Below are 144,179 nucleotides of genomic sequence, written 5' to 3'. Positions count from 1 at the left end.
GCCTTTGGAGCACCAGTGGCGCTGCCGCACAGCGGCCGCCATATAAGGGGATGTGGGAGGGAGGGGCAGCTGGGAGGTGGGAGCGGGGTGGCGAATGGGAGCGCGGGGGGCGGGGCCACCGGGGGGCAGCGTGGGAAGAGCGGGACGGAGAGAAGCTGAAGGCTAAAGGGGGCGGGCGGGGCAGGGGCGCTATACAGCGACGCAGGGCAACAGGAGCAGTGAGAAATAAAATAAAATACAAATGGTACAGTTACAGAAAGTAAAATAAAACGAAAGACACAGTACAAACTGGAGCGCAGAACGGGAGTAGCAAGCAAAGAGCAGTGATACCAGCGGAGGGGGGGGGGAGCGGCGAACTCCCGAGGCGGCAGCAGCTGGCTAGGAGGCAGGAGCACACAGGCGGAGCTGTGCGGTGTGGGGGGCGGCCTAACCTGCAATCAGGGTCAAGGGTTGCTCCCTCTACCGCGCAGCGGCCACCATATTAGGGAATGTGGGAGGAAGAGGCAGCTGAGAGGTGGGAGCGGGGCGGCCGGGGGAGAGCGGCGGGAAGAGCGGAACGGAGAGAAGCCGAAGGCTAAAGGGGGCGGGGCAGGGGCACTATGCAGCAACGCAGGGCAACAGGAGCAGTGAGAAATAAAATAAAATAAAAATACAAATGGGTGTGTTCTTAATGATAGCTGCCGCAGGAGTGCCCCTTCTGTCAAGCTACCACTGCCCTGTTACTGCTTCCAGGCTGCCAGGTTGGGCGGATTTGGGCCCAAGGGCAATTTAGACTGTGTCGGTGGCCTCAGTTGTTTACTGCTTTCGGCCTTTTCTGTTTTGAAATACTTCGCTTTCTCCTTCCTCCGTTTTCCGTACTTTGACGACCTGCAGTTCAGTACTTGCTCACAGCCTCACTACCACCGCACGCAGATCTAACAGGCTGGTGGTGGAAGGAGGGAAGGAAATGATGGGATGACAAGCGTTGACCGGGTTGGGGCCGTAGGCTTCTCCTGATCCTATTCAGGCTGCCTCTGCAGTCACTTCGCGGCCATCAAATACCGGTGGCCACACTCGTTACTAAGCCGCCCCTGCTCACAAACAACCGTTAATGCCAATTGGTGCTGTTTCGGGCTGTTTTATACCTTTTGATGAGTTTTGATACCTTCTGGTGCCTTTGTAACTGGGCGATGATGGCGTTAAAACCCTTTTTTAGCTAGCACAGCACTAATCCACCCAGGTGAGTGCACTCACTAACGGCCGTTAATGCCATTTGGTGCTGTTTTATAACTCTTGATGACTTTTGGTGCCTTTATAACTGGCGTTGATGGCAGAGAAACCCTTTGCTAGCACGGCGCTAATTCACCCTGGTGAGTGCAAGGCAGAAGGGAGGGGCGGGGGGAGCAGGAGCGTCTCGCTGTTTCTAAACTCCCTTTACCCGCTCAACCCCGTCAACCCGGCACCGTCTCTGGCTCCTCTCACGGATCCACACCTTCAACTGGTAAAGATGATGTTTGCCTCGGCTGTAGTGCAAAAATAAGAGGAAGCGAGCAGGGGAGTGACCTGCCGCACCAGCCCGCTTTACTCCCTTTGTTCGCTCAACTCGGCTCCCACTTCGGTCACAACTTCACGCTGGCGCCACTCCGCTCGAACTGCGGACCGAGGGCTGCAAGCAGACTCTTCCTCCTCCTCTTGTTAAAGATTGCAGGAATCTGTTAGCATGAACTGCAAACCATTTTGTACTTGGCAGCCATCTTAGTTTGCCATGTGCTTGCCATGTGCTTTCTCCCTCTTCCAGAGCCTTGCACATGCTCTGAAAGGCCTAGCTGATAGAATGCACCTGCTCCTAGTATAGAACTGTCAGGCTATTGTTACTGATGTGGTAAGTTTAGTGTCTCCTCCCACTTTGTTGAGAAAGCAAATTTTGTATAGCCATATTAGTCAGTTTGCATGCTGGTATGTACCAGGACCTCCCCTTGATTCTATGCTGACTAATGTAACCTATGCATACATAAGGCCCCTGTTCTCTGTAATCCTTAGACTGCCTCATACAGTGGCCTGAGGGTACTGTGTGACGCAGTCTCCCTCATGTGAGGTCATTAAATATGTTTTCTTTATATTACAGCTTCTGTGCCAATCTCTTCTTTGCTGGTTAAAAGAACAAGGTGCATCAGTGAACCCCTAAAGGAGGTTTATATTTCTTCACTCTCAGGTGAATGCATGTTTTCCACTCGTACGCCGGGCGTTTGAATATGTCCGTGTAGGCTGGGACAGGATGTTGCAAGTTGTTTTTTTCTTCAAAGGAGTCTATATGTATATCTATATATGTAAATGGTTATGTCTATATATACATCTTTGGTGCCATTGAAGAATGTTTCAAATTATCCACACTATAGTGATCATGACAAGAGAGTGTTGTTCATATTTCGTTCTGGAAATGGGTTCTGAAGGTCTTATTAGGTTTCCGGTAGGACATCTCTTTTTATTTTTCTTATTGGCAGAAACAGCAGAGATTATGTGTCTTCTATCATGCATTTGACACTCTTGGTCATCATGGCTGCTTTCCCCTTTTAGGTAAAGGTGTCATGTCTATCTTCTGTCCGAAGACTCTTAAAGCATTTTAACTCTTTCCCTTCAAGGACCGATTTTCTTGGGTCTGTACCTTTGCTTTTATTTATATGCTCCATGACATAAGTCATAGGCTGTATTAAGAGCCAAGCTCTTGTTTTACTATTCCCACATGCTCTTGGTCAGTCTTTTGTTGACTGCCTAGTTCTCCTTTAGAACATTTGTGAGATTAGTTTGCAGTCCCTCCTCCAGTGGGTTTTAGCTATGGTACGTAATTCAAAGTTAAGGAATCTGTGGCTAGATGTCTCTATCAGATGTAAAAGTTACTTACCTTCGGTAAAGCTATTTCTGATGGATACATCTGCCTGTGGATTCCTCACCTTTTGAATTACCCCTGCGCCAGCATGCCACGGAAATTCTTAGCTCTCCCACATCAACGAGGACGTCACAATAGCACGGCTCAGCTCGCGACTCCGTATGACGTCACCGTACCCATAAGAAGACCTCATCAGCGGGCTGACATCAGTTCCCTTTTTGCCGCCCCATCGACGCGTAACAGTTTTATCTGTGACTCTCCATTTTACATGTGATTACATTGTTTTTATCTTCTACTTCATGTTGAGAATGGCTACTTTGAAGAAATCGGGTTTCAAGCCCTGCAGGGAGTGTGGGGCCATATGTCCATCACTGACCCCCAAAATGACTGTCTCCGGTGTCTTTCTTTGAACCACGACATTGAAGGATGTTCCTGCTGTCAGAAGATGAACCCAAAGGAACTTGAGGCAAAACTCTTCATGGCGCGGGCGAAAAAAAGAGAAGAGGGGTCGCGAGAGATCGAATTTGTTGACCTGGCATACGTCTAGGTTGAAGAAGCATAAGAAGAAGAGAAGGCATGGATCTAGAAGTCAATCATCGAAGGGTAGGGCTTCGAGGTCCGCTTCCTCCATACAGCGGCGTCGTGACAAGGATACCATCTCACTGTCGCTTTCTCCGCAGGCGACTCCAGCCCACTCTCCGGCACCAAGAGATTCGCTGGTACCCAGGGAATCTCCGATACCCAGGGAGTCTTCTTCACCTCCTCCTGCGACTTCCACTGTACTGGCTCCGGTACCAAAGCCTCAGCCCCCTGTAAGGCCTCAGATAGATCCAGACCAGGGGACTTCGAATCCTTATCTTCCTTTTCCAGAACCAGGAGCGGATCCGTCGCATTTCCTAAATGCGATGTTTGCCATGGCATCCTACCCTACCGGTGCGCCGTCTGACCTCATGGGTCCGCTTGCCTTTCATCTGAACATCCCCCAGAAGTATGCCCAGGCACCTTTAGTGCCTTTCATGCCGACGGCTCCATCATGGCAGTTACCGGCGCAGAGGTTTTCAACTCCAATAGCTCAATCTCCTGCGCCGTCTGGTGTTGGACTGACTTTTTCCCGGATTTGAGCAGCGCCATTGCACGCTTCGGAAGGGCCTCCGTCGACGGCGTCACAGTCTCCAATCCCGAAGCAGCATTTTTAGGAGGGAAGCGCAAAGACTGCTGGAGGAAGAGAAGTACCAGCAAGAACATGAGGATGGGGTGATCCTCAACTCCGTGGACGACTTTGAGGGCCTACAGGAGGCCAGGGGGCCTGGATACTTCCCCGGAGAGGGAGCTTTCTTCTCGGAAGACCTTGCCTTCACAGGATGTTGCCCTTTATTACTGAGTTATCAGGAAAACCGCTATACTGTTGGACCTTCAGTTGCCCTCAGCTGAGGTGAGGTCAAATATCTTGACTGAAGTGTTGCATTTTCCTTCTGTTGAGCCTCTGCTCCCTTTCAACAGGGCATTGGCGGAGTCGATTATGGAGGTGTGGCAGACGCCCTTGACTGCCTCTGCAGTTTCTAGGTCAGTAGCAAGATGGTATAAGCCTGCTCCTGGTGATCCAGCTTTTCTGTCTGCCCATCCTTTCTCAGAGAGCTTGGTGGTCCAGGCTTCTTGTTCCAAGCCGTCAACTGGTTCCTTCCCCACTACCCAGCGGAACAGCGACTCAAAAAAACTGGAACAGTCTGCCAAAAAAGTGTTCCCCTCAGCAAGTATGGCTCTGAAGTCGACCAATGCCACGTGTTTGCTAGGACGGTACATTCATGCAGTAATGGACTCTGTCAACCAAGTAGCTCCTACGTTGCCTGAAGATGTCCATGTTCATTTTTTGGAAGCGCTATCAGACACACAAGCGGCAACCCATCAGGTCATTCAGTCGGGTCTGGACATGGCGGACTCGGTTGCCAGAGTGATGGGCTCCTCGGTGGCTACCAGGAGGCATGCTAGCTTAGGTCTTCAGCATTCTCTCCAGATGTACAGGCTACTTTGCTCGATCTACCCTTCAATGGATCTAGATTGCTTGGAACAAAGGCGGATTCTGCTCTGCAGCGTTTCAAGGACAGTAGGGCTACTGCAAGATCCTTGGGCCTGCAGGCCCAGCCGAGGTGCTAAGGATACAAAAGGTATTGAGGCTTTGGGAAGGTGGATTCCTTTGGGGCCCGCCAACAGCAGCAGCAAAACCCTCTGTTCAGGTCATACAGAGGAAAAGGTAGAGGCTGACTGTGAGGGGCCTCTAGACAAAGGTCTTGCTCCTCCTCCTCCTCCTCTCCTGTCTCCTCCACTAGTCCCATGGGAAAGCAGCTCTAGATCCCCATCTTGGAGCATGCTGGTCCTGTATGGTGCCGGGTGTTCGATTTTCTACAAGATTGGAAAACGGGTACTTCAGTCTGTTAGGTTTTGAATCTTGTGGGAAATTGGTACGTCCCACCTTTTCAAGTGTTTCCACCATCTTACCCTCCTTGCCAGGGCTCGTGTTCAGAGAACCATTTGCTGCTTTTGCAGCAGGAGGTTCTTTCCTTGTTGCAAAAAGGTGCGACAGAGGTGGTTCCAGAGCAGGAAAGGGGTCAGGGGTGCTACTCCAGTTATTTCCTGATCCCCAAGAAGGACAGCCGGTTGAGACTGATCCTGGACCTCAGGGTTTTTAATTTTTACCTCAAGCAGGAAAAGTTCAAGATGTCGACCCTAGCTCAGGTTCTTTTGCCGCTACAGTAGGAAGACTGGATGCGTATTTCCACATCCCTATTCTGAAGTCGCATCGGTTTACGGTAGGGTCTCAACACTACCAGTTTGCGGGACTTCCGTTCGGTCTCACTTCCGCACCAAGTCTTCACAAAGGTGACAGCGATGGTGGCAGCAAATCTCAGAAGGTCAGGGATTCCGGTTTTCCCCTATCTGGACGACTGACTGCTCAAAGCAAAGTTGCCAGAGATTATGTGCCTCACTTGCAAGTAGCAACGCAACTGTTGTTCAACTTGGGTTTCTCGATAAATGTACCCAAATCTCACCTGGTGCACTCTCAGCGCAGCCTGTTCATAGGAGCAGTACTGAACAAGACTATGTGTCGAGCATTCCCGCCGCCACAGAGGATTCTAAACATTCAGGAGAGGATTCCTTTGTTTTACAATTCAGCAGTTGTTCCAGTCCTGAAGGTCCTATGCCTGCTTGATCTGTTCGCTTCCTGCATACTGTTGGTCAACCATGCACACTGGCACATGAGGGCACTCCGGTGGTGCCTCTGGAGGCAGTGGTATCCGCACAATGGAGATCTTGGGGAGAAGGTCAGAATCAGCAGAGCTGTCTTGGTGGAGTGTGCCGGGCAATCTGTCTCAAAGAATGCCTTTTCGCGTCCTCCACCGGTGGCCACAGTAATCACAGATGCCTCCACTCTAGAGTAGGGTAGTCATCTGGGGGATCTGAAGATCAAGTGTCTTTGGTCTCCGGAGGACAGATTGCTTCACATCAACCTTCTGGAATTGCGGGCGATACGTTTGGCTCTCAGGGCCCTCTTTCCCTCCTTCGCGGTGAGTCGATTCAACTCCTGACGGACAACACTACTGCGGTATGGTACATAAACAAACTTGGAGGGGTAGGGTTGTATTGTCTTTGCAGAGAAGCTCTATGACTCTGGTCCTGGGCTCAGGGCCATCAGATTTGTGTGTTTGCAAATCATCTGGCAGGGGTGCTAAATATGCGTGCGGACAGTCTCAGTCGGCAATACTCGGCCGATCACAAGTGGCGGCTTCATCTGAAGGCGGTCCATCACATCTTTCGGATGTGAAGGTTTCATGGGGATGATCTTTTTTCACTCAGCAGAACGCACACTGCCCGTTGTTCTGCTGTCTTCAGTATCCAATGCAGGGAGCGTTGGGGGACAAATTTAAATTGGATTGGAGCTTGCATCTCCTTTACGCGTTTCCTACCGTACCCTTGATTCCTCGTGTTCTGAGGAAGATTCGCCAAAACCGGGTCCAAGTCATATTGATTGCTCTGGATTGACCAAGAAGGGTGTGGAACACAGATCTTCTTCACCTCCCTTCGTACCCTACGCTCTGTCTCCCACTCAGGGCAGACCTCCTCTCGCAGTTGTGGGGGCAAGTTATACACCCTTACTTCCAGAGGTTGCACCATCATGCCTGGAGATTGAATGGGGCAACCTGAGTTCTTTCTCTCTCCCACCGGATGTGGTGGATGTTATTTTATCATCCAGCAGACACTCCACCAAATCTATTTATTCCTCTAGGTGGTCCAAGTTTGTGAAATGGTGTGGAGAGAGGTCCATTGATCCTTTGAAGGCTCATTTATCTGATGTACTTGTCTTTTCTCTTTCCTTGGCTCAGCAAGGACGTGCTGTTGTTGTACATAAAACAGCGATAATGTTAAGCATTCGCTGAAGACATGCTATTGTGTCTTCAGTGTAGTTTTCCCGCTCATACTTGCGTATATGGCCGGACTCCATTTTGTTTTCTAGTGCCCATTTTGTACGCCATACTCTGCCATGTGCTCGCCACGAGGCAAGTCCTACCTCGCTGATTGTCACCCCTGGAGTTTGCCCAGCAACAGGCTATAAATAGTTACAGCTTGTTTAGCGCATGCTCAGTACGTGTAACATCTGTTTCTGCTTAGAGGGGATTGGAATGTGCATTCGAGGGGTTCCATGAACCATTAACTCCACCCATGTATCGATCATGTTTGAGAAATGTCCATATATGGCTGTAAATCATGCTTTCTGAGTTGTAACCGCCCACTTATGAGCCCCTTCTTTGTGTATAAAAGGGGACCGCATGTCAGAGTTCTTTGTGCTACCTTGTACAACACTGTAGAGTGTTGTGTGGGCTGTAGTACCACCTTTAAATGTTTATTAAACTATGTTTTGTATTTCCAGTTTCCGTGCCAATTTCTTATGTAGTCTGAGGACTTTGCGTACAGAAGGGCGAACCCTTTTCGCATTCGCAGGCCTTGCTGAGGCCTGTATTCATCAATTGGCGCCCGTCACGTGGGGCTCATTGGTGACTCGAATGTCTCGAAGGACTGGTTGTGACAAAGGATTGGAACCTTGCCGGGGACGGGATCACCAGCGGCGCCTTTAGTCCTGGCATCCCGAGGTATTCTTCCTTCCCTTCCGATCTGAACATCTGGGTGGTGCCGGTCATCGACTGAGACCTCTTCTGTCGGTTTGCCGCATAGTGGCCGTTTGGGCGGATTCGGAACTTGGCAGTTGGAATCTGGACGCTCTCGATTGGTAAGAATCGTTGTACGATGCTTGCTCCAAGCCTTTGATAGTCTTGTTTGGCAAGGCAGTTTTATACGCTTGCCCTGACTAATTTGATTGATTGTTTGGTAGTAACTAGTCATATTATTGAGTCTGTGGATGTATATATGAGTTGCAACCCCTTATAGGCAGGCAATGTGGGGATATTTCTCCTGATCTGTGAATTTGGGCGGCGCATTTCATTATAATATTGCATATTCTGCATTATTTTTAGACATGCCTGTTTTTAGCGCACTCCGTAAGTGGTGCTGCTGTTTTGGAAATTACTGGTTGGTACTTGAAGAATCACAACCGGCTCCCCCAGAGGGGACGCCGAATAGAGATATGTATGTCAAATTTGGTCTTTCCCCCATAATGTACAGCACGTTGTGGCGGAAATACACAAAGAAGGATCCTGAGTTGCAATGGCCTATGTATGGATCGTTTGATTTGAGGAAAATTGAGTATGTGGAGCAATGTATGTGTAAGCGGCGAGTGAGGCAAAATATGTTTGAATGTATACGAATGTGGGTGAAAGAGGTGCGAGAGCGGGAGAAGCATGAGCAAGCGCTGATTGAGAAAGAGCAACGAAAGAGTGAGCGTGAGAAGGCGCATGAGGCGAAAAAACACGAAGCGAAAGAATTAGAAGAGAAGCAGGAGAAAGAACGTCGGTTGCAAATATCTGGCCAGTACCCTGTTCGTCAGCCTCTTTATCCTGTCCTTAATAAATCGGATGATGATTTTTCGTTATTAGATCGCTCACCGCCCCCGTACGCTGGTCCGTCTGCCCCGAGTGGAGGAGATCAAGATTCTAGACCGCCCGGACAGAAAGTGGATACGCGGTCTATGTTATCGCTCGACCGTATGACCGAGCTTCGTAAGATTGCTCATCGGGTTAATAAGGATTCTATTACTCTCGCTGATTTGTTGACAGAGCTAGAGTCATGGGAAGATAGGGAGAAATTATACTTTACTGATTATTTTTCTAATGAAATAGTGTCAGACCTTCAGAAATATTCCGATGTTCTAGAACCAGCGGATGTGATAGCTGATGCAAAGAATCTGCGTAAAGGCCTTTTTCTTTCTCCCCAGGTACCCGATGCAATCCGACGGCTATTTGCGTTACGGGATGAAATGTTTCGGCTATGGGACGAAGCACGGAAACGGAAAGCCGGCAAGGAACAATTGAATCCGACTGGCGGCGGGAAGCAGTCATCCGTCTTTTATTCAGATAAGATCGATGCAGTGCATGCTAAACCAATGCGGGAGGCGGCGCCTTTGTATGTTCCTTCTAAAGGAGCGGGTACTAGTTCGGATAGAGGGTCTCCTGATGCTTAAGGGTATTTTATCTATAACTGGGTTTATACTCCTTGGAATAGGGCAGATGTTATGGCATTGAAGGTAGCATTACCTGATCCTTGAAAGAATCCCGCAGCCTTTTACGAGGAAGTTGAGGAGGCTTTGAATTCTTGTACCATGACTCTGGCCGTAATTGACTTATTCTTTGGGCTTATATTACCCCCAGATATGTGGAGGTCAAGACGAAAGGTTGATGACCTTCAGGCATTTAAAGCTCGATGGGCGGATCTTGAGGATGAGGACAGGGAGAGGAAACCAGCACAGAAGCAGCCCCAGGCCATTTTAGATCTTCCCGCTGCTATTTTAGCTAAATTAAAAACGCGTATTCCCCCTAAAAAGATTGATTGGACTATGTTAGCGTCATGTAAACAGAAAGTTGATGAATCAGTTTCAGATTTCTTCACACGATTTGAAGAAACATTTAATGATTTTAGTGGTCAGTCGCTCACGGACGACATGGGCCGACACCTTTTTGTTGATAAATATGTTTCAAATTTATTGCCAAGTATAGCAGGTCGATTAAAAGCGAGTGAAAGTTCTTGGACGACTTCGACACCAGCATCCCTCCTGACGATGGCTCAGTATTACGAGCGTCAGGAATTAGAAGCAAAGGGTAGTGAGGAAAAGAAATCTAAAGATCTGAAAACGAAGGTTATGTTAGCGCAAGTATATGGGCCGTCTCGTAGAGGTAATGATCGGGGCGTCAGGAATTTTCCTAACTCTCCTTCGGGCCGTACTGATTTGGCCCGGGATCAATGTGCGTATTGTAGACAGAGAGGCCATTGGGAGAATGAGTGTCCGTTGTTGCGTGCTCAGCGACAGGAGTGTGGGCAAGGGTCTATGAGGGGTAGAGGAAACTTTTCAGGCCCTAGAAACAACACGAATGACCGAGCTAGATTTGATTCTAATGTACCACCCCGAGATGGGTTCAATGTTTTTGATCGACGGAATCAGTATCAAATGTCTGACTATGCACCTCCCGAGCAGGATGATTCGCAGTATGCATAGGATTGCGTAGGATGGGGTTCGAGAAGCACTCCCTGATCGGTCCACAGGAGAAGGTCACAATCTCCGGCCTGGTGATTTCGTCTTGGTAAAGTCCTTTGAGAGGTCGAGTAGTCTGGAGCCGAGATGGTGTGGCCCTGAACAGGTCCTCCTAGCCACAAGAACAGCAGTACGAGTGAGAAATCGCAGGAACTGGATACATTCCATCCACTGCCGGAAAGTGCAACCTGATTTGGTGGAACCCGCTGTGCTGACTGATCATCGAGATATCCTAACTACGGAGAGAGGCCGTGCTGTGGTACCTGACGATTCTGAGGAGTTCTTCCCGGACCAAACAACGCCTGCATCGAAAAGATACAATCTGCGTCCAAGGAAAGAATCTGCAATTGTATGAGAAGTTGTCAGAACGGTCCCTAGGTTTGTGAAACGGAGAGCCAATGAGGCAAGGGGGGGGGGGGGAATCAGCCATGCATTAGAGTAGTGACACCCGTCTTGGCCCGATGGTGAGGAAAACAATGGCTACCTACGGGGTAAGAGTTCTGACAACACTTTAGTTTCAGGAAGATACTGTGTACATTTTGCTCGAGATGGATAAAAGAAAGATTTTTGGTTCTGTAGGGTTCATTTTAATTATAGCAGTCATTGCTACAGTCATGTGGTTTGTTGAGGAGAAAGCTCCTGCCCGTGAACTGTATGTTGCTTCTACTCCAGTCCCTGATGAGCACTTTTTCTATACTCTCCCATATCAAGAGTTGAAACATCGACAGTCATATTTGAATAACACCTTCATTCAGATGTTGCATCTTACCCACGTTGCTACAAATGCCACAGACTGTTGGATATGTGGGATGATGCCAGCTCATCAAAAGAAAGGGGGAACACCGTTCATACCACTTCCCTTTTCTCACAATGGCTTTTGTAGAGCGTGGTACACTTTGCTTTTTGCTACAAGGAAGCCTACCGTAGGACGACTGATTTTCAAATTGAACAAGGAATGTCATCAAGATAAAGACGGCTATCCACAAGCCAACGGAACTATATGGGAGTGGGAAGAATATCGACCGGACAATGAATCGACCCCTTATGTCTTCACGAACACTAGAGACACTGCCGGACGAGAAGTTCGTGATTTAAGTGGCCCAAGCACAAGCTGATTTATGTGTACAGAGTGTAGGCCACATTCCTGTAGGTGTTAGCGATTGTATTGTTGTATTGAACATTGATGGCCTGAATAACAGTACTTTCCTTGCTTCACATAACACCTATTTTGTATGTGGGAATAAGGGCTATTACCGATTACCAGCCGGTTGGTCTGGAGTATGTTATGTATCGTTTCTATTGCCACCTGTATTTTTGGCGCCTGACTCATATCATAAAGACTTGAAATTATTGAATAATGTAACTGTGAACAGATTCAAACGGACTTTATCCATAGACGATGTTGATCAGACGGACACTAGTCTGCAACAATACATAGATTTCAATTTAGGACTGTTTTTCTTTGTGGGAGCTGCTCTGAATAGCAGAAAGATACGGCGATTGACAAGAGTAGTAAAAGCTGTTACTAATCAAACTGCTGCAGCTCTTGGGAACCTTACTGAAGAGCTACAAATTACTAGGATTGTTGCGTTGCAGAACCGGATGGTTCTTGATGTGATGTTAGCAGATAGAGGTGGAGCTTGTAGAATTATTGGAAGCAGCTGCTGTGTTTTCATACCTGATCATACTCCTTCTGTGTATAAAGCCATTAACAAATTACACAAAATTTCAGCTGATATACATCAAGAAAATGGATCTTGGACTTTCTCTGGGTGGTTCTGACCTTGATTTCTACGTCCTCACTGGACTCCGTATAATTGTTGCCATATTATTCACCTGCTGTGTATGCATTCAATGTAGCCCTATGATATGCTCGTTGTGTGTTTCACTTTGTGTGCCTGATAAACAAGCTGTTGCGGATGCTGCCCATAAGAAAACTATAACTAGAGAGATAGCGGATATGATGAGCATCGATATAAACGATGAGTATTTAGATTATCCAAGAAAACCGAATGTCTTCAGCAAATGCTGAAAGGGTCGTCTGTTGTAAATAAAACAGCGATAATGTTAAGCATTCGCTGAAGACATGCTATTGTATCTTCAGTGTAGTTTTCCTGCTCATACTTGCGTATATGGCCGAACTCCATTTTGTTTTCTAGTGTCCATTTTGTACGCCATACTCTGCCATGTGCTCGCCACGAGGCAAGTCCTACCTCGCTGATTGCCACCCCTGGAGTTTGCCCAGCAACAGGCTATAAATAGTTACAGCTTGTTTAGCGCATGCTCAGTACGTGTAACATCTGTTTCTGCTTAGAGGGGATTGGAATGTGCATTCGAGGGGTTCCATGAACCGTTAACTCCACCCATGTATCGCTCATGTTTGAGAAATGTCCATATATGGCTGTAAATCATGCTTTCTGAGTTGTAACCGCCCACTTATGAGCCCCTTCTTTGTGTATAAAAGGGGACCGCATGTCAGAGTTCTTTGTGCTACCTTGTACAATACTGTAGAGTGTTGTGTGGGCTGTAGTACCACCTTTAAAGGTTTATTAAACTATGTTTTTGTATTTCCAGTTTCCGTGCCAATTTCTTATGTAGTCTGAGGACTTTGCGTACAGAAGGGCGAACCCTTTTCGCATTCGCAGGCCTTGCTGAGGCCTGTATTCATCACTGTGGCTACGGTAAAGGGTTGTTTGTCAGCTTTATCGGCTTTCCTGTGTTTGTCAGACCAGCTGTCTTTGTTTAAGCCTCCCATTGTTATGAGGTTCATCAAGGGCCTCAACAATAGGTTTCCTCCCACTCCCTTCATTATGCCTCAGTGGAATTTGAATGTAGTACTTACTTTCCTGATGGGTTCTCCTTTTGAGCTTCTTCATAGTTGCCAGTTGAGTCATCTTACTTTTAAGACATTATTTCTGATCTGTATTACCTCTGCCAGGCGGGTAAGTGAGCTTCAGGCGCTTAGTTCTAGACTTCAGTTTTTAACCATTCATGCAGAAAAGATGGTTCTCAGAACCTGGGCTGCTTTCCTGCCTAAGGTGGTCACTCCTTTTCATCTAGGGAAGTCTATTACCTACCTTCTATCCTCCCTTCCAAGGAGGAGGAGAGACGTCACCATCTGGACCCTAGGAGGGCTGTCAGCTTCTACCTGGACAGGACCAGGGACCTAAGTTTGGATAACTAGCTGTTTGTGGGCTGTATTGGAAGGATCAAGGGCACAGCTGTCCACAAGCGAACACTTTCTAGATGGATCATCTTGTGCGCCAATATCTGTTACTCCTTGGCTAAGAAGAAGCCACCTCAAGGTATTCAAGCTCATTCCACCAGAGCGAAGTCTTCTTCTGCTTTGGCTAGAGGTGTTCCTGTTGTAGAAATCTGTGAGGCGGCAACTTGGGTCTCCCTCCACACCTTTGCAAAGCATTACTGCTTGGATTAGGAGAGATGGCCATTTTGCATGCTCTGTGCTGCAAGATTTTCTGGTATAGGCAGTTGGACACCCTCCTCTGGGAGCAGAACAGCTTGGGGATTCAATTCAAAATGTGAGGAATCCACAGGCAGATGTATCGATCAGAAAAACAAGTTACTTACCTTTGGTAATGCTTTTTATGATAAATACAATATCCTGTGGATTCCTCAGTGACCCTCCCTCCTCCCTGTCACTTGCTTATACCAAAAATCGTCTGTCTGTCTGTCATTGTTTTTTTTCTTTTTTATTAGCATTTTAAATATTATATACAGTCAAACATTTTCTGTTACAGGCAGCACCAAAGTTTGGTCCTGAACGCTAGTGCAATGCTCTAGCCGTGCTTACCCATTTTGGTGGTGTGGTTAGAACAAAAAAGAGATTAAAGGCAGAAAAGGACAGCAAAGTAGGAATAAATAGTACAGAGGGATAGGATAGCCCCAATAGGGAGGTATACGATCTAGGCACAATCCTTAGCGAGGTCAACTTGCATATCAATTGTCCACATTTCGAGGTTCTTGAGGTCTATTCCGAGGCTCCAATAGAGCCAGAAGCTTAGGTTCACTCAATCATAGGAGCTTGTATGGGTTGAGTGACCGGTCCAGGGCTTCCAATAGTCCCCTGGAAGACACCTTCCATGGGGAGTACTGCATCGCCAAACTGTCCGCTCCTCTGAGGTATGTAATCCAGTTTAACCATTGTTGGAAGTAAGTTTTGCTAGTGTCTTTCTGGTTGTTTAGAACCAGTTTTACAGCAGCAGTCAGTAGTAAGTCCATTAGCTCCTCCTCCTCCTCCTTCTCCTTCCCAGATGCGAGATCAGACCTCATAAAAGCTGTGGCAAGGGAGGCGAAGTCCCTTGTTGTTTTACGTTTAAACGCATTGTCAATAAAGTCAAACACCCTTTCCCAGAAAACCTTGAGTCTTGGGCAGTGGTAGATGAGGTGTGCCAGGTCCCCCTTCTGTGTGTTCAAGTTCCAGCATAGGGAGTCCTCTCTGAGGCCTAGTGTATGTAGTCGGTCTGGGGTCCAATAGGTTTTGTGGAGTAACCAGAATTTTGTTTGTGCAAGGACTGGGGTGATCTTGTTTTGTGTGGCCGAGGATCACAGCTTTTCCCACTCCTGGTCGCTTAGATGGGGGTGAAGCTGTTTGTCCCAGTATTCAATTGCTTTTGCATTGAGTTTGGTGTTTTTTGGGCATAAAAGCTTATACATATGTGAGACTTGGTGTCCTAGTTTGTTGATGTTAGCCACAAAGCAGAAGGTTGGGTGCTGATTAGCTTGGTCTTCGATAGGGCTGCTCTTATCTTTAGAAATCTGTAAAAGTCTAGTTCTTCTAGTTGGTAGCTTGTTTTCAGGTCAGCGAAAGTAATGGGGGCTGTCCCCTTCTCTAGTTGGTGTGGAAAGCATATACCCTTCTCAATCCATGTCTCAAAGTTAAGACTCTTCCCCTTATATTTGATTCTGCTGTTTGACCGTAGAGACTCTGACTTGGTTCCCCTGGGGCTGACTTCCATTCTCCTGTCTATCTTTTGGAGTGCTAATTTTGTATTTTTAAATATCAGCTTAGATGTATGTGTTTGTCATAAGTAGGGCAAGGGGTTGCAGCTGGTTTAGAATGGCCTTTTTTACCTGTAGCCACGCTGGCGTGTAGTCTGGCGACTGGGTCACCCATTGTGTTCCCTGTTTTGCTAGGAAGGCTAGTTGGTAGACTTTGAAATCCGCCATGTTCAAACCCCCTTGTGGTTTACCCAGTCTCAGTTTCTTAATACTGATCCTTGCTTTTTTGTCTCGCCAGAGGAATTGGATGAGCATGTTGTTGATTTTCCTATGGAAATCGCCAGTGTGAAACAGAGGGACCATGCTTGACAGGTAGTTTATCATCGGTGTGATCATCGTTTTTATTGTTTCGGGATCAGGCCTCTAGCAGGTTCTTAACCTTTTCTAGAAGGGACTTTTCATTGTGGCGCAGGGTGCTGTACAGGTCTGTACCGAAGTGTATGCCTAGGTATTTGAAGTGTTCCGCATGCCAGGTCAGGCCCCAATCCCCCAGCGAGTCTTTTGTGCAGTAGATGGTTAGCCGTTTGCAGTCTGATTTTTTGTTGTTTAACTTATAACCTGATAGTTTGGAGAGCTATTGTGGTCATCAGGGCCTTAATGGAGGACTTTGGTTGTTATGTTATTATCAGGATATCATCCGGGTATGCTGCTAATTTTATGATGGTGTCCTTGATTCCGACTCCATTAATACTCTCGTTTAATTTTATGTCTTGGATGAGGGGTTCCTGGGCCAGCAGGAAGAGTGTCGGCGAGAGTGGGCATCTCTATCTGGTTCCCTGTTTCAGTTTGAACGGGTCCGAGAGTGAGCCATTAATTGTGATGCGGGCTGAGTAGGGATTGGTAGAGGGCCATGGCCATACTTATGTATGCCTCACCCAGTTTATAGGACCGCATACAGTTCTCTAGGAAGGCCCCCGAGACCTTATCAAAGGCTTTCTCTGCGTCTAATGCAATTGCCAATGCCAGCTTCGCTTTCCTGGAGGTTTGTTCAAGAATGTGGCAGAATAAGCGCGTGTTGTCGCAAGACACACGGTTGCACATAAAGCCAACTTGGGTGTTGCTGATTAGTTTGGGCAGGACTGTGTTTAGTCTGACCGCCAGGATTTTGGCGTAGACTTTGCAGTCCATATTGATGATGGATATGGGTCTGTAGTTTTTTGGTAGTGCGTGATCCTTGTCCTCTTTAGGGATGACTATAATGTTCTAATGTTCGCCTCTGTCATGGAGTGGGGAACTAACCCTGTCTTTGCGGTCTGATTGAAAACTCTTTTCGTGGTAGGTGTTGTTAGAAAGGTCTTCTAGAAATCAGCTGAGTATACGTCTGGTTCGGGGGCCTTATTTTTTTTAAGAGATTTAATTTCCCTTTCAATTTCCACATCATTGATTTCCTGACCTAGCATTACTGTCTTTGCCGGGTCTAGCTTGGGGAGACAATCTGTCTAGGTAACTGGTACATTCCTCTAGGTTAAGCGTCTGCTGAGTTATAAAGTTCTGCTTAGAAATCTTTTAATGTGTTGAGGATATCTTTGTGTCTCGTGTGTGTTATGTTGTTGCGTCTGTTATTGTCGAGATCGCTACCTGATTGCGTTTGTGCTTAAGATACGATGCCAGTAGCTTTTCTGCTCTGTTGACTTCTCAAAGGCTGCGTGCTTTGCACTTGTTGAACCACAGCCCTGCCCTTTCGCTCAGAATGTTATTGTACTCGTACTTATTCTGTGTTAGTGTGGTTAGTAGAGCAACGTTCTTAGGATCCTTAGAGTGACCTAGTTCTAGCTTTTTTATCTCCTCTTCTAGTTGGTTTATTCTCAAGTTCGTCCTTTTTTTTATCCTTGGCTTGAGCCGGGAGTGTAGACGCCATCCTTTGCGCTCTACTTTTGTTTTTAGTTTATCGTGGGATTAAAAAATAGCTGCTTCACTCTTTTAATTGCTTACCTGCAACTGTGGGAATTGCAGGGACCGCAGGAGGCACTTTGGTGTCACGGGTGGCGGGGTAGGCATCTATGGCAGCTCTCCCAGGTTGGCTGTGAGTTCTGCCATCTTGGGGGGAGTTCGGAGGTTAGCGGGGTAGTTGTTCTGGCCCGAGACTACTAATGCAGGCACAGCTGCGCTTGTGAGGTAACCAGACTCCTGAGGCTTGAGCCGGGAGTGTAGATGCCGTCCTTTGCGCTCTACTTTTGATTTTAGTTTATCGTGGTTTTAAAAAGTTGCTGCTTCACTCTTTTAATTGCTTACCTGCAACTGTGGGAATTGCAGGGACCGCAGGAGGCACTTTGGTGTCACAGGTGGAGGGGTAGGCATCTCTGGCAGCTCTCCAGGGTTGGCTGTGAGTTCCGCCATCTTGGGGGTAGTTCGGAGGTTAGCGGGGTAGTTGTTCTGGACCCGAGACTACTAATGTAGGCACAGCAGTGCACGCGCAGCAAAGGCAAGCCCATCTGCGCCGGGCCGCCGCCAGCCCCCCTGCATCTGTTCCCTTAAAATTCATCAGGTATCCACGGGAAGAGCTTGTCTCTTTTAGATTTAACTGTCCCTCTCCACCTTGGGATTTCAACGCGCCCTCCTTCCATTGTCAACTCTGCTCATTTAAGCTGTCCTCTTCGGAGAGGGCCCCCCGTCCAGCCGGCCACTCTGCATACAGGTTCCTGAGCTTGAATTGTCGTTCGCTGACAAAACACCATGCTGAGGTGTTCGATCTTTTGCTCGACGTGTCCCCTGACGCCCTTTTTCTCACCGAGACCTGGCTTACACAAGACTCGGTGGCAGAGTCTTGGTTCGCGCTACCGCAGGGGTATTTGCTAGCGGCAATCAATAGAGAGGGGGGTAGGGGTAGAGGGAGAGGCATTGCAGTGATCGCCAAGAAAGCCTATTCTCTCAGCTTATGCAAGGAAATCATTGCTGGCTGTGAAAGTGCCGTATTTAAAATCCAGCTTAATCACAATTCCACTTTATCCGGCATGTTAATCTATAGGCCCCGAGGACCGTCCAGCTTGTTCACGGACAACTTACTAATCGTGGTTGGGCCATTGGCGAGCAAATCTGTGATTTTCATCATCCTGGGGGACTTTAACCTCCACTTAGAGAACGGGGGAAATCTGAGATTGCCTGCTTTCTGGCTGATTTAGAGGCCTCCCAGCTAATGCAGCACGTTGTTGGGGGCACTCATGTGGCAGGCCACCTGTTGGACCCTATCTTCTCCAACTTAAGTTCTCTAACTGTCCACTCACCGGTTCCGCAGGTATGGACCGACCACTTCCTGGTCCCATTTGCACTGCAACTGCAGGGCAAAACGGAAGAGCCCCGTTTAGTTCGAGAGCCTAAACGTCCATGGCACAAATTGAACCTGGACCTGTTTTCAAGTTGGCTTACTGAGCATTGGACTCAGCTTCCATGCGATGTGGAGGCAGCTAATCTGTGCTTTCAGGAATGGCTGACAGCTGGTTTGGACAGTTGTATTTCAGCTAAACGTGGGGGCAATGTACGAGGGCCCTCTAACCCTTGGTTCTCTGAGTCACTCACGCTGGCTAAAAAGGGCTGTAAGCAGCTAGAGCGAGATGGCGTCCCTCATATCAGACATCTGCAAAGATAGAGTATCGTGCAGCTATCAAACACTATCACAAGTGCATTCACAGAGCACGCGCTGACTACGTGGCCAATAAAATCTTAGCCAGCTCCAACCCGGCGAAGACCATTTTCTCTCTGCTTAATGACATGAAGAGCGCGGGATCCAAGAGAGCGTCTTCCATCAGCCCCAACCTTCAATGTGATGAGCTTGCGGAGCACTTTCTGAATAAAGTGAACTGGATCTACCAACGTTGACTACTCTGCCAGAAGGCGGGGTGCCTGACAGGATAGATAACTCGGGGGCAGTTTGCCTTTCCTCCTTCCCTCCTTTGACCCTCCCGGGATATGAGGCTTTGTGCTCTAAAATAAGATCCGGTTCCCCGGCGGACCCTATGCCACCCGCCCTTTTCCGCCAGCTACATTCTTTAATTTCTCTAGTAAGTCTTGATCTGGCCAATCTGTCCTTGAGCTCAGCTTCTGTTTCTCGGGCTTCGAAGCATGATAACGTGGTTCATTTACTAAAAAAGCCCTCATTGGACCCGGGTGATCCAGGGAATTATCGACCTATCTCTCAGCTCCCCTTCCTGGCCAACTTGGTGGAATCCCATGTGAATTTCACTTTGGCTAAGTTCCTTGAACAGAACGCTATTCTTGCTACAACTCCGCACGGTTTTCGGCCTCGGCACAGCACCGAGTCTGCTCTACTGGCTGTGCTAGAAACCATCTGGGGCAGTCTGGATGTTGGGGACTCGGCGGCACTGGTCCTTTTGGACCTAAGTGCCGCTTTCGGTACTGTCTCCAATGAAATTCTCCTGAAACGCCTCAAGGAAGTGGGGGTGAGAGATGTGGCATTGGCTTGGTTTTGGTCTTTCCTGGAGGACAGGTCCTTTCCGGGCCTCTGTTCCTCCATACCATTCTCGGGAGGCTGCTCTGGAGCGGAAAGTCCCACAGGGCTCTGTGTTGAGCCCTCTTTTGTTTAACCTACATGTTAGACCCATGGCGGAGGTGGCTAAGAGCAGGGGGTTGTCCTTGGTCTCTTACGTCGACGACACCCAACTGGTGTTCGCTTTCTCTAAGAAGTGTAATACCATTTGGGTACGTTCAAGGACGACCTCCTGGCTAGCTGTCTACAGTTGAACGCCAGCAAATCCGAGATTCTCCTCTTTGGCAAGGACCATGATCTTTGGTCTGAGCAGTGCTGGCCGGACTGCCTCAAGCTCACCCCCGTCCTAAAGGGGAGGTGAAAAATCTGGGCGTGTGGTTCGACTGCGACTTGGCGTTTGACAAACAGACGAAAGCTGTCGCTGGGACCTGTTTCGGGCTATTGCAAGGCCTCAGACCACTGCTCGGTTTCTCTCTCCCCCCCCCCCCCCCCCCCCACCCCCAAGGTACGTCAGACTATTATCCAGGCGTCCATCTTGTCCAGATTGGATAACTGTCTCTACTTGGGCGCCAACAAGGAGAGTATCAAATGCCTTCAGAGGGTCCAGAATGGGGCGGCTTGGCTTTTGGTTGCATTGCCTAGATCTCACTCGGTTGCACATGTGCTGCCAAGGCTCCATTGGCTGCCAGTGGCCCGGCGTATTGAGTTTAAGGCACTCTGCTATTCACATAAGATCTTGACACTACAGGCCCCACCAGGGTTACCCCAGTTGTTGAAATACTATGTGCCGGGGCGTGTGCTTCGATCTGCCGACCTTGCCCTGGCCCGTGTTCCACCCGTTTGGAGAGAGAGGGCGGGTGGCCATTCCTTCGGCTATATGGCCGCGAAACTCTGGAATACACTCCCTCTCATCATGAGAGCATTGCCGAATCATTTGGCATTTCGAAAAGCCTTAAAGACCTGGCTGTTTCCCTCGCAGATAGTCTAACGGTTGCTGTCTCACCCTGTTTTCTCGGTTTCATGGGGTTCTGGTTGCGCTGGGACGCCTCGTTGCTGAGGCAGCTACGCGCATTATAAATCCTAAATAAATGCATAAATAAATTCCTTAATTTACCTCCGATTGTTGCCACCTCTATTTCTTTTTTGTTTTCTGGTTCTGAGATGATTTCCTTATTGAAACACTATCTTCTAGGGACCTCTTCGTTGTGGCACCCACTTAGTTTTAGGCTGACTGCTGAGTGGTCTTGGTGCTATGTCTGATTGGTCTATCAGGTGTGCGTGTGTGTCCCTGATATTAAAATGTAATCTATGCTTGTGTATGAGTTTTGTGGGTTGGAGTAGAAGGTGCAGTCCCTTGTGTCCGGGTGTTGCAGCCTCCATGCGTCTTTGAGGTTGAATTTAGTGCAAATGTTCTGTAGTGCTGTGTGTGACTTCGTAGGGTGGTAGGGGCATGAGGATTGTCTGTCTAGTGTACGGTCAAGTGGGATGTTGAGGTCCCCTGCCACGATCGGGAGTTCGTCCTGGGGAAGTTTATCTAGTGCTTCTACCACTTCCTCCCAGAAAGTAGGGTCGTCAGTGTTGGTGCCATATATGTTCGCCACGTGGAATCTTTTTTCCCCTCTTGACAGGTTTGTTATTAGTAGTCTACTCTCCTTATCCCAGGAGTGGGAGTCTATCGAAATCTTTGATCTCTTGGTGGGGGGAAAAAAATAACTAATACTACAGAAAGCCTATATAGCTATAAATTGAGTCTTGCAAAGATGAATGGATATGCTATAAAGTGGAATAAAGTAGAGCCCACGGCCTTTTTAGAAACCATTATCAAAAACAAACATAAGGAATTTGAAACGTGTTTAACCATGACTGGTGAATGAATATGCCCCAGTTACTGAGGCTTTCCTCAGAATCTCTGATGAAATACGCAAACTCCTCACAGGGACCCAAAACAAGGTAAAACCAAGTCGCAGGGATGGTTTGATAGGGACTGTACTCACTTACTGATGGTGCTAAAAAGTGAGCCAAGAAGTGTGGTTGAAGTAATGACTCGCCAGAACTGCCCATCAACGAGCAGTTAAAAACAGTAAGAACCAGCTGAAACAGGAAGCCTGGTAGGCGCTACATCAAGCCTGCCTAACTAAGGATAACACTGTTTTTTGGAAGGCTGTAAACACCCCTTTTTTTGCAGACAGGGTAACTAACACAATAGAAGTGGCAATCACAGAAGATAGATGGGTCAATTATTTTAAAGATCTCTATCAGGCAGATGACCCAATTGAAAGTATGAGATTGGATGTAATTGGAGGAGATGAGACTGTATCTCAGGCATCTTTTCCAATGAACATCGAATTCTCACTGGCAGAAGTCCTAGATGATAGTGCTGCAGGGAAAGCCCCAGGTCCTGATAGGGTGCCTGTGGATATATACAAATTTAACACCGAATTATGGGCTCCACTTTTGACAAATGTCCTGAAGAGCTGCAACAAATATAGGTTTTTCCCACCTGGCAAGAGGCCATTGTGATCCCCATTTTTAAAAAAGGTGACCGTAATGAACCAAAATATTACCGTCCAATATCTTTATTGGACTCACTCATGAAAGTTGACGGGAGGGTCATATTAAACAAATTACAGCTTTGGGTGGAAGAAAAGGGAATACTCTCACAGTTCCAATATGGCTTCAGGGCAGGACTTGGTACAACAGAACAAGGCTTGAACTTAGCGCTGATTATAGCCAAGTACATTGCAGCTAAAAAGGAAAAATTATTTTTAACACTTGTCGATCTAAGTCCGGCCTTTGACTGTTTAAACCACGACAAACTCTGGACCATACTGCTGCAAATGGGTGTGGAACCTAATCTGCTGACATTCATCAAGGAGTTATATCGGGGGGCTGGGGTGAGAGTACGGTTTGGGAATTAGGGCGAGTGTAAATCCAAGTTTGGCATAAACAAAGGAGTCAGAAAAGGATCCATACTCGCACAATTCCTGTTTAACTTATATATAAACAGTGTAGCATCCCATCTTACTCAGGACAAGCAGGACTACCCTCAAATCTTGAATACCCCAGTCCCGATTCTATTATATGCAGATGATGCAGTAATTATGGCACAGACCCAAGTCGGCCTTCAAAGATCGCTTAATAATTTTTCTAAGTATAAAACGTTCACAATGTGCTGTACTACTAACAAAACTTCTACCTGTAAAATCTTTCTCTCAAATACAAAAATAGACACAACTGATACATTTTCGTATTTGGGAATTAACTTTGACAAAAGAGGCACCTGGTCTTCAGCGGCTCAGGCGAGAAAACTGGATTTCTCGTGAGCAATAGGAGCTGTATGAAATTTTGCTAATAAGTTGGGTGGAAGACCTGTGCCAGTGCTTGTGGACATATATAAATCTAAATGTGTTTCCACAGGTATATACGGGGCAGGGATTTGGGGAATAGCAGAAACGCATAATATTCAACTTTGCGAGAATGCATTTCTCCGTTATCTACTAGCCGCCCCCGGGCCCACTTCTACTTATGTATGCCATAAGGAACTGGGTCTGCATTATATATTGGATCTTATCAAAAGTTAACCCCCTTCTTCTATGGCATAAGGTATGGTCTACAGAGGAGACAGGACTAAATAGAGATATAATTAAGCCAGGGATCTGGAATTACTATAGCCCGACGCCCAGGACATATTGTTTGGGGTCAAGGGCAACAAGTTTTAATGTGTATTTTGTCCTTGGGACAAGTAGGTCCACCCCCCTGCAGCACAAACCCCTTGGCTGCCAGTTTGCAGTAGCACATTAAGGGCCAGGGAAGGGAACTGCCTGAAGTTAAGTTATTATTTGTATGCCTGTATTAATGCTGTTCAAACTTGTATTGATGGTTCATAAATTGAAAGCCTTTATTATTAGGGTGAGCGCTCTAAGTAAATGTAAGTTCTGATTGCACTACTGACAGTGGTTACAGTATAAAAATGTGTACTCACGGTTTCAAAGTTTAGCTATATGAGGCTATGCATAATGCTCCCAGAATGCTCTCTGATTAGATGCAAATATTTACAGAAGCTTGAGAGCAAGATTAATAACTCTTTGCTTTCAATATAAAATGTTACTAAAAAAGGAAAAAAAAACATTTTGCTAAACTATTGTGAAATTTCAGGTACCATTTCTTTGCAGCATCATTTAGTAAAATGTGTTGATGCATGCTAGTATTTCGCAAAAATATTCATATTGGAAAATCTGTGTAACCAGTTTAAATAAGATTATGAGAAACATAAAAATAAACAAGCATTGGCAAAGCCAGTAGGTCTGAAATTAGTGATCAGCTTTTTAGTTTTGCCAATACGTGACTTGTTTTGGCATGGTTTTTGTAAAGCCTTCTTGATGTGAGAGCTGCTGGGCCCTCTCCATTATAACAAACATTGGCAAAAAGAAGAAAAAAAAAATCGGTCTAAAAAAAAGCACACCCTGCCACATTAGTTACTGCCACTGAACAAAACTACTTTGTGTGCCAATATACTCCTTGTGAAAGAGCTTAATGGCGTCACTCACAGTGAAGCCACCCGATACAGAGAGAGGGAGAGAGAATTTTAACAAACACAAAAGGTTGTGGTTAATGTCAGACCAAATTAGGGGCTCTATTTTTAAAGAAAGTCTCAAAAGTGCACCCTTGGTATATGTCCTTGCATTAAGTGCAGCTGTATGGCTTTTGTGAATTTACAAGAATGTATAGAAGTAGGGCAAGAAATGACTTGAGGAAGTAGGGATAACAGGCCGGGCCTTGGAATGGCTTAGCTCATTCCTGACCAACTGATCATTCAGAGTCTCATTACCCCCTTACACATCCCAGACCCATGCCATCGGTCAAGGGGTCCCCCAGGGCTCAGCCTTAAGTCCACTTCTTTTCAATATATACGTCCAGCCTCTAGCTGCGGTCGCCAAGGAATTGGACCTCACGATCGTCTCTTACGCTGACGATACGCAGCTAGTGGTTACCTTGGCGGACGGTGACTCACCCTAGGCCTCCAAATTTAAAGACGGCATGACAGCAGTGGCCAGTTGGATGGCAGCCAATTGTCTACAGCTGAATGCCGGAAAAACTGAGGTTCTGTTGGTGGGTAAGCACATCAATCTTTGGAATGATCAGTGGTGGCCGGCAACCCTGGGATCAATTCCCACCCCAAAAAGTGAAGTCAAGAGCTTGGGGGTCATGATGGACTCTTCACTTTCCTTCCAGGTACATACCAAGCAGTTAGCTGCATCGTGTTTTGGTATCTTGCGAAGCCTAAGACCCATTCTAAAATACTTTGCCCCCTCGGTCCGCCAACTCATCGTGCAAGCTACCATCATTTCACGTTTGGACTACTCAAACTCTCTTTTTCTGGGGGCAAACAAAGCAGAGATAACAAGACTGCAACGCATTAAAAATGCGGCAGCCAGAGCCTTGGTGGGTTTGCCACGTTTCTGCTCAGTTTCTAGTACCATCCGTAAATTGCATTGGCTCCCTATTGACAGACGCATTCACTATAAAACGCTTTGTATTTCCTTTAAGATTCTGAAAAGTGCTAGCCCAGCCTTGCTGAGCAACTTGATTTCACACTATGTTCCTTTGCGCTCCCTTCGCTCAGCAGAACTACACTTAGCTACGGTGCCCAGAATTAGGCTTTCCAGGACAGGAGGTCGGGCTTTTCGATATCTTGCGCCCAAGCTTTGGAATTCTCTTCCGGTTCACATCCGCGCCATGAACTGTTTGACATCCTTCAGAAAGGCTATCAAGACCTTTCTGTTTCCATCACCTTAGTCTCTTCTGGTAATTTCCTGGCTGGCCCAAATTGTTATTGTCTCCTCATGTGATAGCGCCGGGACACCACTTAGCTGGGGCAGCTGCGCGCTCAATAAAACGGATAACATAACAAATGTATTCCTGGAAAATATTTGTGAACTGCAGTTTATCATGAGCAAATATGCATGTGTAGATTTGCTCATGCGAAAATCTGAGTGTTTGCAAGGTCATTTTCCCATCAACCACTTTTTTCCCAACTCTGGAAGAAAGTTTATGCCTGCCATTGTCAGGAGTAAATTTCCAACATTTCTCAGTATGGGAAAATATTAGAGAAGAGTTGTTGAAAACCCTTAAAACATGCAAGTTAGTAGATTTGCACAGACTTAAATATCATTCCAACCCTGGAACTATTGCTTACCACTACCTTCAGTCCCAGTATGTAGATCTGCAGAAACGTGGCAACATAAAGGGATTGCTAGTATTCAAAAACTACTATGGTATGAGCCCCGGCATAATCAGAGAGGCTATATAAGAGCTCTTATATAATGAGATTGCTGCCATCATTTGTTACCGAACCACATGGCACCAAAGGGACAAGTGGATTTTGTTACAGGACAAGTAGATTTATGAAGCAACTTGCCCCAAGAACAAGTAGATTTTTTAATTAATTCCACACCCCTGATTAAGGACTGTCTTAATCTCCAGTGAGTGTCAAGAATCTCCTGGATTATGTATGTAAAGAAATTATTCTAGGACATTGGATACCCAGATTATTTTGACTCCCTAAGTTGCTTAGAGACTGTTTCAAGGAAGAAGCTGAAAGAAATTGGTCTACTTTTCTTAGAAAATAAACTGTGATTGACAGAGAAATGTAGGACCTCAGTCATGGAGAATCATTTGATGCTCCAAGGCCAGGGGATTCAGCCATACTTGATTCAGACGCAAAGTTGTTATTCTCGCATGCTACTTACACGCTTTCGAGGGGGGACCTTTTTTAGACTGGTTACATTCCCTGAAGTAAACTCCTGGTCTAAAAATTTGATATAATGTCCATGTGATGATATTTCTGTTCAGTCAACGTTACATTGCATACTTTTTTGTAAATTTTATACCCTGCCGAGGAGAAGATTTTTAATTCCCATGTTGAAAAATTGGGGATTGATACAATGTAGAACAGCACTGTTGAGATTACAAATGCTGGAGGATGAACTGACCCTGTTCCTTTTGTCGTCGTTATTAAAAATTTTAATCAGATACAGGATCACAATGAACTGATTTATAACAATCCTCCAAGTCACTGTAAATTCTTTTAATGTATTTTATTCTATTGTACTTATATGAATTAAGACAATGTTTTTATGGAAAATAATCTTTTTATAATATGATCTGTTTTTTATTGTGCTTTTATGGTTTTTAAAATCAAAATCGATTAAAGCAGTTTTTTTTTACTTTTTTTTTACTATTAGTAGTGGGAGTCTATCGAAATCTTTGATCTCTTGGATATCAGGGTCAGCACACAGCGTTTTTTTTGTCTGCTGGTGAGCAGGCCGTATACGCTATCCAGTTTGCTCTGACTAGTTTTAGGTCTTCCTCGTCTAGTTTTGTCTTCTGTAGTAGGATTATATCGCCTTTAGTCTTTTCTAGGTAGCTTACTATCTTCCTGCGCTTAATGGGGTGGTTTAGGCCTTTGACATTTAGGGAAACTATATTAAGGTCTGTGGCCAGGGTGAGTGTTTTGTTACTCACCATCTGGTGTTGTGTGCTGTGGTGGTTCCGTGGGCCTAGCACTCTGGTCCCTGCAGGGTCGTTTGTGTTCTGGAGTCTCGGTGTGTCTCTACAGTGTAATGTGGAGATTTGTAGGCGCTGTACTTCGTTGTGTGCAGAATTGTAAGAAGTGTGGAAAGAAGAAAAGATTGGAAAATAGACAGAACGTTAAACAGAAATACATTTGGAGAGGTTCCCCCCATTGTCTCCCTCCGCCCATGCCACCCCCCTTTCACTTGCTTGTAGGAGGTGCGACAGCAGATCACCATTCCACCTCCCGGAGATGTGTTGTTTTGTTCAAGCTTGTAAACTCCATAGTCGGTTTTGTGGAAGGTCTGTCACAAGAGAACTTGTGTCTTTGTGCCAGGGCACCTGGTCGTAAGGGTACGTTGTTTTCCTGAGTCTTCCTTTTGGCTGCCCGAGTGTTGTCTTGCTCCGCCCGTCGGCATGAGGTAGGTATTGTTTCTTAGGTTGGTCTAGTCTTGAGGTAGCTTGTGGCATCCGTAAAGTAGATACTTTATTGAGGTAGCTTTGTTGCAGCAGGAGTGTTCTACATTGGTTGGTTCCGGAGAGGGGCCCCTCTTAGCTGAGGCTTGTTGTGAGGTGTCCAATGTTCTGGGACGCTGGTCCGTTCAGGTAGCGGGTCAGATCTTTAGGGTTTGTAAATAAGTGTTTTTTCCCCCTGTCTGTTATCTTTAATTTTGCTGGGCCTACAAAAGAGAATTGGATGTTGTTGCTTTAAGTCTTTGGCGTATGGCTAGGAAGCCTTTCCTGGTGTCGACTGTGGGTTTGGAATAGTCCTGTGTGAGGACAATCTTGTGCCCCTTCCAGTTGATCTGGTGATTTATGAGTGCATAGTTAAAAATGTCCTCTGTATGATGCGATCTTAGGGGTTTGCATATGATAGGACGAGCGTAGTTAGTCGCTGATGTTTTGAAGGCTGGGACCCTGAAGGATTTGTCTACCTTGAATTGGTGGGGGAATTTTATGTTGGTGATATTGGGGATCAGGCCTTCGAGGAATGCTGCGCACGACTCTGCCGCGTCCACTGCTCCCTCTGGGATCCCCATAATGCGGATGTTCCTTCTGCGGCTCCTGTCTTCCATCTCCGCTGTCTGTCTTAGTAGCACCCCTGTTGCTTCCTTTATTATTGTCACTTCTCTTCTCGCGTTGTTGGTATAGTCTTCCACGTCGCTGATCCTTTGCTCCGCCGTTGTCAGCCTGATGTTTACAGAGTTTAGGTCGGCTCTGACTGCAGCAATTTCTAGTTGGATTGTGTCTGTAGTGAGTTTTGTAGATTTTGCCAAGTCATGAACTTCCGCTAATTTCTTTAGGATCATTTCCGAGGTACTATTTATGTCCTGTTTTTGCTTGATCGGTGAGTCCGCTGGTCCGGGTTTGTTTTTGCTCTTCTTCATTTGCTGCTGCCGCAGCCTAATTTCTCTGTCTGTCATGTTGTATTGCTGGGGTGACTGCGTTTGGCTGTTTTGGCTTCGCTGGGCTCTTGTTTGGGCGTCTTCTGTCCCTGACCGCTTTGTGTCTCCTCTTTCTTTGTGCGAGTACTTTCCCCTCTTTTAGTTTGAGGGATGTACGGTATCTTCTGTTGTTTGCGTGTAGTCCCTCCCCATGGCTATGCCTGGCTGCTGCAGAAAGATCGTCTTTGCGTTTGTTGGCATGCTTAGATGAGCTGTTATTGTGAGGGTTCCTATTTTTCCCCCCGTTTTGTAGTGGCTCCGCTTTCTGGCACGGACGTTTTCACAGAAGAAACCGCCGGAGGGGACATATATGGCTCCGCTGATGTCATATTCAGAGACGACGTCACCGTGGAGCCATACAACGCCGTCCCCCGGTGCACAGAGGTACTGCTAAAAAATGTCCCGACCCAGACTGGTGCCTGGAGAGAATTCAAAGTTAAGGAATCTGCGGCTAGACTGTGTCTCTACCAGATATAGCGTTACTGAAGGTAAGTAACTTTTACAGCAGGACCCCAATCTCTGTGCTTCTTCCTTAAATTGGACATGGTGAGTACGTTGGAACCCCCCAGATTGGCTACTGATGTAACCTTGTAGGTCCGTTGTATATGGTACCAAGGTACCCATGGCATAGGTACACAAGGGATCCCCATGAGCTGAAACATCTATTATGTCAACCATGATAGACTACCATTGCAGCCTGTGTAAGCTGATTCTAGCCCCACTTACGACAGATAGAACTTTCCTTATATCTGAGGTCACTACAATTAAAACCTATCAGTCATCCCTAAGGCATGCCTTTCAATCCTGAAGGCAGGGTGCTTGGTGCTGCATGAGCAGGACACCCCTACAACCCACAGAGTCCATTCTCCCGGGTTGTAAGTGCATCAGCCATTACTATACGTAGAGGGGCCTTGCGTCATTATGCAATGGCTATCTCTAAACTGACTGTAACGAAGACTGTCGTATCAAACATGTTAGAATCATATTTCCAGCACCGTAAACGGTGTTGGAGGTATGATTCCACGCACTGTAAAGCTCCTCCTGGAGGCCCTCAGTGCTTTTAGTACCAGTCTTCTAGACCCGGACTGCAAACTATTGCTGCTGCCAACCAGAGACACGATTCTGCCCTCCTACTGCTGAACCAAGCTCGAGCAGTAGAAGGCAGGACAATAGATTTCCTGTCACAGGGAGGTGTGACCACCTCCCAGAAAGGACTTAGGGTATTGGGCCAAGGTGGGGGCGCTTGCCAGCACCAGCAGACTGCTTTGAAGGGCACATTTTGTACCCTCCTTTCATACTCCAGTTGAAACCAGTTCAGGGAGCCAGTAGTTCCTGCTCGGTCATGAAACTGGACAAATGATACGCGAGTACCTTCCCCACTGTCCAGCCGCTCTGATTGGGACCTCTGAATCGTCCCAACCCTTTTGTTAGGATTCTTAAGGTTTTACCTGTAGTGGGTGCCTAAATTCATCGTGGGACAAGATTCAGATCGGAAGACACTTCACCTTCAACCGTTTGGGCACTTTAAACTTCACTTTGGGAGTGGAGACTGCAACTGGGTAGGCTCCTGCTGCTCCTGGTCCCGTCAACCTACCAGTCTTCTGCAATGTCTGTGCCTGTGCTCCATACAGGTTCTTCACAAGGCCTTTGAACATCCAAGACACCCGAAGGAATCTCCCTTGGAGTGAAAGAGTCAATCCCCTGCATCTGCAGACACCACAACAAAGCTGACCGGTCTTCTGTTCCTGAGCTCTTAAGGACTCCGAAAAATTCAGCAACACAGGTGGTGGTTCTGCAACTCCCTCGAGGCCTACACTGTCTGTATAGCAATGTTGAAGCCAGCATCCCTCGTCAGAACCACTGGAGCAGTTCTGCTGTGAACCGCGTCAACTTGCTGTTGCCAAGGCTTGTTGACTCATCACTAGAGATCTTTGGGCTACAAGAAGCTCTATCCTCAACGATCGCCTGCAGGCAAGATCTTCACCTGAACCGCATCCTTTGCAGAGCTGCTCTGAACCCCAGGGCAGACAAACTCATCCGTTGATGCCTAGCAGATTACGAGTCACGTCTCCAGTCGGAGGTGGCACAAGGCCTCTTTCAGCAGTGGGGAGTACCTTTGTTAGATTTGTTCACCTCCGAAGAGAACGCACAGTGTCAGCAGTACTGCGCGCTGGAGTTTCCAAGACGGCTTTCGCTCGGCGATGCCTTTCGTCACGAGTGGCGTTTAGTCCTGTGGTACGCCTTTCGGCCCATACGACTCCTACCCAGGGTTCTGAAGAAGATCAATAGCGACCGGGCCCAAGTCATTCTTGTGGCTCTGGAATGGGCAAGGAGAGTCTGGTATTCAGAGCTTCTGAGACTGAGTGTTGATCCTCAGATCAGGCTGCCCCTTCGGGAGGATCTTCTGTCACAGCAGAAGGGGAGGGCTCTTCACTTGAACATGTCAACTCTACGCCTCCATGCGTGGAGATTGAGCGGCAACAGTTGATAGCCTTTGATCTTCCTCCCGAAGTCTGTAACATGATTTTGGCGGGCAGGCGGTCCTCCACTAAGACGGCATATGCCTGCCATTGGCAGAAATTTGTATTATACTGTGCAGAACGGTCCATTGCCCGTCTTTCTGCTTCTCTTTCTACTGTCCTTTTATTTGTTTTAACCCTTGTCCAGCAGGGCTCTGCCTTAGGATCACTCAAGGGTTACCTTTCTGCTCGGTCTGCTTTTTTGCGGCTGCCAGATCAGCCCTCTCTCTTCAAGTCTTCTACTGTAAATAGATTTCCAAAAGGGCTAGCTCACTTTTTTCTACCCACGCCCTTTGTTCTGCCACAGTGCAACCTTAATTTGGTCCTCACTTACATGATGTGTGCTCACTTTGTGCCTTTGCACAATTGTCCCCTCCAGCTGTTGACCATCAAACAGCCTTCTTAGAGGCGATTATGTCGGCCCGGAGGGTGAGTGAGTTGGAGGCGTTATCCAGGTCCACTCCTTAACTTATGTCCTTTCTGAAGAAGGTGGTCCTTCGCACCAGGGCATCCTTTTTGCCAAAGGTTGTAACCCCATTCCATCTGGGTCGGTCCATCAGTTTGCCCACCTTCTTTGCTCCTTCACATCTCTCTAAAGAAAAGGAGCGTCTCCAACGACAAGACCCAAAAAGAGCATTTTCATTCTACCTTGACTGCACAAAAGAGATCCGGTGGATGACCAGCTCTTTGTAAGATACTTTGAAGCAAAGAAGGAATGGGCAGTGCAGATAAGGACCATCTCTCGCTGTGTCGTTCTCTGCCTCACGATTTGTTATGCCTTGGCACAGAATCAGCTCCCTGAGGAATTAAGATCCCATTCAACCATGGGAAAGGCTGTGACTACAGCGTTGGCTCAGGGTCTCCCAGTCCAAGACATCTGTCAGGCAGCAACATGGGCATCTTTGGACCGCTCTCAGGATAGTAGAGCCATGGAATACTCACTGGGCCAGTTGATCCCTGCCAAACAGTTCATGCATCAGTTCAGAAAATGTAGAGATGTTCAGGTAATGACAGTCTCCCCAAGCTTTGAGGCTCAGGAGTTCGTTGGGACATATGGGTCTTTCCTGATCACAAACCACCTGATGGGATTAAATAAAAAATATGGGCAGTAGCGTTCTCCCGAGAAACGTCAGCACCTTTGTTAACCCAGTAAATCCTCTGTAAACAGTACAGGTGGATATACCTAGTAGTTTAGCAAAAATTATATAAAGATGGGTACTCCAATAGCCCTTGTTACACCTACTACCCAAAAGTGTCACAGAAAAGCACACCAAAAGTGTGCTCTAACTTAATGAACAATGAAATAATGGCTCGACAAGCACTCCCGTGTTATAGCTTCAAAATACGTTTAAGGTATATATGTAGACATATGGGTTTCTTAATAGCACCCTTCAACACAAAAGAACAATTGTCCATAGATGCTGCATCATAGCATGACAAAAGAATCCAAGAGATTATGAAGTCTTCGATATCTTTCTTGATTTCTTAAAAAGATTTTCCAGCACAACTTGCCACTTGTCGACACGTGTTTCGTCTCAAACGAGACTTCCTCAAGGCAGATCTATTCTTGAAATGTTCTGATATAGTCAAGCTGCTAGATAGTAATCCATAGAAATCCAGGTGATTGAGGTAATTGAAATTTTTATGGTCCAGTATGTCCCCTAACGTGTACCCCAACGTCTCCATGTACGTGCTTAAAGTACATGTAATTTCCCTCCATGACCGAATATTAAGACGCAAATACATTTGCGACCAACGTTAACATGTCCTCTTCCAGATCCACCATGAATGGATCGATAGTTCAGTTCCTAACCATACCATGCCAACGTCTTTACATGGTACACTTTTACGTTTTTCCTGGCTCTGCCGAGCTAGGCCCTGATTTTTGTCTCCGAGCCCTTCTGCTTTCTGCCTCCTGCCTCTGAAAGCTGCAGCATGGACATGTATCCCTGACCTCTGCCTTACTTCCTGCCCAGCGAAGCGGTGCCTGGCTCAACCTGGCCTGCCTGCCAAGACCGTGTTTTGCCTTCAAGTTATCTGTTCAGCCTCCTCGAAAATACATTCCTGTCTAGTGATTTAGGTAAACATCTCCCCGGCTGCAGATCAAAGAGCAAGCTTTCCTGTTTCCATGCAAGTAATTTGCAGTTCCCGTTGCCATAGTAGGCCCATGGCCCTGCACGTAGACACGTAGACACATATGCACGCACTAGCATTCAGTATAGAATAGCCTCTGCCCGAGAGACCTCTTACTCCAGATAATACATCCTCCAAACATAAGATACCAGATATGTTATAGGTCCAGGTCGTTCTGACATCCCAGACTTCTGTCTCCTCTACTAGTGTTAAAGTTCTCCCCAGTTACACATCTATGTCACGTAATGCTAGCTGCGCGCGCATCCGCACTTTCTGCTGATCCTGCAACTTTCTCTATGCACCCACCCACATGTGACGATTCTTGTGACGTTTCTCTGACATGTACAGTGCACGCCTCCGTGTACGCCTATTACACGCCTTCTTTCACGCCTCTTCTTACGCACATGTGTTCTTATCTCGCTCTTTTCCACCTGTTACGCCTACTGTATTGGATTCAATTATGTTACTTTACTATATATAATGTGTAATGTTAATAAAACGTTGACTGTCCCTTCCTGAACCCTAGTGGTGACGGAACATGATTTCCAACCTCGAGGTTTTTCATTAAAACCCGTATGACTCAGATACCACGGACTCTGCCTCTCATTTGAATGAGCTGTCTTGTTATGATAATTATACGGTAAAAACGACTAGGTAAATTTATTTACCACATAATTTGGCGCCCGAATAGGAACCCCTCCCCCACCCCACGCTCCGGCGATGCGTCGCAGGCCTTGCCCCCTGCCACAGCCGTGACGGACACCTATGCGCATCTGCAGGTTTTCCTGTATCTCCCTCAGGCCTACGGAGGTGACGGAGACTGCGGTCGACATCCAGACGAGGCGGTGAGGAGTGCGGAGGATCCCGACCAGAGCCCAGCCGAGAGTAGCAGTGTCCGAGGTAACCAGAGGCCCACCTGTTCCGATGTGTCGAGGCGCAAGCGTAGTAGCAGTACCAGTAGAAGTCCAGTCCAGTCCGAGGCCTTCAAGTTCAAGTATTGCTCCCGGTGAGTACCGTTGCTAGGGACGCATCTAGACGGGTGCATTAGTTTGTGTCCGGTCAAGACAGGTCTGGGTACACAGTCCTGGTCCGTACGTGTTCACTTAGGTGAGCGCGGTATGACGTGTCTCTTTATGGGACCGGTCTGTACTGTTTAGCAGTGCATCTAGTAATTCAGTGATTCAGTGATTCAGTATTCAAGTCTTCTAGCATTATTCTCACATGATTCTAAGTATTGTGTTTTATGTACTAGACAGTATCTATTCGAAATGTTTTAATGTGTTTCATGTCGTGGTATGAATGACTGTTTGCTTTTCATTGCCGTGTTTATTGTGTTTGAGTCAAAGTAAAAATGCCGTTATTTTCAAAGTTACGTCAGATAGGAACTAGGAAAGGGATACTCGAAGAAGCAGTGCCTGTCCCGCCTAGGGACACTCCAGGATATTTTATGTACCACAAGCACGGCTTAGACGCTGTGTTGTATTTAGATCTGTGGGTGGACTACACCAAGCACTTAGAAGAGAAGTTTAGATGGCCTGTCTCAGGGACATGGGATGCCGAGTGCATCATGAGAGTAGAAGAAGCATTATGGAAAAAGAAAGCCAGACAATCTCAGAAAGATGCCATAGAATTGTGGCGTAAAGAATCGCATAGAAGAACAGAAAAAGATTTCAGAAAAGCAGAAAGAAGTAGAGAAGAATCCGAAAAAGCCAAAGAAAAAGAGTTACTAGAAGAAGGAGAACAGGTCAGATCAGAACAATTAGACCGTCAAAGAAATACACTCATTACAGGCATGTATCCAGTTCTTGCCGAGGGCCTGCCTAAGGCCAACCCGGAAGTATCCAGTAACTTGCCACCACCATTGGTTCCGACTAAAGTACGTCACCATAAGACCGAAGCAGATATTTTCCTTTCTTCCTATTTAGATGATATAGCTCCCGCATATACCAATGTACCCGTACAACCTGCTAATAATAATCTGCCACAGCATATTCCTGCTGATCAAGCCCAAGCCACGACCCCTCCACGTCAGCATATTCCCGCACCTGTTGTCACTTCCCCTACTGGTCCCCCTACTATTGGTCCGCTTAACCCTTTTGGTACAAATGCGACTCAGAGTCAGTCGTCCCCGATAAATGTACCTTTCCCGCACTCAATGACGTCAGGTTTTGCTCATGCTTCCGCCTCAGGAGGTGCTACAGGAGGTCTCTATCACACCCGCCACAATTACATCGAGTGACAATGAGAGAATTAGCAATGCAACGTACACCTAAAGCAAGCCCAGCCGAAAAGCTTAAACAGTTACTTACGGATTGTAGATATGATCCAGTACCTGGCAAGACAGGACCCATGATGTTAGCCTCATTACGTCTACGCCGTGTTACAGATTATCTGATGTTATTACCAGACATGCCAGAACATCTAGACAACATATATCATTTTATTAGAACAGGAGAGAGGCCAGGTTGTGTTCGTGAAGCCATGGCACATCACAAAGTTGAGACACAAGCTTTAATATTGCGATTTTTGATTAATTGTTTGATAAGGGAACAAGACCAGCCAGGCTTTTCGCAAGAAGAGATGGAGGGATTGTCAAAATGGAGTCAGAATATTGCAGATTGTAAACATGATAAACAGAACTGTATGGATGCCATGTCAAGAAAGATCCGTAAAGAAATAGTAGCAGTACATGCCCGACGGGAGGCTGATAGGCCTCTCGAGTCAGACGATAAAGATACCTCAGAGGAGGAGGAAGAACCAGAGAATGCTACAGAAACTCAAGATCTGGTAGCGTATGTAGGTAGAGCGAAACCTCCTAAACAGTATCCCTTAAATAATCCTTTTGACAGACCCATTCGTCTTGAAAGCAAGAAACGATACCTTTCCCCGATACCAGAGCAATGTTCTCTTGAACATATATTCCAAGTTACTGATAAAATCCTGAAAGAGAGAGTAGGTTATCATGAACTCACTACCTTACGTGATCAGGAACTAGCCCGGTCAGCAGTCCAATGGGCCGGGGATGACAGTATATATAACGATGATCTAGTAGTGCAAACGTTTTTAAGTCTTACTCCAGAAGAACAGCGACTAGCTGGTATATACATGACCCAACATCTCATTACTCAGTATGAAAACCATCAGTGTGATCCAGGTCCGCTGTATAATCTATTGCAAGACTTACTCCTGAGAAGATGGAGAGGCCTAGGTACCGATTTGATTGATATCATTTTAGAACAACGTCACAAATATAGTACGTTCCTGACTCCACGTCTTGTTTCAGTTCCACCCCCAGTGAGACAGCCATATCACCTAGACAGACAGAATCCTTTACGAGAAGTACATCCAATCCGGAAGCCAGATGATACGCTTGAACGTGTATTTGTATACACTCCTTTGACTAAAATGGAATTATTGGAAATGAAGAAAATTGTACCTTGTCACGATAAAGACCCTGCAGGGTTCCACCGTGAATTGAAAGATATGTTACTTATGGGCGATTACACATATTCAGACATTCTTAAAATGTTAAAAGTATTATTGCCAGCAGGGATTTACGAAAAACTGAAAGAGAAGGATTGGGAGGTGGGAGATAAAAAGAGAAATTGGACCGAATTAGAAGATGAAGAAAAAGGACGTACCCCAGGTTTGGGTCTTGGGGACAAAACTAAAGCATTACCAGGATTGTTAGTACAGGTTTTGCCTAGATTATTGACAGTTAAAAAGGAAGATTGGGATGCAATCTCAGCCTGCAAACAGAAACCAGATGAAGACACTAGTGATTTTTATTCTAGATTCGAGAAATGTTTTATTATTAATAGTGGTCTGAAAACAAGTAGCGAGTCATTCCCACATCTTTTCGTAACCAAATTAGTTGAGAATTCCTTACCCCAGGTTAAGAACAGAGTATTGAAAGTCGAAAGTACATGGCAAGCAAATACGCCTTCCCAAATGTTACAAATGTTACAGTACCACCAGAATAGAATCAGAGAGGAACACGATCATGAACAGAGACGCATGAAAGACACTAAAATGAAAGTATTCGTTGCCCAGTCTGTTCCAGCAGATGGTCAGAGGAGGGGTAACACGCAGAACACACAGACTAGTCGTCCTACAGGTCCTGTTAAAGGAAATTGCAATTATTGTAAACAGCCAGGTCATTTTATTAGTGATTGTGCCGTTCTGAAACATAATATTGCTACAGGCAAAACGAAAGAAAGACCACGTCAACCTAGGCCAGAATATGTTCAACAGAATCCGCAAACTGCTCCACAAAATGTTCAGCAACAGACCGTAGCGGTACCTCAGCAACAGACCGTAGCGGTACCACAGCCCCAGCCCATTGCCGCAACACAACACGTTACTCAACAGATGTACCAGTATGCACAGTCAGAGTATCCAGATTACCAACAGTATTCATGAAACAGCCTAGAGAGGGAAGTGGGTTTGCCTCTCATCGAGATTCCTGTAGATCAAGACGGTCCTTATGTACATAGTCAAGTATTAGGGAAAGACAGAAAATTTTTGATTGACACAGGGGCAAGCAGAACCACCATTAGTCATGACGAGGTTCCAGGGGCACCCCTCTCAGGCTCACAGAATGTTTCCCTTGGATTTTCAGGAAAGCCTATTGTTAATGAGGTATCGAAACCAGTTCCCCTTGCAGTTGGTCCTTTGTCCCGTACTACAGATTTATTGCTTACAAAGTCATGTCCAGAAAACCTGCTAGGTATTAAAACACTGAAAGCTCTAGGAGCTGTAATATGTTGTTCTCCAGAAGGAGTGAGATTGTTTTTACGTGACTTCAAGGGTCACTATGTGTTGAGAGATTTTGATCCCCGATTACAGAATGTACCACAGCATTTATGGGCACAAGGTCCGACTGATGTAGGTTGTATGCATATCACACCATATCGTGTTACACTCAAGCAAGGTGTTGTTCTGCCCAGAATCCGACAATACAAATTGCCACCTGAGGCTGTAGCAGCCTTTTTGAAAATCATTGACGAGCTCATTGCTCAAGGAGTAGTTGTAGAAACTGACTCCAATATTTGTAATTCTCCAATCATTCCCATTCTCAAACGTACTGATCCAAATGCGCCTCCTGTATATCGTCTAGTGATTGACCTTAGAGAGCTTAACAAATATATCATACCTCAGTTTCCAGTGGTCCCAGATATTTCACCCCTATTGACTGCTATTGATTCCGAAGCGGCGTTCTTTACTGTAATCGATCTTAAGAATGCCTTCTTTAGTGTTCCCATTGATCCAGAAAGCCAGTACCTTTTCGGATTCAGTTTAAATGGCCGAAGCTTTAAATTTGCACGTGCACCTCAAGGGTTCACGGAAAGTCCGAGTATCTATAGCCAAGCATTGAAAAGACAACTTGACAGTATCCACATGCCTGCTAACACTGCCCTACTTCAGTATGTCGATGATCTATTGATCACCGCTCGAAGTGAACAAGAATGTGAACAAGCATCTCTGACAGTCCTATATTTTCTGGCCGACAAGGGACACAAAGTGTCTCCTTCGAAGCTGCAATTCTGTGTTCAGCAAGTTGTGTACCTTGGTCACTTGCTGTCCAAGAGGGGGAGACAGCTTACACCTGACCGCATTCAGTTAATTGTACATATGCCACAACCCAAGACACAAAAAGAAGTACGGGCCTTTATAGGCCTCACCTCTTACTGTAGACAATGGATCCCTCAGTACGCATATCTAGCCAAGCCCCTTATACAGTTGACAACCCAGGAGGCAGCGACATCGACTGTCCTCCCTTGGACTCAGGAACATACACAAGCTTTTGACGTCTTGAAGAAAGCCCTATGTCAAGCACCTGTTCTAGCAACACCATGTTACAGCAAGCCTTTTACACTTTTTGTCACAGAACGCGAAGGTACTGCATTGTCAGTACTCACCCAAGATCAAGCAGGTTCACACAAGCCATGTGCTTATTTTTCTAGTACATTAGACCCAGTAGCCCAGGCTCTGCCTGCGTGCTTGAAATCTGTAGCAGCAACAGCTCTAGCAATTAGACAAAGTGATTCCATAGTATTAGGACACCAATTGACAGTACAGGTTCCACATTCCGTGGAAGTTCTTTTAAACCGAACACAGACTCAGCACTTGACTATAGCACGACTGACAGGTTATGAACTGACGTTATTCCAGCCACACATAGAAATCAGACGCTGCAACACACTGAATCCTGCTACACTTTTACCGTTAAGTACAACAGACCCTATGGCACATGACTGTGTGGAAGTCATTAACACTATGACGAAGCCCAGACAAGACTTGACAGATATCGCATTACCAGATCCAGACCTGACACTTTATGTGGATGGTTCATGTATGAGAACAAGTACAAGAGAGTTGGTGGCTGCATATGCAGTGACCACTGAAACTGAAGTCATAGAAACACATCGTATTGACACCCTGTCTGCCCAAGCAGCAGAGCTTATCGCTCTGACCCAAGCCTGTATTCGAGCCAAGAACCTGAAAGTTGACATATACACAGATTCCCGTTATGCATTTGGAGTTGTACACGACTTCGGAGTCCTTTGGCAAGAGAGAGGTTTTTTAACTTCCCATGGTGCCAAGATACAGCACGGTCCCCTCATTCAAGCTCTGTTGGAAGCAATACATTTGCCTACAGCCATAGCCATCATGAAATGTAAAGCACATACGAAAGTCACAGATACCATTTCCCAGGGTAACGACCTGGCAGATCGAACAGCTAAACATACAGCACAGATTCATACTCATACGACTGATATGACAAAGACAGTAGTTCCAACACATTGCATGACTGTTAGGGATCCCGCACTAGATGTAATTGACATACAGACACATGCTACCCCAGACGAAATCAAGAAATGGACAGAACTAGGAGGGATCCAGACAGATCAGGGATGGATGACGAAGGGAAAAGCCACATGGTTTCTCCCCGACTCTATGGTTCAAGTTATCATTAACACAGCACATAGTCCTGCACATTTAGGAGAAAAAGCTATGTTAGACAGTATTCAAAACCTTTGGTTCAATAAGCATTTACGAGCAGCAGCAAAACAGAAAGTGCGTACTTGCATGATCTGTTGTCAGTTCAACCCAGGTAAAGGCATTCCCGTAGAGCAAGGTGGATTTCATCCTCCTGATCACCCCTTTGAAGTCCTTCAGATGGATTATATTCAGATGGACCGTTGTCGAGGATTCAAGTATGTCCTCGTAGTTGTATGTGCACTTTCCCGATGGACAGAAGCATATCCAGTCCCAGATTACACTGCCCCTACCACTGCCAAGCAGTTGGTTCGCGAATTTTTCCCGAGGTTTGGTTTGCCTCGTGTCGTGTATTCAGATAACGGACAGCCATTCTCGTCCGAGCTCATGAAGCAGGTTTCCCTTTTGTTAGGGTACCAATGGAAGTTCCACTGTGTTCGGCATCCCGAAGCAGCTGGATTAGTAGAGAGACACAATCAGACTCTGAAAACACGTCTTGCCAAGGTCTGTGCAGAAAAAGGAGTAGACTGGATAGTAGCCCTTCCAGTTGCTCTCTTCTATATGCGAATGGTAGCCCATTCTAGGACAGGGCTATCCCCGTATGAGGTGGTTTTTGGCCGGCCACCGAATATGTGGGGGACGCCTCTGCCCCGTAAATTAACCGATGTTGACAGTAATATGCTGACAGATTACCTTGCTTCCTTGATGTCTGCACTACAATCATGTCGTTCACAGGTCGCAGCAGCCTTTCCAGACAACACCGAGGTGAAGCCACACAAGATCGTCCCTGGTGATTACGTGTACGTCCGTAATTTTGACCGGTCAAGCCCTCTGGAGCCCCGCTGGAAGGAACCTAAGATCGTTTTGATGACCACAAGGACTGCTGTGAAACTCGAAGGCAGAAAAAATTGGCTCCACTCGAGCCACGTCAAGAAATGTTATAGACTTCCGCCAAAGACTGATTCCCAGGACTTTCGCATTCCAGAGATTGATACTAAACTCCCCCTGGTAGAGAAAACTCCGTCCCAGGAGTACAAATTAAAGTTGAGGTCTAGTAAGTCAGACAGTTTAATTGTTTAAGTCCCCCCCTGGGTGAAGCGGTTAGACAGGTTCCTGACATGTACAAGCTAGACCCACATAGTGAGAGAGATAGACAGGAGATCAAGAAACAGAAATATTGCAAGAATCTCCGAAGTAGATGTATTGTTACTTTACTTATCATGTTTTTTCTGAGTCTTACGATTATATGCCTAAGCTATATGTTACATGTATATTTTCCTATACAAGCACATTCTTCTTTCAATGACACTGCAGACCACACCTTTAGTGATCTGCCCCCGCACAAACTTTCTTACCGACTTGCACTGCGTAACAATTCTTTCATCCGTATGTTACATCATTCTCACCAGACCAGCAATGCTACTAATTGCTGGGTATGTGGCCGACTCCCTCCCTATCAGAAAATGACGGGAGCCTTGCCTCTTTTTCCTTACCCGTTTACACATAATGGTTCATGTGGTGCATGGTTTACATTAATGTCCTCATTAGACAGTAAGTCCAAAGTTTCCCAAGGTAATTGGATATGGGGAGACCTGAATACAGTTATGAATAAGGCATGTTTCCCTGACAAGGAGGGTCTTCCCCGAATGACAGGTACCGATCTAGAAAACGAAGTATATGGATTAGGTAATTTTACACTTAGCCTCATGATCTTGAATGTCCAGTCAGAAACTAGTTCGAACTTACCCTCAATATCAGTTTTGCCAGTGAAAGGTGACTTATGCGTTAGAAAGAATGGTTCAGTACATCTAGGACACAGCGATTGTAATACAGTTATTGAATTCAGTGATAAAGGCAAGTCTACATTCAAAGCTTCCCGACATTCCTATTTCATTTGTGTCCATACAGCTTATATACGTTTACCTCCAGACTGGGATGGTACTTGTTACATTGCATTCCTACTGCCACCTGTTTTCCTAGCCCCACCTGATTACCATAGAAATTCTCATCTCATTCATGTTAGACCCAAGAGAGAACTCCCGGTTGTCGATTACACTGGAACAACATGGGAACAATACACAGATTTCAATAAAGGATTCTTTCCTTATTTAGGAACTGTCTCAAACAGTAAACTGATACGTAAATTGACCAGAACCCTTGAAGCTGTAGTAAATGAAACTACTTTTGCCCTAGGTATCTTAACAGAAGAGCAGTCTGCTATGAGACTTGTCGTTCTTCAAAATCGTCTCGTCCTTGACGTCATCCTGGCAGATAGGGGCGGGGCTTGTAGAGTCATCGGATCCAGTTGTTGTGTTTTCATTCCAAATAACGCACCGTCAGTATACAGAGCCATAACTCGGCTCCACAAGATTGCAAGTCAGATACACCAAAATCCAGGCACCTGGACCTGGTCCGGTTGGCTCTGGAGCGTGTTATCAGCCTGGGGATGGAAAGTCCTATCCTTCCTTGGAATAGCCCTACTCATAGTATTCAGTTGTTGCCTATGTCAGCAATGTGGGCCAGCGATTTGCGGCTTGTGCGCCACATCATGTATTCCTCGTCCAAGTCCACGTTCTCGTGCCCGAATGAAAAAAGATGAGCAAATGATGTAATATGAACAGATAGATGGACTCATGAAGATTGATATATCCTGAAGGGAACGTAGGGGACAAGGAGGGAATGAGGTAATTGAAATTTTTATGGTCAAGTATGTCCCCTAACGTGTACCCCAACGTCTCCATGTACGTGCTTAAAGTACATGTAATTTCCCTCCATGACCGAATATGAAGACGCAAATACATTTGCGTCCAACGTTAACATGTCCTCTTCCAGATCCACCATGAATGGATCGATAATTCAGTTCCTAACCATACCATGCCAACGTCTTTACATGGTACACTTCTACGTTTTTCCTGGCTCTGCCGAGCTAGGCCCTGATTTTTGTCTCCGAGCCCTTCTGCTTTCTGCCTCCTGCCTCTGAAAGCTGCAGCATGGACACGTATCCCTGACCTCTGCCTTACTTCCTGCCAAGTGAAGCGGTGCCTGGCTCAACCTGGCCTGCCTGCCAAGACCGTGTTTTGCCTTCAAGTTATCTGTTCAGCCTCCTCGAAAATACATTCCTGTCTAGTGATTTAGGTAAACATCTCCCCGGCTGCAGAGCAAAAAGCAAGCTTTCCTGTTTCCATGCAAGTAATTTGCAGTTCCCGTTGCCATAGTAGGCCCATGGACCTGCACGTAGACACGTAGACACATATGCACGCACTAGCATTCAGTATAGAATAGCCTCTGCCCGAGAGACCTCTTACTCCAGATAATACATCCTCCAAACATAAGATACCAGATATGTTATAGGTCCAGGTCCTTCTGACATCCCAGAATTCTGTCTCCTCTACTAGTGTTAAAGTTCTCCCCAGTTACACATCTATGTCACGTCATGCTAGCTGCGCGCGCATCCGCACTTTCTGCTGATCCTGCAACTTTCTCTATGCACCCACCCACATGTGACGATTCTTGTGACGTTTCTCTGACATGTACAGTGCACGCCTCCGTGTACGTCTATTACACGCCTTCTTTCACGCCTCTTCTTACGCACATGTGTTCTTATCTCGCTCTTTTCCACCTGTTACGCCTACTGTATTGGATTCAATTATGTTACTTTACTATATATAATGTGTAATGTTAATAAAACGTTGACTGTCCCTTCCCGAACCCTAGTGGTGACGGAACATGATCTCCAACCTCGAGGTTTTTCATTAAAACCCGTATGACTCAGATACCACGGACTCTGCCTCTCATTTGAATGAGCTGTCTTGTTATGATAATTATACGGTAAAAACGACTAGGTAAATTTATTTACCACATAATGCGCAGGGAATTTCACCGTGACAAAAAGAAATTATTTGGGATAGCGATCACTCTGAGCAGAAACACACCCTGAAGCACCCTGAACAGGCGGTTCACCAGAGAAATAGCCCCCGAGAGCGCCACAGATGAATGTCTATCAATAGTGAGTCTGTCACATATGGCCAGCCGGTTTGTTGTAACTTTGTTGGTGTCCACGCCAGTACGTGCAAGACACCCTCGGAAATATGTGGGTGTTATCACCGGACAGTCAGGTTCATGGATGACAATATAAAAGCGTGATAGGTAACGGTTATACCAAATTTAGTGAAGATCGAGGTATAGTCATCCTACAAAAGTGTGTTCCTCTTGGTGTCAATATATTCGATCAGTGGCACAACACCAATTTGTGTAATAATCATGTAGTAATCCTCCTTCAAAGGTCCACAACTCACAGTATCAGTATAATAAATCGGGGCACCACACCAGAAATATGTGTAGCTTCCGTAAGCAGTGATAAGCCTGTTCCCGAGTATAGAGATAGTGGCACCCCGCCGACCGGTATCACGAAAAAAAATCAGGACTAACTACAGCAACACTATTGTGCTTTAAAGGAGATGTTTCACTGCACTTGCGTACAGTGCAGGGGGTGTGTGGTGGAAATAAGTTGAATGCTCAGTATTAGATCTGGGGGTCTCTAGTTGGCAATGGTATTCACCTTTGTCCAAATAGGGACCCTTACTTCTAAGTCAGGATAAGGGGGATTACACTCCTAAATAACCCCTGCTCACCCCCTTGGTAGCTTGGCACGAGCAGACAGGCTTATCTCAGAGACAGTGTGTAAAGCATTTGTGAATATACACAGTAATGCAGTGAAAACAGTACAGATGGACAACATAGGTTTTATAAAAATAAGTATCCTTTATATAGACTTAACACAAGACCACAAAAATTCACAATACTATACTTAAGATTGTCTTAAAATGATAAAAGTTGCTTAGTTCAAGTTGATAAATGCTACAAAGTTCTCAACAAAGTACCTGGATGCATAACGCATAGTGAACAAAAGGCTTGCAAAAGGGGAGATGCGTCGGTTCCATGATCCGGGGGAAATGATGCATCGAGCCTCAATGCTTGCGCAGTGTAGGTGATGCATCGTGATCCTTACCGGTGAGGGGTTGATGCGTAGATTCTCGGCCTGCGGGCCCGTTGCGATGTGCAAGATGGCGCCTTGATGCAATGCGATGATCCAGTTGCGATAAGAGAAGATGGCGCCCTTGATGCGGCGATGCGATGACAATGCGAAGACGCCCTGGCAGCCTTGCACGAAGTTTGTACTTTGGAGCCGCGACAGGCCCTGCGACACGCTCCTGCGGTGACGCGATGTCGACTCTCTTGATGGGGTCACGCTTCTCCGGTGATGCGACAGCAGGCAGCTTTGGCGAAGACACGCTTCCTGGGAGATGCGGCGAAGGCCCACTTCTCCGGCGATGCGACGATCTCAGCTGCGGCGGCGTCACGCTTCTTCTCGAAGTGTCGCGCTTTCAGCTCCCAGCGACACGCAGGTTTTGGCAAACAGAATTCCCAGCAAGAAAACTCTCAGGGGAGCTGGAGGTGAAGTCTTTTGTCCCTGAGACTTCAGTAAGAGGCACGCACAGTTCAAGCCCTTGGAGAATATTCTGTAGATGATGAAAGTCCTTAAAAAGTTCCTTCTCCTTTCCTTTGGCAATGAAGCAACCACTGCAGGCCAACCCAGCAAACAGCACACTGGCGTAGGGGCAGTCAAACTCATGCAGCTTCCTTGGTTCTTCTCCTTGGCAAAAGGTTTCTTGTTCCAGAAGTGATCTAAAGTTCTTGGGACTGGGTCCTAATATGTATACCCCCAAATCCTTTGTTCTCTGAAGGTATAGAGGCCTCTGCCTATTCCAAACCAGTTCCTGAGCACTTTGTTTACATGATCCCTTCCTTTCACAGTGCAGGGCAGAAACATCAGGTGCCCCACAGGAGGTGGAGCCAGCACATTTGAGGGAAGGCACAGCCCTGGAGCACTTAGTTCACAAGATTCCTTCTCTCCCTTCATAGTGCAGTGCAGTGCAGAGACATCAGACACACCACAGGAGGTGGAGCCAGCATTGTAGAGGGAAGGCCCAGCCCTATTCAGGTCCCAGGTGCAACTCCTCTGACCAATCTAGATGCAGATCTCTCTATTCACCTCTGGGCTGCCCCAGCCTGTCTCCTGGAATCCCCCAGCCCTGTCACTCCGAACTCCAGACAAGGAATACACAACCTAGCAGAGGCAGGCCTGGACAGTTAGTCAAGAAAATGCCTACTTTCTAAAAGTGGTAATTTCAAACACAGAATATTAAAACCAACTTTACTACAAGATGTATGTTATCATTCTGAGTTCAGGCATATTAAATTTGAATTTCTACCATGTTCCCGGAGTCAGTTAGGATTATAAGAATGTAATATGCCCATTCTGGCCTATGGAGAACAGGTAGCCTTGCAATAGTGAACAAGCATTTACAATGCAATAGGTCTCGCAGCATTAAAGTTTGCGTTATTGGCATTGTGTATGACAATGCCTTGCATAAAATTTTTTGCAAACTTTGAATTGGTGAGCTGTGAGAGTGTGTGCAAGAGTACGCTGTTGCTCACAGCGGTTATTCACACAGCTCTGATGATGCACCTCAGGCACGGGGCTGACGCAGTTATTCACACAGCTCTGATGATGCACCTCAGGCATGGGGCTGACGCAGTTATTATTCACACAGCTCTGATGCACCTCAGGCACGGGGCTGACGCAGTTATTATTCACACAGCTCTGATGATGCACCTCAGATACGGGCTCACAGCTGTTATTCACACAGCTCTGATAATGCACCTCAGCACGGGGCTCACAGCTGTTATTATTCACACAGCTCTGATGATGCACCTCAGGCAGGGGCTCAAAGCTGTTTCACACAGCTCTGATGATGCACCTCACACAGGGGTTCACAGCTGGTATTATTCACACAGCTCTGAGGATGCACCTCATTCACGGGGCAGAAAATATAGAAAGTTTGCGGAATCACCAAGAGAAATTACAAAAGGCGTCTATTGACAGCCCATGATTTTTCGGGGTGTACTAAGTGTATGTCTCACACAGATCCTTGTATCCGCCTACCCTGATTCAGAGTTTCATGACCACACTATGTTTCAGCTCATGCCTAGTTTCATTCAAACTAGCATTGAGTTTTTTCACACATACCATTTGAAACTTGCTGGCACACATGAATACTCACTTCGACTATAAAAGCATCTCATTTCTTCTCTCAGCCCAGGGTAACAGACACATAATTAACTGGACATACAATTAGCTACCAACATCCATAAAAGAAAAGCCATTCGAGCGACAAGCTCTACTAGCCCCAGGCCAAACATAAAGGACAAACAGCATGGCAGCTCCCAAGAGATCGAAATCAGAAAAAAACTCCTGCCGACCTTTTTATTAGCTATGGAGCCGAACTATATAATGCACAGAAAACGGTAGACATCACTAAGCTATCACCAGAAACCGAGAGGCACGTGCCACATTCAAGCTACAAGGTAGTTTTTCCATGCACGCAAATATCTTACCGTTCATCAAATCCGAATAGTAGTCTGATATCACACACTTTAAATAGGAACTACAAACTACATGCAGAAGCAAATGATATTCTGGAAAACTCTCTGAAAAACAGACCATTTAAATTTCTTGGGGACTATGCTAATAATACGCCAAGATGATCGACTCAACTGATGACTTCATTTATGCAGACACTCTGTCGTTGATCAAACTACACACTGTACCTCACGTTTGGGTAATCGTCATGGAATGCAGGGCAAACAGATTACGCACTGGTACAACAGTGCATATATGCACAAATTAATTGCGGTGTCAACTAGGGTGAGAAATTTATGAAGTCACACAATTTCCGAACGGCACAACAGCACCGCCTATACTTTATTATGCTGCTCCCAATGTTCATACAATTTTGCATCTGTAATGGTGAAAAGTGAAATGGAAGATGCTCGTAAGAGGTCATATCTACAAGAATGTGTTTAATGAACCATGTCACCCCACAGCATTGATTGCGTGCAGGGTGGCGAAAGCGCGTCTCGTCCCTGCGTTTCATGCACATTCTGTTACCTGCATACCCGGCGCCCCAGGGTCCACGCCAGTGTCCAGCACAGCAATAACCATCCCGCGGCCGTCGTACTCTGGGAATCGGGCGAGGAAGCACCCCCCTCGTCACTGGCTCTATTGTCTGCTCTGCTTCCTTAGTCCCTTTAGCTCATGCCGGGCAGAGGCACTGTTGCTGTGCGCAGCGAGCGCGCCCTGCCTGGCTCACAGTGTCAACCTGTCTGTGCACAGGCGTAGTGAACGTCCCCTGCCTGACGTACATGCCCGGTTATACTTCCGCAGTCCCTTCTTTAGCTCATGCCGGCCTGCGGGAGCCGTCAGTGTGCGCAGGCGTGGTGAGCCTGAGTCGGAGCTTGCAGCCCTCTCGTTCCTTTCACCCGTGTCCGGGCGAAGCAGCCTAGGGTCCGCCGGGGGCACAGAGGTGAGTGTGGGGGCCGGGACGGCAGTGGGGACAATCACCCAGGTCCTGGAGCTGGGCTCGGGGGGGGGCATGGGGCTGCACAAGTCCGGAGTGCCGGGGAGCGGGGAAGGGGGGGGGGGAGAGGGGGGGGGAGGGGTTGGTGCCTGTATCTGTGCGTGTGTCTGTGTGTGGGAGGGGGAGGGGGATGTCTCTCCGTGCGTGTGTGTGTGCTTGTGTATGTGTGTGCGCATGCGTGCAGGGGGTGGGGTGTGTGCCTGTGTATGTATGCGCTTCCCAGGAGACAGACACGGCGAGCGCGTGGCCTGCGCCGATCGCATTTTGAGAGAAGCGCGCGGCCGGCGCTGTCTCCTGGGAAGCAGAGTCAGTAACAATAGACCTCAGCGAGTACAGTGCTTACGCACTGTATCGCTACGAGACCTAAAAAAGAAAATGGCTGTAATTCACTACTAGGACATGCTACACACACCTACCATAGGGGTGTCTGATATGAAGAAAAGGAAGGTTTAGGGACTGGCAAGTAGGTGCACTTGCCAAATCGACATGGCAGTCACAGACTGCACTCAGGCCTTGCACTGGCAAACCAGAAACACACTTTACAAGCTGCTTCTGTGGGTGGCACAACCAGTGCTGCAGGCCCACCAGCAGCATTTGATTAACAAGCCCTGGGCACACATGGTGCACTGTACTAGGGTCTGACAAGTAAATCAAATAACCCAATCATGGAATCACTAATCAGTACATCAATTTAACATAGGGAGCACTTGCACTGTGGCACTGAATAGCAGTGGCACAGTGCCCAAAGCATATATAACAGCAAAAACATATCAAAACAGAGGAGGCAATCAATAAAAATGGAAGGAAGACTCACGCCAATTATGCCAGGTCTAACACTTAGTTAGCATGTCCAGAGGAAAACAGAGGGCGAATTTGTCTAATGGCCATTACGGCGAAAAAACTTCTTTAATTTGATGTGTTACTTTGCTTGTATAAACTAATAGCTTTGGTGAATAAAAGATAATTTGCCTGAAGATTGCAGCAACACATTATGAGTTGAGAAGGCAAAAAAACGACAAGATGCATAGACATGCTTAAATTGTTACCCAATCAAAGTGTGGCTGAAGGCGCACCTATTTTTTTCAATAATAATAATAAAACTGTGTGATGAAATTTGAATCAGACAAGAGCAAAGCCATCAAGAAAAAGGTAGAAATTATTTAATGTACATATTGAACTACAACATTCAAGAAATAAAAAAAGTAGCCATTTATTTTTCCTCTTTGCTAAAAATGCAGCATCTCCAAGACACGTAATTCAGCTGAACATTTACAAAGCACTTGGTTACGCCAAAATGTCTCTGCGCAGTCAATTTACAACGGAGTTCAAAGGTTCGGCTCGAATGCTCCCCAAGTCCAAGGCAGAATCGGTTTCTTCATCTATTTCTCCAATGACAGCACTAAAATACACATGAAATATAAACCTTAAACACCTACAAAGTATACTTGTGACAAACTTAAACGCAATCTCTGCTCCACATGCCAAAGGTTATTGTTAGTCGGGTCCATAAAAAGGCAACTCTAAGGTTTCAGCAACATGCTACTTTAAAGCAAGAATTCAGCCTCAAAACATTTTCTGTAAACGTTCAGAAAGTTCATAAAATGTATATTAGGTTGCATATAAATCTAAATAAAAGACAAGTATCTTGAGCTAACAGGAAAAAATGGAAGCAGTGGATGCTATAAGGGGTTAAAATCTAGCCTCAGAGTACATTTTGCAAAGAACGGTCACATCAATTGACCACATAATTCCTGAGATCCCTGCTCCCATCATCACACCAGCAGACCACTGAAGAAACGTGCTAAGAAGGTATTGCATGATCCATGCTAAAAAAACAAGCTACTTACCTTCATTAACACTTTCTGGCAGAGACTATCTAGCTGCAGATTCCTCACCTTCTGAATGTTTCCCAGGTGCCAAAATGGATAAGGATTGGTTTTTACCGCCGACACCATTCTGCTCTGGAAAGAACGTGCAAGGTCTATAAAGGTGCCATCCCGTGCCCTGTCAGTTGCCTTTGTGACTGTCCATGCTTCCAGATGTGGAGCCCCAAAAGCATAAAGATATATCAGTGTGCAGATTCCTAAACATGCGTTCTTATTAAAGGATAGAGTCCAACTACTGAACAGGGAGGATGGGAGGGCCGGTGAGGAATCTGTAGCTAGATGGGAGTCTCTACCAGAAAGACTGTTACCAAAGGTAAGTAACTTGTTGTTTTGATAGCGACTCCTAGCTGCAGATTCCTCACCTTCTGAATAAATATCAAAGCTGCACTTAAGGGAGGAGGGCTGTGGGTGGACTCAAACGAGAGAGTCCTGCAGGACTGAGCAGACAAGGCGCTCTTCTCTGCAGATTTGGCTGTCCAAAGATTAGTGCTTCGGGATTGTATGGAGGGACTGCCACTTATCTGCCTGGCAAATGTCTAGGATAGGACATTGAGTGCTAACGCAATAGTAGCAGCTTTGGCCCAGGTGGAATGGGCCCACACTCCTTCCAGAGGCTGCTTCTCTGGAAGGAGTGTGGGCCCAACCACTGAACATCCTCTTTTTGCATTCAAAAGGGGCAGAGATATCAGAGACAATGTAGTCAAAGCCTACCTTGAACCACCCGATTTGAGGAACCAATTGGGTCTTCCACCTATAAATGAACACCACAAGTGTGGCTCATGTGAAGCCTGTCCACTCACTGTTGAAGGGGCCATGTTTACACACAATCAAGAACACAGGCTGCCGGTATTCACCAACTGCAATAGCATCAATGTAGTGAACATCATTATCTGCCCGTGCGATACACCTTAGGGCAAACCACACAAAAGGTGAAAACACGCATTCTCCAACATATGAGTAGGATCAGATGTAGAGTACAGGGAGCCCCTTTGGTGGAACACTGCATCACACACAACCATCCTCCAGCGAGCATCAGATGGAGGGTACCTGAGAAAATCCGCCCACAACCTAGGGGTGGGTCAATAGCAGCTGCTTTGAACTTGAAAGAGTGCAGGTGAATCCATTCCCTTAACTCCGTGGCAGCAGGCCTAAATGAGCAAGAGGAAACAACAAGACAAATGGGGCAGTTGTAAGGCTTGACTCTCTGGGTAGGCAACACTGCACTTTCACTGCACAGACAACTACACTCAACATCATTATTCCTCTATCATGAGATGCTTTACACTTATTAGAAGCACGAATGATGTTACCCAAGTTCTCACAGTGTTAACCCCCTGCAATTAACTCCCTGTATTTTGCTTTTATGTTAAAGTACCACACTTGGTTATGACTTTAAAGTATTTTATATGCTCAATGTACACTTTTAATTTTAATTGTAACTTTAATGTGCATGCATAATTGGATATGATGCATCTTGTTGATCCAGCACGTTAATGTGGCACCAGATACTAGAGAGGACGTGGAATTACATTAATTTGTTGAGTATCCCCCTCTGGGTTCATTTCCTTACCATTTCCTTATTTAGAGATGTACGTGTATACTTTGAATGATTCTTTGCTATGTAAAACGCATGCGATGTACAATTGCCTCTGGTGCCGGTATAGCATCAATTAATGTGTCTATATACAGCAGCTCTCCCTACAGGAAGTCATAGGCAGAGCAAACTCTGGCGCACACAACTATTGGCTGATCGATTATCTCGGTCGCCTAGCAACCGAGCCCAAACGGACGTATTGGCAGCGTGCACGCTGCCGGTTACGCTGCTATAAGGAAAACTGGTGGCTCCTAGAGAGTAGGATTCTTCCGCAGTGGTGGAGCAGGACTAATGCCTGCTCTCCAGTAGATGACATGTCGCACACATCTACAGAGACCTAAGGTGAGCCTCTTCAGCGCGCAATTTAGACTCAGCCGAATTAGTAATCGCACTACCTGGACCCTGTTTACTCGACTCGGCACCAGTTAAATTTAAACGTACCCCTTTTTTTTTTAAAGAACAGCGTACACTTCACATGGGCACTCTCTTGATTTTAAACCTTGCCGACATAATACGCGGCCCGTTTTTTGTAATTGCACAACAGGTACCGCACTCAGCACGTTTTTGTAAATCACACAGCAGGGACCACGGGAATTAGATCGACCCGGCAGTTGCATCACTTTGCACACAATCCCTTTTAAACAGCGCACAACTCACATGGCCTGTCAGCATGCCACAGCACCCCCGCATGGGAATCTTTTCACCTGCTCCCGTAAGTGCACAACGGTGCACCGAGCCTCTCTAGACCCCACCTTGTTAACATGGGCACTCTGTTCCGACTATAAATAATGTCGGACCACACCCCTAGGCACCCCGCAACTACTGTGACCAGTTGACCGACCCAACGTAACAACCCTGCTCAGAGGGCAGCAATCATCACTTCACATTTGGCGGCACCAATGGCCTCTTAATTCACCCACAGTAATGTCACAACGCAGAGGATGTTATGTGTCGCACTTTACACCCAGACCACACTGGAGGTTTTCATACAGGCGCTCAGGACCAGCATCTTAGTTTTGCGCACGACCGGCTAACGATCACCTTTGATGCTCCACACACCATTCTATTTTTAGCTTAAGAAATCGCAAAGGTCCTTGCAGAATCTTCCGTCAAGCGCCACTTAAGGGCATATACAGCCAGAACACTTTCTGGTCCAGACTAGGTGAGTGTTCCACCTTAGTCTCTCCCCTTGTACACACCGCTTAACATAAGTGTTCCACAGGCCTGACAATCATGTGTCCTTTGTCCATGGGCTGTAAATAAAGAACCCCCTTCCACACCATGTCCTGATGAAGACCCATAGTGACTACCGAAGGGAGCACACAGAGGGTTGAAACATCGCCGATAGAACAAGGTTAAGACAAACCAAGACCCGGTTTACTAAGAGGAGCATTAACAGCCACCAAGGTTCATAGTTACGAGTCTGGCTATTTTTTAATTTTGTCCTTTCTCCTTGTATATAAATCCTGAACCACCATGTATATACTGCATCATTCTTTTTCACTAAGCACATATGTCACATGAGCACTGTATATATTTGAACTATTGCTGAACATCCTCTTTGTATTCTTGAAAATACGAATAGTTTTGACTGAAGTAATTCAGATAAAATGCAAAGTGGATATGCACAGACTGTGTTATTGTGATAATTCCAGATAACTACTTACAATTGTCAGGGCGTGTGTGTGATTAATGCCGTATGAATATTTGGGTTTTGCGACACTTGATGTGCTGATAAAATTACGTTTGAGAACCCACCAGAACCACTTTTTGTTAATAAGAGTCACTAATGAGGCAGCTTCATATGCAACAGTTATACGCAGTGTTACAGCAAACAAATGATAGACGGAATGCTGACAATGCAAACATTCACCACAAGTCAAAAGATCTGGGTTAAATCCATTGTTCTTTTGCTCACCATGCCATCTCAGTTTAGACCCAGCCCAATGCAAATCAGTCTCGACCCTGTGCCTTATGGGAACAGTCCAGACCGAACTGTCAAGCCAGGTACTCCCTGGAACGGAAACAAGCATCCTGGGACTGGTTTTAGGGTATGTCACCCTTCTTCAGCCAGGCTAGCTTGAATCCAGAGGCACAGAAAGTAAGGGACCCAGGTCTGGGCATACCCATCACACACCGGTGAAAAGTGTTACAACAAACAAATGATGGACGGAATGCTGACAATGCAAACATTCTCCTCAAGTCAAAAGATCTAGATTAAATCCATCGTTCTTTTGCCCACTAAGCTACCCCAGTATGGACCCAGCCAAATGCAAATCAGTCTTGACCCTGTGCCTCATGGGAACAGTCCAGACCGAACTGCCAAGCCAGGTCCTCCCTAGACTGGAAATAAGCATCCTGGGACCGGTTACAGGGTATGTCAAACTTCTTCAGCCAGGCTAGCTTGAATCCAGTGGCACAGTGAGCAAGGGACCCACGTCTGGGCATACCCATCGCACTTAGAGCGAAAAGTGTTACAGCACACAAATGGTGGATGGAATGCTGACAATGCAAACATTTTCCCCAAGACAAAAGATCTGGGTTAAAGCCATCGTTCTTTTGCTCACCTACCACCCCAGTTTAGACCTAGCTATATGCAAATCAGTCTTGACCCTATAACTCATGGGAACAGTCCAGACCGAACTGCCAAGCCCGGTCCTCCCTGAACCGGAAACAAGCATCCTTCCCTTGCTCACTGTGCCACTGGATTCAAGCTAGCCTGGCTGAAGAAGGGTGACATACTGCAAGAATGATCTGCATATGGCTGGGTCCAAACTGGGGTGGCGTAGTGGGCAAAAGAACAATGGATTTAACCCCGATCTTATGCCTGGGGGAGAATGTTTGCATTGTCAGCACTGCATCCATCATTTGTTTGTTATAACACAGTTATAAGCAGGGCACTGAGACTCTTGATCTTATTTTGCTAACACAAGAGTTTAAAACTAATTTTTTAACGGAAATTTTAGACACAGCTCATGCGTCACAGGAGCCTTCACTGCCATTTAATGAGGCTTTAACGGCTGTTTTAACAGGTACTTGGGCGATTTATTGAAGGATCTTGTCCTCCAATAAATTGCCAGATTATGAGAAGATGTGAGCCCCAGAGATTTGGACTTTCTTCTTCAGCACTCAACTCCAGAAAACCTAATAGTGCAGGCTTCAATAAGCTGTACTAATCCCAATGCTATCTCGATTACTCGCCCTCACAGGGAATCTAAGACGACGTAAGCTCACACAAAAAAGGTGTTCTCTTCCACTAGTTTGGCTTTAAGGTCGCTTAATACTTTGTCTTTTAGGGAGATATTCCCATGCTTTGAGGGATAGAGTGCCAGTATTGCCTGTGGTGCCGAAGGATATTCATAAAATATTTCAGAGTTTGGTTGGTGATGAACAGGATGCAGTAACATTCTAAATTAAATCTGATCTGGATACAACAGATTGTCTAAGGAAAGCATTGAGAACCAGCGTATTTATTAGATGACATGCTTGGATCCACTCCACCTGATTTTATACAGATTTACAGCATACATTAATGAATATGGTTTTGATGGTTCTACATTGTTTGGTGAAAAGGCAACCATAGCCATCAAAAGGTTTTAGGTAAGTCCACTCCCCGCTCACTTGGTTTGGCACCTTCGGCTCACATACTACCACAGCAGCTTACCTTTTGAGATTTGGGAAAAGGCTACCTTCAGAAACAGAGAGGGAACATGCCTCAATTACAGCAGATCACCCAGGTTTTTAGGAAATGCGGTCGTGGAGCAAGTAAACAGCAACCAGAAACTCAAGGACAACAATCTGACCAAATTCCAGCACCCTATTCTGCATCAACTTCAAAGCCTTTTTAAGTTAACCTTGGTGCTCCGCAATCGCCCGGTTGGGTCAAATTCCATATTACCTCCCAAAATGGAGGTCATAGCATCAGATGACTAGCTGCGGCATATTGTTGCACAAGGTTATTTTCTACCCCTTTTAGTCGTTCCCGCCAAATATTTCTCCATCACCACAACATCTACAGGAAGACCACGAGTTCAAGTTCAATTTATTTATGATTTTGGAACTCAAAAGAGATCCACATAAAAAGAAGAACAGAAAATAAAAAATATATTTTGGAACAGTAGAGTATGGTTTACAAATAAACATTATCATATAAAAACGTCAGATAAAATCACTAATAATAATCATTACAAACCAGTGGATTTTTAATACAGATCTAAAAAACATTTAAAAAAGTTAAAAATCCTGTGGCAAAACATTTCATTTGGTGGGTTATAAATGGCATCTATAAATGCAGTAGCAGACAAAATGGATAATTGCAGGCAAATTGGCCTCATCCACTTACGACGATGTAATAAAAAAGCCGGACAAATAAAAAGCACATGGGTAACGTCCTGAATAGAATTATTGCACAGATTACAGACTGGAGAGGAACCATACCATTTAAACAATACATTATTCAGTGGGAGAGAACCCTGCCTCGATAAAAGCCAAAAACTGCGCACTCCATGGGGGATATTCCAAGTAATATAAGACTGTACTTTGTTTATCAGACAAGAGTCAATAGCTGGATGGATGCCCCTCTTTAAAATACGGGATGACCGGCATGCCGAGGTCCGATAGTTTTCTCCACAGCAACGGCCAATCTACTTTGTCGAATGCTGTGGAGAAGTCTATGAAAGCTGCATACACTTTCCCTCCTCGGACCTTAACATATTTTTCAGTTATTACTTGCAATGCCATTAGATTATCCATGGTTCCATGCTTTTGCCTACAGGAAGACCACTTGTTCTTGTAGTTCTTCAGGAAGAAGGGGGTGGTAGAGAGAAATCCAGTTTGAGAAATCTGGACTAGTTGTTACTCTCGCGGTTTTCTAATACCAAAAAAGGCAGGTGTCTTCATACCGTTTTAGAACTTAATCCTCTGAAGAATGAATTACTTACCTTCGGTAACAATGTATCTGGTAGAGACAAAGTCTAGCCGCAGATTCCTCAACTTAGAATATCCCCAGGCGTCAGACTGGATCAGAAAAACTTTTTCCCCAGAAGTACCTCTGCACGCCGGGGGCGTCGTCGCCTGGCTCTGTCCTGACGTTGTCCATTGAAGTGATGTCAATGGAGCCATAGAAGACCCCCCTCGGCCTGCTGACGTCAGTTTTCTGCAGTGAAACTTGTCCATGCCACAACGCGGAGCCACTACAAAAGCTGTGAGAGTATAGGAACAGTGTGCCAAAAAAGAAACAAAAACCTTTGAAACAAAAATGATAAGAAACCATCCCATGTTGAAACGCACTCACCGCTTGGAGAGACCAAAGGGAGCGAACAAGCACCCGCCCCAATAAAAACCCACCAAGCAAAGAACCGTGTCCCCCTAAAGAGGCAACAGCAGTGGAAACGAATGACATGGCAATCGAGGGACAGAACGCAGCCAAAGGATGGAACTGTACGACAGTCTGTGAGCAAGAATGCAACCGAAAAGGGGGGGGTACAGGACTGAAAAGTCGTGACTTATGGCTGCCTAGAATGAAACAATCACATAGAAGTGGCACCACACCCCCACAATGAATGCACTGAGCTTAGTGCGATACAAGGTCAACCCAAGCGCCTGCAGCAGAGATAAGGAGACCCCCAAAGACATGGGGAAACAGATGAGGGTGGCGGGAGGGTTAAAAAACATGATAAACTCCAAACAAGAATGGGTGGAAAGCTAAAGTGCCTAGGCAGAATGACACACCCTGCCCCGGAAGTGAGTGAACTAGAGCACCCCATGGGAAGACCATGGCCATCTGAAAGGAGGCAAGGTGGTAGAACCCCACCTGGAAAGGACCTCACATATCAGGGAGGATGGGCGGGTGTTTAGGAATCTGTGGCTAGACTGTCTCTACCAGATACATTGTTACTGAAGGTAAGTAACTCGATCATCTGATAGATACATCTAGCCGCAGATTCCTTAACCCAGAATAAATACCACAGCTTTATCCCATGGGAGGAGGGCCTGCGACCGAACCTCACCATGTTCCTGAAGGAAGCAGACCGTTAAGAATGTTGACGGAAACAAGGTGGGGTCCGCAATGCAAGCGCAGCGGAAACCAGACCCATAAGGCTCAGCCTTATAAGGCTCCGCCCTGCCCTGAAGGGCAGGGGGCAGGGTGGAGCATGAGCAAGGGAAGCAAGGTATCGCAAGTCATCAGAGGACAACAAGTCCACTGTGGGCCAGACAGGGACGAAACAAAGGCACAGGCCCACCTTGTTTCCGACAACGTTCTTGACGGTCTGCTTCCAAAAAGATTAGTTCCGTATCGTAGGTACTGATTAAAAAGCAATATGATCAGTTTGGCCTGGAAATGGTGAGTGTACACTCAGATGAAGAGTTATAAAATGCAGTTAGGCTTGTAAATTGCAAAGAAGACACTCAGAGGAAAAGCTAGTCCGCAGAAGCCCCCTACAGACAAAGTAAGAGGGATCAAGCCACTTGAGGAATCTGAACCGGCAGGGAACTCCATTGAACATATCTCAAAAGTATTAGGTCAGCCAGAAAAAAACAAATTTGTAATGAGGACGGTATACTACATATGTGGGGAATATTTAAACAATATATGTAAAATATTGGGACCAAATTGGCTGTGAAACACTTGTCCCTCCCATGGCCTGTGTTTTATGGCTATCAGATTTGGAGTTGCTCCTGCTGCAATCGGCTGCTTTCTGGAAAAATGACAGAACAGAGGTGTGGGCACTTCAAAAGGAACACACACACACCCCAGCACACACTCCAAAGACTAAGACCCTAGATCATATTTGGGGTCTGGAAAAAGACTATAAGAAGTTGGGGGCGCAAGCTCCCTCATCGCCCCCCCCCCCCCAATTATTTCCTGTCAAACAACCAGTCAAGAAGTAGAAACACTGCAAGACTCCTACCTGTGACCGGGGCTAAGGTCTGCAGTCTCCAAGCTGAATGAGGGGACATCACTCAAGGAAATCCAAGACCACCTGCCCTGGCGCACCAGTGCCTGTCTGCTTGTCAAGGCCAATGTACCCTGAGGAAGATGAGAGAGCTTGGAGGGAGAGAGAAGTCCTGTTGGGGATCCTGGCAAGTGGATCCCCATAGTGGGGAGTGAGGAAATGGTTGAGGCACCAATTGGGCCATTGCTCATGTGCAGATTCAAGTCCTCAACCCCATATGTGGGAGGTGTCAGAGAAATACTGCAATATCGGAAGGAGCACCACAGATGACCAGCTGCAGCCCACTGGCTTACTCACCACCGGCAGGCTTCTGCGATGTTTGAGTGTTGAGCGCTCCCGGGGGCGCTGGTGCAGCAACCCCAGCAGGAGCAGGTAAAACTGATCGAAGGGCCCAGGGGAACTTGTTCTGCCTCATAATGCCACTGGCACTTGAACACTTTTGATTTTGGAGTTGGAGTGGGACTCTTAAGACTTGGTCTGCCAGTGGGGCCTAACCTGAATGTCCCCTATCGTATATACTTACCTCAGGAGACCCGAGTGTATTATTTGTGTATGCCGTATTTCACTTTGTGCTCATATTAACAAAACTCTTTATTTATTGTTTTTAACAAAAGCAAGTATTTGACTAGACCATCATTTATTGGTGCTACTGAACAGATTTTGAATTGTGAGCCTGTGTTTAACCCTAGCATCTATCCCTCTTTCCCCTAAGAGAAGCCTTGGACTACTTGACCCGCGCTACCGCAGTCAATTGCTGAAGGGGTACTTGGCCCAGTTTACCATGACCCATAGTAGGTCAGGCCCTGGCACAACTGGAGTAAAAGGCCTCAATCCCCACGGCTGGGCCCAGTAGCTCCTGCTTACCCAGTGGCCCTCTGTAAGGGGTTCTTACATCAATTAAGAAATTATATGGGTCTATGGTCGACACAGTAGAGGTCATCCTTCTCAGGTGTGGGAATCAGCTTAATTATTGCTTTATTAAACTCCACCCAAACAGAATTTGCCAATATCATTTCCCGAACGACTCATACCAATAATGGTATACTTATGGCCAATGTTGTTTTGTCAAATTCTAGAGAGAAACCATTGTCTCCTGTAGTTTTCCCATCACCCATAGATTTAAAGGTGTTTGTAACTTCAGCATCTGAGATCTCAGAGCTTAATTGTTCTTGGAGGTCTTGTGGAGACGTGGGATTTTTAGGTTGGCCACAAAGTTTTCCTCTGTAGAAGGATCTGCTGCAGTGTCCGTGGAATAAAAATTGGGAGTAGACAAGATAAATTCCTTTAATCTCTCCTACTGTTATGAGGGTTACATCTAGGCCATAGACAGCTGGTATACTTGATTGTGCATCTCTGTTTTAACTGCATGGCCAATAAGCGGCACCTTCTGATCAGAGTTCATAGGATTGGGTTTCAATGTGGGACAGAGATCTCACAGCAGTCTGAGAATAAACAGTATTAATTAGTTCGGAGTTACTGCTTGTGCCTGTGCCATTTCTGTATCTTAGCCAAGCAAGCCCCATTGATAAGGAAATAGTCAATTCAGGACATCGTGCCATGTGCTGATAAGAATGTGTATTCCCTTGCTCTGGTTGGGGAGGTGCTAAGGCTCAGCTAGAATGCCGTCTCTCATTAAATCTTTAAACAAGCCTCTGTCATCATCACTTCTAAGGTCTGGCAGGCCAGATTTGTTAAACGGCGGGTCAATTGATACTTCCTCCCCCACGATAATTATCAGTGATTATTCAAATTCCATACTGAGTTTGTGCAAAGTAGACAAGGTGGGTGTTTTGCAGTGTTGTGTGCATATCTAGACCCAATAATAAGAGGAGTGGATTGTTTAGTCAATTTAACAAATATATATCAGCCCTCGGTGTCTAAGAAGGTTTTGTATAGACGGACTTACTCCATGTCTTGGTTGGAGAAGAGTTTGAGGAGTTGCTGTAATAGTGGCCCGGATTAGGCAACAACCCTATCCACCAAGTCTCTTAAATGTATCCAATTTACTGGCTGAGAGGTGGGTCTCTTGAAGTAGTGCAAGACTTGGCAAGTAAGTTCTTACATTTAACGTAATGTAGAAAACTATTCACATTGAGGGACTTAAGCACTAAATATTTACACCGATTCATAGGTACAAGTAAGATCATGGCGATAGGTGATATAATTTCAGACTAGGTAGTAAAGAAGGACATACACAACTTTCGATGTAGACTGCACTGAAGGACCAGTAAACTTTTGATGGGCGAGTGAATAATCAAAGGGTGTCACATGTGGACTTCGAGTGATGATTGTATCTTGCCCAGGAAGTATCTGTTGTTTTACAGATGGGTAAGCGGGAGAAAGGTTTTTAAGCATACAATAGTATTAAGTTTTCATTTTCAAGCCTGTGATGAAACTATCAAGACTTTCAATTATCAGGACTTATTTCTATCTATTTGTGGGAGTCCATTGTCGTCTCTCAGCCTTTGCATGTCCCTGTGGTGGAAGTGTAGTACTTTGCCAGTTCCCATAGCATCAAACGAGCCTCCCTTGGAGTCAGGTTCCATGGATGATGTTGGCATATTAAAATATTCCAGGAAACGTTTCAGTTCATCTGGCTCTTTGAATTCTCTTGTAGGACCATGAATAGTAAAAATTATTACTGCAGGGTCCAAGTGACCTATTTTAATTTTTTTTCTTTTAAAGGGCTAGGAATTTCTTTTGTATGGTGTTTGTTTATTGTAAAGATTCTGTGCCAAATGAGGTTTTGTGTGTTTCTTGGTTATATAGGCAGTGCTTTTTTGCTAACTGTAGGATCAGTCGTGCATGTCCATGTCTGACTAAGCAAGTAATTATTGATCTTGGTTGAGATCTGGGTGTGTCATGCCTGATATGTAGCCGATGATCTCTTTGGAACTCCAGAGAGGGTAGAAAACGAGTATAGCAACTTTGGGGAGAATGATGCATGAAAGGTTCTCATATCTACGCCTTCACTTTTCTCAGGGATGCCAAATATTAGAATATTATCTCGCTGACTATGGTCTTCGAGCATCACCAATCTTATTTTTCCAATTTCTATAAGTGGGTTCCGAGGACCCTGGTCTCCACTTGGTCACTTTTTCTTTCTGTTTTGTCTATTTGCGCATAGAGGACCTACATTTCTCCCTCCTCAGAACATTTTAATCCCATTGTTAGTATCAGAGGTGGAGAATTCCACAGTGGACATAGATTACTTTATATTGAGTACTCCATCATTATGCTTTCGAGAATATAGCCCATATTTGAGTCTGTGGGGGAATGCGACCCCTATTTAAGTTTACCAATGGCCTCTGAAAATTGGAGTGGTCATGAGACTTTAGCATGAGACAATGATCAGATAGACTACTATATTTTCATATAATGTTTGATTCAGGGGCAGCAGTTCAAATATACTAGCACCGACTCAAGTTGTGATAGGTATCACAGATGATATGTGGTGCACTTATCTTTAATAATACAGAAAGTCATTGTTGAATAACCAATAAGATGGACAGTTCACAGACATTACTCTTAAGAAGGGAGGATGCTCTCAGCTAAGATTTGGTCTGCTAGTTTGTGCAATCTCCCCTTAGCGTTATTATCCCAGCTCACTGACAGTTTGTACAGTTGGAACCTGGTGGCCGTTAATGCTCCCACTCTTTGCCCAGCAGCAATAACACCTCTGATGGTCAATGGAAATGGGGTAGGATGTAAAATGCTTTGTTTCACTTGACAGGTATTGTCTTGCCAGGGTGCCAATTCCAAGTGCTGCATGTGCCTTTTGGATCTAGGTGTGAGAAAAGACTTCTCAAATCTCGGAATCATTCTGCACACTGTTCTTCACTTCTTAGTCGCTCTTCCGCCTCTTATGGGTTCTACAACCCTTTGTCTCACCCACCTCTTATCTGGAGTCACTTCTACCAGGACATTGCAACAATTACACTAAGTAAATGTAAATGTAAATGTACAGGAATTTATATAGCGCAAATCACCACTGGTTTCTAAGCGCTTGCTTAGGGAACCCGTCCTGGTATTCCCCTGTGAGATAACCCCGGCAGGGGATCCGCAAGGTGAAAGCCAGGCATCCCGCCGCGAGGGGCCGTTGTGGAGATTAAGCAAGCTATTGCCCAGAGTCGCAGAGTGAGAACCCATGAATGGAGTAGGCACCGGAGCGAGAAATGTCGAGTCCATGGACATTTTAGGACTCAAGACCCGCTGAGCCGGGAATTGAACCATGGTTCCAGGCTGACCTCTGCTTCCAGGTCTGCCTGCTCTAACCAGTGAGCCACACTTCTCCACTAAGCAGAGAGTCTTGTGTTCACGTGGCACAGTTAAAGAGCTGCCATTCTTCTTACAGCTAAGCTAAACCTCCCAAAAAATGGATTTCAAGTACAAGGCCACCACTTTTCTTTTGCTGTTTTATTTTTGAGACTTACTTTGTAGGAAGCTGGCTCTGTATATATTACACCAAAATGAGGTATAGTGTGAACAGAGTTCAGTGGAACCCCAAAGGTAGGCAGAGGTAAAGGTAGATGGCACCTTACTCTCTATTTGTGGTAGTGTGGGTGAGCAGTAAGGTTTAATCAGAGGGTAGTGCTAAGCATGTGTTGTACACACTCAGGCAGCAAATTATGTCACACACTCAAAGACTGAACTAGGATTAATTTGTTTGCATAAGAATATTGTTTAGTTATATTTACTTTCTAAAACCAAGCAAGACTGGCACAGTTAAGTGTAAAAGGCATGTTGAACAATACAAGCAAGCTGAAGGAAAATGACTTTTTATAGATATGTAAATACTTTGAGTTATCGGTTTCAAGGTAAGTACTTTTTTGTAGGAGTTGGTATTCTGGGGTTAGAGGCCCAATGTTATTCAATGGGGGATAGGGGGCCTCCGGTTGGTGGCTGCTCACGAGCAGGCCACAAAGTTGTTGGACTTAAGCTCAGGGCAAAGGGAGATCCAAGTTAGCACATAAGATGCGCCCACAGCAGCACAGGGGCGGCCATGTGCAGGGTGCTGTTTTGACGTTGGGTACTCTGTTTTCAAAGTGGATTGCCGGTTTTGATTTTTAGCTCCGTCCAGGAAGACTTCCGGGAGGAACCAACAGCTAGGCAGGTGAGTTGGAGGGCTCAGGACATAGGTGCACCCCAGGTACCCTACTCCAGGGCGCTAGGCAGCTGGAAGCAGGGGTGTCTTTTGAGCTCGGATTCACCTTACGGGGCCACTCACAATTTGGGGGGGGGGAGTTGCCGTGCAGAGGTTGCAGGTGATGTTGGGGAGTCCTGGAGGATCAGCCCACGGTGGCCTTGGACTCTGGAGCGATGGGGGACCTTCCTGGGACGGGTGGGCAACCCGGAATCAGACCGTAGGCGTTGGTTACAGTGGTGGTTCGAGACCTCAGTTTTCTTTGTCCTCAGCAGGCACAGAGTCTGTCTTGGGAGTTTCTTTTGAAAAGAGCAGCTGTTCACAGGAGATCTGGTCTTTGTTAAAGGCAGTCAGTCCTCCCAGAGTTTATGGAGGTCGTGGCTGCAGGACACGTCGACTTTTGGCACAGGATCTCTGGAAACTGCAGACTGGCCGGTAGGGCTAGGGTCAAGTCAGTCCTTTTCTGCAGTCTCCTCTGCTGGGCGTCTTCTTTCGTCCTTCTTCTTAGGTTGTGGGAATCCTTCTTCGTAGATCAGGGCTGCCCTCTAAATACTGTATTTAGGGGGCGTTTTAGGGGTCTCGAGGTCAGTAGCCTTGGTGTGCTCACACCTCCTGGTGGAGTGGACACAATCCCTAATCCTGATTGGAGTTTGCCTGCCATCTACAAGATGGCGGGCACAGAAGAGTGGGCTTCACCTCGCCTCCCCCGCCTGAGGGGTGAGGTTGGCAGAGGTTGGCACACCTTCTGGGCTGGCTAATTTTTCCCGCCTGCCTTCCCGCCGAAAAGGAGGAGAGACATAAAGGGGGCCTGCTCCTGATAGCAGGAGAGGCTGAGATTTGCGTTACAAAGGTAGCAAGGCCTTTGAAGCTCCCCTGCCACAGATGGCTCTACCTGGCCTGTGGGAGGTGTGACCACCTCCGTCCAGGAAAGGCTTTGTTTCTGGACTCAGGGAGTGAAGGCTCCCACTACAGGGGGCCAGAAACATGCCTCGTGGTGGCAGGCTGGTGTGTACCAGTCAGGGAACCCACCAGAGGCTGGTAGTTTTTCAGGGGACAACTCTAAGATGCTTTCCGAGTCAATTTTTTTATTAAATTCCAAACTGGCATCAGTATGGGTTTAATGTGCTAAGAAGTTTGATACCAAACTTCCCAGTTTTCAGTAAAGCCATTATGGTGCTGTGGAGTTCATAATGACAAACTCCCAGCACTACATACTCTTAATGGCATTACTGCACTTACAATGTCTAAGAACTTGTCTAGACACTGTAGGGGAACAGTGCTCATGCACCTGTACCCTCATCATTGGGATAGTGCACCCAGCTAGAGGGGTGGCTGACCTATGCCAGGGCAGTGTGTTAAAGGCATGGCACACAGGGATGTGTGCCATGTCAACTCTTCACTTTGTTCTGCACCAGAACATGCAGCCTACAATGACAGTGTGTGCTTGTAAAGGTACAGTGCCTATCAGGGCAGCACAATAAGTGCTGCAGCCCTTAGAGGCCTTCCCTAGCCACCGTGCCCTTGGTACCCATGGTACCTTTTACAAGGGACTGACATGTGGCCAGAGAGGTGCCAACTGGGGGTTGGGGGTACAAGGTACAATTTTGGGAAAGAAGACAGGCCCTGGGAACCTGATTGGCAAGGACCCATGGCACATCAGGTCAAAGTGCATCAGTAGAGAGACAAAAAGTGGTGGTGGTGGTGGTGGTGGTGGTGGGGGGTTCCTGCAACAGAAACCCAGCTTCCTACATACTTCCCATAAAAATAACCACCACCCTGCCTGGCCAATGACAGACCTATTGGCTTTGCTAATCCTTGTTCCTCTCCATTCTTTCTTTTTCGGATTGTTACTTTTCCTGAAAGTAGAAGGTTTGATCTCGGCTGTTTCAGCATCAAAATAAGGAGGTGCCCACACGTCAGTTAGTATGAGAGAATATTTTGTTAAACAACCTCTAGAATGAGAGAATTGCAGTGTGCCACTGTATGGGTTAGGCCTTCCCTAAACCCTAACGCTATCCTGGTAGTAGGATATGTATTGGTATCTCCATGAATACACTCGTTCAGGAACATTACTTCTGGGGTCTTTGGCGCAAGTTCTGGGTTGATCACTTTCTAAAGACACCCATAATATACTAAACCTTCTGTCTACTACATCCACACTTATATATATATATATATATATATCTGAGAAATGAAGACATCTCACATGTTTATACTAGGGAAAATAAATGACAAAAACAATAGGCATGGATTGTGAACATATTAGTACTTTTATGTGTAGTATTGAACTGTGTGGGAAATAAACTGCTATTTCTTTAAAAAATTAAAAGCAACTAGCACCACAATGGCGATCCAGACAGTCAAGTGCTAAATTGGACGACAGGGATCCCTCTTTGGGTCGATAGTAGGGAGCACTTGCATATCAGAATGAAATTATCCCAGCTGTCACAATGTGAACTGAGTAACCACCGAGTGTCATTTTACAACAACATAACACCGAGTTTACCCTACTGAGATGGAGTAGAATTGCCACGGCACTCCAATAAATAGGTCCTAGATATTGTAGTACATTTAAACACATGATATGGGAGTGGCACCTATTTCCACCTATCCACTAGACATTCGTGGGAAAGGATTATTCTTCGTCCACCAGCTAATTGATAATGAAAATACTTGCTGTAGGTTTACACAAAGGGCCTTTCTCAACAAAATGTAGCAAGCATCTAGATGGTGTAGATGAGTGGAGGTGTACTCTTCTTACTATAGGAAGGGGCTGGATAATGTCTATGTCAATAAACATTACATACGGTCCACAGTTGTGGTAAATGATCAATTGGAAGGTTTAGCTTGACAATTACGTATGATACCCTCTACTGATCCACACAAATAACAGTGTCCATTCATTAAATAAATGTAGAATGTTTTAATTGCCAAGGGATTAACACAATTCGCAAATAAGACAGGCTTCGAGATGGAGGTGGGGTTACCAGCTTGGTGAGTCACAGTGAAAATACAGTCAATCAGGTACGGAAGAGTAGAACGGTATGGTCATCAGTGTCGATGCCAAATAAGTGGACTGAAAGCAACATAAGCAAGTTCTAGCAAGGGTGTTACTGATTAGTAGGAGGAAATCCTGAATTCTAGAACCATGCAACAAAACATAAACTATAATTTATTTTACATTTGGCAAAGGTTTGAATGTACTCTATTTAAAACAACATACTTACACATTGTCTCCTCGAACTATGTATAATCCTAAAACAACTTGCTCCACGCCTTGTGATGAGCTAAACACACGCTCATGACTTTCGTCCAAGATCAAATTAATGGTCTGATCAAAGCCTTTGAGGGTTCCCTAAATTATTTTGAAAAAAAGAAATCTAGTTTAGACTAACATCACAATCATAGTCGAGACAATCCAACACCAGTTCCTACTGCAAAGATTACATCTGACATAATCATATTTTTCTGGCTGTATTTACCCACTTGATCATAACAGTGTACCTGATTTTCTCATACAGTAAAAACTTTTTTCAAAATTACATTTAACACATTGTCATCATTTAAATTAAAAATAGAGGTCTGGACATCACTAATTCCATGACTACTACCTTGCTTCTCTGCTATGGTTAATATAATTAGAGAAGTACAAACTTCTATAAAGCAAAGCTGGTGTGATCTTGGTACCACCATTCATCTCATTCTTTTGCCTGTTACAGTCACTGCCCTGATTTGACTTGTTCATTGGAATAATTCTGCATTAACGCACACGTTACTTCTAAATATAGCACTTTTGTGCTCATCAGGAGAGGGAAAAGCCTACCAAAAGGTATCTGAACAACCGCTTTAAAAGTTAAACTTCTTTGCTTGTCAATTTTTTTTTAAAGCTACAGCAAAGTGATACAAGATAAGTAACTTCGGGAGAGGAAGTAGTCTAGGGCCGTGGACCCAAAATCTGGGGAACCGGGTTTGAGTCTCAGCAATGACGCTCAACATCCTGTAATTCAGGGTAAATTACTGAATCTCCCCGTGCCCAACAAAAATTAATGTTTCCTTGTGTAACGCAACTGGTGCTCATGTGAAGGGCTCCGATACCCGATACTTTCAGGACAAGTTTGCGCTATATAAAACTCTGAAAAGGAAAATTCAAAAATGAATAATCCTCTCGGCATGCATCCAATTAAAAAAATTGATTAGGTAGCAAAATTAGAAAGTGAGCCACATTAGTTTTGAATAAAGTGGAGCAAGGATATGCATGGTGGGAAATTTGATTCACCCAGTGACTTAACCTTGAGCGTTTTAGTTCTGGTCACATAAATTGGTGCCAGAAGTAACAGCAGAGATGTATTCTAAAAGGTAGTAGTGGGAAGAGGACAAGTATTAGCTAATTAGATGACAAATACAAAAGAAAATAGAATCAACACGAGTCACTAATGTATAAATTTTCTTGGGAATAAAAAGAATTTTGGGACGGTTACATCCATATTTGGTGAAAGCGAGGAGGGCACAGTGACCAACCCTCTCTTCACAAGTCCCATGCCACTACAATTGCACGTGTGATCGGCGCAGATTCAAGAGAATCAAGAACTTGTTCAACCGAGAAAGGATTACATCTTTTGAACAATTAAACACAGACTATGGGCTTCCAGAAGGGGAACAGTAATACTTTCGGCTAATGAGACATTGGATCTCCAGTACGGAGGTCAAACAGATGGCTAATTGCCCACTACTGCCACTGGACAGAAGGCTAGTCAATCAATAAGTAGATTGTAGAGCGCATATCGTCACCTGTGAGGGTATGAAGAAACTGGCAGGGTCCAGTTGATTAGCCAAACAGCCAGGTCAACAAAAGATGGGGATGTCCGTAGATGAAAGGGTAGCTTGTTCCAGGACTTTTCTGTTAGATAGGAGAAGTATAGGAGGACCAGAGCTGCAGTCTCTCCTCGGTCAAGTAGGGCTTGGATGTCAGCGGTAACTGCGATGAGGGATGTCCTGGTGCAGTGGTTGCTGCGGAATCTGGATTGGGAGAAGTTGAGTAGGAGGTTCCATTCCGGATGTGAGGAGAGCAGTTAGTTGATGGCCTTCTCTAATACTTTGGCCGAAAATGGGATCAGGGAGATTGGTCAGTAGTTATTGAGTTTGCTGGGGTCTGCTGATGGCTTCTTTAGTAGCGCGCTGACTTCTGCGGGTTTCCAGTACTCAAGGAAGCAGCTGTGAAACAAGGTGGTGAGTAATTGGCTGATTCTAGCTTCACCTAGCTTGAAGATGTAGTGAGGGCATGGGTTGGTTGAGGCCTCTGAGTGGACCGAGTTCATGATGGAGGTGGTATCCTATGGTGCAAGCAGACTCCATTTAGTTAGTCGGATGTCTGTGGTAGTAGCAGGGTCGTTATGTTGCTTGAAGAAGTCGATAGCCTTGGGCTGGGGTTTGATGTTTCTGTGGATGTTGGCGATCTTGTTGTGGAAGTTTGCAAGGTTGTTGCAGTTTTCCTGTGAGTGGGGTAACGCTTTTGCAGCTGACGATGTTGACAACGTTTTTGCTGTTATTGCAGCTTGATTCAATGCTTTTTTCTTTGATTCTCTCCGTCTGCGGTAGAGGATGAGGGCCGTCTTGAAAGCAGTCTTGTCGATCGTGTCCTGGCTGGTGCGCCATCTCCTTTCCAGGTGTTTACAGCATCGTTTAACAGTTCTGAGTGTTGTACCGAGTTACCATGTTATGGATGTAGTCAAGTGATGGTTGCCATGTTAGCTAGAATGTTCTGAGAGAATGTCACTTGGTTGGGCAGCTGAGGCAGATGCTGACATGCCATGGGGTTGCTCTATTTAACTTAATAAATATATATTATATCCTAATCCAATAAGTGTACTTTGTAAAAGTAGTGACGAGGATAGGATGGAGGAAGATACTAAGAACGTGTTAGGCGGAATTGGACAACCCCTAGAGGTGATGAAGATCAAGTTAAGAAATACTTAGAGAACAGTGCTTAGAAGTTGCTGCAAAGTTCTGGGACCAGTTCAAGTAACAGAGGTACAAAAGGTCAGTGACAAGTGTGTGCATTGACTGTGCTCTGATTGCACCAGCGGCGGAATACTATGAGATATTTAATGTGCAGTGATAGCACCTGCGGCAGCTACAGATTGTGAAGTGTGAAGCGAGAATTAGTGTTAAAACAAGCCAAGAATTGGCCCTCTTTTAAACAAGCAAGGAGAATTGATGTGAAAACAAAGCCTGGTGCCTTTAAGTAAATCTCCTGCTGTGCATCTGCACACTATAGTGCGAGTGAAAATTAGCGAAAATTAGCGCTGAGAGGAGGCCCAAAAGAAACTCTGTGTTGAAAGTAAATCCATCTACCAGCTTTGAAAATAAACAAGTGGTTCCAGTACTAAAAGACTTTTGTGAAAGTGAATCCATCTACTTGGCTGAGGAATATATACGGATTTGTGTACACAAGTGTATCTTATGAGTGTGATTAATTTTTAAGCAAAAATATATGAAGCGCGTGTCTGTTGTGAGAAAAGAGTTGCCGATTGAAAATAAACGAAGTGAGTTGGCAACTTTGAAAGTAAACCAAGCGAAGCGCGCGTATGAAATCAAGCGCGAGTTAAAATAAACAAAGGGCTTGTTGGAAACTTAGCGACCAGATAATAACTATTTTTCTGCCGTGCGCGAAGTTCTTTAGGTATGTCATCGAAGACAGCAGTAGCGCCAAACGTACGCACTGTCGTGTTAACGTCGATGTGATCTCGCGTGATTGGTTACAAGATCCTGAGAAACAGGAGGATAACAGGAAACATATTGCACCTGATCATAAAAGGGGTGATACACCGTCAATATAGACTGCATCACGCAAGGAAATAACATTAAAAGCAGTGAGTTGAAAAATACCATCAAATATAAACTGTATCAAACATTGGAGGCAGTGAATTTAAGAAGACATCGTAGACAATTGTGACCACTTTAATTTTTTTTTGTTTATATCACTGTTTAATGTTGTAACAATGTGAAATGTTATTTATTAACAGAGAGTGATATTATTGTGGGCACATTATTGGGTACAGATTCAAACTACATCACATGTAATTTCTATAGCCTCGTAATTAATATTCTATTGATAATGATATATTAATGTATATAGTGTGAGCACTTATAAAATAGGCAAAACTGTTGATATTAACTAAATACTTGAATTTCTATTGGCCTATCAAAATGGATTCATCATCTGTGGTAGCCCCACCCAAATTTTTACAAAATCCAAGGGAACCGATAATGCGCTGGGAGGATTGGATTGAGTCTTTTGAGACTTATTTGTAGGCAATAGGCGGGGAAGATTTTGTGTCATCACGCAAGGTAGCTTTATTAAAACATAATTTGGGGATTGAAGTCAGGAAGGTGCTAAAAACACTACCTGTTCGCATTAGAGCTGATTCTACTAATCCAGCAGATGAAGAATCTAACGAAGGTGAGAAAACAGAGAATAGTAATTTTGATGAATATGTAGAAATAATAAAAGCCCTGGAAGAGAATTTTGGAAAAAAAAAAAAAAATCAACATTGTAGTTGAAAGACACATTTTTCATTAGAGCGCAACAGTCTGGAGAATCAGTTGCACAGTACATTTCTGTACTTAGAACATTGGCATCAACATGTAAATTTAAAGATCTAACAGAAGAAATAAGAGACCAATTTATTAATAGAACGAATAATATAGAAATACAAGAAAAACTGTTAGACTTAAAAGATCCCTCTTTAAAAAAATCAATAGAGGTAGCAAGACGCCTAGAGAATACATCTAGGTACAAGTTAAGGACAAGGGGGATCATACTGTATGTGTGGTTGAAAAAAAAAAAAGATGGCAAGAAGAGCAACAAGACAGTTAAAAATACTCAATTTGTCAAGAATTCTCAACCAAAGTATAATCGTACATGTTATAGGTGTGGCAGCACAAGACATACAGCCGATTCTGATAAATGTACAGCAATTAAAGAAATATTTTACAAGTGTAAAAGAATAGGGCATTTCGCACGCATGTAAAAACCAGCACTTCCAATAATTGGAGGCGTACAGTACATGCCATACATGAAGACAGTGAAGAAGAGTCCTCTGATGAAAGAGATACAGTTGAGATTTGTGTAATATATGATGACGAAATTAATGAAATTCGTGAAGGGCACAACCCAACTAAGTGCTTGCTTGGTATCAATGGTACCAAAGTCCTAGTGTGTTCAGATTTGTGCTCTCCATACACTATCATAGACAAGGATGCTTGGATAAAAATTGGTAAATGCAAATTGAGTTCCCCCGACATTGAACCTGTAGGCTATTGTGGAGTCAAGCTACCCTTGATACGAGTTTCTAATTGTAAACTATCTCACAAAAGACAAGGAGGTAACCAGTAAGGTATATGTGGTGGAAAAAGGGAGGACCTTGTTAGGATGGTGCGAACAAAAAATGTTAGGGATCAAACTGGATCCAAACCACCCTGATCAAGTACTAGCAACAGAAGATTCTGAGAAAAACAAGTGGAGTCTAAAATATCCAAAGTTGTTTAGAAGTGAACTTGGGTGCTTAACCAAATTTGAGCATTGTCTTGTTCTTAAACCATATTATGTTCCATGTGTACACAAAGCAAGGAATGTTCCGTTTGCACTGAGAGAGAAGTTAAAGAAGGAGCTGCAAAGGTTGTGCGATGCACGAGTCATTGAACCAATAGAGTCTTCAGAATGGCTTAGTCCCATAGTTTTAGCCCGCAAATCGGATTGAAATTTATGCATGTGCATCGATTAAGAGATCTCAATTGCAACATTTTACTCTATCGTTATCCCTTGCCACATAATAATGAGATGGTTTCCACGGTGACCAATGCAGCATATTTTTCTTTATTTGATCTCTCGAGTGCGTATCACCAAGTATGATTACACCCTGCATCAAAGCACCTCACGTCATTCATAACACCAGAAGGTGCGTTTAGATTTGTACAAATGCCATTTGGGTTAGCATCTTCTTCCGCAGTATTACAGAGGGTAATGTGCAAAATAATGGAGGATTACCATCAAGTTTTAGTATTTCAGGATGATGTTTTGGTGTGGGGAGAGAACAAGGAGGAAAAGGATGCTAAATTAGGCCAAACTCTTAACAAATTGCAAAATGCAGGCCTAACAGTAAGGATGGATAAGTGCAAATTTGGAGTTGAAGAAATAGAATACCTTGGCCACACATTATCAAAAACAGGTGTTAAGCCAAAGAAAAAAACTGTTGAATGCTATTTCTAATGCACAGTCACCCCAAGACAAGGAACAATTACGTTCACTCCTTGGATTGGCGGAATTTTATTCAAAATTTGTTCACCATTTTGCTGACAAAGTGCATGTCTTGAGAGTGTTGATGAAAAAGGGAAGCAAATTTGTATTGTCGATGAGTGTCACAGAGCATTTGAAACTATTAAGGAACAAATCATGAAGGCTGTTGCTTTGAAACCCTTTAACACCTCGGATCAAAGTATTGTTGTGGTGGATGCAAGTGCGTACGGTTTGGGGGCACTACTTATGCAGAAACACCAGGCTCAGGAACGAGTGGTGGCGTTTGCGTCACGACATTGAAGGGTGCGGAGTCAACCTATTCAGTCATTGAAAAAGAGGCCCTATTGTGTTGGTAGAGTGTGGACCATTTCAAAAATTATGTATGGGGCACGCATTTCGAGGTCAGATCTGATCATAGACCTCTTATTGATATTTTCACTACCAAGGGTGCAGGAAAGGCAACGCCGAGAATTGCCAAATGGTTGTACAGGTTGCAAGGATATGATTTCACATTGAATTATGTGCCGGGAATTCATAACATAAATGCTGACTGTTTGTCAAGGTTACCGTTACAGTGTATAGATGATGATGAAGAAACAGGTAATGAATATGTGGTGGCCAGTGTCTCCGAGTCATGCAAGGGAGCCATCATGGAAGGTGAGTGGAAGACCGCAGTGAAGGAGGATGCCATTCATGGTAGGACTCATGAAGAATCTGAGTGGTCCTACTAGCTCTAATGGGTTCTTAAAAAAGAAATTTGACGAATACGGGATGGTTTGGCCAGAATTATCCATTGTGGACAAAATAGTACGTAGGGATGGCAGGTTGGTGGTACCGAACGGGTTACGTTCCAGGTTACTTAATTTGTTACATAATGGACATAGTGGAATGTCGGCCATGAAGAGAAGAGCGAGACTGACATTTTGGTGGCCAAGAATGGACAGGGATGTAGAAGAGTGTGTTCGGGATTGTTTGGAGTGCATGTGTAGCGATAAATCTCATCGGGTCGAAGAATCTCCCATTGTCCAAGTTCCTGATAAACCGTGGGAGAGGGTGGCTATGGATATCTGTGGGCCATTCAGTGCAAAGGCATAATGAATAAATTTGCCCTTGTGATGATAGATTATGACTCTAAATGGCCACAGGTTGCGTTTTCTTTTGAAGTTAAGGCATCTAATGTTATTGAATTTTGCGATCAAATTTTCCGCAGGGAAGGGTGTCCAAATATTTTGGTCACAGACAATGGGCCACAATTCACGGCAGAAGTGTTTGAAACATGCTTATCCAAGATGGGTATTGTACACCACACCACAGCAGTTTACAATCCTAGGGAGAATGGCCTGGTCGAGAGGTTTAACCAGGTGTTAAAGGAGTGTGTTCAGTTGTGTGTAAGCAGTGGGGGAGACTGTAAAGAAGATGTTATAGAGCTATCGTTCTACACCTCTATCGGTCACCAAGGAAACTCTTTCATGCTTTTAAAGGGAAGGCAGGCTGGCACCAGAGTGTCTCCAGCATGGATGCTTAAAGGAAGTACATATCACTTCGACAGGAAGGGTTTGATGAATAGAGTTCAAGAACATCAAGACAAATATTCTAGGAGACATAATGACAAATTAAAAAGAGAAAAGAGAGAGTTTGCTGTGGGTAAGAACGAAGGCATATGGCACTCAAGGGTCTAGTTTGTCGCAAGGGTCTAAACCCAAGAGTATTGTCAAGGTAAAAGGAAGCAATGTGTGGTTGTCGGATGGCAAGCAATGGAATGTCCGTGGAATCACACTGTGCAATGCAGTGGAAAGAGACATGTGGTTAAGGAAATTGAGTGGAGGTTCTTCAAGTGAAGGGGAGGATAAGAATGTTCATGCAAGGAATACAGTGCCGCGCGTTAGAAGACGACCAAGGTGGCAAGAGGACTAGGTCTGTTGATTAGTTAAGTCAAGTTTTTGTTATGTATATATACACACATCAAATGCGAATAATTGTCTTATGTTTCTTTTTAAAAGATGTATATTTACATGTTTAACATAATATAATAGAAATACATCATTCATGTTCTATTATCTTTATAAAGTATATATGTATTATTTCTTGTTTTATTTTAAGATTAGGAAGGGAGATGTTTTGTATCCCAGCTACCATGTTATGGATATAGCCTAGTGATGGTTGCCATATTAGCTAGAATGTTCTGAGGGAATGTCACTTGGTTGGGCAGTTGAGGCAGATGCTGACATACTCAGGGGTTGCTCTATTTAACTTAATAAATATATATTATATCCTAATCCAATAAGTATACTTTGTAAAACTGAGGTCTTCAGTGAACCAACTAGCTTGGTTGGTGGACAGTCTGAGGGCGTTGTTGCAGATGGGAGCAAAGCCGTCAGAAACTTCCAATCATTGGATTACCAACTGTGCTGCCATTCTGGGCTAGGTTGTTGGAGAAGATGGGGGGGGGGGGAGCCATGTGTCATTTGAGAATTTGCTCAAGCTGCGGTGAGGGGCGTTGGGCACACTGGAGGTGGAGGTCCATGAGCTGGGGATGTTGAAGTCCAGGTGAGTTCAGTGGTGTGGATCTACCTGATGTGGTCGCTGGAGGTGAAGACGGGGTCTTGCGTGTGGCTTGTGGTGTGCGTGGGGTCATGGATGAGTTGGGTGAGTTCAATGTTCATGTTGTTGAGGAGGTTGGTAGTATTTGAGTCTATGGCGAGGGAACTGTGAAGTCACGAAGTTGCAGAAAGCTGGACGTGGCCATGGAGGACGGTAGGCGAGGGTGCCCTTGATGATGAGTTTGATATCTACTTTGAGTCGGACGTTGAGGTGTTCCATGGCAGGGGTGATGTCGTCATTTGTGGTGGTGCTTTGGATGGATTCCTTGTGTATGATGGAGATCCTTCCGCCACGATTGCGGATGCAGTCACGATGGGTGATCTGGTATCCTTCGGGTATTGGCATGGTAATGTTCTGCGCGGAAGGGAAGTTAAGCCAGGTCTCGGTGGGGAAGAAGACATTGGTGTGACTGTGGAGATGAGGTACAAAATCTCTGTGATGTGTTTGCACAATGAGCGTGTGTTGAGAAGGATGCATGCAAATTTTGTTTTTGTTCAGGTGGTGTGTTCGGGGTGGGGCTGGTCATGGTCTGGTGTGTGTGTGTGTGCTGTAGCAGTGGCTGAGGATGAAAGGTCCTATCGTGAAGCGTGGGTTGGCGCAGTGGCAGTGTTTGTTGTGGCATCTAGGGTCGAGGGTGTAGCTCTTGGCGATGGTGTATCTGCACGGGCGAGAGGTTCAGGAGTCGTGTTGCTGGGTGCGAATCAGGAGCAGACAGGTTTCTGTTGGCGGAAGGAACAGCGAGCGGGAAAACCCATGCAGCGGCAGTGTCACTGGAACAAGCAGGAACTGGAGGCCACATGCAAGTGGCAAGCTGGGTGCCCAGGTGCCTACTAATATGGTCGCGCTGGGTCCTGGAGTGGGTGGGCCTTCTTTTGGCAAGGAGAATGGGGAGCAGAAAACCCAGGCGGGAATAACCCGGGCAGTGTCACTGGATCAGGCTGGAACGAGCAGGAACTGAAGGCTTTAGGCAAGTGGCGAGCTGGGCGCCCATGTGCTTACTAACTAAATCAGGGGACAGGCATTCACTCTCTGAACTATATCATTTCCTAACACATGGGACGAAGACTGGGAACGTCAAGAAGAAAGGAGTGTGGGACCCGGAACCGTTGTTTAAACAGGTCCTGCACACAGGGCTCCTAGAGAACTGTGCTGCAAAAGGGTATGCAGTTCCTAAAGTGAACGGGGGAGAGACCGGTCTTTTTTCATGATGCCCTCACACACCCCGAAGTATGTCATGCTTCATCATTGGGCTTTGCTCCTCGTTGGGCCGGCGCTGCAATGCCCGACGGGCACACTGTAAACGGGCTCTTTGTCGGAGATCTTTTTGAAGAAGCCGTGGGGTACGTGCGGGTAAATGTAGGCTAGATGACGCTGCATGGGGATGGAAGGGTGATGTGGTGTAGGTTTTCCTGGTTGTGTCTCCTTGATTAACCATGCACCGATGCTCTTTCACCTCACCCTTACAAGCCCGCCAGGCTCAGGATTGTAAGCAGCGTATGCTGTACCCATGTCTTTCTCAAAAACCCAATAAAAAAGCGAATTGTAAAAAATAATAAAACAATTAAAAGGTAGAAGGAAGTGGACAAGTGTTAAATTAGAGGGCATTTTAAAAAAATTCAACATACGTCAGTAATACATCATTTTTCTTCTTGTTTTGACATGGAGAATAAACAGAATTGTTATGGAAGTTTATATTGGACCACACAAAAGACATCATGAACTTTGTAGTCAAAAGAAATCTTTAAAGAATGAATGTGAAGCTGTCTGCAAACCAGTAATGCAAATTCCCAAAAAGAGATCGACTTTTACCAGACAGCAGACAATGCTCTTAAGGAGTAGGAAATAATCCCTCAGTGACTGTAGCTACAGCAAGTTGGTACTGAGGACAAAATATTCCAAAGACTGTCGTTTTCAGCTTCTTTTGAGAGAGAGAAATTTCAGATTGGAATCACAAACAAAAGTGAAAGTGTGGAGTACCAACGGTACAGTCTAAGAGGTAGAAGGGAAAACCTCACACAAAACATACACATTTCAGATGCTCCTTGTGAGAAGTTGGCCTGATATGTGATTTACACTATTCTAGTGGGCACCCTGTATCAGTCCAAACAACCCTTATGGTGATGATTGTAAAGTCAACCTTATAGACCAGCTATCCTAGTGGTAGCATTGACAAATCAGTCTTAGGCTAATACTTCAGAGAGCATGTGAAGCCAATTGTTTTACCAATAACCCCTTGAATACCAAATGAAAGGACTCCACACAAGGTATATATCAAATATATATGTATTTATTACTAACACAACCCCTCTGCACTCTGTATGAGGTCAGAGTTCGAGATACAGCACAAGTGACTCAATAAGCATACTATACGTTGCACAAATACAATTCTGCCCTAGGGGCCTCACAAACCATATACTAAATAAGTGGTATAAGAACCACTTCAGAACAGGTGAATAGGACTAAGGCATTGCTGGGACTACACTGAACAACCACAGGTTAGGAAGTAGGAGTCTCACAGGATGCGTGTGCAGTGTCTAAACACGCACGCAAGTTCTCATAGGCTTTCAATGGGAACATAAAAGTTAGAAACTAGTTGATTTCGGACAGTCCGGGTGGACTTGCGGGGAAACCCAGTTAAAACAGGACACTTGGATAGTTACTACCCACGGGAGCACCGGAGTACTCGAGTTACATCACCCAGGGAAGCTGGTTGCATAGTTGTGAAGTTGTGTCGGGTTTCGTCGTCGATCCCTATGCAGAGCTGCAAGAAGATGCTGCAGGCGACCAGGAGGAAGATGTCTGGATGGATCCAAGGGTGGATTGGAGAAGTGTAGAACCTGAAAGCAGAGGGGACAGAGTCTGGGTCACTAGCCAGTGACCAGGAAGAACCAGGAAGGAACCAGGCGATGTCGAGCTGCAAACAGGTGCACATGTGAAGCTTGTCTCTGCAGCCACGTGGACCAGGAGGTGTCGACGACGACCAGGAGCTGGATTCGGACTGTCCCACGAAGGCTCTCGCTGTTGGCGGTGTCGGCTCCCGGACTGGAGTAAACAAGCCTTGGCAAAGGCAACCCACGCAGGAAGTGAAGATTGGCTTCTTATACAGACCAGCAAGGTCTGTGGAGCTTACCCTTTACAGGAAAGCAAGAGCAAGCCAACAGAAACCAGGCAAGCAGCGTTGTTTCAAAATGGAGTCTTCAAGATGGCCACTAGCCAGCGGGCTAGCAACCGCGAAGATGCGTCAAGAGGAAATGCAAGAGCAGGCCCCACACGGTACTCCTGGAGTGTGGAGGGCTGAGCTTCGGTGCACTTACAACTCGGGGTTGGGGCTTCTCAAGTCCTAATGCACAACTTCGAGGACGCCTCAGAAGCTGCACAATTTAGCAAAGAGCAAAATGGCCAGTGTCCGGTCCCACGTCTCTCGTGTCCGCCACGGGTCTCAGCTTTGCTGGAGGTGTGGGTCGGGGTCGGAGAAGTCTGGAAGTCCAGTCCTGTGAAGCAGGGTCGTCGGGATCCTTCGGGAGCGTTGACAAAGCAAACCGGCAATTCGCTAGGTGGTGCCTGTTTGCACAGGGTGGTCACTCCTTGACCACAAGGGAGATTCTTCAGTCTTCTAGTTGCAGTAGAATGTCGAAGGTCCAGAGTTTTGTTCCAGAGATTCAGTTCAGGATAATCTAAAGTCTCTAGACTCCGCTCCTTGCTTTATACCGATTAAAGGGGCTGGATTACCTTCTAGGTCCCTCCTATGGGTGGGATCAGGGAAGGGGGTTGGTTACACCCGTTTCCCTTTGTCCAGTTTCGCACCAGAGCTGGGGCTGGAGTGCCCCAGCAACTGGTTTGAACCGGGCTATGCATGGAGCACCTTGTGTGCCCCAGGCAGTGTCTCATTTCATTCAACCCACCCTGCCACAATACACTATAGCCTGTCTGGGGAGGTGCTAGCACCTCCCAAGGCAGGAAATCTATTGTCCAGGCCTCCCTCGCTGGAAGGGCTCCCAGCTGCAGGCCAGACTTGTGTCTGTGGCAGCAGCATCTATTTTGTGATGCTGAGGCTCCGTTTAACTTTAACCTGGTAAAGCTACAACTACATGTCTTCTCCCTCTAGAAGGGTGGAATGCTACCCCCATCGCCAGAACTGGCAAGGGGGAAGTATTCCATAGCGTATGACACCTTACACGACATGTTTTGATAAAGCCAAACCAAAGTTAGCATTAATCACAAGGATTATAATGCATTTAAGAGTATATGGTATGGCTATATCATAGAACAGCTATAAGGACATGGTTCCGAAAGATGCAGACAGGCTCAGCTCATGCTAGAGCACCATCTCACATAAAACCAAGCACTCTGCCTTCAGGATTGTTAATGCCTGCCATAGGAGTGACTTATAGGTATATATGTGTCTATATGTAATGGTAGGTATAGCGATACTATACCTAAGCAAGGGGTGATTACACGGCCTTGCCCCAGCTGAGTGATCAGCCAGTTGTGTCAATGTGGATGGCCAGCCAAGGGTGGCATAATACATGCTGCAGCCCCTGGTAGGCCTTCGATGCACCTATGCCCTGGGTACCTATGGTACTCTCTACAGGGGCTCACAAAGGTGACCCAATACACAATTGGATATGTACCTAAAGTACATGGTATGAATTTAGAGAGAGAACAGCTGGGCTGTGGGTCTGATTAGCAGGCCCACAGCCACACTAAAGTTGAGGAGAAACCAGTATATCAGAGCAAAAAGTGGGGGTGACCATAGGAAGCAGACCCTACTCTCCTTCACAACTCCACCCCCCCCCCCCCCCAAATGCAGGGACATAAAACTAACCTTGACCAGTTGAGTTTTCATTTTCTAAGTGGAAATATCTGGAGAGTCCATCTGCATTGCCATGGTCAGTTCCAGGTCTATATTCCACTGTAAAGTCCATACCCTGTAGGGAAATGGACCACCTGAGTAGTTTGGGATTTTCACCCTTCATCTGATTTAGCCACAAGAGAGGCTTATGGTCTGTCTGAATCTTGAAGTGAGTACCAAACAAGTATGGCCTCAGCTTCTTAGGGGCCCAAACCACAGCAAAGGCCTCCCTCTCAATAGCTGACCAACGTTTCTCTCTAGGGGTCAGCCTTCTGCTAATAAAAGCAATGGGCTGGTCTTGACCATCTTTATTCAATTGTGAAAGAACAGCTCCCACACCCAACTCAGAAGAATCTGTTTGGACAATGAATTCCTTGGAGTAATCTGGACTTTTCAGAATAGGTGCAGAGCACATGGCCTGCTTCAGGTCATCACATGCCTTTTGACAGCTTACTGTCCACTGGACCTTTTTTGGCATTTTCTTTGAGGTTAAGTCATTAAGTGGTGTCACATTGGACCCTTAGTTCTTAACAAACTTTCTGTAATAACCAGACAGGCCCAAGAAAGCTCTGACCTCTGTCTGGGTGGTTGGAGGAGACCAGTCCTTGATGGTCTGGATCTTACTCTCCAGTGGTTGAACCTGACCCTACCTATAAGGTGGCCCAGGTACACAACCTTACTCTTCCCTATCTGGCACTTAGTAGCCTTGATAGTCAGGCCTGTCTTTTGCAGCACCTCCAAAACTTTCTTCAGGTGGATCAGGTGATCCTCCCAGGTGGAGCTGAAGGCAGCAATATCATCTAGATAAGCTGCATAAAAGTCATCCAGCCCAGAAAGGACTTGGTCCACCAACCTTTGGAAAGTGGCTGGTGCATTCTTCAAGCTAAAGGGCATCACCACAAATTGTGAAAGACCTCCTGGAGTTGAAAATGCTGTTTTGGCTTTTGCATCATCAGCTAGTCTGTTTTGCCAGTAGCCTGCTGTCAGGTCAAATGTGCTCAAAAACTTGGCAGAAGCCAATCTGTCAATGAGCTCATCTGCCCTGGGTATTGGATGGGCATCTGTCCTGTAGTCCACACAAAACGTCATCCCTCTCTTACCATCTTGGGTGTGAGGCTTTGGCACAAGGACTTCTGGACTGGCCCAGGTGCTCTTTGAGGGCTCAATAACTCTCAGTTCCAACATCTTTTGGACCTCTGTCCTTATACAGTCCCTGACATGGTCAGGTTGCCTGTAGATTTTACTCTTGACAGGCAGACTGTCACCAGTGTATACCTTATGGGTGCACCAGTATGTCTGACTTGGGATCAGGGAAAACATATGCCTGTAGGCCTGTAGAACTTGTCTGCAGTCCTGTTGCTGCTGGTCAGTGAGGCTGCCCGCCAAGGCCACTCCATCATCTGAACCATCATCAGGGTTCTGCGAAAGCAGGTCAGGGAGAGGGTCACTCCCCTCCTCCTGTCCCTCATCTGTAGCCATGAGCAAGCCCATGTCTGCCCTTCAGTCTGTTGACATGAAGCACCCTGTAGGGGCTTCGGAGAGTCCCAAGATCAACCAAGTAGGTTACCTCTCCCTTTTGCTCAACAATAGTGTGGGGTCCAGACCATCTGTCTTGGAGTGCTGCTGGTGCCACTGGCTCCAACACCCACACTTTCTGTCCTGGCTGGTACACAGTCAGCACATCCTTTTGGTCATACCAGGCTTTTTGAAGTTCCTCACTAGCCTCAAGGTTTTTAGAACCTTCTGCATGTATTCAGCCATCCTGGAGCGGAGACCAAGTACATAGTCCACTATGTCTTGTTTAGGCTTTTTGAGAGGTAACTCCCATCCTTCCTTCACCAGACATAGGGTCCCCTTACAGGATGCCCAAACAAAAGTTCAAAAGGGCTGTAGCAAACCCCTTTTGTGGGACCTCTCTGTAAGCAAACAGAAGGCAGGGCAGAAGGATGTCCCATCTTCGCATAAGCTTTTCAGGTAAACCCTGGATCATGCCCTTCAAGGTCTTGTTCAATCTTTCCACAAGACCATTGCACTGTGGATGATAGGGAGTGGTGAACTTGTATTTCACACCACATTTCTTCCACATAGCAGTTAGGTACCCAGACATAAAGTTTGCACCTCTGTCTGAGACAACCTCCTTCGGAAAACCCACTCTTGAGAAAACTCCCAGGAGGGCTCTTGCCACAACAGGTGCTGTTGTAGTCCTTAGGGGAATAGCTTCTGGGTATCTGGTGGCATGATCCACTAACATCAGAATAAATCTGTGCCCAGAGGCTGTTTGGGGATCCATAGGTCCAACAATGTCTATCCCAACTCTCTCAAAAGGGAACTCCCACCACAGGTAGTGGTATAAGGGGGACCTTTGTTGTTCCACCTGATTTGCCACTGGCTTGGCAGGTTTCACAGGAGCGCCAAAACTCCTTGGTATCTTCTGACATATGGGGCCAGTGAAAGTGAGGGACAAGCCTGTCCCAAGTCTTGTTCTGGCCAAGATGTCCTGCTAAGGGAATATCATGGGCTAAGGTAAGAAGGAAGCCCCTGAATGCCAAAGGTATGACCAACCTCCTGGAAGCACCAGGCTTGGGGTCTCTAGCCTCGGAATAAAGGAGTCCTTCATCCCAATACACTCTTTGGGTACCTGTAGCATTCCCAGCAGCCTCAGCACCAGCTTGCTGTCTGAGGGGTTCAAGAGAGGAGCAATCCAATTGCGCCTGCCCCAGGTCTGCCCTTGAGGGTCCCCCTGTCCCAAGAAACTCAACCTGACAAGGCTCAAGTTCTTCTAGGACAGTTCCCTCTTGGGTCTCACACTCCACTTCCTGTGAAGTCTGATTCTCATCCTGAGGCAAGGGGGAAGACACTGCCTAAACCCTCTTGCTCTTTCTCTTGGATGGCAACTGGTCCATAGTTTCAGGATCCGGTGCCTGTTCAGTTTGGCACTTTTTGGCCTGTGACCTGGTCACAGCAAGGACATGTGCTGAAATGCCCAGCATATATGCATGAGTCCTATACTCCACTTCAGACCAGACTGAAGATTCTAAATCATTGCCCAACAAATATTCAACAGGGAGGTCTGAACTTACAACTCTTTTGAGGCCAGTTACCCCTCCCCAGGAGAAGGTAACAATTGCCATACTATGGGTGGTAGTGGCAGGGGAGGGGAATTTGTATCGCCCGACGCCCAAGACATCTAGATTTCATGCAAGGGCAAGAAGTTTTATTGTCTGTTTTGTCCCAAGGACAAGTGGACCAAGCACTATAGTAAAATGAGACACCTGAAGGAAACAAAGTGCTTTATAGAAGAGCGAGTCACATTACACTAGGACGCATTCATATTTTATTGCTGTAGGCAAGGGGAGATTAAAAGATTTGTCCGGACTCAGGCTGTTGAACAGACACCGAGATTCTTATAGAAATTGCACAGCGCTATCAGCTAAGAGCTTGTTGTCTTTCCCCACAAAGATTTATTGTGGCTTCGGGGCCCTTTCATTCCTCAGAGCAAGAGGGAAACATGACACCGCTTCTGCAGTCCGAGAACAGCCACATCATCTGTGGGTAAAAGCCTGGCGGACCCTGCTCTCTCCTGGGCTCTTTGTTCACCCTTGGATGTGCTGCCCCTGGGCCTCTGAGATACAGCCCCCAGGTCACTCCCCACTCACTCGCAATTGAGGCCTGCAGTGAAGTAATTCACTGGCCATTCCCTTCGCACATTGTTTTCCCTCTACACTTATCTAGTGCTTTTGCTCTCCACTGCACTCACCTACAGCCCCTGCACCCCACCCTGGGCATCTCATGTTTCAGATAGGGTCTACATTAAAGCTCCTTACTTTCCCTATGGCTCTCATCGTTAATTTCCTTTCCATGAGCCTCTCATGTCTTACCCGGTGCCTGCACTATGCTTTTTTTTCTCCTCGTGGCTTATCTGCTCCAGCCTTTTACCAGTGCCTTCTAGCTAGAAAACTAGGTGTTTTTCACTTGTGCCGTCAACATCCAGGAATGCGAGGCCCAAAGAAGAAATTAGAAGGTGCAAAACATAGTTTGCCTTTGCAGGCAGGTTTGCATGTAAAATATTTACCACAAACTAAAAGCCCTGAGCCTTAATTTCAATTAAATAATGTTACCAAAATCTTGCACTTAAAATGGTATGGGACTTTACATGCTTTTTTGTGCAGCAGTAAGCATGACTTTAGGGAAGCACTGGGGCGCTAGACTAAGGGTGATCTCTGCTATAGCCAGGACGAAAGGCATCCAATTACAATGTCTGCTGAGGGATAGGTGACCTCAGGCCCTCACAGGGACTAAAGCTCTAGTCTCACTTAAGACAGGCATGTCCACAGGCATCACAATAACACATGTTATCTAATTTATTGCAAGCAAGTCTCTGAAAGCTCTTCTTGACCTCGCTGCCCCTGCAAAAGCCATTAAAGTTTTGGTCAAACCCCTTGCTCCTATGCGGTTTAGAAAAATATAGTTGTTTTAGGGAGCGCTTAGTACAAGGGGTTAACCTTTATCTAAGCACAACCAATCCAATCCTGGAAGATTAGGACATGAGGACCATGAAAACGCAACACTTGCCCAGGATCACACAATGTGGTTAAGTGGTTGGGATTAAAGGTTAGAGGCTCCGCACCCTCGTATGGCAGCCGATAATTAAGCCTCATTTCAATAAGAGCTGGTGCATTGTGTGCCTACATTAGCCAGAAATGTACTTCAAATGTACTGGGATGGGTAAATAGTTAAAGCAGCATGTATGGCAGGACAATGTGTTTATGCCGTGCACAGAAAAGCGCTTCTTAAAAATAGATTGAAAGTAAACTCTGTTGAGAAGGTAATGTAACTGTGTCCAAAGAAATCTGCCTCTAGCGCCCCAGATTCTCTTTCTCAGCTACATCTTGCAATGGAGCTGGACACGAAATGCCACCACAAATCCAAGGCTCTTAATCCTAGGCAGTCAGGAAGGACGTTTTATTCTGCTGGAAAGTAATCGCATGCAAAACAAGTAAATACACTACATGGAAAAGTACCAGTTAGAAGCTGCTTAAAGCAGAAACTGCTAACTTTGCAAAACTCTCAGAAGAGGCAGTAGAAGCAATTGAATGTGTACTTATACCGTTTGTCAGCCAGCATAAATGACATAAGTACCAGCTATCGAACCTCCTCTACTCGCTACGTAACACCCCAACCACCACAAGCTATGTCTACCACCCTTTTCTTCTCCTGTTTGCAGCTCTGTCATTTTTCTAATTCCCAGTACAACCCATCTCATTTCCCTTGCTGTGTCTAAAGTCTCTGCCCCTGTTCCAGATTCCCATTGAAACCCAGACTTGCCCCATGCTGTATTTCTTACCCCATCAATGTCCCCTTTCTTTCCTTGTTTTTTTTATCTAAATCCTTATACATCTCTAGCTAACTTTTGCTCCCTTCCTTTGCTCCCAAACTACCAATGTAAAACCACTATCCCTCCATTTCCCTGCTCTACTGCTCTCCTATCTCTTTCTGCTCTCTACCATCCATATAGTTAGCTGTGTTTCTCATCTCCCTTTTCTGTCAAACGCCAAACCATCTCACTTTAAAAATCAGCATAACCCTAGCTTTGTGGTATTCCATCCCCTGAAGCCATAAGTGGTTCCTTCTTTAACACCTCTCCCATTTTTAGCGGTGAACTAAATGGGCCATCAGTGGTTCCACTGTAACCCCCGACTAAGGGGGTCATTGCCTTCCTATGCAACTCCTCCTGCTCATCCAGTTACATCACTGCCTCCTGCTCATCCTATTACATCACTCCTACCTCAGGACATCACAGCTTCCCTCTGTAGCTCACCCTGCACACCCAGATACATCACTTGCTCTCCATGTAAACTCTTGGTCATCACGGACTCCCATTGTAACACCTTTTCCATCTCAAGAGCCCAAGTAATGTTGATGTGAATGTTTAAGTGTCGTCACCTCTGTCATACATGTGATGGCAGGGGTTTCCCATGTTCAGGTGTCAGGGCATGCCTAGAACTAGTTACTCCCGGAGGATACTGATAGGTGCTTCCTTTTACGCTCTTTGTGGACAGTGCACATGTGCAACACTTGCCTCTGTAGTCTCTATTGACTTCTTCTCTGGCTGCCGTCCTGAGGGAGACACCTACAGATTTGTGAAGTAATAATCAAATTCTGGGGACATTATCCATTTTCCGAGGCTGAATATTGGTGCAGCCACCTCCACATTAACCTCTTGACCAAGGTGACTGTCACGTCTACTGTAAGTTCATTATTTTCATAATTTTTTCATTCCTCTTTCTTCTTTTGCAAATGTCCTCAAATCTCCACTTTTCCCAGCTCTCTCTGACTTTGCATGTTGTGTTTTTTTCACCCACCTATGTCACTCTTTCTTTAAGTTGCCATTGATTTTTTTTTATCCTATTCCAAAACCTCTCCTTCCTTTCGGTCTATCTGCAGACTTGTGAGATGGCTTTCCGGGACAAAATGATGGTTGAGCACATCTGGATAGCACAAAGTAAAAACTATTCATAAGTTTGTTTCTGGTCAAAATCCTCTGTGTATGCACCCAAGACCCTTTCAAAATGCCCCCACAATTTTGCTAGAGTACTCTCAAGCCTTCATTTGAAAATATGGGGCAAACAAGTCAACTCTTCTAGCTTTTGTCATCTGGCCCCTGAGATCTTTTTTGCAAGATTTGTTCTGCCATTATCAGGAGTAAATTTCCAACATTTCTCAGAATAAGAAAAGATTAGAGAAGAGTTGTTGAAAACCCTTAAAACATGCAAGGTAGTAGGTTTGCACAGACTCAAAAGGGCATTCCAACCCGGGAACTATTGCTTACCACTACCTTCAGTCCCAGTATGTAGATCTGCAGAAACGTGGCAACAAAGGGATTGCTAGTATTCAAACACTACTAAGGTATGAGCCCTGGCACAGTCAGAGAGACTATATAGGAGCTCTTATATAATGAGATTGCTGCCATAATGTGTTGCCGCACTACATGGCACCAAAGAGACAAGTGGATTTTGTTACAGGACAAGTAGATTTATGAAGCAACCTGCCCCATGGACAAGTAAATATTTTAATAAATTCCACACCCCTGTAGTGGCATTGCTAGCATTGGTCACTAGGTAATTCCACCTAGTATGATCTGTCCATGGTCCACAAAGTTAGGTGTCACCATGGTGACACTGGCACATGTTCCCCTGTAGGCCTGAGACACTTTATTGTTAATTAAAGGTGTCTGTCTGTACTTGCCCAAGTTATTGGGACTCACAGTAGAGGACATAGCCATGTCCACATCACAGACAAGAACAGCTTGAGTTGGTACTCTAACTAGGCCAGAGTCCATCTCAGTTCCCAGGGTTAACCCTACTACACCCTTCTGTTGAGAACCACCACTATTAGCTGTACTAGGGGGAACAGTTGCCTTAGGGGCAATGGTGGTTGGAGCGGTCTCCTTTTTGGTGCAATCACAGGTCCAGTGAGTATTACTTTTACAGATATGGCACCAGGGTTTTCTTTGGCCATCTTTCTTTTTGGATTTCTTGGAACCCCCCTCAGTAGAAGCTTTTTGGGGACCTGTTGAAGACTTCTGGTCTTTTACTTTCTGATCCCCACCCTTTTGGTCTGGCTTCTTCTGATCACCACCTTGGTTCTGGTTTTTCTGCCTCACCCTGGTTCTGACCCATTTGTCTGCCTTCTTTCCCAATTCTTGGAGAGCGGTCAGATCAGAGTCAATCAGGTGCTGATGTAGTAACTGGTTCTGACAATTATTAAGTATTTGTTCTCTCATGATCAAATTATACAATCCTGTATAGTCCTTACATTTACTGCCCAACAACCAGCCTTCCAGAGCCTTAGTGGCAAAATCTACAAAATCAGTCCAGCCCTGAGTCTGTGTCTTCTGGGTATCTCTGAACAGCAACCTATAGTGTTCCGTGGTTAGGTCAACCCCATCAATCAGAACACTCTTCAGGACTGTGTAGTTGTTAGCATCCTCATCACTGACTGTGAGGAGCTTATCTCTACCTTTTTCTGAAAAGGAGAGCCATAAGATTGCTGCCCACTGACTTTGGGGTACCTGCTGTACTTTGCAAGCCCTCTCCAAAGCAGTTATCCATTTGTGGATATCATCCCCAAATGTGTAGGGTGGGACAATCTTGCTTAGGTTTCTATTATCATAGGACCTATCCTTATCCTAGGGGACATTGCTGCCACCAGTGGGTTCTGACCCACTCAACTTTTGCTCTCTAGCAAAAGCAAGTCTCTCTTTGGCTAGAGAAAGTTCTTGCCTCTAAATCCTCAGATTGACTTCCCTCATTCTGGCCTGATGTTCCCTTCTCTCAGGGGAAGACATTCTCCTAACATCTGAGCCGAATGAGACACCAGAATTCTGAGATTCCCTGGATAGGGATCGCCTCCTTCTGTGTTCAGGGTTAAGCCTGATTGGGAGTCTGGAGGGTACTAGGCCCTCTCCATTCCCATGTAGGCTTAGGTTGGCCTGGGTAAGTATGCCTACTTGTACCAGGTCATGATTGCTATCAGCATCAACATCATCATCCTCATTATCAACCACCTGATTGTCATCAGGGGCATCTTCTTCTGATGGCTGACCTCTTTCTCCACTGCCTGAAGGACCTGGCTGTGGTGCCTTCTTAGCATCATATTCTTTCATGAGTTCTATCAGGTGCTTGAGGTTGGAACCCTGTTTTAACCTCCTAGTTGTGCACAAGTGCCTCAAATCATGGAAGGTTAGGATATCATATCTGGAAGGTATCCTTAAAGGATCTGCCTCCACTGAGAGAGATCCATTTGTTTCTGCTCTCAGAGACATGATCTAGTGAGGTGTGGTGTGTGCACCTACCTACACGAAGTTTTACCTACTAAACCTCTCTAGGAGTTGTAGTCGGGGTGTGCTAGGCTCTTTTCTCTACAACAACTAAGTTCAGTAGAACTTAAGTATTTTAAGACTTGTTATTATATGTACCTCAAGGTACCTTAATGTGATCTTTCAAATGAAATCTCAAGACATTATGGTAAAACAATCAGCAAGCTCTTATCCCAACCGCTGCTCACCAATGTGAGAAGTTGGCCTGATATGTGATGTCCACTATTCTAGTGGGCACCCTGTATCAGTCCAAACAACCCTTATGGTGATGGTTGTAAAGTCAACCTTATAGACCAGGTATCCTAGTGGTAGCAAGGACAAAGCAGTCTTAGGCTAATACTTCAGAGAGCATGTGAAGCCAATTGTTTTACCAATAATAACCCCTTGATTACCAAATGAAAGGACTCCACACAAGGTATATATCAAATATATATGTATTTATTACTAACACAACCCCTCTGCACTCTTTATGAGGTCAGAGTTCGAGATACAGCACAAGTGACTCAATAAGCATACTATACGTTGCACAAATACAATTCTGCCCTAGGGGCCTCACAAACCATATACTAAATAAGTGGTATAAGAACCACTTCAGAACAGGTGAATAGGACTAAGGCATTGCTGGGACTACACTGAACAACCACAGGTTAGGAAGTAGGAGTCTCACAGGATGCGTGTGCAGTGTCTAAACACGCACGCAAGTTCTCATAGGCTTTCAATGGGAACATAAAAGTTAGAAACTAGTTGATTTCGGACAGTCCGGGTGGACTTGCGGGGAAACCCAGTTAAAACAGGACACTTGGATAGTTACTACCAACGGGAGCACCGGAGTACTCGAGTTACATCACCCAGGGAAGCTGGGTGCATAGGTGTGAAGTCGTGTCGGGTTTTGTCGTCGATCCCTATGGAGTGCTGCAAGAAGATGCTGCAGGCGACCAGGAGGAAGATGTCCTGATGGATCCAAGGGTGGATTGGAGAAGTGAAGAACCTGAAAGCAGAGGGGACAGAGTCTGGGTCACTAGCCCGTGACCAGGAAGAACCAGGAAGGAACCAGGCTATGTTGAGCTGCAAACAGGTGCAAAAGTGAAGCTTGTCTCTGCAGCCACGTCGACGACGACCAGGAGCTGGATTCGGACTGTCCCACGAAGGCTCTCGCTGTTGCGGTGTCGGCTTTCGGACTGGAGTAAACAAGCCTTGGCAAAGGCAGCCCACGCAGGAAGTGAAGATTGGCTTCTTGTACAGACCAGCAAGGTCTGTGGAGCTTCCCCTTTACAGGAAAGCAAGAGCAAGCCAACAGAAACCAGGCAAGCAGCGTTGTTTGAAAATGGGAGTCTTCAAGTTGGCCACAAGCCAGCGGGCTAGCAACCGTGAAGATGCGTCGAGAGGAAATGCAAGAGCAGGCCCCATGCGGTACTCCTGGAGTGTGGAGGGCTGAGCTTCGGTGCACTTACGACTCGGGGTTGGAGCTTCTCAAGTCCTAATGCACAACTTCGAAGACGCCACAGAAGCTGCACAATTTAGCAAAGAGCAAAATGGCCAGGTGTCCGCTCCCACGTCTCTCGTGTACGCCAAGGGTCTCAGCTTTGCTGGAGGTGTGGGTCGGAGAAGTCTGGAAGTCCAGTCCTGTGAAGCAGGGTCGTTGGGATCCTTCGGGAGCGTCGACAAAGCAAACCGGCAATTAAGAGTATATGGTATGGCTATATCATAGAACAGCTATAAGGACATGGTTCCGAAAGCTGCAGACAGGCTCAGCTCATGCTAGAGCACCATCTCACATAAAACCAAGCACTCTGCCTTCAGGATTGTTAATGCCTGCCATAGGAGTGACTTATAGGTATATATGTGTCTATATTAATGGTAGGTATAGGGATACTATACCTAAGCAAGGGGTGATTACACGACCTTGCCCCAGCTGAGTGATCAGCCAGTTGTGTTAATGTGGATGGCCAGCCGGGGATGGCACAATAGATGCTGCAGCCCCTGGTAGGCATTGGATGCACCTATGCCCTCGGTACCTATGGTACTCTATACAGGGGTTCACAAAGGTGACACATTACCCAATTGGATATGTACCTAATGTAGATGGTATGAATTTAGAGAGAGAACAGCTGGGCTGTGGGTTTGATTAGCAGGCCCACAGCCACACTAAAGTCGAGAAACCAGTATATCAGAGCAAAAAGTGGGGGTGACCATAGGAAGCAGTCCTAACCTAAATACATGTGGAGAAATAGGTTTTTTTTTGGAAGTCTGACAAAACCTTAGAAGAAAATGTCTCTCGGAGGAGAAGACAGAGGGATGATGTGTAGTACCCCCATGCCTATAGAACAATAGAACAATTAAGTAGAAAGATCCCAGGGTTCAAAAACCTCTGACAGAAGGCAGACTGTCCATGGATGAAGACTGTTGTAAAATTCAAAACGACTGACAGTTACAATATAAAATAGCAATTATTGTAGTTCAGAAGACTATCCATGACTTCTTGTGTAGCATTTCCCCTTTAGAAGGAAGATCATTAAAGGAAGAAAAACGATCTTCATAATTATCTGCCCAATGGGTTTTCTTTAACAGATCTTTTCAATTAAATTTTATCGGACATTCGGCAGTTCTGACTCACCGCGTGGGGAGTGAGAATAAGGCTGACCCCAGATTGTGGGGGGAGGGTGGGGTATAGAGAGCTTGGCGCGGTGGAGAGGAGAGGAGGTGGTGGCCTGGCATTCTGTGAGGTTGAATGCAAATTTAAAAAAGGTGGACAATTGAGATATTTTGTGAAGGGGTCTGAGGCTTGTGTTATCCTTAAGTCACTTCACAGCCTTGGGCATTGCTGCTCTCCATGGAACATACACTGGAGATCTCTTACATCCCGAAAGAAAGTTCAATGAGAAAACTGCTTGGGATCAGCACCATTACCTCTATACCAACCTTAGTATAGGAGTGAACTTCACAGGAGCACCCACCTAGCGGCACTTGATTTCTCATGACAGGGGTAAGGGAACCTGCTCTGCAAGAGTCTAGATGCCACAAGTAAAAGCAAACATTACACAGAAAGACCTTAAGGACTGCTGGAGAAACACACTAAGAGGCATGGGATGGCAGCTCTAAAGGCCACCTCTGGTGTTTGTAACTAAAGAAGCTCAGCCCTTCTCTCCCTTACCTAAGAAATATCTTCAGGTGTGCCTATCTGAACTCAGTCACACAATATCCAACATGTTTACAGCACAGCTCCAAATCCAGAAATCGGAAAAGGTGCAGCTCTAGCCTAAATGAATAAAGATATCCAAGCCTTCAGGGAGTGAGTGGACACTAACGAAGAGGACATAGCTGTCTTGAGCCAAGTAAGGGAAAATCCCAAATATGTCAAGCCTATCTCGAGGAAGGACTGAAAGAACAGGGAACAAATGCACTGACCTTGAAGCTAGGCCACGTGGACACAATGTCAGTATTCATAATGTGAAGTAAGGGTCTGACATTAACAGTTCAGAACCTACCTTTTTAGAGCAGTGCTGCAGGAAGACCTGGATTTTGCAATCCCAATTGTCATGGCTCACAGAGTAGGAGAATACCTCTCACCTTCCGGAGCGGCAACAGAAGGCCAGTCTAGAGACATCTTGGCAAGATTCGAGTCCTCTAACTTAAAGACAGGATCATATGAAAAGCCAGGAGAGCATAAGACTTCACTTTCAGTAGGCAATCCATATCTTTATTTTAAGATCTCTCGCAGAGCACTTGAGACAGGAGAGCACTGGTGCCGACCATTACAGATTTTTGGCAAAGGTAAATTCGATATAGATTAACCTTCCCCATTTGCTTTGCAATTTCAGCCGAACTCTAAATCTCATGCGATACAAACTTTTCTGGAGAGCCAAAGGTTCTTAGGGGAGCAGAGGAAGCTAGATCTTTAGCAACGCAGGATATACAGGGACCGAGAAGGGGACCAAAGAAGGAATGAGAGAAACTCGATTCACTAAAGAGAACAAGCAAATTTTGACAGTAAAGATACGGACCCATGAGGACTGGGATCAGCAGCCTGGAAGCTGCAGGTCAATATTCCATCCTGTTGAACGATAAATATACAGCTTGGAGTCATTTTTGCTCTCATCATTAGTATATTATGTGAAGGTCATCAGAGATTTCTTGCGACTAGGGGTGGTCTCACAGAAGAGTAGTGGACCATGATTTGCCTTGGCACCACACCAGGGATGTACCTAATCCATTCCCTTGGGAGAAAAGGGAGTTGGCATTTGTCCTCCAGGAATTGGTGATGTTCATAGAGGATAACGATCATGACCTGGGGAATATGCTAACACACCATAGTGAACTTACCTTCCGATCTATGCATTCACCACCATTATAACAGTGAACCTTTCATATTGCAATGTTAAGGGTTTAAATACCCCACTTAAAACACTAAGATTAGAGGGAAATATATGAGGAGCACCCTGGGACAATACGCTTTCAAAACATTTGTGTATTGGGAGGGAAAAGTTGATGGCAAAGACACTGCCTTACTCACTACAAATGCTCTGAATACTGGACAGGAAACATTCTTGCTATGGTTGAGGAGTTGAAGGAATGGATTGCAATGGAACTACACTTATTTATTTATTTTATTTATAAAGTTTTATATAGCGCGAACAAGATCCCGAAGGATATCAGAGCGCTTTACAGTACGTTGGTGGAGATGACAGAAGGAAATAACTAGCACCAGAGAAGTCCCATCTACATCATGTCCATTCAGAACACTGAATTCGGACCAGATCTACTTTGTACCGATAGGAACACATTATGCTTGCTTGCGTTCAAGGCTGTACGCTTCCTCACCAGTCATAAGAATTGTTGTGAGACTTCACTTTGATCCCAGATGCAGTGGTAAATAAGTAAATATAAAAAGTATACCCAGAAGAAGTGATGTCCCAAAGGTTAAGAGGTAAATTTCAAGATCAGGGCCTCTAAGATGTTTGGTGAGAAACACATTAAGACCACAGACTACACTTTCCTCATGTTTGCAAGCACTATTTTAGGATGGGTATGGCCTGGCGGATTCAGTTTCTTCTGGAATTTACTAAGGCTATTGACCTAGAGCCAATCTCACTATATGATTTGCTAAACTTACCAGGGACTTAGACCTGAGATTGCAAGTTAACAAAAGAGAGAACTGGAGATTTGCAAATCCCTTCTGAATGTTAGGTTTATAACACAGAACCCAACATCAGAATTCACCTGATGTTGGGGGGCCACATCCCGTCCAATCAATATTTTGCAAACTATACCTCAGATTGGACCCAGCCACATGCAAATCAGTCTTGACCAGGTTACATTGGGAACAGTCCATCTGGACTGCCAGGCCAGCCCATTCCTCAACTGGAAAACTAGCAAGCCTAGTGTAGTGAATTCCCTTTAGGGCCCACTTAGTACTCACTTATTTTAGCCTAACTGCACTTTGAGGCCTTTTTGTTTTGCACAGTACAGATAACACGTTGGTTTGTGTGTCTCACTATTATTTTAGAAATATGCCGCACATGTTTTAATTATTCTGTTTGTTCTCCTTCTTGGGGTTCAGTCTTCACGTCATAAACAAGGTCGAACAACATGGTGCCCTGTGATCTGACAGCAACATATCTTAGCATTTAGACACAACACAGAGGTACAGCTACTGCTTTCCACCATTGCACTACGAATAGGACATTTTACCCCACATTTTTTACTCCGCAATAACTTTTACAATGTGGGGCTTTACAACGCAATTCGTTACAATGCATTCCCCATTCCAACGTAATTACTATTCTAACTCCAGGGGGGAGTTACTTTGGGGAATGCATTGTAACAGTTTTGCGTTTTAAAGCCCTGCATTGTAAAAGTTATTGCGGAGTAAAAAATGCAGGTTAAACGACGTTTCCCCTGCATATAAACTGAGAAATACCTTTTTAAAAACAGAGAAGAGGATTCTAGCATAGGGGAAAGGTCCTGGAATGGGCGCACCAGCTTTGTGCAAACTGAGATGCGGACCACCTAACCACCACTGCCAGTTATGGGGTCCGGTTCTAATCCTAGAGATCTAATATATCCCTGTGCTCACGTAGTGAGGGAAGGCAGATATATATTTCACCATGGTAGGGCTCATCAATGTATGCAGTTTGCTGTTAATGTGGATTACTTTGCTCAGTTGCATGTGTTTTCTAATTGCAGCACACAGAGAGCACAGTAGTTACAATAAATACAGCTAACTTTCCTTGTGTCTTTCTTTTATTATGGACATACATGAGGGACAAGCGAACAATGATGATCTGTTTACACAGGTCCCTTGGAGACTAGAATGTTAAGTTCTAGACTGCCAATTCACCTGTTACTCTGGGAAGGTTAGGAGGGCAGGTGAGGCACTGTGGGTTAGTCTGATTTGGACCCATAGGACTGATGTGGTATGATGACTCAGTCCCTGCATTGTGACGTTCTGTGGTCCCATCACAGTTGTGTTCGCAAACAGAATCAATGCAACAACCAGGTACAGTTCCAGGAGTCACATCTGGGCATGCCTGTCACACTTACTCATTATGGCAACACTTACTCATTTCTTAAAAAAACATTCAATATTTAACAAGAATACAGCAATGTTTCAGGATTCAAAGTGAACATGGAAAAATCGGAATTGTTAAGAACAGGCTTGTCACAATGAAAACAAATAAAGTTTGTGGAAACTCACAATTCCAAAAGGTTAAGGAGAAGTCCAATTATCTAGGAGTTTACATCTCTCTAACACTAAGGAAATTACAAACTGTAAATTATGCCAAAATTTCAACACTATTAAAAACGACCTCAGGCTACCTCTTTTATTATCGGAGTTAGGAAGGGCCGTCTCAGTTAAAGTGAAGGTTACTTTTCCTTTTCTAGGCTCTTTCTCTGTCAAATCCTGAGAAAGGTAAGAGGGGCCTCCTAGCAACAATCAACTCCTTTATCTAGGCTGGCAAGCAGCCATGTGTCTCTGGATCTGTCTTGAGAGCAAGTAGAACATTTGGGGGGGCGGGGCGAGCTCAGCTTTGGCAATTATTTCAATGTTTCCTATACAGTACATAGAGGCACTAGATACACATGAAGGCAGCCATCATGGGACAAGCTCTTTGGGACATAATATTGCTTCCTAGGCCTTCTAGAGCCTAGGTTGGCTAAATATCGACAAACCTATGCCCTACATTAGAGGTCGCAGATAGGACTACAAAGATCCAGAGGATCTCATCCTTTCCATCTCATTTTCTCAACCCACAGTTCACACTAGAAAACACCAGGGACAAATGCCATCAGTAGTCTCAGTGGCTGCAGGATGTTCTATGGGGTGGAACTAAACCATTTCAAACCTGAAACAAGCATTTGCAATGCAATAGGTCTCGCAGTTACGAGAGTTTGAGCTATTGGCATTGTAAATGGCTATGCCTTTTATTTTGAGTTTTAAAACATAAATAAAAGACATTGTAATTTACAAAGGCAATAGCTTAGTGTAGGTGCAAAGCACCATACCAGAGTGTTTAGTGTGGGTGCAAAGCACAATACCAGTCGGTTTAGGTACAAAGCACGATAGCAGAGGGTTTATTGTGGGTGCAAAGCACCATACCAGAGGGTTTAGTCTAGGTGCAAAGCACCATACCAGAGGGTTTAGTCTGGGTGCAAAGCACCATACCAGAGGGTTTAGTCTGGGTGCAAAGCACAATTCTAGTGGGTTAAGGTGCCAAGCGCCATAGCAGAGGGTTTAGTGTGGGTGCGAAGCACCATACCAGAGGGTTTAGTCTGGGTGCAAAGCACTATACCAGAGGGTTTAGTGTGGGTGCAAAGCACAATACTAGTGGGTTTAGGTGCAAAGCGCCATTGCAGAGGGTATCGTTCGAAGTTGCAGGGTGGTCAGCTCACGGAGGTGCCACTGAGGATATACTGCACCACCTTGGAGGGTGAAAATTGAGTCCAAGGTATCCCAATTGAGATCTTAGTGTGGGTGCAGGGCGTTCTTCGAATGTCGGCCAGCTGGACCTATTCGAAACAGCAACCTAATAAACCAGATCGGTGCAGCGAGTGCATTAACTCACTAGGCGATTGGAACCTGCATATTGCGCGCAGTTGACCGCAGCAGGCTTGTTAACTGACTGAGGATTCTCATCGCTATGCAGAGTTTCAGTTATGCCCACATGTCTAGGAGTTTGGCCAGAGGGTCGCGCATTCTCATAACTTGTCGGTTGGTGACAATGTGCCCTGGGGATGGGGGACCCTATAGGCTCACTCGTTGAATGTACCCCCCTGCCAGATGAGGCGGCTGCCCCGAGACTTCTCAAGGCAGCGAGAGCTGGAATGCAGAAGCCTGTGAGGGGCTGGGAGGTGCGGTGATCATGCCCTCACACCAGTTGTTAAATGGGTCATGAGCAGTGAAGTGATTTGACATTTTCCATAACCAAAAGATGATGGAAAGAGGAGGAGGTGGGGGAGGGGCCGGTCCGTGTGATTCCGCCTGCGCCGAGCTCAGTCTTTGCGAGAAACACATGTTTTCATCTTGAAATAATTAAAATCCCAGCCAGAGAGATGGGAGGAACCCAAAAAATACAGAGACGGCAAAACGAAGAAAAGAAAGAGCCAGCGGGGCAGTGGATGCAGAAGCGTACCGCTGTGGACGGTGCCAGAGAAGGGTCACTTGGATTCTGGCCAGGGGCGAGTCGCTTCTGAGTCGGGTCACAAGGAATTACTCCAGAGAATGGTACCCGGGAGTTATTCTAGAGACACTGATTCTGGAGAGTGGTCCCAGAGGCTGGTACCAGATGTCTCTCCAGCGGTTGGTACCAGGAGTCGTTCTGGAGGCTGGCACCAGGAGTCTCTCCAGGGGGTGGTACCAGGAGTCGCTCCGGAGGATGACGACACCACGAAGATAGTGCCAAGTTCAAGGCAGCGCCTAGAGGAGAGCGTCAGGGAGCTAGGGGTCTACGGTGGCCGTGCTGTGCGTGGAGAGAAGGTGGACAAGTCAACTTGTATCCTTCAGTCAAGAGACCACACCCCGTGTCCCCATCACCACTGGAGTTTCCAAGGTTAAGGGGTGGGGTGAGGGGCAGGCCGCCTGGACATTGGAATCAATACCCCGAGCAGGGCAGCACCCCTGAAAGCAAATGAAGGGGAGGGGCACCGAGTATATGAACCAGGCCGTGGCTGTAGTGACGTCTCGACCGGTGTCCCCCACACAGTAACCGTCCCTAGAGTTTACAAGTTTAAGGAGGGGGGGGAGCAGGCCGCCTGGACATTGGCAGCGCTCCCGAGAAACAAACATGTCCTGACGTTTTTCTTTTGAATGGAAAACAGAATGAGGACATTTCCAGCCAAAGTGTTCCACCTTTTTTTGGATCCATTTCACAAGGGAGCAAATAAAAACTTGCCTGCAGCTTCCATCCGTCGGCCCCAGTCCCGTGCTCACACGCTTGGTGTAGAAGCGAAGCTCATCGGCGCGAGCCCAGGATGTCTATGCGCTCGTGCCGCACCAGCGCCATCAGCAAGTTCTGCCGCCGAGTAGTGGGGGCAGGGTCAGGGGGTGTTATCGGAGTCCGGGAACGCATTGCTGACTAGCTTACGAAAGCCATTTCAGACAATGGCTCTGACCGCGCTCTTTAGGAGACAAGCGCTGTGAAAGTGTGGGAGATGCAAAAACAACAGGTGATGGACCGAATGTGGATCAATGTCACACACTCAACCCAGTCCAAGGATCTGGGCCTAAATCCATCATTTTTTTGCACTCCACACCACCCTGGGTTAGACAATGGCGATATGCAAATCAGCTCTGACCCTGTGCCCCATGGGAACAGTCCAGTCCGAACTACAAAAGCCATGTCCTTCCCAGAACGGAATCAAGCATCCGAGGACCGGACCGGTTTCGAGGTAACACCTCTCATCAGCCTGGCTAGCTTGACTCCAGTGGTGTGGAGTGCCTGGGACCCACGTCTGGGCATCCCCAGCGCACTTAGGGCGGAATATGCAACAAGCATTTACAATGCAACGGTTTCGCCTTTGGAAAAGTTAGAGCTATTGGCATTGCTCATGACATTTCTTTTTTTTTTTTTACTTATAAATAAATGGCATTGTTATTTACATTGCCAACAGCTCTCAGCCCACACAGCTCTCACAGCTCACACAGCTTTCACAGCCCACACAGCCCACACTGCCCACACTGCCCACACAGCTCTCACAGCCCACACAGCTCTCACAGCCCACACAGCTCTCACAGCCCACACAGCTCTCACAGCCCACACAGCTCTCGCAGCCCACACAGCTCTCGCAGCCCACACAGCTCTCGCAGCCCACACAGCTCTCACAGCCCACCCAGCTCTCACAGCCCACACAGCTCTCACAGCCCACACAGCTCTCACAGCCCTCACAGCTCTCACAGCCCACATCTTAGTTAAGGGATGTTTCTTGGCATTATCAGTTTGTAAAGAGGAGCTAATTTAATCGTTTCTACAACAATTGCTTTTCTCACTGAAAGGTTTTTGGTGGGAGATCCTCACCCAAGTAGAATATTACACAGCTGCCAAACACTGCTTATTTAGGTTAAAGAGATCTTAAATGACACTCAGATAAGGTTGTAATATTCCATGTGAAATTGTCAAAGATCAATCTGCATTATCCTAGAGCCCACCAAATATTTAATGGGACTCTCAGCAAGTTCCTATGTAAGTAACGCAGGGCATTCTAGAAAATTCGGACGTGTTTGTTCCGGGGTGACTTATTTAAATATAAATATTTTCAGATTGGTAGAGTGCTGAACGCACACCTAGGAGACTAGATTCATGTCCGAATGTCTGGCTAGTACTATGTAAAATGTTGCCATTTAGGTTAATTTAATGTAAATATACTTTCTGTGGATATCTCATAAATATTGCATGGAACCGTTCCTCCTGGACCTATAGTGGATGCCCATATGTAATCAGAAATGTACACAACAAATCCTTTGGCAGGGCAGACCAGTTAAATTAATCTAAAAACAAGTCTCCCACAAACAAATATTATCCCAATACACATTTCGTAGCAGGAGAACCTCTGACACTGCAAGAAAAGCCTATTGCCTATAACTTTACCTCAGAGGATAACAGAGGGCTTACTTACCCACTCATGTCATAAGTGCAGCCCGGGACACACAGAGGTTTCTTGTGGGTCCTGGTTAGTGCATGGGATTACTTTCAGGGTTATGAGCATGGCTGTTGATTTCTTCAAAGACAAGAACAAGCAACGGAGAGTGAAAGGGGAGGGGGGGCGGGAACGGGCACACGGGGAGGGGGGCGGAACGGACACACGGACAGCGGGAGGGGGCGGGAACGGGCACGGGACAGCGGGAGGGGGTGGCGGGAACGGCGCAGGGACAGCACACTGCTGCCAAACACTGCTTATTTTGGTTAAAGAGATCTTAAATGACACTCAGATAAGGTTGTAATATTCCATGTGAAATTGTCAAAGATCAATCTGCATTATCCTAGAGCCCACCAAATATTTAATGGGACACTCAGCAAGTTCCTATGTAAGTAACGCAGGACATTCTAGAAAATTCGGACGTGTTTGTTCCGGGGTGACTTATTTAAATATAAATATTTTCAGATTGGTAGAGTGCTGAACGCACACCTAGGAGACTGGATTCATGTCCGAATGTCTGGCTAGTACTATGTAAAATGTTGCCATTTAGGTTAATTTAATGTAAATATTCTTTGTGGATATCTCATAAATATTGCATGGAACCGTTCCTCCTGGACCTATAGTGGATGCCCATATGTAATCGAAAATGTACATAACAAATCCTTTGGCAGGGCAGACCAGTTAAATTAATCTAAAAACAAGTCTCCCACAAACAAATATTATCCCAATACACATTTCGTAGCAGGAGAACCTCTTACACTGCAAGAAAAGCCTATTGCCTATAACTTTACCTCCGAGGATAACAGAGGGCTTACTTACCCACTCATGTCATAAGTGCAGCCCGGGCCACACAGTGGTTTCTTGTGGGTCCTGGTTAGTGCATGGGATTACTTTCAGGGTTATGAGCATGGCTGTTGATTTCTTCAAAGACAAGCAACGGAGAGTGAAAGGGAAGGGGGGGCGGGAACGGGCACACGGGGAGGGGGGCGGAACAGACACACGGACAGCGGGAGGGGGGCGGGAACGGGCACAGGACAGCGGGAGGGGGGGCGGGAACGGCGCACGGACAGCGGGAGGGGGGGGCGGGAACGGGCACAAAATGCGTAAACTTACAAAGTGAAAACACATTTATAAACAAAATGCTCCTTACCTGATCGCTTCGTGGGAACTCGAATCTTGCAGCCAACTCCAACAACAGACCCTTGTAAAAGGAAGAAAAAAGCCGACTCGAACAAAAAAAATAACACACACCCACCGCCGCGATGACGAACAGAAGTGGGTGGAGAGGGAAAAAATCACGGAACGCCCCCGAATCTGGTCCGGCCTTGACGGACAGATCCGGTTCCCAATGGCTAGCCTCCATTTATGGAGCTAGCCAATGGGAGCCGAGGGACGTTCCCGAAGCCCAGATTGTAAACAAAAGATTTCACCTGCGCCGAAAAGCTGCGCACAAGTGCGCAGCCTTCGGCCAGGCGAAACCTAAAAACTGGCTACTTTTTCCCTTGAAAAAGGCTTTTGTAGTACAAATTCTTCCACAATTTTGTTTTTAGAAAATGTTGTTCTTGGGTAACAGTTTTCCAAAGTCGACAAAGTTTGCAACTTTGTGAAGTTTCAGAGTAACGTTTCAGGATGGTATCAGCGATACAAAACTTTAATTGCAAAATGTTCATTTTTCATATATATATTATATGCTATCATTTTAATATCTGCATTTAAAAATAAGCACATTTTTACTAATACAGCAGTTTGAGACAAAACGTTTTCTGCTAGTTGCTAGCTGTCCACTCCCACGCTCAAACACACTGAATATGTTTGGTTGTGCATCAAATAAATACGGAAAATGACATGTAACACTTACTACACTCTTGCACTAAAAAGGGACTCATTAAGCAATATTCAAGAGTGCCCTACCACTTCCTGTTGGCTCAGGATGACAAGCAGTAATGAAGAAATGATGTAACAACACTACCCTGGGAAAGCGAAAGCACAAAGTGCAATAAAGCAGTTTCCACCGCTCAAAGTAATAAAACATTGGAAATCCCCTCCGTGTCACTGTGGAGAGAATCACGTGACTCCACGAGGCAGGACAAAATGGATAGTCCCTCTGCTTGCTCCAGGGCTGGGCAAGGCCTGATCCTTCAGAACAGGACTAATATCTCGAAAAAAGGCGGTAAACAACGCCAGGTAAACATAGCCATGATGGCAGAACAAATTCCAGCCGCCTAGCCACAGGACTCGTAGGGCAGAGCAGGGCAAATGGCAGCAGACGACGGTAGCATAACCCTGAGACCAGGCAAACAACAGCAAACAGTTCCACGAGAGAAGCACAGTTAACAGACCAGGAAAGACCTTCAGTGCCACTGGGGTTTGAAATACCCAGAAGCCTCCTGGAAGTGTAAACGAGGCACAGGGCATCGGGACGATAAACAGCACAGAACTATGGTCAACATTATACTGAAAGACAGCAACGCATGAAGGAGGGACAGACAAAACCAGGGAAATAAATAATACACATATACCGCAGACAGGAAGCACATGGCATCAGGGCGCTACACAGGGCATGCACCTGAAAGAACCACAGATCATTAGGGTATGTGGAGCACATAGTTGTCAGAGGGAAGGGCACATGCAGAAGGGCTGGTAGACATTGCATACGTAGCGCAGTGCAAGGCGCACAGCATCAGGGCGATGAACAGCGCTCGCATTCTTGGTAGAGGCCTGATATCTTCAGGGCAGTGGGCAGTAGATATGTGCACCCCAGACTGCAGGTAAGTAACACCCAAATGATAGAAAGAACACCACCAACAATGGAGGCCCAGCACTACTGCTAGGAACAGTACACATGAACCACCAACCAGGGTGCATGCCACCAGGAGCATAACAGGCACTAATATGCTGGAAAGCAAATCCAATTATATCAGGCTCGCGGACAGTGCACGTATACTGCAGAGCAAGTCTAACTATATTAGGCTCACGGTCACTGCGTGTATACCATTGCTGCAGAGCCAATCCAATTATGTCAGGCTCACGGACAGTGCACGCATACTGCAGAGCCGATCCAATGATATCAGGCTCATGGAGAGTGTACGTAGACTACACAGCAGATCTAATTATATCAGGCCCATGAGCAATCATGGTCAGTGCACGTATACTGCAGAGCCAATCCAATTATATCTGGTTTACGGACAGTGCACATATGCTGCAGAGTCAATCCAATTATGTCAGGCTCACGGACAGTCCACGTATACTGCAGAGCAGATCTAATTACATCAAGCTCATGGAGAGTGACCGTATACTGTAGAGCCAATGCAATTATATCAGGCTCACGGATAGTGCATGTAAACTGCAGTGCAAATCCAATTATATCAGGCTCATGGACACTGCACATGCACTAAAGAGCAGATCCAATGGAATCAGGCTCATAGACAGTGCACATACACTGCAGAGCAGGTCCATTTATATCAGGCTCATGGACAGTGCGCGTATGCAGAGAAGCGCCAATTATTTCAGGCTCTTGGACAGTGCACATATACTGCAGTGCCAAGTCAATTATATCAGGCTCTCGGACAGAACTTGTATATTTCAGAGTCAATCCAATTATATCAGGCTAATGGACAGTCGGTCCCGGTTGCTCTCCCGCCCGCTCTCGACAATCCTACGAGCGGCGGGGGAGTTATGCAGGCACAGGGGCACTCACGGTCTCCTCGGCGGGGATGTTTCATTTTAATGAAGTGGTGGCACACACTCCCTGCTGGCTCGAGTCTCCTTTTTAAGACTGATTGGCCCTGTGGGACCAACATTCAGCTGGGAAACACTTACCCAGATCAGAGAGATCCCAACCGATCGCAAATTTTCAAAAACCGTAGACGTTCTACTTCTACACCATCAATGAACCAAGCGGGTTGAAGCGCATACCTAGAAGCCCCAGCGCTTCTCACAGCTCAGTAAGGAAAAAAAGCTATACGCAGGTAGGCTCACATTTTTGTGCGATGCGAGTTGGAGGTTGGGTGTTCTGTCTTTAATTGTGATAGCTATATTTGGCAATTATGGGCTTTTTACAACTGTACTATGTATGCCCAAAGATGGCTATTCAGAAGAAGTTGTTATTGTGCCCTGTGTGTGGCTGTGGGTACAAGAATCCCGGATAGGAAATAAAAAATGGGAGATTAGATGAGATGGGAACTGCAAGAGAACTTCTAATAACCATGACTAGGTTTGTACTTTGGGTACCAGCGGACATGTGCTGGAACAGGGCCGGCATTAGGGCAATGCGACCGGTCCGGATGCACTGGGCACTGACCTCAGGGGAGCGGTGTGTTTAGCATAAATTTAGGATTGGAGAGATGAGGGGCACTTTTGCCAGGTGGTAGTGAGAGAATCTGAGGAGGCAGGTATGGGGTGTGGGGGCGCCAAAAAGGGTTGTCACACCGGGCACCACCAGTGCTAAAGCCATCCCTGTGCTGGAAACCTCTTCTCAGTGGTGCTGACAGTGCCATGACGCAGGAGAAATTGCAGAGCTGTAAAAAGATGAAGTGAAAACATTTCATGGGATGAAAAGGACGAGACTTGCTCCGTTAGAAAATTCTGAGAATACAAATAACAGAAACAAATGTTTTCTTTGAGCAATGGGAGTTGGGGGGTGCAATAAGATACAGAGCAACTGACACCAAAATGCCACATTGACGAGAGTCCAAACAAACTGCCCTCCATCACTGTCACCATGAAGAGAGACTGTGCTATGTTGGAGGCTCTGGGGCACAGGTGCCAACAGTCTTTTTCAACACGCTTCTCCTCCCCTCAATTTCAGAGTGCAGGGCGGGGTAGGGGTGGAGAGGGGTCCCGAGAAACATGTGCTCTGCGCACACAATTTCACAGGTTTTTAGCTTATGGTGCCAAGTATCATGAGAAGGTCCTTGATGGGGCTAGGACTGAGAGGAGGGGGTTGCATCGGGTACCAGGCATCACTCTTTAGAGGGGCGCGATTGCACGGTGAGGGAGATGGCATAAACCCTCACGAGCTGCCTCCTGTGGGCTGCATGAGGAAACGGAAGACGATGACTGGAGTCCATGAACAGCCCCCTACGAGTCGATGACTCAATGTACCTGGACACGACAGCAAGCCATGCGTGGCAGGAGGTGCCAAGGGCAAGCACATTGTTGGGGATCATGAGCTGCGCTTGCCTGTGGGACTGGGGTGAGGAGGGAGATCTCTGTGAACACGAACTCCCTGTCGCGTTGGTCTGCAGCTTCCCTTGTCGGTGGAGGCTGGTGTAAAGAACGCACCTTGGTAACGAATTCCCCCTAGTAGCGGTCTAGAACTCCCCCGTAGGGTAGATGAGTCACCGTCCGTACGCCCAGGAGCTGCCCTTGTGTTTGGGGTCTAGAGCTGAGCTCCCTTTGTGGGGTGAAGGGAGAGGCCTTTCATACCTAAGCTCCCCTTCGAGTGGAGAAGTCGTGCGCCCATACGCTCTCATTCGAAGGGGGAGCGCAGTTGGCTGGGGGTGGGGAAGGCGGTATTTTGGATATATTAAACCCTCCCTTCCCCCTTCAAAGAAGACTGTGCGTGCACGAGCTTGGACTCGCGGGGGTGGGGCGGAGGTGAAGGTGTACAGAGTGCACGCGCTACCCTTGATGGGGGCGGCGGAGGCAGAAGTCGTTTGGAGCCTTTGCTGCATTGGTTGCCATAGTTACTGCCGCACAGCCCGTTCCCGCACTATTAGCATCCCTGAAGCGAAGAAGCCGGGGGCTCTGCCTCCCGCCCCCCAACACTTGTGACCAACCTTTTCATGAGATGAAAAATAACGGCGTGCGTCAACCTGCAAGGGCCCGTTACATACAGCCGAGATCCTCTGGCGTATGTCAGCCAAACACGTCCCGACCTCAGCTATGGAGCTCCCTGTCTCCCTCCACTGCATGAGGGCGCCGCTGTACACACTGCTGGGGGCTTCAAAGCACAATATCACGGGCCCTGCGTCAGCCCCGCCGCAACCCCGAGCGCGCTCTCACAAAGGAACCTTCATTTCCCTATTAAGAGCCCCGGTTAGACCCCCGAAGAACCCGCACCGTTTTCACTGCCAAGGTCATGGTGAATACTATTGAGCATTGACTGTAGGGCGTCCCTGTATACACCTCTCAATGCTCCAACATTCGATCCAATGATATCAGGCTCATGCAGGCGAGCCCTCACAACCACCCGGGAGTCAGCCAACGGCAGTGCGGCTCCCGGGGCAACCCACGATGACGAACCTTGAGCGGCCAATCCCTGCACAGCTTCAGTAGTGACGCGACGGCGCACGGGCCAATCCCGTCGCGGCGTCAGTGAGGGGGCTCGACTCCTGTGGCCAATGGGAGCGCGGCGGCTTCGATCTCAGCTACCGCAGCTCCCGGTCACGAACACAGCTTGCAGAGGGTGTTTCTGGCCCCGGGCCGCGACGGTGATTTAGCGGCCAGAGATTTTCGGGCCGCAGATCGCGGTCAGCCTGCTTCCTCGCCAGCAGATCGACACGGGGGATTATAAGGCACAGGGAAACACCACGGGTCTCCCCTCACCCCTGAATCTGTGCCGATGAGCACAGCGATCGGGCCAGCTCTTCTCGGGGGCGTTCCCGGCTTTTGGCTGACGTATCATGACGTAGCCAAAAGCCAAAGATTCTCGGGAACGCCCCCGTGTCTGGTCCGGCATTGACGGACGCCTCTCTGTTCCAATGGCTAGCCTCCATTTATGGAGCTAGCCAATGAAGCAGAGAGGCGTGTTCAAGTCACCCATACTAGAAACTACAGATTTCTCTGGAGGAGGAGCCTAACGGCTCCGCCCCCCAGCGAAACCTAAAAACAACAGGTGATGGACCGAATGTGGATCAATGTCACACACTCAACCCAGTCCAAGGATCTGGGCCTAAATCCATCATTTTTTTGCACTCCACACCACCCTGGGTTAGACAATGGCGATATGCAAATCAGCTCTGACCCTGTGCCCCATGGGAACAGTCCAGTCCGAACTACAAAAGCCATGTCCTTCCCAGAACGGAATCAAGCATCCGAGGACCGGACCGGACCGGTTTCGAGGTAACACCTCTCATCAGCCCGGCTAGCTTGACTCCAGTGGTGTGGAGTGCCTGGGACCCACGTCTGGGCATCCCCAGCGCACTTAGGGCGGAATATGCAAAAACAACAGGTGATGGACCGAATGTGGATCAATGTCACACACTCAACCCAGTCCAAGGATCTGGGCCTAAATCCATCATTTTTTTGCACTCCACACCACCCTGGGTTAGACAATGGCGATATGCAAATCAGCTCTGACCCTGTGCCCCATGGGAACAGTCCAGTCCGAACTACAAAAGCCATGTCCTTCCCAGAACGGAATCAAGCATCCGAGGACCGGACCGGTTTCGAGGTAACACCTCTCATCAGCCCGGCTAGCTTGACTCCAGTGGTGTGGAGTGCCTGGGACCCACGTCTGGGCATCCCCAGCGCACTTAGGGCGGAATATGCAAAAACAACAGGTGATGGACCGAATGTGGATCAATGTCACACACTCAACCCAGTCCAAGGATCTGGGCCTAAATCCATCATTTTTTTGCACTCCACACCACCCTGGGTTAGACAATGGCGATATGCAAATCAGCTCTGACCCTGTGCCCCATGGGAACAGTCCAGTCCGAACTACAAAAGCCATGTCCTTCCCAGAACGGAATCAAGCATCCGAGGACCGGACCGGTTTCGAGGTAACACCTCTCATCAGCCTGGCTAGCTTGACTCCAGTGGTGTGGAGTGCCTGGGACCCACGTCTGGGCATCCCCAGCGCACTTAGGGCGGAATATGCAAAAACAACAGGTGATGGACCGAAAGTGTGGGAGAGCGCGAGAAGAGACATGTGCGTGTCTCCTAAAGCGCGCGGTCACAGCCATTGACTGCAATGGCTTTGGTAAGCTTGTGCACCTCTCCTGTCTTCACTTCGCGAGCTACACGGCGACAATAAGTCTCGCTACGCAAGCAGCGCATGCGCTGCATCGGTAGCGAGACCTAAAAAGGAATTCTCCTGCAAAGAGTTAGAACATATGCACTACTTCCCACTGCGTAAAAAACAGCATTGACACAGGAGAATAAGCTGGCAGCCATTAGGGATCTTTATGTAGCACCTAGGAAAAGCTTTTTGCTACCAATGCTACAACAAAAGCTTTGATAGCTTTGATATTAAGATGCTTGACTGCATTGGACTATATGTTTATAAATAATATTTATGTTTTTATAACTGTGAACATATTATATGTTACAAGTGTATTATATCTTAAGCCATTTAATTTGATCTAAAAACATTTAAGCGCGGACTACTGGAGTGATCCAAGTATTTTGTCTATTTTCATGAATGTATTTTGCACTGGCACTTTAAATAGCGGGACGTCATGTTGGGTGCCGTCATGTGATCAAGGCCGCTTGCACGGCGGGAACGCGTTATGGCAGAAGACTGAAATAAAAAAAAATATTGCACCATTGGAGGTCTGCACTCGTCTTTGTTCCGCAAGCAGTAGGATGTACCACGAGGCGAAGTGATATATATTTCTGCCACGTGAAACTCTGTGGCCCAAAATCTCAGTGAGCGTGGGGAGCTGCTCAATGCGCTCGTTTGCGCTAAGTTTGTGATGCTTGTCAAATCAGTGTGTGTGCTTTTGCTCGAAATCGTGCACGAACAGCAAGCGAGTACAAAATCTACACGAGGATGCAGGCCAGCGCCAGCAAAAACCCAGCTCGAGCACGCCAACCGAAAATAAATTCCACTAGGAGGTAGATAGCAAAATTTTACACCCAGGCCTAAAAAATGTGTGTATGTATGTAGGTTTATACACACACACATATATATATATATATATATATATATATATATATTATATATATATATATATTTACATACATGCCCAACACTTACAGATGCAGGTTATTTTTTTTTACTTGTATGAAAAGCGGTCCACATAGTCCAAGTTGACATTCCTCTCTGAAAGAGGCAGGAATTTTGAGACAATATCACCTTCTTGTGAGAGCAAATGCACAAACATATTCTTGTTTATTTTGCATATGTCGCCCTAATTGGGAAGGGTATGCCCAGACGTGTGTCCCGTGCTCACTGCACCAGCGGATTCAAGCTAGCCTGGCTGATGAAGGATGATGCCCTGAAACTGGTCCAGGATGCTTGTTTCTGGTCCAGGGAGGACCAGGCTTGGTTTTTCAGGCTGGACTGTTCCCATGAGGAACAGGGTCAAGACTGATTTGCAAATGGCTGGGCCCAAACTGGAGTGGTGTGGTGAGCAAAAGAATAATGGATTAAACCCAGATCCTTGTGACTGGGGGTGAATGTTTGTATTGTCCTGCATTCCGTCCAACAATTGTTTCTTTTGCATATGTCACCCTAAGTTAGGGTGACCAGATTCTCAAAACAAAAAACGGGGACAGGTCATAAACATAGAAGTAGGACTACAGTTTGCAGTAACCATCGACATAAAAGTAGGACTATTTGACAGCTGTCATAGACATAGAAAAGGGACTACAATGACCGCTCCCTCCACAGACCGAGTGGGCACTGGCTATGCAGAACCTGTAGGTTGCGAAGGAAACTCACACTGTCACAGGCTGTTTGAGCAGGACCCTCAGTGTACATATATCTGTAAAGGAAACTTACAGTGCCACTATCTGTGCTGAACCTGTACTGTATAAGAGGAACGCGCACTGCCACTGCACATGCTGCCAGGCAAGTGTGTGTGTGTGTGATGCTTGCATTGGTGCTGCGTGCATTATACCTGCTCTCTACAAGACAGGTGCTTGCCCCATCACTGCCCGTGCTTTCGCTGGTGTGTATATGTGGTGTGTTGCAGCCTGAGTGGAATAAATGTAGCGGTGCGGGTATCAGCGCAGTTCACACGACTGCCCCTCAGGTGAAAGGGTTTAGTAGATATGTCACCTGTAGGATTAGGAAGACATGTGTTGTTATCCTGGCTGTCCTCACTGGACCGGATTGTGGGATCCTACGCATGACTTGCTCTTATGTACTTTTCAAAAAAAGGGCAGGATGTAAGCAGGCACAACGTTTGAACATAAGCATGATGGAAATTATACAAGATGCAATCTAATTCCTCGCCGCATACTTTGGAAGCAGAAAACTGGCGCTGACAAATGTAACTTAATTTCCTTTTCTGTGCCTCAGTTCACAATGTGGGCTACTCGAGAACATTTATTAATTCATTCAAGAGGTTTACACTGTATGTCACATAGGGAATTCATGGGTGTTCCGTATACAGGATATGTAAAAAAGAAAGCCAGTTAGTATTGGTGTCACAGAATGTGCACTCATCAACTTGCATGGTGTTCTCCCTACAGCTGTATGCCTCGGCTCAAGAGTGTCCCCACCGGTGAATCCATCATGCATTATATTAATGTGCAGATAAATTCCTCAGGTGGTAACCATGTTTAGCTTGAATTCGTAAAATACGATTTTGGTAAATGTCCAAAGGAAGATGCACAAAACTTTATAAGGAGCATCAGTTTGAAACACTTTTTTTTTAAAGCGCTTCAAATCATCACATTATTCAGGTCGACCAGATGAAAGTCATTTGTGGGGTGGCAGAAAACCTCGCCGAACATCCCTGACAAAATGGGCAATTAAGCTGAGCAAGTATACGTTATCAAAGGAGAATATTAGTGTTCTTAGTAGCGACCTGTTGTTTAAAAGACTATATACAAAAAAATGCAATACCCACTCGTTCCAGTAAATTATATCTTACTTTTTTCCTCCTAAAAACGGACAATGGCTGGGCAGTGTATTTACAGATTTGACTAGACCTTTGTCGATTTCCCCCTCTATTCCACCCCCCCCCCCCCCCCCCCCCCCCCCGGCTTTCCCTGATCAGACTGATGGACTAAGATTAACGTCAGCTTCTCCCTTTCATTGTCAGAGACTTTTGAGATCCCTTAACTGCAGAGACTTGTGTTTACACTAGGTACCGGACCAGTATTAGTAGGCGGTCACAGCAGTTAAAAGGCCCCTGTGGTGCCGCAAGCAGGGTGCGAGGATTTGTTCTAATGTGCACATGAGGCCTGATTAACATCTTTGCAACACGCCTGTGGGGGCACCTCTTGGAAGTCAGCAAAAGTACGTAGGTGGTGCTGCGTGGACAAAGAGAAGGGAAATCCAGAGAGAAAATGTCTCTCTTCATCAAAGGATTTCCCTTCCTGCTACAGCGCTCATCTCAGTGAAGTCACACGCAGTGCAAACAGAGCATGCGGCCAATCGGACTAATGAAAAACCGGGACATTTGTGTGTATAACCAGGACACTGCTCGAAAACGGGGACATTTGACTCATTTGGAGAAAAGTGTCGGGACACGGGGACACTTCTCCAAAAACGGGGACCGTCCGGGGAAAACCGGGACGTCTGGTCACCCTACCCTAAGTGGGAAGGGTATGCCCAGACGTGGGTCCCTTGCTCACTACACCACTGGATTCAAGCTAGCCTGGCTGATGAAGGGTGACGCCCTGTAACCGGTCTTAGGATGCTTGTTTCCGGTCCAGGGAGGACCTGGCTTGGCAGTTCGGGCTGGACTTTTCCCATGAGGAACAGGGTAAAGACTGATTTGCATATGGCTGGGTCCAAACTTGGGTGGTGTGGTGGGCAAAAGAATGATGGATTAAACCCAGATCCTTGTGACTGGGGGTGAATGTTTGCATTGTCCAGCAATCCGCCCATCAATTGTTTCTTTTGCACAAACATATTCTTGTGGCAGATTTCCCCAATGAAAACAAGGAGTATGTTTAGAACTGCAGAAGGAAAATGCTGATGATAGTGTTGCCAAGATAGAAATGATTTATAGGTTTGGTGTTCTTGCCTAATTCTATAGATTTTTAGGAAGGAATTTTTAAAATCACATAAAGGGCATTGTGGGCTTTGTATCCAGACCCAGTAGGCAATAAGTCTAGATTTAAAATGGAGATCCAGCGGCTGTCTAAAGTCAAATGGCAGCTTATAACAAACGTGACACTGGCAGCCTAACAGTGGATTCCTCTGAAATGAAAAAGCAATGTCATACAGAGTATAATGGAGTGATCATGTACATTGAGGTCGTTGTTGACAATGGAAAGGTGACTGGAGATCTGTATGAACAAGGGGGAAATTTGAGAAAGTGTAGAAATCACTGCTAGATTTTTTGAATGAGGGGTCAGCAGTTTTAGCATGCCCATGATCGTTAAAATCATTAAGACCTGTGAGTATGTAGCAAAATCGAAGTGGTGGGACATATGAGAACAGTATGATACATAGGGTGTAACACTTATCGGGCTCTTTGCCACGGTTAGGGTACCAAGAGCGTGGACTGCAGCACCTATTGTGCCATCCACTACAGTGGCACAACGCGCTGTGACCTGTCAAAATAAACTCCTTCTTGAAGGGAAAAAAAACCTTCCTTTAAATAAGAACCCTTTCCATGCGTTGGACTGCCACACATCACAGTGGGCGTGTGCGGAGAACAGCCAAGGGCCGTCCGAAACCCGCCCACTCAATATTTGCCCGCACCTCAGCGGAATTTGCGCAGCAGTTAACAGGTTAATAAAACACCTCTATTTAGGCCTTGTAGCCCAGAAGACAGGATGCATGGTATTTAAAAGCAGGAAATGTAGAAATGTTAACATGTTCTTGCAGTGACTAGCAGGCAAAAGCTATTTTCACTGTGGCATGCTTAGCTGTCCTGGGTACAAAACCATACAGATTAAAATACTAATACTGTATCTCAGGAAAGGAACCAGCTAAAAAAATAAACAACAATTTAATAAATATTAAAAATACAATTCAATGATGAAGTCAGAATTAAATAAATATTAAGGAGAAGTAACATTTAGAAGGTTACCTTTTACCGCCCTCTGCCAGGCCCCAGACAGTGATTAGCCTTGAATATGTGTCGTTAGCTGTGAAATACCTCCCAGGAGGGCATAACAGGCTGACCTAAATGGGCAGAGACTACTCATTCGAACTCCCCTGAATAAGCAGGGTGAGGGCTTTTGGCCTTCTTTTTGATACAACACTGTGAAACCCACAGGAGTGTCAAATCCTGTTTGACAGGTCTGTTGGGTTTAGAAATAGCACTGGGAGAGAACAGGATGCTAAGACCATTCTTGTGGTCTACTGTCTGGCTGCTGAACAACTTTGTTTTTGTCCTACCAGACTCCTGGTTAATTGCGTTCACAATGGCTGCCTCAAACTGGATTTTATTGTCAGATGTGGGAAGACACTAGGATTACCACATTACACTCGCCTCATACACCCCCAGAGCCCAAGTGTAGTGTGGCCAAAGACTCTTCGCCATCTTGAATATGCTGATTGTGGGTAGGTTTGGCCCAGGGAAATTTTACTTCATTGGTTGGCAAATGCTCAGGAGTCATTTCCACCAGCTGGCTAGTGACGTGGCATTAATGTGAAACCTCCAAACACCCACTGCACAACACTTCCTGGACCTACAGAGGATCTGAAGAGGACTGGACCTGCTGTCTGACCAAAGAGGAGCACCCAAGGACTGGAACTGCCCCCTCCTGTACCCCCAACAAATAAGTGGACTCCAAGTGTCATAAGGCTGACCTACTGTTGAAGCAATAGGAACAGCTCAAGAGGCCTTTTCCTAGAAGTACCCAGCTGACCAGGGACACATACTGGTCTCTGCTGTTGGCCTCGGCCTGGCACGCTGTGAATCTTTAAGTGCCTTCTGAGGTCTTGGGGGTTTAGAAGTACTCTCCTGTGGTGGATTGGCACTTAAAGTACCACGTCAGAGTGTAAATTCTTTGACCAAGATAAACGTGGGTGGCGTATCCACCCCATGTTCCATTGTGGTCAGCCTCAAATTGTACCATGGTCCTGATCTACAGTCACCGTTGACTACCATTAAAGCGTTGCGCCTTTTGGAGCCATTTTTACTTAAAACTTTCAAAAGGTATATCTCTGGTTCCCCTTATTGGGGTTTTTATCATATTTGTGTCATTTATTTAATTATACTCTATTTTTTTAATTCAGTTTCGGATTTTTATCGTTTAGCATTTTGACTTTTTCACTAGTATGAAGCAGTCTGAGATTGCAATGGGTAAGCAGGGATATGCATTTGGGAAGCATTCTGTGTCCATGTCTCTCATTATGTCATGCATCAATAAGTCTTTTACCTTCTACCTGTCTCAAGTGTGATGCAGTCTTTGATCTAGTATTTGCAGTCTCTTAGGCAGAAAAGGCCTCTTTACTTCATTCACTCATTGAGTTCATTCTGGAACGTCACCGTTAGTTTGTCACGTGGATTGTAAGGAGTTTTTATTCTCTCCACGAGGGAAGGGACAATATTCAGGTGATAGTGGGAATTCGATCTTTTTAGGAATTGCCATTATTTCCTTCAGGTAGCACTGCACAATTATGCTGAGGATTTAAAGTGTTCTACTGTGCCATACTTTTCAGTCCGGTTATTTCTGCCTGCAACCCTCAATTCTTAACCTTACAGAAGCTTTCTTTTAACTTGGTAAAGTTTGTTTTGTTAATACCACCAAATAGTGAATTCAAATCTTGCAAATCCGGCAACTACTTGATTTCCACAACCTTAGAAATACATTTTGTGCTAACAACCAAGCATAATATAAATAGATTACACACATGATTAGAAATCCCCTGAGCTAAGAAACAAGAATTACCACCCATGGGGATTTATTCAAGTTCACCTTATAAATCCTCTCCATTCGTAAATGGATATCAATCTGGAACTCTTATAATAAAATCAACAGATTAAAAAAAAATGTAAAACTCTGTGAAAAAGCTGGTATGGTCCAAAGGAAGAAATTTTGTTTGTGTAAGAATAAAATTAAATGCAGTTTTAAGTAGGCTGAAGAAAAATATTTTTTAACTAGATGAACAGTACAAAATAGAGGTATTATTGCGGTTAACAGTGCAGTTTTCATCAATCTGTGTTACATCAGAAGTAAACTCTGGTGGAGTACCTACTATCCACATCAGAATTTGATTAGGACCAACTACGGAGTTTATAAATTAATTCTTTAGGCTTTTAATTTCAGATGTTCCGGCAGAAGACGAAGATTCTCCCAATAATTTATAACAGGTCACAAAGAAAAAAAAAAGAAGAAAAAGAAAAGGGGCATCTGAAATCAATATCCAACACATCCAAGCAATTTGAGCTAGCAGTTGACAAAACAAGAACAATGGAGGAGTACAATTTTCATATATGAGTAAATTGCTAGTAAGTATTTACAATGTACCAATGTCATGTATATAAAAAAAGTACCACTTATGTAATGCAAATAGGGGTAATTTGCCCTGTAAAATTAAAAGCACTGACATAAAGTCAATAAGACCTTTAAATTTGCCATTGTACGTATGAAATTTAGCCAAATATGTCTTACCACAATCATTCTTCCATCTGCTGTGATTACAGCCACTGTTCCTAGCAACTTAGTTAAGGAATCCAATTTCCACTGTACAAATTTAACATGCTATATTGGATAATGTTAAGACCACAGACAGGGACATATTACTGGTGCTTTGTAGAGGACATTATCTTGTGAATCATCTAGCGCAGGAATCTCCACCCACTTTTATGATGAGACCTACTTCTGATCACTGAAATTAAATAGGGCCACTCATGAAACATTTTCACTGCTAAAATAGAGCCCACATCCATTAAGACTATAATTTTCACCACTTCCGGTACTATCACTGATAGTGTCCCCCTTACATTATTCTTTCCTAACCAGTGTTCACACATGAAGTGTGACTAATAGAGTGAAGCCTGCAACACAGCAAATCCCTATGCAACTCTGCTGGACAGAGTTGGGACAGGAGGTCTTGATGCAGTAACCTACCTAACCCACCACCCAGCAGTCATGTGATCGTGTGTATTTATCTGCAAGGCTGCACACAAAGTGTGCAGCCTTGCAGATGGTTTGGCTGGTTAGGACTCCAAAGGTCTTTGAATGACTAGTTCAGTCTCCTTCAATGATTTCAGCCCTCTCTATGACCTAATGGTCTGGGATACACTTCCTGAAGATACTTCCAGGGAGCAGGTGAGTAACAGGTAGCCCCTTAGCTACTCACTGGAGACTGTGAACTAGAGGTTGGCTGGTACTCAAACACTGTATGTTTACATGCTTATAAGGGCCACTATTTATGGCAAGCGGCACTGTTGGTGGGTCTGGTCGCCCTGTTAGTTCCCCATCGGAATACTTATCTTAACTCACATTTAGCTCTGCACTTTAATGAAGACATCTATCATTGATATATGCAACACAAATACCTTCCAAATAATCTTGAAAACAACACACACACACACACACCTTTTTCTAAGCAGGCCAACAAATAATAAATTCAAAGGGGGTGGGGGTTGAAGACTATACTGCCTAGTGATTGTCTGATATAACAAATGCTGAAATGAAGAAAATAAAATTCAAAGAAAGGTCACAAGACATGGCAGATGGCTCTAACCAGTGCTGATACAAACTGGGAACTAGCTGTATTATAGGCTCGGCAGCTATTCTAGACCTGGAATTCGGTTCATTGACAGGCAATGCAGTGTGCATATACAAGGACGTGTACAGAGAATATACCTTTAATGTCTCTTTTACTGTGAAGATCTGTGGTCTGCAGGCAGTGAGCTTTTATTTTTTTATTGCAGAATGGCTGTCTGCTAGTCCCTTCCTTCATAGTCAATTAGTAACTCAATTCCTAGCCCAAAGCAGCTGGAAGGCAAAAAGGGCTCTGCTGGGACCGGGCATCTCGATTATTATGTAAAACAAAGACACTCAATTTACACTTCATAAACTGACAAGAAACTCAGATTTGAAAATGTTTTGCCTTTCATGTCAGGTTTATCTATATCTACTTTACACTAATAAACCAGTTTGTACGGCACACAATATAAACTATTTTGGGGCACTAAATGAAAGTGCTTATTTTCCAATGAAAATCATTTATCAACCTTAGAATAACGTTAGGATGCAGGTTCTATGCTGCTACTTGCAGCGGTCGAATAACTAACTAGATAATAGCCTTTTACCTACAGGTTACGGTTAAAGAAAAAGCTTTAACCCACTGAGATAGCTTATATAGAAATCCATGACCTGTATGCTACACATAATTCTCTGTAACGGTCAAATTAGCCCTCTGAGCTTTGTTATGTTGATTCAAACCGATAACCAGACACTTACAAACAATTCTTCAGCAACTGCAACTACCACATAAGTGGTCTTACCAGGATTATAACTAGGTGAAATCTATGTCACAGAGGCACAATTTCGCATAATTTCCAGCATTTTGAGTTATGCTCACTATGCGAAATGCCCACAATTCAACCCTGTTGTGTAATTTCCTGTATGGGGAAAAAATCCTATTGCAGGATCACCGGAACAATGTTAATGAGCAGAATGTGCACAGCTGCTGTTCACGTCATTTGCTATTTAAAACACAAAAAAACAACCACAAACTTAATGCCAGGGGAGAGGGGAGGGGGTGATCTTTTCTGACGGTTAACATTACTTCTTGGAATGTTAAGGGATTGAACTCCCCACAGAAACGCCAAAACATGTGGAAGTATTTGAATGATCACAAATTTGAAGTGGTAGCATTGCAAGAAACTCATCTTAAGAGGGAAGAGGTTTCTAGGTTGCGTCACAGGAGCTACCCGATGGGATGTGTTGTGGAAACCCTTAAAGGATTGTCCTCCCAATACATACCTTAGCACTCCCACCCGTACGACTCTGGCTACTTGGGACAAGGTTACCAAGAGGGCGGGGTGACTTCTTTCCCTTCCCAGTACACGCCCATTCATTTTAATCCAGATTTCCCTCCGGCGTTACATGAGGGGCCCTTTGATTGCTGGAGGTGGGGGATTGCCTCAAAATAGCTGATCTGTTCTGCTATGGGGAGGCCTTAATGTATGCCGAATGTAGAAAGGAATTTGCGCTTCCGCAGAGTGAACAGTACCACTACTTTCAGCTAAAACATTGGGTCTTGACACCTCCGATCCGAGAGGCGGCTACTAGGGAGCTTACGGAAATGGAAAAGTTTGTGGCCCTTAGGGCGGGTTCTATGAAGGGTGCCATTTCGACTATCTACGATATGTTACTCTGCACTGCACACTCCCCACTGGCACGTTATATGACCTTTTGGGAGCAAGTCTTGGGGAGGGACATTACAGATGGGGAATGGTCTCATATTTGGAAGGATATCTCCAAGCATAATAGGTCACTGACTCTCCGAGAAGCCCACTATAAACCCCTATATGATTGGTACCTATACCCTTCTAAGCTTCGACGCATCTTTCCAGATACCTCAGATCTTTGTTGGCGGGGATGTGGGCTCCAGGGGGACTTTAGGCATATATGGTGGGACTGCCCTAAGATTTGCCCTTTTTGGGACAAGATTCTATCTCATATCAAAGACATATTGGGCTACCCGATTCCGACTTCCATTGACTTTGCTCTCCTTGGCTTTCGAGATCCCCTCCTGACCAGGCAAACTAAGGCTGACAAAGCGATTATGTGGACGTGCCTGGGGGCAGCCAAACTCACTTTAGCAGCTGCATGGAAAAAGACAGAGGCCCCGGTAATTTTGTTGTGGCATGCCAGACTATGGAGGATCATATCCATGGAGCGCCTGTTGGACATTTTCCAGAATGACCATGAAGACTTTGTGCTCCGTTGGGGGCCTCTGGTGACCTTTTTGTCTCTGGGTCTGCCCTCTGCGGTCTGTCCACCGACGGTGCGGGCCATGCACCTCTTCCAACTATAGGTTCTCCCTGCTCGATCCTTTGGCCTCAGGGGACCCCTTAGCTATATTATGGATTGGCCTGAATCTCACCACTAGTTGATGTGCCAATGTCCAATTCTGCCTCAGCTGTACTATTTTCATACTGTTTTCATTATCATTTCGTCACCACCGGATTGAAGGGGGGGGGGTGTTCTGTTCTGGGGCAGAGGTGTTATATGTTCTTGAAAATGGCATCATACACTTTGTACAGGGAATTACAAGCATAGGGATTATGCGAAGATGAACACATCATAGCTATCTGTATTGCAACCCCGGAAACTGCACGGCCCCTTGTACCCTTGTGGTTGCTATCTTCTGTGTTTTGCATTGTTTGATGCTTTATAAAAAGTCACATTTGAAGAAAAAAACGTAATGCCGGGTTTGCATGCAGTTCATGAAATGTTTTTGAAAGTAAATGTAATCATGCTAAATGAAATAACATGAATTGTATATACTACTAATTATACCCTCACATTTGCTGGCCAAACATAGACATCTGTTACAGGTACTACAAACCACCACGTTGTTTTAAAAATGCAGTGTGTTTGTGACAACTAAGTAAGCCAGGACATTTCTACCATCACATTTTCATTATTAGACCAATTTATTTGCAGGGTGATATTTAAAATAAAAAAATGGGGGAATGAATAAGCTGACTGACATGGGCTCAGCATCTCATTACTCTACTTCCTTTCTGCTAATTTCCTCATATCGGGGTTTCCAGAGTAAAAGTTTCCATTTGTAACACAAACCATATTTGTCTGGGGCTGCTTCCTGCCTGGTCTAAACACAAAAAGACAAGTCAATATGTTTAACCATTCACTACAGTCCCGTCCGCCAGCATGGACACATGCCAATTGTTAATCCTTTTGTTGAAAAAGCCCTGTGCTGTCCCTCTACAGTGCAAAAACAACAGACGGATCTCCCTCTTTCCAAAGCCTAGAAAAAGTCTTGGAGAAGATTGTAAAGAAGAATCTCTCATTATGTCTTGAGACAAATAGTTTTTTACATCCTTCGCAGACTGGCTTTAGACCAGGAAGTAGCACAGAAACAGCTTTGTTTGCAGCTACGGAAGAACTGAGAGCTCTCCTGGATCAAGGCGGCTCAGCGGCTTTAATTCACTAGATCTGAGCGCAGCCTTTGATACAGTCTCCTTTCCCGTCTTGGTTCAAAGGCTGATATCACTGGGACTGCGCTAAAATTGCTTGCCTCCTTCCTTGAAAATACAATTTTTTAAGTGTGTGAAGAACCTACACTGTACATAATCTACTTCCTAAAATATGGGGTTCCTCAAGGTTCGTCACTAAGCCCCATTTTCTTGTATGTTCTCCCATTTGGCAGAGATTGTGAAGGTTTATTGTTTTTTTAATTGCATCTTACACAAATCATCATCCCCCTCTCTCCCCACACAGAAAAGACACCCAACCAAATCAGTAACTACTTAAAGCATGTAATAGAATGGAAGTCTGCGAGCAGTTTGAAATTAAATGGAGCAAAGACAGAAGTGCTGGTGATCAGTAACAATCCTGCCCGTTGGATGGAGGTGAGCTGGCCGGATTTTTGTCTGCACCCAGCCCCCACCTAAAGCAGAGGTCAGGAGCCTGGTCTTTTGGATCAACAGAATACTCCCTATAGAGTTTTAGGCCTAGAAATCGGCATGAAACTTTTCAGCCTACTCAAGACACTGAGAAAACTGTTAAAATGGCTGCAGGAACCCTCATGTAGAGTGGATGTGCAAGGTCTAGTATTATCATGACTTGATTATGGCAACTCCTTATATCGGGGGTGGGGAGGAAGGGCAGAGGGGGGGAAGAGTCCAAAATCTGTCATAAAAAGACTCCAGGTAACACAAACTGCTGCAGCCCAAATTAAATAAAAAATCCCTAAACATCAGGCGGCCAAAGCGGCCCCGACGGCCTTGCATTGGCTTCCAGTGTTAAAAAGAATTCAGTTCAAGTCACTCTGTCTTTCACATCGAGCAATGTACTAGAAGGGGCCTTGGCTATACAGAGATTGTTGACCTAATATCCTACCAGGGGTGGAGGATGCTCATTTGCTTTCCTTGTTCTCAAACTCTGGAACATTCTTCCATTGGAAATAAGAAAGATCGAGTCGGAATTAAGATTCAGAAAACTTTTAAAGATGGCTCTTTTCAGCTAACATGTACGCTTTGGGCAATGCAACCAAAAAATGTTTTAGCCCTGGGAGGCCCTTCTGGGTAGCCATGCTCTTTAGAAATCTACATGAATAGAATTAAAAATTAAATGGAAAACGCACCCACCCCCATTCTAATTCCTTAAAATAAAATTAATGAAAGATCAATAGAATTAAACCGGATAGCATAAATACAAAAGTGCTATCACTCTGGAGCAGATAAAAACCAAACTAGAATACCATTTGGGTATGTTTAGACTTGTGGAATACAATGCAATTTACTGAAACTTCCGCAACCACTGTCCACAGACAAGACAAAACATACTGAACTGGCTAATTTCTGCAATAAAAAAAGATCCTTACAGTAAGAAAATAAGGATCTAGATCAGATACCCCAAATGCACTTAGCTTAACAAAACTACATATTGATACTTTGACCTTAAATTCCCCTACAGCCAAAACCGACCCGGAGTAAGTTGTTGCCACAACCACACCTTCCAGTTATCAACTTGAACAAATACACTAATAATCTCGCCAAACCAACCTGAACCTCTAAGAGAATTTCTGACAAAACTAGACCTTTTTTTAATAGTATTGAACTAAAGTTACGCAGATTTATATAAGGATTAATAAAAAATACCTCCCATTTATTACTTAGGGACTGCCTTCCCAAAATACAAAACTGGATGTCCAGATGGAAACTAAAATCGATTCAAAACAACTCTGACAATACAGCAATAAGATGATATGGGGTCAAACAAGCATGCATTTATTTTAATTTGATAATGGTCTAACAAATTAAAAATTCTTGGGTACATGGTGAAACCTTCACAGCACACAGAACAAGCATTGGCATAACCAATTGGTCTTGCATTTGGGACCTTATAAGTGTTTAGCCATGCAACAGTTGGTGTTGTTGCACCAAGGATATTCTGCTGCATAATTAAATACTTATCGGGTCCAAAAAGCGAGACCTATTGGCTGTGCCAATGCTAGTTTGTTTTGTGTTGCTGTTTTGTTTAAGTTGCCAGATCTACAATAGCTGGACATGGTTTTTGTTAACAGTTCATTGCATCAAATGAACTCGTTTTCATTGCTCTGAAAATTATTTCCATTCTGGTTGTAGGAAGCAGTCATTCCAGGGGGTGTGGGAGCTGACTAGCTGTGCGCATGCTCCAAACATTGCAAATGAGGAAAAGCCTGTTGCAGGCGCAATTTACAAGTGTGGAGTGAGTGAGCCACAGGCAGCATGACTCACTCACACAGGAGTTCATGCACTGCACATGTACACTCGGCATGGTTTAAGGAAACTCGACCCACTCCCTCCCAGGCATCGAACACATATTTACCAAGAAACTCTGAGAAGAGCCTGCCTGCTGGACTGACAACTGGTGGTGTTTGTGCCTGGCGAAAGTGTGCACTGACAGCTGGTGGTGCGCGTGCCCGGTGGTAGCGTGCACTGACGGCTGGTGGTGTGTGTGCCTGGTGGAAGCGTGAACTGACGGCCAGTGGTGTGTGTGCCTGGTGGTAGCGTGCACTGACGGCTGGTGGTGTGTGTGCCTGGTGGAAGCGTGAACTGACGGCCAGTGGTGTGTGTGCCAGGTGGAAGCGTGCACCGACGGCTGGTGGTGTGTGTGCCTGGTGGAAGCGTGCACTCACGGCTGGTGGTGTGTGTGCCTGGTGAAAGCGTGCACTGACACCTGGTGGTGTGTGTGCCTGGTGAAAGCGTGTACTGACGGCTGGTGGTGTGTTTGCCTGGTGGAAGAGTGCACTGACGGCTGGTGGGGTGTGTGCCCGGTGGAAGCATGCACTGGCGGCTGGTGGTTCGTGTGCCCGGTGGAATTGTGCACTGATGGCTGGTAGTGTGTGTGCCCGGTGGACGCGTGCACTGACGGCTGGTGGTGTGTGTGCCTGGTGGAAGCGTGCACGGACGGCTGATGGTGTGTGTGCCTGGTGGAAGTGTGCACGGACGCCTGGTGGTGTGTAGGCCTGGTGGAAGCATGCAATGACGTCCGGTGGTGTGTGTGCCTGGTAGAAGCGTGCCTTGACGGCTGGTGGGGTGTGTTGCTGGTGGAAGCATGCACTGGGGGCTGGTGGGTTGTGTGCCCAGTGGAAGCGTGCACTGATTGCTGGTGGTGTGTGTGCCTGGTGGAATCGTGCACTGATACCTGGTGGTGTGTGTGCCTGCTGGAAGCATGCACTGATACCTGCTGGTGTGTGTGCCTGCTGGAAGCATGCACTGATACCGGGTGGTGTGTGTGCCTGCTGGAAGCATGCACTGATACCTGGTGGTGTGTGTGCCTGGTGGAAGCGTGCACTGACGGCTGATGGTGTTTGTGCCAGGTGGAAGCGTGCACTGACGGCTGGTGGTGTGTGTGCCAGGTGGAAGTGTGCACTGACGGCTGGTGGTGTGTATGCCTGGTGGAAGCGAGCAGTGATGGCTGGTGGTGTTGGTTCCTGGTGGAAGCTTGCACTGCTTGCTGGTGGTGTGTGTGCCTGATGGAAGCGTGCACTGACGGCTGGTGGTGTGTGTGCCTGGTGGAAGCGTGCACTGCTTGCTGGTGGTGTGAGTGCCTGGTGGAAGCGTGCACTGACGGCTGGTGGTGTGTGTGCCAGGTGGAAGCGTGCACTGACGGCTGGTGGTGTGTATGCCTGGTGGAAGCGTGCACTGCTTGCTGGTGGTGTGTGTGCCTGGTGGAAGCGTGCACTGACGGCTGGTGGTGTGTGTGCCTGGTGGAAGCGTGCACTGACGGCTGGTGGTGTGTGTGCCTGGTGGAAGCGTGCACTGCTTGCTGGTGGTGTGTGTGCCTGGTGGAAGCGTGCACGGACTGCTGGTGGTGAGTGTGCCTGGTGGAAGCGTGCACTGATGGCTGATGGTGTGTGTGCCTGGTGGAAGCGTGCACTGACAGCTGGTGGTGCGTGTGCCCGGTGGAAGCGTGCCTTGACGGCTGATGGTGTGTGTGCCTGGTGGAAGCGTGCACTGACGGCTGGTGGTGTGTATGCCTGGTGGAAGTATGCACTGGTTGCTGGTGGTGTGTGTGCCTGGTGGAAGCGTGCACTGATGGCTGGTGCTGTGAGTGCCTGGTGGAAGCGTGCACGGATGGCTGTTGTGGGTGTGCCTGGTGGAAGCGTGCACGGACGGCTGGCGGTGTGTGCCTGGTGGAAGCGTGCACCGACGGCTGGTGGTGTGTGTGCCAGGTGGAAGCGTGCACCCACGGCTGGTGGTGTGTTTGCCTGGTGGAAGCGTGCACTGACGGCTGGTGGTGTGTGTGCCTGGTGGAAGGGTGCACTGGCGGCTGGGGGTTTGTATGCCTGGTGGAGCGTGCACTGACGGCTGGTGGTGTGTGTGCCTGGTGGAAGCAGGAGCATTCACAATGATAGAAGACACAAATGAAACTGCCGAAGAGGAGGGGGAGAAGGGAGTGGGAGTGCCAGCAGAGCAGCATGATTCACAGCTAAAAAACACAAATGAAGCTGACCATGAGGGAGGGGGAAGAGGGAGGGGGAAAAGGGAGGGGGTGGTGCAAGAAGAGGAGCCTGATTACAGCAATAAAAACACAGATAGCAGCTGTGCAAGAGCTCGTGAACGCAAGCTGTAGGCCAGCAAAAGCCTCTGGTGGCACTTTTAAAAGCCACTTACTAAATGTCTCGAAGATTCAGCGCATGCGCTGTCTCAGGCGAGACCTAAAAAATGTATTGCAAAAGGGTTCAAAGCAACACCGAAGATCTAGAATTACATCTCTAAAAGTATCAGACATGAACCTCTTCCGAATTATTCAAAAAACACCCGAACAATCGCCTACTCATGAAAGTGGTAGCCACCTTGAGGCATTCTCTGCACAAATAACTGATAGCCACCACTATTAAATGCAACTTCAAGGTCTGTGGACGCCTGTCTAATCACATCTAATGGCTTGCTTCGAGGGCCTTTGTAATTACTAAACTAGAAATCTAAGCATGCCTTTTCTGCACCCTTAAGCCATCAAATGCATGTATTTTCCTTTGTTTTTGAACAATGAATATATGTTGTTTTGTAAATAGGACCACATCCGCAAAGTAAAGCACTCCAACGTCCTTTTTTATGTAGTGGACGCTAAAGAAACATCTAAAACAGGTGTCTTCAACCAGCCAATCACAAGCTGCCAGTAGCTCCCAGACACATTCAGAGTAGCTCACGGACTTGTGTTCAGAGTTCATTTTTAAATAAGTACAAGGTCATATTTTCCTTTTAAAGTTATGGGTTGGCTGTGTTTATTTTACACTATTATAATCAGGCTGCAGATAGCAGGGCCTGATAATGAGAAGTTATCAGTGAGAGTCATGGCCCGGGCTGGGGCACAGAGGTGAAAATCTGAAACACTGAGGTATTTAACTCTTAAAATAAAAGTCCTTATCAACTCAATGTTGGTGAGCTGTGAACAAAATGATGTTTCTGAATGCTTTGAATGGGAGAAGGTTAAATTGTAAAGTTACCTTAATGATTAAGTTAATTTCATTTTAAATTTTCTCCTATTTCAAAGTGTCACATTTACAAACAACAGGCCTCTTGCTTCCAGTGGCTAGTATACACTGTGCCGTTTGTATATCTGAAAAATACAGTCATTGTTTTCAATGAGAGAAATTTAAAGTGCAGAAAAATGTTTCATATAATGAACATTTTTGCAGAACATTTTTCTGCGCTTTAAATTTCTCCAATTTAAAAAAAGGATTGTGTGTTTCTCTTATACATGTAACGGTACCACGTATGGCAGACGATACTTCCTGTGCTGAAAGTACATACGACACAGGCTCTCAGTCACCTATACAAATATATCCCATTCATACATCCCCAAATACCACGCTCACCGACACACATGCCAGCCCTTAGTGCCCCATGCCAAAGTATTTAGTTTAGACCATAGCATCTGGCTCCATTGACATTAGGCTTTAAGTCAATGAAGCTGGGTGTGGTAGTGTCTGGTAACGATTTGCTTGTCCTTCAGAAGCTCACAATGATGTTCACTGATCAGAAGTAGCTCTCACTAAAGAAAAGGTTTGAGACCCGATCTAAAACATATTTTTCGAACAGGGCAATAATCCATACAGGGGAGCTCCCAGAAATCAATTCCATAGAATTCACGAAAGGCTAACTTGTAGTCCCCGCTGTCACTGCTTGAGTGTAGGTACAAGCAAAGCCTTAACTAATCTGTTTTATTCCCAGAAAAGAAAACCTGTTCCACAGTGATCCATGCTATTTAAGAGCAGGATACATTTTTGTACCGCTCAGAAAGAATAACTGCCTCCTTATGGCAAATCGTATATTTGGGAGAGTGATTGATATAAACTTATTAAGGGAATTGTTTGCTTAAAAAATTAAATTGCACTGCTTAGTTTTCTCCTTAGCTAAGGATCTGATGCGACCGGATAGCTTAATGATCTATTCTAAGCATTTCCTGAAGAAAACTTAAGTATAACTTGTAGCGCTTACACATTTAATTCATCCGTAGTTTAATTAATAGGTTAAAACCTACGCTATAAACTTCACGTTCCTACGAAGAAGGCTCAATGAAGCTCAATGCAAAACACAAATTATGTGAGAACAAATCATTTGGGAAATATGGAAAAAAGGAAACTCTTTACCTCTTGCCACAGAGAGATCATGCAGGTGAGATATAAAGCACTCTAATAGTATCAGGTGCATACAATTTCTGGAACGGGAATCAAAGCTGACAGGATGTTCAGTAATTTCGTGATCTCAATACTCGAGCAACACCAGATTGTATTAGTGTCGAACAACCCCACCCCCAAAAAGCGAAACCACATACTAAGATAAAGTAGGTATTAGGTAGTCGTCTTGGATCTCTAACTACTTCAATGAAATTAATCCATTACACAGATATCATAAAATTCGTAAAACAAGCACCGGCAACATAAGCAAGGATACGGTTGATGTAATTCTCCAAAGCCGACGTCATCGTCTCCCAGGAAAAAAAACTAACCCAAACAAAAAATAAAATTTGAACTGCAACGTGAATCACAAAGGTAACGTGCACGAAAAATGCACTGAAACAAACGTCCACAAAACCTGCGTGTTCCGGTCTAAAGCCAGGGGAGGGACCACGTCCCAAGAGATGGCCATCGTAGAGTCAGGCAACCCCCGGCCTTACACTGCTGTGAGCATGGAAACAGAAAGGAGCGCAGTAAAGCATTGAATAAATAACATGACGGCTACTTAGGCACCCCCTCCCCCCAAGTTGCAACACCATTTCGTTGCATTATATACAATATAAAATCATTCTTACGAAAGAATTACTGAGTCTGGTTGATGAAAATCTCTGCATTGTGTTTTTTTCTGTACGTAGTAAAAAGTAATTAAAGCATACGTTTCGTATTTTTAAATAAGGGGAGAAGGCGCATTTTGCCAAGGGTTCCGTTTATTTTAGGTTATGTCTTAGGTAAGTTATATTTGTCCATTGTCATTGTAATTTATGCGTTTGTCGTTGAATGCTTGCGAAACCTCTATTTTCTGCCATGTCCGCTCTAATTACCTAGTTTAAAATCTAGGTCATATCTTTCATTTCCGGGTGAAAGGTAATAGGGGATAGTATAACGGAAGCAAACTTGTAGTGCGGAGCCGGTCTTTGCTGCCTGAAGCTTTCTCTGTTACACTTTGCTTCGTATTTTTTCGTGGTGTACACTACTCCTAGATGACCGATTCGTATATGTTAAAGTCGTTCCTGGGAGTTCGGAGGTGTAGGCATTTTGGTACAGCACTCCTGCGAAGCGTTGTTTTCGTCAGAGGTCTCAGTGCATTAAAAAATCATGGAAACTGATCCTGAGTGCAATGGGACGGTGGTGGGGGTGGGGGTAGGGCGTGTGGTGGCTTAAAGCGTGGCTAAACAATCCAAAATGGTCTTTCACATTCCGGTAATGGCTCATAAAATAATGCACACCTTAAATGAAAAATAAAGCAAGTTACACCAATCTGTGGGAACGCACTCTGTTTTACGTTATGAAACCTCTACTGGTTAATGCATCACTACCGATGTCTGTGTAACAAGAAGGCCTTAGGATTGAATCCTGGTTGCTGCACTAGGGCGTGTGTATTTTTAGTGTTATGAAGTCCCAGCATGTCGATGTAAAAAAAAGACTGCCAAACAAGTATTCGAATAAATGTAGGGTTAGGATTAAAAACCGTGTTTACAAACTATAGATTTTAGTAATACGCAGCTGTACCTAGTGCAAAATTATTTAACAAAATCTATTAAATACACACATTCCAGAGCTCCGCTGATGATTACACTCTTATAATACCTCTAAAAAAATTTGTATTATCTAAACGCTTTGGTGCAGCGCTGCTCCAAAAATTCTTCATAAATCATTACCTTCACCTTACGGAGCTATTTACTATTTTCTCTCAAATGGGCCCATAACTTCTACTATTAATTCATTCACACATTTATTCTGCTCCAAGGATTCAGTGAAAGCCAAAAGGAGAGCCGCGGTGCTATAGCGGAGTGCCTAATCTTAAAATATTTACACCTGCAGTTTTTAATTCTAATACCATGGTTTTTCTGAAAGAAATATTTAAAATACCCCACTATTCATTTTAGATGGATCAGCTAGTAAAAGTTAACTAAAGGACAACAAGACCTGCTTAATTCTCCATTTATTTAATTTTTATTTAGTGATTTGATCTCCTAGCATGATCTCTACGTTCTAGTCGAAGAAAATAATTCAGTTATGCATTAATAATCCTGAAAGAAAAGTTAAATTCAAAATATTTTATTTATTAGCATGACAGTTTAGGAAATAAGTTAAAAGTATATTACCCAGATGTAGAGACGCAGACATCAGCACAAAACAAAATAGTTCTCAAAGAAACACCTCTATCTCTATCGATGTTTCCCTCTCATAGGACTTCTCACCCATTCAAAAGTTAAGGTTCAGAAAAAAGTCCCTGCGCCATAAGAAAAATTGCGCAGACCGACAGCATCTCGGGGTGCAAAGATTAAGTCAAAAAGCAAGCTCTTTTCAAAGTCCTAAATGTACTCTGTTATACCCTTTTTCACTAACTTATCTATCTAGATTCGTCACTTTTATGTCCTAGAATGTCAGTGATTGGTCATTTTAGAGTTGGATGAGACTCACTTAATCGCTTTACTGTTCAATTTATGCAAAGTCATCATTATGACTAAAAAAATAGTGGTGCTATTGTTCAAATTTTACTTCCTTTGAAGTGTCCTCTAAATTGTTATTCGGTGTCTCATTCCCACGAGTTAACTTGCTGACTTCAACAAACTTGGCATGTACTCCATGTAGCGGGGCACGCTGTCCTTGACCCATACTGCTCAGGCACAGGCAGCTCGCGCTTCCAGTTGGCGCATGCATACTTAGGCCGCCACCTCGGAATCACAGTCAGCTTCCATTTTGTTTTGGTCACACAGGCCTCAATTTAGGAACTATTCCAGAAACAACACAAATAAACGTACATTTACGAAATAAAGCCTTTCTGTTTACCTCCCCCTTCTAATAATCTCCCAGTTAGTATTTACCTAGCTTTAAGCAACACATATGCGTGTTTTTACTTACCAATCTTCATGATTTATGCCACAAATAAACAGACAAAAAGCAAATTCATGCAATTTTCAATTAGATTTTAACAAATGCATACCTTTTATGACACGATATATGGCAAATTAGTAAATTATGCTTGGCTATTTCATGCAAATTAATATCCCACGTGTATTTCTGTGTGTGCATTCTATTCTATGTTGGTTAATTTCAAAACCACACTTTTAGTACATATTGTTATAGAAAGTTATTTTTACAAGGGGTGTACAAAAAAAATTTGTTTCCACCTTGCTCCATCAGCTTACCCCTTTGGTGATTTTATCACCAAATATCTCCCAAAATTTAGAAAAATGTTCTCAACATGTTTCAAATTCTTTTTCATTAGTACGTGTTATATTTCTGTTTCTTCTAGTTTCTTTCTATCTTGATAAAACTTTTCTTTAAATTGTTCCATTTCAATATCACCTTTTTCCCTTTCCCTGTCTTGTTTTTCTTCAATCTTTTTCTTCAAAGACCTTTTGACATTTTATTCTTGCCTACATTGACAACCTAATCTCAGAACTAAGATCACTATTATTATTACAGTTACTGGTAATAGTATTTTCCCTATAATAGATCTACTTATTTCATAAAACCAATTTTTAACTGCTGTTAAACTTCTACCAAATTTCTCAAGAACACCTTCAACTTCCAATGATTCTATTTCTTTATGCAATTGTGTAATATTTGTAATATATCTCTCAATGGTCTGACTTTTATCAGGAATGTAGGTACAACAGTGTTGCGCCTTTAAAATTCCCAAACTCCTCCTTCTTTTGCCAAAATTATATCTAAAGCAAGTTGATTTTGCATTACCATACTTCTCAAAGCAAACATTTCAGTGTTAATTATTAAAAAGCCTTATAATACCTCTAAAAAAATGTTTTTATCTAAACGCTTCAAATAACTCTAAAAAATGTTTTTTTATCTAAAAACTTCAAGTGACTATAAGTTAATGGCCATACCAGCTTACAAGCAGCCTTTCATTTGCGGGTAAAGGTGTGTTTCTTGTTTAGTTGTCTTTACCCCTTTGACTTCTCCACTGAGGAGACTCTCTTTCTTCCGCTTCAGCTGAGGCATTTCAACTGTAGGTATAAACCATGCCGGAGTGGTTTGATTTTACCAAAAAGTTAGGGGAACTCTTATTATTGTATTATAAAAGTACGGGCACTCATGCCCAACGGATCACACCCACTCAGATTTCTGAATGCCGTAATTGGCTTGAGCTAAAAGATGTTCATAAACTGATATTGGTAGTGTGGGTGGTTCTTTTAAGATAAACACTGACTCAAAGTAGGCCTGGTCAAATATTGGAACATTTCTTAGATTTAGTACATACAAATCAGGTCGGTTTAACTTTGTCAATTGAACTAATAGGTTTGAGGTAAAATAATAAATGACATTAGAAAACAGTGAACATTTAGACAATCTGTAATCAGCATTTCTGTTTTTTAGGGATTCCGCATTGTGTGTCCTAGCAAAGGGTCAGCCAAGTAAGTGCTCTCAAGACTGCTGTATATAAATTCCAGCATTGAAATCGGGGAAAAAATGTGTAATGTGAAAGAATGAAAAATGCCTTTAAAGTTCACCTGGTGTTCCATACAATAGTATGAATTTGCATAATTTCTTACTCACATTGAAAAGATGAGGCATGTTTTGTCTTTGATGTTCTAGGCTGCTCTTCAGGAACTCTACACATTTTCATGAAAAAGTAATGAGCGAAAATAAATGCTACTCAAATGTAGGTGAAATACATGGATTGATTTAGTTTCCATGTTTCCATAGTGTTCAAAGCTAAACAGTACATCTTATTGTAAATACAGAGACAACGCAACACAAGATACAACAATCACTTTTCGTCAACCTCGAAAATTAAATATTTAAAACAGCATGCCATGTGTATTCAGACACATTTAACAAATTGCTGTGCTTATTTTATGTAGTGTGCATTAAAAAGATTAGTCAGCGGTTACATTACACTGCGGGGAATGGACAGTATAGATAACAAAAGTGAAAAATAAATCAGTTAAAATTAATTTGAGGGATAGCTGAACAGAACTGATTGGATGCAATAAAAACAACTTTAACAATGAAAAAAAAACGACAGAAGTGAGATAGTGTTACCTCTGTGATTTTAATAAAATTCAACTTTTTTACTGCCAGCTACACACCCACATTTTATGGCAAGACCAGAAACTTCTATTGTGCTTGAAAGGAAATGGACAACAGTCATATAAGTGTGTTTCACCAGTCTGCAATGAAATACTCTAGAAGTAAGAAAAATATGGCCAGTCACCCCTCTGAGAATGGTCTGCAGATGTGTCTCTTTCCAAAATACATATTCTCTATCATCCCTCCAAAAGAATGAGATCCAAATGCACTGTATTTTTCCATGGTAACTGCATACTTCACTTCGCCCAGCAAGTTAATATTGATGAAAACACAAGTGTAAGAGGTTTTCAGAAGGAAAGTACGCATTGGCATAAGGATGACGTCCTAGATTGCTTTTTGAGTTCTTATATTTCACACTGCACCACAGAAAGCTTTGGATGATCCAGGAAAAATGATATTCTACAATATTGGAATTTGTATTTGTTCTTTTGTAGATTGCACAGCATACACTATTGTGTGCGCTGAGTTTGTATCTCGGCCACCTGCTTGATATCTCATAGCGTGGATGGCACCTCCCAGTAACCACTATACTAGTACCCAGTGTAAATACAAACAACTGGCAGATGTATTAGGAAAAAGCCACTAAATGGTGAAGAAAGCAGTAGCAGAAGAAACTCCCAAAGGCATAGTCTTTTAGATAAGGATATAAAAAAAACACTGTCAAGTACCACATCTGTACACAAAGTGAGCGGAGCGGAATCAGATGAGTGTAGGACTCTATGAAGATACATAGGAACTCTGCAGCAGGAATGCAGTCAAATATCCAGAAGGAAAATTAAATACAGGGTCAGAAATATAGATAAGAGAGGTTAGGTACCAGCTGATAAAAATGGGCAACCAACGTTGCATCACAAGGTCCACATGCTGGTTTGTTCATATATACCCTGTCCTAGACCACATGATAGGGATTTCATGTGGAAAAAGTATCCACTGTCAAAATGTGGGTCAAAACCAAATGAAAGCAAGAAGCATTGGCAAAGCCAAGAGGTCGGCCTTTGAGGACTAGTGTATGCTTATGTAAGTATTACCAGTAGATTGCAAGGGAATATATATTTGTGTAGAAGTTCAGAACCGTAGAATAATATTGATGTAGGTTAAAAGGTCAAGTGAGAGTTACACTGTCAAGCCAGACCTAAAAATCCAAGTAGGTTAATGGCTGCCCCCTCCAATCTGTGCTGCTGGCAGAGAAAAACAGTATACAGTATCTACTTATCTAAGACACATTAATAGCATTACAGTGCTGTGTGTGCCCCTGAAAGTTCAAGTTGAGGCAACGGGACAAACACATGGCCACTGCTGTGGTGAGGGCAATCATTTGTTTTTTGGAAGCACACAGATTCTGCCTAATCAAAACATATACTTCTGGCCTGAACATGTGAGCAAAGCCAAAGTCTGTTTGTGATTCTCACATAATTGGCAAAAGCTGCGCTGTCAAGCAGGCCATAAACATGGGAGTGCTGTCTCGGAATGGGAGAAACAAAGGAGGAAGTTTTGCCTTTTCCTCTTATCTCAATGGCTGTGCCCTTCAGTGTGAACCCTTCCTGTATAGCATGGAAGTGAACCCGGCACCAATACTTTTAACCAACAGGTGTGGCAAGTGGGTTGCATAATGAGCCAAACATTAATCTGGATTCCAGGATTGGGATTTAGGAGTTGTGCACACACACCTCTGATCATTCCAGTGCACCTTTTCTGAGCGGAACGCTGAATTTTAAAGCTGGTATGTGGGAATCTGCTAGCATCTCTGATGGGCAGTTTTGGGTAACCTGCAGCATGGGGGACACCAATGTAGCTAGCATGGGAGATGCATATCATGGAACTGGTATCTCAGTAGGGCGCTACCCCGCCAATTCGGGTGACATATAGAGTTGGGTGATTGAAAGTCATTATGGGGAAAATTTCCTAGATAAAATGTCTAAGGCACAAGCATGTGAAACTGAACAATATTATTTACTCGCAAGCGCTAAGTGTTTTCTTGCAAAAAAAATGTAGAACCTGGGAAACGGCTGTTAAAAATGGGATCATCGTTTGCATCCATACACCAGTGAGACAATGAAAGCCTAGCTGATTCATATGTTTTGCTCGTTCCTAGATCCTAAGAGTTCTTGAGGAGCATGACTGAGCATGTTGAAAGTTTGGGGTACTCCAGATGACTCATAAGCTTCCAAGTCACCAGTTCCATTGATCTGATATAACAACATTGTGGGACTGACCCTACAGGTTCCATTGAAGATGACGGAAGTTGGTAAAAATGTCTGGTAATCCATTAAGAGTTCCAACAAGTCCAGGAACCATATTTAAGATTTTCAGATGTAAGTTATTATGACTATTAGGCTGTCTGTCAGTGACAGGTGTATGAAAATTATGAGAAAATGGGGAGGAACATAATAATAAATCTGAGAAGAATCCTGCAAGAAAGTTTCTGCGACTTTCGCTTATGTATTCAATCTCCAGTTGAAATAAGGAACTACCTATGCATTCAAAGGCGAGGCAAGCCGATGTATAAAAAAACGTGTCCCTTTGTTGTTTAAAAGGATTTTTGGGAGACACCAATCACTGTGATGGATAGGTGATGCAAATGTGAATGTGCTGTAATTTTGACAATTTCTGGTATATATGCTCATCTGATTGATATGTGGTTGGGTCTGCCAGGATTCTAGGTTTTATACCGCATAACTGATAGTTGTTGATTTATCTCACTGATGTGGGATGATCCATACACAGAATGACAATGTAGTTGGCCATTTCTTTTGTAAAGGTATGGACTGCAAATGAATGTGCAAGGTATTTTCACTATATGCATGTCTGAGTCCATTAGAAACCTTGGTCTCTTTCAAAAGTTGGCTTGGTTAGGTCTCTGAGTCTGACATACTGGCACCTGACTCTAACTGTAGATTTGAATATCAATTAAACCTTGCTCTGCCTTCCCACACTTCTAAGGTTCTAACTGTCAGTGGCCCATTTCTCTGTTTTTTCTAAGTTAATTGTTTCTGTAACTCTTATTGAATATATCAGAAATAAAAAATTACATTATTGTTTGGTAATGTCCACTAAGATTTGAATGAATGAATAAATGAAAAGCAATTTGTATCGCGCTACTAAAACCCTAAGGTGTCAAGGCGCCTTAATGTATCATGTGTTTTCTGTTATAAGGAGAATACCTTTCCAGTTGAATGAAGTCGTGATATTGCTTTCATTAAAGTAAGTGAGAAGGTGGGAGATTGCCTCAGGTTTCACACTCAACACATTCTAAATGTTTACTTAGAGTAGCGGGGAGTACATGTGGGATACTGGCAACACATTGATTATGTATGACAGCATGAGCTATGGACTGACAATTTAGCACTATGGATTGAATTGTGGGGGCATATGTAGGTAGGCTTTTGCGATTCGCAAACGCCGTAATTCGCAGAATTACTGGTGTTTGCGAATGCAAAAGTGTGTGATGCTATGTAGGTAGGTAATATTCTATGCAAATTTGCTAATCGCAAAATTTGCGATTAGCAATTTTGCGAGTAATGGGTTCTGCGAATAAATGTGCGAATTTGCAAGCTGCGTATCAGTTTTTGCTAAAATTGCAAATACAGTCACGCAGAAAGCGAATTCACAATTTCCAATGTAGGAAAAAATCGCAAATATCGAATTTACGAAAAACACAATTTTGCACTTCTCAATTACCACCAATTCTCAATTACTTCAAACTTAAAAAAGCACTCTATACGACTATACCTCAAGACAAAACATTAGAGGTTATCTCTTCTCTACTGATGGCTCGTGATCCAGATAGCATTACGCCGGTTAGCTTTATCATGGCGTGTGCCACCTTAGCCATGAAACACAATTTTTTAAGTTTGAAGACACAGTGTACCTCCAAACATCCGGTACCAGCATGGGGAGCATTTTTGCTCCAAGTTTGGCTAACCTCTACGTGCATTACTTCGAACAGGAACATGTCCTTACCAGCTCCAACCCTTACCTCGGCTCCATAAATGTGTGGAAAAGGTTTATCGATGATATACTGGTAATATGGCGAGGGACCCATGAGGACCTAATGAATTTCCAAATCTGGCTGAACAACAGAAATTACTTTCTCCGGTTCACTGTGGAAGCCAATAAGACCAGACTTGCCTTTCTAGATCTGATGATTGTTGTCACCCCAGAGGAACTCCAGTTAGAGCTCTATGGAAAGCCCATGGCAAGAAATTCTTTGCTCTGTTTCGATAGTCACCATCCGAAATCTGTCAGAGAGAACCTACCATATGGGCAATTTCTGAGGGTGCAGAGAAATTGTTCCACCACAGCAGGATACAAGGAACGTTCGGCTGCCTTACAAAACCAGCTCTGCTGCAGGAAATACCCTCCCAGACTGGTGCGCCAATCGTTGAAACGTGCCAAGAATAACAATCGTCAGGCTTTATTAGACCCGCCTGTTCCCAAACCTCCATCTGAAAGACTTACTTGTGTGAGCACGTTCGGTACCCTGTCGAACAAAATTCAGAAAATAGTGAGGAAAGATTGGCCTAATTTGAACTCAGGACACAAGACCCTTGAAGCCCCCCTCTTTTCTTTGAAAAGCGGCCCCAACCTCAGGGATCGCATTGTTCACACTAGACCGCGCAACAAGATGCCAAGGGCCCTTGGTACTATTTGGGACCTTCCACCTGTAGTAGGCCATCATCCCTGCGGGTCTTGCCAAGCTTGTCCACAAACCAAAAAATCTACAGAAATTGACATAGGTACCAACAGACCATGGTTACAAACTAAGTTCACCAACTGTAACAGTGAAAAATTGATTTATCTCATAACCTGTCCATGAGGACTGAAGTATGTAAGGATGACTACCCAGAAAGTAAAAATCTGAATTTCCGAACACAAAAGTACCATCAGATGCAAAAGGTAGGCAACCAAACTTACCAACCATTTTCTGGATAAACAACATGCCCCTACTGCATTTACCTGGACTGTTCTAGAACAGCCATACATCCCTCCTCATGTTACAGACCTCACCAAATTTCTACTCTACAGAGAACAGAAATGGGTATTCAAATTGGGGACAAACAATGGAGGTTAAATGACGAGATTCCTTGGTCCACCTTATGACAGATCATACTGGGGGGCGTCATTCCACTATGATAATCTCGACATATATACATCCCTTCATAGTCTAGCAACGAGGGAAGGTTACCATACTGACAAAAAATGTTTCCATGGATCCTCTATAGTTCTGCTGATAACTATCTTTTTGAAACTATTTTCAGGCAATTTTTATGAGGAATCGTTAGAACTTCCTGATGTTTTGCGCCAGGAGTAACAATTTGCCTTAAATTGTTTCCGACGAGTTCAACACATACTATACTCGAACGATGTTGATACTATCTCAACATCATACCTATGTTCTGAATCACACATTAACTAACTTGTTTCAACGAGCACCATATGATCGCTAAAACTTAAGATCTATGTGTCTGTATTAATTTATTCAAGATTTAATAATAAATACTGAGACTCTAATGGTATCACATTTTTATGTGTAAATATTCCGACCACAGCCACTATTAGCGGGAAGAAAGGCCACTACTCCAAGCTACTTTTAACTTGGGATTGTCTCTGACCTATCAGAACGCTGCCTCAATACGAGGCAGCACTTCCGCGTAGGATGTAACCAAACAAGCGGCCTTTGAGTTAATGTCACATGATCCTCAAGATCCAATTGGGACACCGCTCTTAAGCGCGGCTCACCCTCCGCTCGGGTACCTCCCCAGTCGGCTCAGAAGCCGGCGGGGAAGTACCGACGGAGAGGTGAGTTTGCTCTACGCACTAAGCAGTTTCCTATTCCGCACAAGGAGCAGCGGCTTGTAGCTACCGGCAGTCATTTCCTCTTGCTACATCCTATCCGTCAGTACACGCTAAGCGTTCTCTTGGTGGGCGTTTAGGTGACTGTTCATACGCATATGGCGGTTCACGCTGTATGCTTTGGGCGGCTATTTCCTTCGCCGATTCCTTCATAACTTAACTTCCTCATAAGCCGGTGTGAGACTCGATAGAGTATTTGTCATTACCCTTACGTGATAGGTGGCAACCTTAACTATTAAGTTAATGGTTGTCTGCATAAGACGCGTATTTCTCCGTGACACTATGCATTGCTACTAGACTATCTTCCAGGCTAAGCGTCAGGAGAGGCTAAGGGCAAACCTTTCTCAAGATGTTCTATTCAGCCCTGATATACAACAACTGAAACATCGACTTTTTAACCATTATGGATGTGACATTTTCACTGGTGTGCATACTTTTCATTTGACAGGAAGCAATCACTATTTTCTTGTTTTTTCCTCCTTTTTAATAGAGCGGGGCTTCCCTCGTTCCCTGAGCCGCTGCCAGGCGAGGTGAGGTCGCAAACTCCTACGACTGGGGTTAGATGGAGTTTTCTGAGTCACATGCAGGAACAATAACTATGTGCCTTTATGTTTAAAACAGATAGCAAAACCTAATTTTGAATGAAACATTCATGTTTGAGTAGAGTATGTTTATCACTTACATATCGATATGTCTACTATTGTGTCTAGTGTTTATACCTATTGTCTGTCTGTGTTTTTGTCTTCCTACCAGTGACATGCAGGCATAACCGCTACAGGTTAAGACAACACCTAGGAAATCAGGTGATCTCTTTCTTTGTCATAGCATGACACCCATGCAGTCACTGTACCTTTTTCATCTTTGCACTATCTAATTGCAGTAGCATAATTTATATTTAGGTCCTGATGAAGGCAATGGACACATTTGTCCTACATTTTTGCTGAAACATGTCGACCACCTTTCCAATCCAGGTAGCTATTTGTTAAGACTACCTTTGCTGTTTTTTTAACATTGGAGGAGTGAGTAGAACACAGAATAAAATTTCATATTGCTCTCTCACCCAATTTTATTTCCCCCACTATTCACTATTTTTTCTCACATGCACTGCAAATCAGTCACACATTTACCCACAAGCTAGTACCATTTATACTTAGACCATACTGGTTACTACCAGGTTCATTGGAAGTAATTAGATCCGAGCCTCCATATTTACAGGTAGTTTTCCAAGTGGTTGGTCTAGAAGGAATCCCAAATGATGAAGGGCGGTTCCGTGTGGTAACTAATGGGTATCCTTTTAGATCACATTGAGATCAGGGTACCTTTCAGTTTTCTTGTTTTCCACTGTTTTTAGGTAGGATGCCACAGCACGGCTAGGTTGAATGTGACACATGTAGACTTTCATTTATAGACCCATTGATACCTTTGTGTTTTGTACTTGTTAGGGAATGTGTCTTTGCTTGGTCTCTAAACTCCCTTGGGCCTCCCCCCACCTTCTTGTTATTATTGCAGCATGGAGACTCACACTTCCTGGTTGTGATGTCATCATTCTGCACCTGAATTGCTCTTTCTCGTTTTTGCGATTCCTTATTAGCGAATTCTCTAATAAGAAATCGCTATTTGGGTGATCGCACAATTATTCTGCGATTTTTGGAGAATCGCAAAAAAATAGCGATTTTTTTACCTACATCCGATTTTGCGATTCCGAAAGTGCGATTCGCCGAAAATCGCATTTTCTAAATCGCAAAAACGGATTCACCTACATATGCCCCTGAGATTATTGATGTTCAAAGAATATTACTATTGGGCATGGTCAAGCCCACTGGGGCTTAATTAGGAGGTTTTGTAGCAATATATTATGAAATTATAGACTTATGCAATGATTATTGAAGTGGAAATACACATACGTTTGATAATCTTGAACTGTTCCACAATAGCATTTCGATTTATGAGCCTAATGTAGCACATTCTAAGCATTTATTGAATGGTTATGAGACCGAGCTCTGGGGGACATGTGATGTAACAAAGAAATATATGTAGCAGGTGTAATGGAATGACTTGCATAAGATTGTTTTGATGAATTTGAATACTTAATGTATGTGGAAATTTGTTACTTTTATTTAATTTTGATTAATTTTGCAGGATTGTTGAGTAACAATTTACGTGCCTTTTAATATTGGCTCATAATGCTCTAAGATGGTGCCTGCAGTTTAAGGCTATCTGTTGACTCCTTGTACCACCATCTATGTTACTCAGTTGTGATTATTTACCTGGTGGTTATTTAATTTATAACTTGTTTGTCCATACCACACGTGAATGCCGTCAGCCCGAAACACAATGGGTGTTTGACTTGCTGAAATAAAAGATACACAACAGCAGATCGTGGATTTTGGAGTTCATGATTGGTCTTTTATTTGGAGATGGAAACTTTATGTATTTGATGTTGGGCTCCTTGTGCCCTTTTCCGCTCACTGAACTCATTAGGTTTTCCAGGAAAAACATTGATTTGCATGTGTGTGTGTGTGTGTGTGTGTGTGTGTGTGTGTGTGTATATATATATATATATATATATATATATATATATATATATATATATTCACTGAAAAAACCATAGGTTTCACACCAGTTATAGTTAGGAATTAGCATTTTAAAAACCTATTAAATTCACTGAAAAAAACATAGGTTTCACACCAGTTATAGTTAGCTGGAAATTTTACTGACATAAAACCATTGAAATTCCCACGTTATAGTTAGTTGGACTCACTATAACTTGCGCGTGCAATGCACTGCTGATGACATCACATATTCCATCACTCATGACATGGTCAGTGACATCACTCATGACATCACTGATGACACCATCCAGTGAATGTGTGTCTTTCTGAAAAATAAATATTAGTGAGTAATGTTTAAATTTTTAAATATATGTATTAGTGTTTCACTTTGTGTATAAGTGGCTGCATCGGTTAGTGAGTAGCTACATGTGTATGTACATGGGTTATTAGATGTTTTTCTTAGTATCAGTATGAGTGTCTATATGGTTTGGTGGGGGTGTTACTTAGCACATAGATGCATGATTGACTGACTCTGTATGTGTTTTGAAGACAGCATATGTGCAGGACTGTATGAGTGAATGAGTGTGTATATGTGTGTGTTACTGAGTGAATGACTGTCTCACTGGTGTCTTTATCAGTAACTACATATGTTTTAATCTAGTATATGTGAATATTGATGTATATAAGTGAGTATATGTGCGAGTAAGAGATTGTAAGAGTTCCTGTTTAAATAAGTATGTGTTTCTATAAGGGATTGTTTAAGAGAATAAATATGTTTAAATGTCAATAGAAGTAAGGTGGTAGTGTGTGTATAGCTCTATATGCAAATAAACGGATGTTCAATTGTTTATTTGCATGTGTGAGTATGTGTGTGAGTAACTTTTGGATGACTGTCGGTGTGTAACAGGATGTATAGGTGTATCACTACATATGATGAGTGAGTATATGTATGAGTGAGTATATTGAACTGTTTGTGAATGAGTAGATGTGTATATAGATAGTGGAATTACTGAATTGGTTGTTGAAACTGATATGGTTATCTCCATTTTTTTATAAATTTTAGTTTCTATTTTTGAATATGTGTTTCAAGGGTTACATTACAGTGAAAGGAGGTCTGTCACTCTGTCACAAGGATGGTGTCATCAGTGATGCCATGAGTGATGTCACAGACCATGTCATGAGTGATGTAATATGTGACGTCATCAGCAGTGCATTGCACGTGCAAGTTATAGTGAGTCCAACTAACTATACCGTGGGAATTTCAATGGTTTTATGTCAGTAAAATTTCCAGCTAACTATAACTGGTGTGAAACCTATGGTTTTTTCAGTGAATTTAATAGGTTTTTTAAATGCTAATTCCTAACTATAACTGGTGTGAAACCTATGGTTTTTTCAGTGAATTTCAAAGGTTTTTTAAATGCTAATTCCTAACTATAAGTCTAAGTTTATAAGTAAGACTGTTAGCGCTCTAGTTGTTCTTTAGAACACTCTGGGACATTCTGTCATTGGGCTATATTTGGGCTACATCTGGCTGATATTTGGGCTACATTTGTTTTTTTTTGTCTCTGGTGGCCATCTTTGGGCTACATTGGGCTACAACATATATATGGCCCAATGTAGTCCAATATATATTTTTTGAAAGTTAATTTTCGTAAAAACCACTTGAGCATATATCTTGAGACATAGCAAAGGCACATCGGGCTACCAGTCCCTACAATTTTGCCAATTTTTTTTTATATTGTTTTTTTTGTATTTTTTTTTACCTTGGAGCGCTCCCGGTGCGCGCACCGGGGAGCGTCCCGTAAGCGCCAATATCTCGAACGAAAACATGATAATGACGTATAGCGTAGCCGCGACCGCGTGATACACACGGCGTAAACGCACCCGGAAGCACTTGAGCGGATACGATCGCGCAACGTAGGTGTCCGATGCGCTTACGCGACGCGCCCCTGGCCCGCCCCGCCCCGGGGGGCGCAGCGTAAGCGCGTCGGGTCATGTGACCTGAAAATAACACTTTTTATTGGTTCATAACAGTTTTGGTTTCATAATGATGAAGCCCCTGGTCATGTGACCTGAAAATAACACTTTTCATTGGTTCAATATTTTTTTTTTTTCAAAAGGATGAAAGGCCCCACCCTTTTTCCTTATTCTGACTTTGTCCTTTGACTTAGGAAGACCTGTTTGTACCTCTCTGTACCTTTTTGATCTTTATAATGGCTTCTGTAGCAGCAGCAGCTGGTGCATCTGCACCACCACCACAACCAACAAGAGGACCACCACAAGATATCATTGGTGGTCAACAAGAGGAGGAAGAGGAGAAGGAGAAGGAAGAGGGGAGGAGAAGATGGCTTGAAGAACAAAATACCCCATACCAGCCAAGACCACACATTATATGGGAGTTTTTTTCGATCCCACAGGGGAAGAAAAAAGTAAATGCAGCCAAGGTGACTTGCAAAATCTGTGGCGTGGAACTTTCCAGGGGAAACCCGAATAAGAAATATTCATTTGGAAACAACACGATGATACGCCACATGCAG

The 144,179-nt window shown here is 45.1% G+C and overlaps 1 protein-coding gene across 1 annotated transcript; it reads right to left on the bottom strand.

The window, feature by feature from the left end:
* Nucleotides 1-50,307: 50,307 nt before the first annotated feature.
* On the bottom strand, nt 50,308-128,617 carry LSM8 (LSM8 homolog, U6 small nuclear RNA associated). The gene is made up of 4 exons (XM_086938276.1): nt 128,397-128,617; nt 116,920-116,960; nt 67,971-68,098; nt 50,308-50,563 (listed from the first exon to the last, which is right to left on the bottom strand). The coding sequence occupies exons 1-4, from the start codon at nt 128,425-128,427 to the stop codon at nt 50,473-50,475; spliced, it is 291 nt and encodes a 96-aa protein (XP_086794402.1). The 5' UTR covers nt 128,428-128,617; the 3' UTR covers nt 50,308-50,472.
* Between the last annotated feature and the right edge of the window lie 15,562 nt (nt 128,618-144,179).

Source organism: Lissotriton vulgaris, chromosome 1_1, assembly GCF_964263255.1.
Source record: "Lissotriton vulgaris chromosome 1_1, aLisVul1.2, whole genome shotgun sequence".
Classification (NCBI taxonomy): domain Eukaryota; kingdom Metazoa; phylum Chordata; class Amphibia; order Caudata; family Salamandridae; genus Lissotriton; species Lissotriton vulgaris.
The sequence above is the reverse complement of the archived record's forward strand: the minus strand, read 5'-3'. Positions and strand labels throughout refer to the sequence as shown.

What these genes read in the sequence shown, in the direction of transcription:
- LSM8 (XM_086938276.1), bottom strand. Translation starts at nt 128,427, where the DNA reads ATGACGTCGGCTTTGGAGAATTACATCAACC. An exon ending in TTTGGAGAATTACATCAACC is followed by an intron (nt 116,961 to 128,396) that starts GTATCCTTGCTT and finishes CTAAGTTGCTAG; the next exon opens with GAACAGTGGCTGTAATCACA. An exon ending in CAGATGGAAGAATGATTGTG is followed by an intron (nt 68,099 to 116,919) that starts GTAAGACATATT and finishes AAAATAATTTAG; the next exon opens with GGAACCCTCAAAGGCTTTGA.